The sequence below is a fragment of the Neolamprologus multifasciatus genome, chromosome 8, assembly GCF_963576455.1.
Source record: "Neolamprologus multifasciatus chromosome 8, fNeoMul1.2, whole genome shotgun sequence".
NCBI lineage: Eukaryota > Metazoa > Chordata > Actinopteri > Cichliformes > Cichlidae > Neolamprologus > Neolamprologus multifasciatus.
Window position 1 is genome coordinate 10926267 of NC_140446.1, and position 144179 is coordinate 11070445.

The following is a 144179-nucleotide window of genomic DNA, read 5'->3' on the forward strand; positions in this document are numbered from 1 at the left end:
AGACATGCTGTTTTGTTTTTCAGTGTGAAACTGGCCACTGGCAGCAATGGAAAGATTCATACATACAGCCCTATGCAAAGATAGTTTATATTTTTCTAAGAAAATAGGAAACAGGTGCAAGCATAAATGTAAATACAGTTTATAAGCGAAAAACAGAGTTTGTATAATTTTAACACGCGTTAAAGTCAGTAATTGGAATGACTACCTTTATTCTTCAGCACAGCCTGAACTCTCTTTGGCAAGCTTTCTTGGAATTTCTTAAATTAGTTGTCAGGAATAATTCTCCAGGCTTCTTGAAGGACATTCCAAGCTCTTCTTTCAATGTTGGCTGTTCAGTTCTCTGTCAAGATGTTCCCACACTCCTTCAATAATGCTGAGGTCAGGGTTCTGGGGAGGCCAATCCATGATAATAGTGTGATTGCAAGTTTTTGCATGCTTTTACTGTATTGGGATCATTGTCATCCTGAAAAATGAAGGCGTTGACAATCAAACATTCCAGATGGGAGGATCAAAATCTTTTCTGTGTTAATAATTCAGTCAGTTTTGACAAGATCCCCAAAAAGACTGGCTGAAATGCATCCCCAAATCATGACATAGTCTCCACTGTATTTTACAGATGTCTGTAGACTCTCGCTCTTATACCTCTATCCTGATCTTTATATTAACCATAGTTTGAACCAAAGGTTTCAAATTTGGGTTCATTACTTAATAAATTTGAAGTCCAGTTCTTGTGTAATTTGGTCTTTTTTCCCTTGTTTTCCTTAACAACGGGTTGCTGCCAGCTGGCCTTCCACCTTTCTGATGAGTCTTTAGTAAACACGTCTTTGCACGTCCTATTCTTTAAAGAAATGACTTTCAGAAACCGCTCATCTTCTGTAGATAATTTCCTAGGCCTGCTTCTTCTTCTCTTGTCCAGTTTAGTCACAATTTTTAAGGCCACGCTGCACACTGTGCTGAGATATGCCAAGTTTTTGACTTAAAACTGTTTGAGAATCACCAAATGTAAGTACAACAATTGGAATCAACTCCAGATCGTTTATCTGCTTAATTTGTCATGAAATAACAAAAGAACGCGCCTCACCAGGCAATGAAAATAATTATGTGATCGTTATCTAATTACTTCAGAGATTCTGAAAAGAGGAGACTGTGTATAAAATGACTGTAATTACTAAACAATTAATGCAATGCTTTTGTGAAACCCACTGAATTAAACCTGAAATTGTGCACTTCAATCACATCTTTATTGTTTGATATGTACACTGTGATGGTGTACAGAGGCAAAGTCATCTCTCAAATATTTATTGACCTGTCTGTAATTCTCATTTATCTCGTACTTTAATTTCAATTTCCATTTAGAGAGCTGCAAGCTCCGCTGTCACATCTGTGGTAAGATAATATGCATTATACAGGCTGGATATATTACTATGATACATATGGTTGTCTGATCTGTGTCTTATTATATACCGAGGATATCAGGAACAGTGATATGCCACGATAAGCACCCTTCTTCCGCAAATCTCCTACTGCTTGATTGATGCAACTTGGTGCTGCAGCTTACGGACGCATCATGGGCAGAATAGAGAGGACGATAGTGGCTTCAAGATGAATGTACATGTGGTAACATGTTGGCTGTCTTGTCATTGAGAGTACGATATGGAATGCTCCAAAACAGCATCATATGCATTCTTCTATTTTATTAGTCCTGCATGTTGTCCAGAGCAGGTAGTCACGATTTTCCCTCTTAGTAGCTGCAGCTTCACCAACAAAGTCTAGTGCACTGTGCATGCTGTGCAGTGCACTACAGTGAGCCTTACAATGCAGTATATCTCTAGCTGTTTAAAAGAAAGGCAGCCCATAGATTTAACTGAAAATCAAGCCATCTGGATTTCTTAACGCTTTGTTAAACCATAAAGCTTTAACAACAGGTTGCTTGTAACAAAGAGCCTAAAGATACTCGATTAAAATAGTGTCTTTTACTCTGTTATGTGTAGACACAACACTGATTCATCCCTTGAGTCAGGTGCTCTCTTTATGCTTAATTGATTTGTAGGTAAGTGTTAAGTAGCTTAACAAACAAAAACATCAGTTTTTCACTGATTTCCAAGGACTGGAAATCAGTGAAAAAGTAGCCAATGTTCAAATAAAAACTCTGAAAGACCTTGAGAGAGCTTGGAGAACTATTTTGTCAAGAACACTTTAGAAAATGAAGTCTGACTCCTTGGAAGGAATATATATATATATATATATATATATATATATATGTATATATATATATATATATATTTTTTTTTTAAGTTAGGGGTGTCTCAAGATAATATGCCTGTTCTTTTGTTCTTTTTTGCTCTCTTGTCATAAATGCTGGTTTTAATTTTTAGCTTTGAATCAGTATACTACTACAAATTTTGGTATCTATGCTTTTCATCTTCTTGCTACTTTGGATCTTGATTTAAAAAGGCTAAACTCTGATAACCATTCAATTAAGTCCAGTTGCATGTTTCCAAAAATACCTAAATTTTGTTGCGTGGCTTGACAGAAACCGGGTATAAACGATCACACTCGAGATTGTGTTTCCTCCTCTGAGCCAAATCAGAATCAGGAATTTATGTTATTACTTCCCTGCATTCTCAAAAAAATAAATAAGTAAAGAGCAAATAATAAAAAGAAAATATTAAAACATTTTTATAACCCTTCCTATATCTAGGGTTTCTGCCACAATCTTTGCAACCTCTAGTCTGTTGTGATGAATAAGAAAGCATCTTTTTTCAGGCTGACTTATTATCATAAGATTTTTAAAAAGCCACTTTAAATGTACTTTTCTGGGTTTCACAAGATATAGTAGGATTCTGGATGCTGCACAGGCTCTCTGCAATTTCTCTGCATCTGTGCAAAATGCAATGAAAAACTACAGCTGTCTATACAATGACTATGGCTGTGTCTGCTCATCCTTTGAGACTGCAGTTTTGGTTGCAGGCTTATTTACTGTGTTTCTAGTCTAATTGTAAACAACCGAAAAGAAAAGATTTTTTCCCTAGCAGCAGTTAAGATTCCAATATAAACATCTAAGATGTGCCGACGCTTGGTGATAAACAGCAGAAAATAAACGGAGGAACAGCGCAGGGGGTGGGACAATTAACTAAGTATAATTCATCCGATTAAATCCAAGCAATCTGAGGAGGATAGTAACTAACCCACAACTACTGAAGCAACGACAAACAGATTTAATGTAAAATGAGTCACTTTTGCTCAGAAAATGTGAGGCAGTTACGGGGAGGTTAAGCCCATAGTGTCTGCGTCGTGGGACACAGAGCTGAGCCTACTTTGAACTTTATGCCCCAGTTTCTCATAGTCAGACACAGCAGGCATCATCCCAGTGTTTCCCTATGAAAGCGGCTCGGACCAACCATTATCCGGCAATAAAGCCTTTAGCTCTGCTGTATGGTGGCCAAAGCCCTGGGGGATGAGATAAGACGCGAGGGTGGATTTGGCTCTTAAAGCTGTAAATCTTTTTTTACATGCCCTCCTCTCAGCTCATGTTGGAGACTGTTGCTGTCTGAGCTAATTGGCTGAAAGGACTCTGGCAGCTCAAGGCCATGAAAAGAAAATGAGCGACAGAATCCAATTGGCTTTGCCTATACAAACAGCAGTCTGGAAAATGACAAAGGGATCACACGGGGGTGAAGGAATTCAAAAGAAAGAATAATGAGAAGGGTGTAATGACATGTCACAATACAAATATTGAAAAGATTGAAGGAACATTTGCTTTATATTTGAGCTGCTATTTGCTCGTCTGTTAATTTAATATCTGCATGTATGAAGCTGTCATCACCAGAAAAACAGCCCATTCCAGCGTAAATTGAGGTAGCATTCAAGGGGAGGAAGATTGTTTGTTTGTGTTATATGGCAAAAATGAAGAACAAAGCACCCTTTGTGTATGGGTTACACAATAAATATGTAAAAAGTTATTCTGACCTTGTCAAACCTTTGGGGAGGAAGCAAAAAAAAAAAAACTTTTCTCAGTAGACCAATCTGGAGTGGACGTTATGGTTACATTACTGCAGCTATGTGCATACTCTGTGGGGATAAAATGAAAGAAATACAGCAAAAAGCCATAAGTGCATGAGGTCATTTTGTGCCATTTTAAATGCAAAAAAAAAAATAAAATAAAAATGACCTTGAGTTTTATAGAATATCGCTGCCCTTGGAAGTGAAAGGCAGAAGCTGATGGTTGCATGCAATTAAATAGATACACTGAACTGAATAAAATCTCTGAGAACAAGACTGCATGAAATCTGCAGCACAAAAAAAGGAAAATAAGTGATGCACAGGACTGTGGACGTTTCTTTATATTTTGTCAGGAAAATGGGAAATTGTTGCCGTGATATATTTTGATAAGATGTCAACACCACTGGCTGAAATGCGGCGCCCAACCATGACAGAGGCTTTACCGTATTTCAGATGGCTGCAGACACTCACTGTTGTACCCTTTTCCTGATATCCTCCATACATATTTCTTGACAGCTGCTTTTCAGTTGAAACCATTTTTGATGAGGCTTCGGTGAACAGTAGTTGGCTCGGCTAACGGCATGAATCTCTCGTGTGTCCGGTCGTTGCCTGACGTTTTCCTATTTCTTAAGGACATGACTTTCAAATATAATTTTGTTCACCTGCAGTATTTTTTTTGGCCTGCCACATCTTCTTTTGTCCTCAAATTGTCCAGTTTATTCAAATTATTTGAATTTTAAGCTGATATCTCTTTAGAAACCTTGATTTTGGTACTTTGTTGGTACAAAATGCTATTTTATGACTGTTAAACTTTCTCATTTTTGGTATTTTTTTCCGATTCCATTTCAAAGGGAACAGGTTATGTGGTTGGTATGTCATAAAGGTAGAAGAAATAAAAGCATTTAGTGGAGAACTAGACGCTTTAAGGTGAAGCTAAAGCACTCCGCACCATATAAGCAAAGTCATTTTTGGTAATGTGCAGTCTTCAGTTGGAATTTTATTTTAGTTTCTGTTAACTTAATAGTTGTTTTCATTCCAGTTTAATTTCTAGAAATCATAATAGATGCGATCAACTGTGTATCTTACCAAGCTGTGAGCTAAAGCACCCATTAATTAACAAAGAGTGATGGTGGCAATAAGTTTAACTCGGTGCAGAAACCTGTATTTAGGAAACAGCAACTTGGAGGCGAATAATGACCTTGGATGTGTGCCCACGTCTGTTACACTCAGCAGACTGTGTACTGCTGCTGTGAGTGCGGCTGCTACGACACCTGAATGAGCGTGAAACAGCAAGCCATCACAATAATGTTCGGCTGAGAGGAGGTGGGTGTGTGGGGGAATTTGTAGGAGAGAGGAATCATTGATATGAAGATTACAGACAGCTCTCCGTGCAGCGTTCATGAATTCTTATCTTCGCATTACTCATTCTGACTCAAAATAAGAGCACAATGTCAAAATGAAACAAGTCATTTGTGGCGATAAGAAACAAACCCCTGTGGTGGTTTTTAATTTGTGCTCTATTTAAATGTGATCCCCAGCAGGGAATAAGATCTGTCTGAGAAAATCCTGTCTCGGAATTAATTCTGTATTTTTAACCTAGACAAATTTTTAAACTTTACTGAAATGATGAGAGGAGAGAAGCTATAAAGATGTTCAACATCTTTCAGATCTAGCTAGCAGAAAAAGCAATTTGAAGATGTGTCATAGTAAAAAGAACAAGTGATTAATCAGTTTATGTCTAAATTGTGAACAGATGGACCATTAAAGAGTCTGCTTGTGCTTTTCACATGTTCTTTTCAGTGACATTTTTCTATTTCCTCCCAGGCACTTTGCATTAATGTCTCACTTTTGCTTTCCAGCGGTGAGGTAACACTAGGTAAGGTCAGCTTACAGAATGGAGCACTTGACCATTAATGTCCTCAAACAACCGACCGATGTTAGCCAGCTAGCTTTTGGGCTGGGTAGCTAGGAATTTGTGTTCATTTTCAAGTAAGCTAAGAAAAAAGAAATGTAGTTAAAACTATCCAGCCAGGCGGTTATGTTATGCTCAAGGGATGCAAATACACGCTTCAAGCAGCTTGAGCCCTAATGGCTTCCTGGATATTACGCAGAGGACCTTTAATGAAAACAATCATTTCCTGCAGCCTGAATCCTCTTAATCCTCATAAACCCAATACGGTGAAATTTGTTCAGTTTTCCAGTTTATATGTGAGCATAATACTCAATTTTGCCAAATTCATGTGATGGGTACTCTATGTCCACTTTATCCTCCTCTCCTTCTACATTCTTCCAGTGGTGAATGAAAGGGATTCACTGTTAATGGAGAATGTGAAGTCACTCCACTGGCAGAAGAACACAGGCTAGCACCTGGATGGAGCATCTGTGTGTGACTGACGAATTGCAGTTTGTGAAACACGGCCAGACAGACAGTACACTGGATACCAGCCATTCAATTTAATCCCACCACCATCAGTCTCATGGCCATTATGACTCAGCCACTAGTACTCTGATGGAGATTTACTCACCTGTGTTCCCACTTCAGACCAGAGGAGTGGAGCCAGCTAGACAATAGCTTCCTTTTCCATTTCTCCAACCTGGGATAAACACAGTCACATCTAAATGATTTGACAGCAGAAATGGATACACAGACCTCTATATCTCTCTAACAGAATAACATTTGACAGATCCCACAAGGCAAGTCCAGCAGGATGTAATTCCAGTAATACAAACCGACTAATCTTTTCCACAGAGGCTTACTTTGGTTCTTGTGCACATATGAATAGGTACATTTTCTCAAAACATTAACCTTGTAGTCTAAAGTTGCAGTATATGTCTCCATGAAAGCCCACAGTCTGTCATTTAGATGACCCATATCACCTTTCATTTGTTTTTACCATGTTTAATTCAAATACTGAAATGGTAAATGTTTCAGAGAGCAAAAATGAATCATACTGGGTTAGTAGACAGATATTTCTTGAATAGTTTTTGGGTCATTGATAGGATGGTCTCCGCTGATATGGAGGAGAGAATGAAGGTAGATACATTGTCTGTACAAAATACCAGGTGGAAGGGAAACAAGGCCAGGAGCACTGGAAGTAGATTCAAGCTGCTGAAATTGAGTAGGGGTAATCTTGGAGGAAGAGTACATAAACGGCACTCAGGAGATGAAGAGAGTGTCAGACAGGATCATGAGTTTGAAGTTAGAAATACTAGAGGTGATGTTGAATGTTGTCAGTGTCTGAGCCCCACAGGTTGTGAGTTAAAAGCGAAAGAGGAATTCTGGAGTAAGTTGGATGAAGTGCTAGAGTGTCCCCAGGGTGAGAGTGGTGATTGGAGCTGACTTCAATGGATCTGTAGCTATTAGAGGGGTGATGAGAAGGTGTTGGATAGGTATGGTGTTAAGGAGAGGAATACTGAAGAATAGGTGGTAGTGGATTTTGCATAAAGCATTGAAAAGGCTGTGGTCAACACAGATTTCAAGAATATTATATGGCGAAGGGGCAATCTGAAGGAGACAGGAGACTGCAAGGTGGTGTCAGGGGTGAAGGTGGCTCGGTGACTGTCTGTTGGGATAAGTATGAAAATCAAGAACAGGGAGCAAGTGAAGGTAGAGGCAATAATTAAAGGATGAAAGTTCTATATATTGCAGAGTTTAGAGAGGAGATGAGACATGCTCTGGGTGTTAGGGAAGAGTTAACAGATGACTGGGAAAATACCACTGAAGTGGTGAGGGAAACTGCCAAGAAGGTATTTGATGTATCATCTGGATGGAGAGAAGAGGACAGGGAGACTTGTTGGTGGAATGAGGAAATACAGGAAAGTATTCAAAGGAAGAGGTTAGTAAAGAAAAGGTGGGATGGTCATGGAGATAAAGAATTTAGACAGGAGTACTGGGAAGTTAGGTACACTGCAAAGAGAGATGTAGACTTTTAGGGAGTTGTGTGTGAGGTTTGACAGTATGGAAGGAGAAAAGGACTTGTATTAATTGACTAGACAGAGAGATTGAGCTGAAAAGGATGGACAACAGGTTGGGGTGGTTAAAAACAGAGTTGGAAATGTGCTAAGGCAGGGGTCAGCAACCTTTAACATCGAAAGCCATTTGGACCCGGTTTCCACGCAAAAGAAAACACTGGGAGCCGCAAATACTTTTTGACATTTAAAATGAAGATAACACTGTATATATTGTTTCTTACCTTTATGCTTTGTGTGAACAACTAAGGTGTGCTGCTTATGAAATCCACAAAGTGCTACAGAGAAAATTACATTTTATTTATGTAATTAACACATTTTGAACTCTTAAAGAAATATAACAAAATGAAAGACACCCTGCTGAACTAAAATGATCCATGTAGCAAACAAAAACTGTTATATTGCCTTTGGGCTTTTGGAGCCTTGACCTGACTTTTAAAAAATAATTGGAAAAAAAGCACTATGCTGCTAATGAAAAATAGATATTTGCAAAATTCTGCCTAAATATGTATTTTACCTGGTTAATGTGTGTGGTGGGGCGTGGTCTGCAGCGCCGCTGCAGGGGAGGCGGACGCACCTGAGCGGCACCCGCAATCACGCCTCGCCGCCTTAACATCTGTGCTATCTATGCTGTTGTGTTGGTGTGTGTTGGGCTGTGAGCTGAAAAGCCAGCTGTATGCGTTAGCAACCGTGTGTGAAAAGTGGTCAGTAAAGAGATGCTGAAAAGCATGTTCATGGAAACATCGTCGGGTCTGCCGTGATATGTTTACAATGGAACTTCTGGTCCCGAACCTCAGCGTCTGCAAATCAGGGCTTTCATCTTTACGCAGGATTGTAAGCTGTGAGCAGTGTTTATTTTTAACAGAGTTCAAGGTGAAGAATAGCTGCTGACATATTGTGGATCCGAAGATCCATAATTGGCCTACCTGGGGTTGAAAGTCTCGATAAATGTACACAGCAAATCCAGCATGTCCAAATTAACACTGTCAGATTTGATTTCAACACTTTTAAAGTGTCTATATGGGTCCACACCAGAGAGTGTTAATTTAACTCTTTTTGGAGAGTTGGTATGTTAACTCTGATTTAGTGTTAAACACCAAATCTCTCTGGAGTTGATAATTTAACACTTGGTGTTAAGAGTTTATATATTAACTCTCAAAGAGTATTTTAGTTTAACTACGTAAGAGTTATCTTCTAATTAATTCTAAAAAGCGGGAATTTTACTGTTCTGAACTTCTAGAAATTTCTTTTGGAAATAAACATTTACTAAAAAGACGCAATGGTTTTTGAAAAACATTTCAACCACAATTTCAAAACATTTTCTGAAAGATGTAACAGTGTACATGTTCTCACTTTCATTAGAATTTCGTTTATCAAAAGGTCTGACATAGGTGAGCTGGTAAATGCAAATAACAGCTTTCTCATCACTTATTTCAATAAATACAAAATACAATACGCATGTCCTTCATTCATCACTTTGTGGAACTTCAGCGCACTTCTGCTCTCCCCCATATTCCGTCTTCACAAGCGTATCCTATGTGGAGATTGAATAAAAATTAGTTGACACTAATTAATGGCACAAATCAATTGCAGCACAGTAAAAAAAAAAAGGAATCCTTTTTGAGCCATTACTTGTGTAAAGTATTTTCCCAAAAGACAAGGACACAGACAACAGGTAATACTGAACTAAATGTAAAACCTCAGCCTTTTTCATTTTTACCTAAACCGTGTGCACAAAACTCTGGAGGAATCTAAGTGCTAACGTAGAACTCAGTCGGGACTCGGGACATCTGCTACTGCTGTTTGCTCGTTTTTTATGGGAGATCGTTTTCAGGCTTCAAGTAGCATCATTATATCAACATTTCACATTCTAGACATTGTTTTAAGTGTATTTGACCAAGAAATTTGACTGAAAATTCACATGCAAGCTTTTTTTTCAAGGCTGTGGTATTTGCCCGCAAACAATACCTTTCAGCTAGCTAAAACAGCGAGCGGTGCTATCAGCGAGCAACATGGCTAATGCCTTTCACACAGCTTTGTCTCAACTCCAAAGAGCCACAGAAGTAAAAGCTAATAACAATAATTGAAACAATCTTTGAAAACATGACTTACCAAGCATGGCAAACAACTCAAATATGTAGAGCAAAATGTTCTGAAACGGCTTCACTTCAGCTTCGATTGGAGCCGTGCTGGGGGCGGAGTCTGTGAATTTACTCTATTGGTGTCATAGCCCCTGTAGGAGTTCAGAGTTAAGAGGTCAAGAGTTAATGTTTCCATTGTAACACCTCCAGATTTGAAATAGAAACACTCATTTTTAACACTCGATTTAACTACTATCATTTTACACCTCAGAGTTACATTAAAAGAATGTGACTCTACTTAGAGTAAAATTAACTCTAAGACTACTAACACCAAAACATTTAACACTTTTGAATTTGCTGTGTACGACGTTTCGGCGGGTACACTGGCTTCCGCGAGTGTGACGCTTATTTTGAGCGATGAAAAAATAATACAATATAATTTTATTTTTATATTTCAATATCACAATAACCTTCCAATTTAGAACTACAAGTTAAAAAATAACTAACATAAATAAAATACACTTCAGCTAAATACTTCTAATTTATTTTCCCAAACCACGCGGAGCCGCACTATAAGGACTAAAGCCGCAGGTTGCCGACCCCTGTGCTAAGGAATGAACAGAGAGTACTGAGAAAGTGGAAGGATACTTTAAGGAGTTCATGAATGAGGAAAATAAGAGAAAAGACTATGGACTATGAGTTCGGAGTAAATGGTAAATGGACTGGTTCTTATATAGCGCTTTTCTACTCTGTCCGAGCACTCAAAGCGCTTTATACAGCTAATTCATTCACCCAATCACTTCTAACCTCAAGTGCTAAATATCTAACATTCATACACATTCACACTCCGATGGATGCATCGGAGAGCAACATGGGGTTAGTATCTTGCCCAAGGATATTTGGCATGCAGACTGGAGCAGCCTGGGATTGAACCACCGACCTTCTGGTTAGTGGCTGATCCGCTCTGCCACCTGAGCTACAGCCACCCCACCCCAGATGCAGATGGATAGTTAGTGAATCAGGAAGTGTAGCGTATTTGCAAGGCAGAAGTGAGGCAGCTATGACAATGATTAGAAGTGGAAATGCAGTGGATTCAGATGACATACCAGTAGAGATATGGAGATGTCTAGGAGAGAGGGCAGTCGATTTTTTAACCATAGTGTTTAACACAATCTTGGAGAGTGAAAGTATGGAATGGGGGAATGGAGAAGTGTACTAGTACCAATTTTTAAGTCTTTTTTTCCTTTCTTTTTTAGGGATAGGTACCAAAAGTACTTGGTGAGGTTTAGGAAGTGATCGTGGTTTGGGTAAGAATATAATTAATTGTGGTCTCATTTTCTTCCAGCAATAAGGGATTAGCTATAAAGGAAATCTTGTGTTTATACCAGGGTTTTAATAGTTTTGCAATTTTCATTAGTTTTTATTTTTATTTAGTTTTGACTTCAGATTTTCAATTTTATATCAGTTTTAATTAGTTTTTACCAATTGTTTGCTAGTTTAGTTTAGTTTTTATTTTTTGAAAATCCTTAGTTTCAGTTTAGTTTTGATTAGTTTCAGTTATAGTTTTAGTTGTGTTTGCAATAATTAAGTGTAACAAAAATCCCAGTTTCATCAGATCAGTCATTCTCTTCTGCTTATCCTTGGGTATGTTGCTATTCCAGCTACCATACTGCACCCTGGACAGGTCGCCTGTCTGTCGCAGGGCTAACATGCAGAGACAGACAACTCACATTCCCACCTATGGGTTCTTTAAATAAATAAATAAAGGCAGATGAACAACCATTGATACCAGGCAACTATATATCTTGGCCCCAATGAGACTATTAACTCTTGCAGCACCGGGTGTTCGTAATTGTGGTTCAAGTGAATTGATAAACTTTTTGAAGGTAATTGACTCACACAGTTATGTAGATATCCCCGTCCTGTTGTCTCGGGATGCATCACGCTGCCTTGCCTGGGGTTAGCTTCTGTTTTCTGGGGATGAGGGTTGAGTGTGCTCCCTTACCTTCTCAAGGTAAGCTAGGTTAGCCTTCTTGTGTGAGCTTTTCAAGTGCACTTTAAGGTTTGTGGGATTTTTTTCCCTTTAGAAATGTCCCTCATAATTTGTCTGTTTCCACTACAAGACACTTGCTTTATCCAAAACACAGTCATATTCAAAGTAATCCCAAATTGGACTCTGGCGCTTTCTCCCGACTTTTCCTGACATGATTCTGCGCGTGGACGGAGCAGCAACACAGACGACTCGACTAACGTACTGCCACCTTCTGGCATAATGAGACACAGCAAGAAAAAAATCTGGAAACTAAACTTCATTTTCACCCTTGACTATTGTATGACACGCGCACATCAACGAAAACTAAACACATTTTTGCTATAAATTCAGTTAATTTTAGTTAGTTTTGTGAACACTCATTCCAGTTTTAGTTAGTTTTCCTTTTTTTGTTTTTATTTTTATTTCCGTTAACGAAAATGTTTTTTCACTTCTAGTTTTCGTTATTTCGTTAGTTTTCGTTAACGATAATAACCTTGGTTTATACCCGAAACAGCAGCAGTTTTAACTACTAAATTTGATGCCCTAGATATTAGAATGGGCTCACTTGTCAAATGTCAATACAAAAAAAGTAAAATTAAGTACAACAAAAGCAATTTCAAAATGCTCAATTAATGTTTCACATTAAGTTAAGAATTTTTTTGTTTTTTTTATGTTTTAAAAATTTGTACAGTATGCGGCAACTCCTCATTTATTTCTTGTTTTTCCAAGGAGTCTTGTAATTTTATTATCGTATGCACTTGCCTGACTGTTGCAAAAACATTTAATTTGTTCCCATTTTTTCAGTTGAATGTACAAAAATGTCAAAGATAACACAGTTCTACAGGTATGAAGTGGTATTTTTGCACCAACAAGGTGATTCCTAAAGATTAATAAACCAAAACCAGGCATACTTGGTCACGGTGTGAGTAAAACTAACAAATGGAGGAGGAAACAAAAAACTATCTGCAGCTTGTGAACAGAAGCCAAAAGCCACATCCAATCCAGCAAAGATCTGACACAGCACCTTAGAGATGCAGCTGGACTTTCAGTTGATTCATCTATGAAGCCTTATCAGAAATGGTCTCACTGGAAGGGTGACTGTCAAGAAACCATTATTAAGAAAGTTAAACAGAACAAAAGGTTGAGAAATGCCAAATTAAAAAGAGCCTGGAAATCAGTGGCAACAGGTCTTATAGAATGAGGAATGCAAATTTGACATTTTTGGTTGAATTCATCAATATGTACAGAGGAGATCATATGAGAGGTAAAACTGTGAGTCATCTGTAAAACCCTGTGGTAGATCTGCCCTGGTTTAGGTCTACATTTTAGTCAGTAGTGTAAGAATCTTTCAAAATTGATGGAATGATGAACAGAGCAAAGTACTATCAGATTTTTATCCACTATGCCATGTGGAAATCATCTGATTGCAAAGGCTTCGTTTTTCAGCGTGACAGCGATCCATAAACACTGGCAAAGCAGGATAGAAATAAACATAAAGGAACACTATCCATTCAATAACACTATCATTAAAGCAACATGGGATCATTTTGTCAGAGAAAGGAATAACAGGCACCCAGCATTCATAGAAAAGCTTTGAATATCTTTCAGGAAGCCTCGAGAACTATTCCTCAAGACTAGTTAAAGGAATGACAAAAAGGCTTACCTAAGAGAATTCGCCCTGTGTTGAAGAATAAAGGTTGCCATACCAAACATTCACTTTCAAGCTCATTAGAAATGTACAATGTATTTATGTTTGCCTCATATGTGTCTTTACATTTCAAAAAAAAAGAAAAAAGCAGCACTTATTTTCCATTTTCTTAGCAAAATATAATAAGATGGCCTGCATAATCTTTACTGTAGTTTTAACTGTACACAATTATACTGGCTCTTGTATCAGAAGTTCAATTATTTCAAAAAATGATCATCAGTGAATAAACAATCTTCTTAGTGGCTGTTTTGTTTCCCTGAGGTTGTCCAGTTTTATTCATGGTTGTGCTTCCTAACTATACAAAATCCTCCTTAATGGAAGTTGTCTTCCTGCTCAATCTGTGCATTTCATTTTCCTTGACAAATTTACAGGCTTTATGACCTTGTGCTCTTTGAAAAGTTCTGATGATTACAGAGCTGCGGAATCCAATTTAGCTTCCACGACCAGCCGTTGATATATGAAATAGCTGCCTTTGGCCACGGCTCGAGCATCTCTGTGTGCTCTCTGCTTTGTTAACCCACCAAAACCCCCGTGTTGTCATATGTGAAGACAAACGTGATCACACTGTTGTAACATTTTACATTCATCCTATCATGTAATGCAGAGTTTAAATCTTTTGGGTTAAACTAATTATTTGTGTTTGGTCTATAACCAGAACATCAGTAAAGCCTTGTGCTTGTCTAATCAGCTCTAATCACACTTATTTGGATGAAAATTGATATTGATTGGCAGAAACAGCCGCACAGCTGCAGTGCCACTGACAACAATGACAAGACAAAAATGTGGGTTTGAGACTGCAGGTCCTCAGCATGAATTCCTACATAAGGACAAAAGTATGCAACGGTGAAGATACACAACCAAACTGCTTCATATGAAGAAGAACACACACATGCGCACACCCCTCATTGTGCATCTGAAACACTGAGGAAAAGAGTTGAAGTGAGCTGAATGAATAATAACATGTGCATCCATGCTCTGGCACACCGCGATGCAGTGCAGAATTCATAATACTTCAAAAGAGCTCTGTGGTCTCACTCATTTCAGACATAAACACTACAGAAATATGCTCCTCAAGCCGTGTCTTTGGTTACCGAACCGGCAACAATGGGGTTGCCATTGACCGTCAGACAAGTGAAGAAAGATGCTTAGCCAGTGCCTGAAAATAATGTGGATCTGATTGACGTGTTTCCATTACTTTGTAATAATTACTTCATCATTGCCGCCTTAGTGTCTACAGTTTATTTACATGATGGTGCCTTTCTAAACCTCATTAAATCCCCAGAAGATGCAAATGAGGAAAAAAACTTATATGTGCCTCCATTGTCCTCCAGCCATTTTCCAGTTCATGTTTTTGTCTGAGTTGCTATTTGAATTCCTTTGTTGGCTCATTAAAATCTTCAGTGCCAAACCAGTGATGTTTGTTTCACATCATCTGGCATGTTTAAATTTTGGAAGACACAAGGGTGATAGTGAAAGAATTTCCTGCCCACAAAAATAGAGTTAATCTTTTATTACAACATGTGGAAATGCAGAGTCCGAGATCAGGCGAGATCGGCGGTGTTCAGGGTGGTGTGGCTGGGGCTCTGGCTGGGCCTTGGGGGCTTCGGTCCTCGTCGGTGTGTCGCCGGGGTTGTGGGCGGGTGGGTACACGGGGGCTCAGCCCTGGCGCAGGGGGCCTCTTGTGCATCGGCCCAACCGGGGGGCTCTTCAACTGGCAGGGAGGTTGTTCCATCCTTGCAGGAGTCCACTCTGCAGGTGGGGGAGAGACATAGGAGAGGTGGAGAATAAACTTAACCTGGGTGTCTGTTGTCTTGTGTAGTCTGGGAGATGATTGAATGTTGGGGTGGGTACAGTTTCCTCTGCGGTGGGGTAGGGTGGGCTGCCCCGGGTCCTGTGGGGCTTGGCGGTGCTGCTGCCGTAGGCCCCGGTCTGGATGGGCCTGGGCTCCCTTGCCCTGGTGGATACCAGAGGACAGGGGTGCCTACTGGGGTCAGCGGGGGAGCTGACCCTAGGGAGGGGCATCCTCCCCTCCCTTCTTTTCCTCCCCATCCCCGGCTGCCTCCCTCTTCCCGCTCCACCACACCCACCCACACAGGTAGGGCCTTGGGGTGCGGGTGTGTCACCAGGGTGCAGGGGAGACATTCCCCCCCCCGTCCTCTTCTGGCCACCTGTGCCTCAATTTTATCTCACAACTTAGACATCCACATTACTTACACTCTCATAACACACACACATATATATATATATAGGGCCTTGAGGGTGGGCACGTTAACTGCGTCCAGTAGACGGTCTGTGTATTCAAACCTACCTCTGGCGCCGGTGCCCACCTCTCAATTTTAAATCCATGTAGACATTGAGGGTTCTCGGGAGGGGCCGTGCTAACACCTGCTGCTCTCTGGCAGCAGCACCATGCTCTCCCTTGTTTTAAATGCACTTTAGAGCAACACGCAGCAACACTTCACTTGAGCGGGAGGAGGGAGGTATGGGGTCTTAACACACCCCTGTTCTCTGCTAGCCATCGGGGCGGGGGGGCTGGGAAGAGATGCTGGCTGTCCGATTGGCCTCCCTGCTGCTGCGGAGCCTGGGGCGGTCTGCTTGCCTCCACCCCAGAGGGAAGGGTAACATCTCTTGGGTCTGGGTGCCGTTTCCACCCCTGGGGGCGAGGATACCTGGACCCGGGGTATAGAGTATGTTTGAGGAGTGTGATTGTGTGTACATGTCCATTTACGTTTATTCCTACGTTGGGTGAGTGCTGAGTGTTTGTATATGTGGGCATGAGGGTGGGAATGCATGTCTGTGTCTGTGTGTGCCTGTTTGTCTGTGTCTATATGTCAGGTCGGGTCTTAGACTCCACCTCTCTGGGAACTCCCAGGCCCTCCAAGTGTGGAGGCCTATCTCCCCTCACCACACTCCCTGCCGATGACTGATGCCCTCAGGGGTCGGTGCATTGTTGGTTCTTGGTGTCCGGGGCTGGGCGCTCAGGTATGTACCAGCTCACTCCCGGTGGCTACTTGGCGGGGCCTGGCGCCTGTTGCTCGGTCAGGCCTCTTCCGGGGCGCGGGGGGCCCTCGGGCCTCTGGCCTCTGTGCCTGCGGATGTCTGGGGCCTGGATCTCCTCCATGCCTGCTTCATGCCCTGGGGGACAGGGCTATGGCTCTCTACATCCTCTTGCAGACCATTACATGGGGAAACCATTTGAATACAAGCGCGCCGATCCACACAGGTGTGCACACGGGTGTTCACTGTTCGTAGACTTAAATCACACCTTTCTTGGCTGCTACTTCAAAGCACATTGTGCGCTGTCTGTCCTGCGTGCTGCACAACAACATTCAATATTTAGTATTTACTGCTGTTTACACTTAGCTAGATTAATGCGATGGTGTTGTTTAGTATGTTGCTTTGTTTTGTTTTTTTTGCTTGTTTTCTATTCTTTTTCTCTCAACAGGTGATCCAGGAGATATTTCCCCCCCCCCCCCCCTTCTCATTGTCCCTCTCCCCTTCTGTTTTTCTTTTCCTTCCTTTTTCTTTCTCCCTTTCCTATCCCTCACTCATGTCTGTCCCGTCTGTAACAACTGAAAATAAAATAAAATAAATAATAAAAACAAAGGTCGATCAAATGGACCAATACGGCAATGCCATGATGATCCATTTGGCAAAATAAATCCATTGGGTATCCTTGTTGGTCTTCAGACAACAATTCTGATGGCTAAAGAACCAAATGGGACAGGCAAAAAAAAAATAAAAAAAAGGAAATGCAGAGTCCCAGCAATAACCTGCACAACTGATACTGCCAATAACATTGACATTTTATTAAAAGGTTCATGTTCACAGTTATTATGAAAAATGATCTTTTATAAACTGATTTCCAACTTTATTAGACACGCTTGTTCAGCTGCTCAAAACCACCTGCTGAAGTTCAAACTGGTCATCAGAGAGGAGGACAAAAGTGATTAGGGTGACTTTGAACGTGGCCTGGTTGGTACCAGATGGGCTACTCTGAGTATTTCAGAAACTGCAGTTCTGTTGGGATTTCAAGGGATTATAGAGAAGGATCCAAAAGAAAAAATATCCAGCGAGCGGAAGTTCTCTGGGCATAAAATAGTTTCTTGATGTCAGAGGTCAGAGGAGAATAGCCAGAACGCTTCTGGAAGGCAATAGTAACTCAACTAACCACTTGTCTTTTGTACAGTCATGGGTTTAGAACCAAGTTATGCAGGAGACCACACTGGCTGCCACTCCTACGAACAGGAAGCTGGAGCTACGACTTGCAGGCTCAACAGAATTGAACAACAGAAGACTGCAAAAACATTGCCTGGTCTGATGAGTCCAGATCATTCAGATGGCAGGATCAGAATTTATTATAAACAACATGAAATATGGTAATGGTAAATAGACTGATTCTTATATAGCGCTTTTCTACTCTCCCAGAGCACTCAAAGCGCTGTATACAACATGCATCATTCACCCATTCATACAAGCACTTCTAAACACAAGTGCAAACTAAACTACATTCACACTCTGATGAACGCATCGGAGGGCAACTTGGGGTAAGTATCTTGCCCAAGGATATTTGGCATGCAGACTGGGGAAGCCAAGGACTGAACCACCAACCTTCCGATCAGTAGCTGATCTGCTCTACCACCTGAGCCACAGCCACCCCGTATGAGTCCACTGCACTAAAACTGCCTCCACGGTCACCTTATGTCAATCCAACAAGCCACCTTAGGGATGTGGTGGAATAGGGAGAGTTTTCGAAGGGGTTGAATACGGTACTAATTAGATATAGCTAATAAAGCGGTCATTGAGTGTACATGCATGCAAATACATCTCATGATGTATGAATGATATATGGAAGAGAAAAGGGACGTTATATTTCCTTCCACAGACTTTCATACTGAGTGCTATCTGCACTGTTTGTACGTTCCAACCTCGGGTGTATTATTTCAGTGCTTTCAGCAAACATACAGTCAGTCTTGAAAGAGAATGGGCTCAAGGTTAAGATGGAGACAATTAGACCGTTTCTATTCACCTCGCTGAAACCTTTTAAATGAATCAGTGTGTCTTTGTGATATGTGACTACCACAGTTTTTGTGCTATCACTTTATGTTGAAGCAAAACACTTTTAAAGTGAGGTGCAGTGGTTCTTTTTTAAAGCTTCTTTTGATTGATTGTAATGTTTTACACTTATTCTTCATATGTTGTCTTAATTTTCCTTATTTTGTCCGGTTAAATGCTCAAGACTCCATAACATTAAAACAACATTAAAAATGAGTCAACTCAACAACTCACAGCACTCCAGTGCAGAATCTGAACAAAGACCTCGTCCCCTTTTCCTAAAGGTGAAAGCAGAGGCATAAAAAATAATAAGCATTAATTAATTAAACAAATGCCATTTAATTATATTTTCCAAGTGATAACTGCAGTCATAATGTCAAAAAAAAAAAAAAACCCTCTTCAGCTTGCATGAGGTTATTCTGGCACACATGGAATTCATTTCTGTGTATGTATTTCTGGGAAGTGTGTTGTGTTGTTATAAAAAAACAATGGGTGATGACCCTGCCTGCTAAACTGATGTATGGGATCCTGTTCAGCACTGCAGGATTTTCTCTATTGGCCCTCTCCAGAGAAATGTCCTCCTCCCGAAAAAATGGTCTTTCTACTAGACAAACAAACAGGCGCTCATAAATCAAACATGTATTTTAAGAAAATCTGTCTGTTTTCCCTGCAGTGACTCTTTTTGCTCAGCTCAGTTAACACATGATGCAATTTATTGAGTACTGCAACAGATATATTACATTTTTCCATTCATTTGATGATTCAAAAGGAGCAGCCTCCTAATGCACAGAGACGTATGACGAAGACAATGCACTGTGGCAGCTTTGGCCCAAAGTCCTGGTTTAGTGAAGTGCTGAGGCGGCAACGTTCACTGCGGTGTCAGGTACAGATGTCTCCCTGCGATTGCTGAATCAAATGATTTAGCAAGCATAAAGCAGATTAAAACATGCTGTAATATTTGTTCTTTTGATCTAGGTTATGGGTCCACATCAGCTTTAGTCATCTGACCACAGAAAAAACCCTGCTTCCTGAGAAAATCATCAACTGTTCCCCCATTCTGTGCAAAGCCATTAGGGGATTTTCTGTGATTTATTCACATGGTCTTGATCCAAAGCACTTTCCAGTATACATCACTGAAGAGGTCGTTTAAAAGTCTACAAGAAAAACCCAAACATGAAAAACCACACTTAAAAAAATAAGTTATTAAATTCTCTTTTATCTTTAACAGGTCTGAGAAAAGTGATCACTTGCAGACTGTGACTTTGATAACTTGCCGTAAGATGTGAAAAACATCAGGAAAATCCTACGGTTCCTCTCTGCCATAGACAATAATTATTGTTCAAAAACTGCTAAAACACATCAGTGAGCCAACTTGACACAAACATCATCTTCTGGAAAGCCTTATAAGCGTGTACAACACTGCCTTCCACCAAATCAAATCAAGTCGTGTTTTTTTTAACCAAACAGAGTTAGAGGGCAATGTAATCTCAGCTGTTGGACGGTGTTCAGGAAAGCAGGAACATTTTCTAAATTAAGAATATGCTTCATTTTGTGCCACATGCAAGTTTTAGGGAGATTGCCAGGGTGTATGGTGGAGATAAAGAGACACTGAGGCCCACTGTGAGGTTAAGGTTAGGAAAAGATTACTTTAAAAAATGGAAACTATTTATTTCTGACCTATTTTTAAAGATTGGCAATGTTTGGGGAATCTTTTATAGAGCTGTGGCCACAGGAAGGGTAGGGAAGGAAGAAGGTATTGGGAAAAGATTAGCAAATTGATTTTATTAATTTTATTTACATTACATCAAAAAGATTTTGAAAAGATGTAAGTGGTTGAATAGTTAGGGCTGTTACATGCTTAGAACGGAAAATTACAATAACTTCAAAGAAGATAGGCGTCACCTAATTTACTTAGGCTACTGTTGCTCATCATCTGTCTTATTGTTAACAAATAATTATAAACAAATATATTCTGGGGTAATACTTATATATATATATATATATATATATATCTTGGACTTTGGACATACTAGTCTAAAGTCCAATACTGATTAACCCTAATGACTGTGGGTTTTCAGCAAAATGACAAATTATTAAAGCTGTCAGCTTTAATCTTGTTAAAATGACGTTAACGCCATAACTGCATTAACGCGGCAAATCTCCGTTAGCGAGTTAGCGCGGATCGGCTCGTGAGTTGGGTTGCATGGCGTCAACGCGTTAGCACGGTTAGCTTGTTAACACGTTAGCACCGAGCGGGGCACGGGGTGATCTGCGCTAACTCGCTAACGGAGATTTGCCGTGTTAATGCGGTTATGGCGTTAACGTCATTTTAATGAGATTAACGGTGACAGCACTACAAATTTTATTGCAGTGTACGACATATAATTCACTTTATTAGCTACACTTTGCTAGTAGCCAAATTGAACATCGTTCTGCCTTCAAAACTGCCCTCATTCTTGGTAACATAGATTCAACATTGTGCTTAAAACATACAAATCGCCTGTTCCACCACATCCAAAAGGTGCTTGGATAGAGGTCTGGTGACTGTGGAGGCATATTAAATACAGTGTGCTCATTTTAATGTTCAAGGAACTGTTTGAGATGATTTGTGCTTTGTGACATGGTGCGTTATTGTGCTGGAAGCAGCCAGCAGAAGATGATTCCACTGTGCTCATAAAGGGATGGACGTGGACAGCAACCATACTCAGCTAGGTCGTGGTGTGTAAAATATCAACCATGCTATTACACCACCAGCAGCAGCCTGAACCATTAATATAAGGCGGGATGGATCCATGCCCTTGTGTTGTTTACACCAAATTTTGGCCCTACCAATTGAATGTTGCCACAGAAATGGGGACAGCTAATGTTTTTCCAGTCTTCTCCTGCCCAGTTTTGGTGAGCCTAATCAAACTGTAGGTCCAGCTTCTTGTTCTCAGCTTACATCTGATGTGGTCTTCTGCTGCTGTAGCACATCTACTTCAAGGTTTGACGTGTTGTGCATTCAGAGATGCTCTGCTGCATAACTTGGGCACATTCTTCCAATCTTCTACTGTCCATTTTTGCTGAAATAATGTAAATTGTAGCTTCAGTTCAGCGTTCAGAGATGCTCTTCTGCTTCCAATCAGCTTGAAGCAGTCTGGCCTTTTCCCCCTGACATCTAGCATCAACACAACATTTTCACCCAGGAAACTGCTGCTCACTGAATATTTTCTTTTTTTTCTTTTTCAAGTTGGTTGTGTGGGAAAATCCCAGTACAGTAGATCAACAGTTTTTGAAATACTCAGACTACCCTATCTTGCACTTAAATCACATTTCTTCTCCATTCTGATACTTGTTTGAACTTCAGCACATCATTTTGACCATGCAAGTTGCTGCCATGTGATCGGCTGATTAGATGCCTGTGTAGTAACTGAACAGGTGTACCTAACAAAGTGGCTTGTGAAGCTTTTAATAGGGAGGACCTTAATAGGTGTCCACCAAAGATTAGCGTAATGAGAAATTTGCTGACGATTCAGTGTGTGTCAGTGTGAGGTTGAGGTTTGACCTTTTATCATTCTAGCTATGAGGCATTTGTATGAAACGTTTTTAAAACGAATTCCTGAGTTAAACCTTTTACCAAATCAAACTCTAATCAGTTCATCCTTGAGTCCAAATGAATGTTTGTGTTGAGTAAAGAAATACTGCCTTTTTGTGAATGGGACTACCAACTCAAAAACATAATGCCTGAGGGCACGACTGTCACCGAGGAATAATAAAATCATTATTCAATCTTTGAAATTGCATCCCAGGGTCTTTGTTTAGTCCTCATATTGGTGCTGAACAGCGCACACATATCGCCAGGGTCAGGCTGTAATCACTGCTCAGCTTTCACTCACACAACGTGAAATGAAAGAGATGAGTAATGCGCAGGCTGGAAAGAACGGCATGGCAGAAGTTGCCTGACCCCATTGGAGTTTAAACCAGACTTAGCAACAAACACATCTTCACAGAGCACGAAATAAACATAGTTTACCCCCCCTTTCATGACCAATACTGGAAACAGACGGTATTCAATGGAAACCCAATCATTTATGCATGAGCTCAGCATTTATCCTTCAATTATCATGACTCATGACTTTATCAGACATCACCCCCTCTCACCAACAGGCTTGCGCAAAAGCCTCTGCTTCAAATCTCATCTGACTGTCCTGTTGAGTTCTTTGCAACAAATTAAACCCTTCCTATTATGCAGAATACAAAAGAGACCATGTTAAGATTTGGTAGTGCTGCGGGTCATAGAATGACTCAACGGTAGATATTTAACAGACAAACCGTGAAGCGTGTCGTTCTGTTCAGAGACTCTTTGTTGAGTTTAGTTAAATTGGGATAGAAGAAATGTTCTCATCTCAATCCAAGTGTGACAGGTACTGAACTACTGCACACCTGAAGCAGAAAGTGCAACAAAGTTATATTTGACTAAACTGCAAAAAAGAAGCTTTTCAATTTGATCTACCTTGGCTCCAATTTTGAAAATATATGAAGAGAACTTGAATTCATGGAATATTTTGTAGTCCTTTGATCAAATTTGAAGGTTTAAAGATACTGCTTTCCACTGCCCCACTGATGATTGAATATTGCAGTGACATGTTAATGCTTATAAAGGAGCTAGTCATTTCTAGCAACGCTGCCAAAAATTAGCACTTTGATCTTTGGCAAGCCATATTTTAAAAAAGCAACCCTGGGATGTGTGTGATGAAATAATAAATCGAATACCACTGACAAACTGAATTACATCAGGTTGTGGTACGAATACCTTGCCATTCAGTACTTGAACTAGCTCGAAGAAAAAGCTGCTTGCAAATGAACGCACATATTTTGAGTTACATGTGACCTAACACACAAAATAAACTTAGAAATGCAATTTTCTAAAACACAAAAAAAACAACACAGGAAGATAAAACAAACAAAAACCAGCTGGTTTTTTTTTTGCATCTGTTTCCTTTTTTCTCTGATTTCCACCAGGCATAAACAAAGTGGAGGCAGTTTCTGATAGGTGGGGTGACTCATGTGCTCTGGATGACTTTCTGAAGAAAAAAAAAACAGGCCTACCACCTTCCTCATAATCATCGTCATCATGTTGTTGGTCTCAGTAGTGGATTACATTAGTATTATCCATGAGTGAAATGCAGCCAGCTGTCAGGAAAAAATTCATATTGCGAGAAGATGAAATTCTTGAAAATCTAGAACACCTATTGGGTATCTTGTCTATTACCAGTAATGGACGTTGGAAGCTTATGAAACCAGCATGTGGAAGACAGCGTCTGAAGGCTTAATGGTATCCAGTGCAATGATTGTGATGATGATGTGATTGCTGACTCAGTGACAGCAGTTACAGAATTACGGCAGCATCAGTGAAACATGATATGAGACAACCCATTTTCCAGCTGAGAGCTCTCTTAACTGGACCACCACCACCACCACCACCACCCAGCTGCTTGCAGATAGAATTGTGTCCATGTGCTGTACGGTCACCACAGTCAAGCTATTACCCGTTTAGCTTTGAAGCAGTCCAGTGATGAATTGAACAGTAGCAAGTTTATGATGCTTTATAACATATTATTTTCACTACTATGATTACTATTCCACTTCTGTGTTATTTACTACAATAATATTTCATAAAAATCTCATCAAAAGATCAAAACATTTTGCACAATCAGTTTCTCGCTGCTTTTTGTCCCTGTTGGTTTATGCCAATGCAATATTTAAACATGTTAACAAATATGTGCTTTCACATTTTCTTTAGAACCCGTTTTTATTTGTTAGGTTATAGGAAAATAAATGGGAAAAACCCATCAGAACAAGCCTGAAATTTTTCATCAGTGCAATGTCTAAACCTCAAAGTATTTCCATGTACTTCCATTGTGTTTTATAGACTCAGAAATATGGAAAACATAAACTTTTTGCCCTTTTCTTAAGATGCAGAGCTGGCATGAGTAACCTACATAACCTAGAATTGGTTATTTCACATGTTCCCATTACATACACTCCAGAATTGCTCCACCTATTCTGATTTGGTTTACATATCGAAAAGGAGTAGGAAGAAGTGCACACTTATTTAATCCCATAAATCATCAGGTAATATTTATCCAGCTTCCTTATTCATATACATTAATGAATAAGGAAGCTGGATAAGACAAATTTGGGCCTTTTTTTCATGAGACTCTGTGGGGACAGATTTGCTTTTGTGATCTTGCTTCAAGTGGACATTTCAGCAACTGCATTTCTTAATTATTTTTTTGGTTCATTTATACAGTCTTTATTATTCAGCAGCAATAGCAAAATGGTTTTCCGTGTAAATCTGCTTTATAACACTTCATAGCAAATCCAGTTTTTAAAAAACCCAAAACAGAACTATCACGATACTGAAAAAAACCCTTTCAATGTACACTCTGCTCTATGTGACTATAGAATTTATGGCGACCACATCTTGTTGTAGTTTTTAATCTTTTGGCATTTGCTGACTATATAAACACATTTACCAGGATAAATAGTTATTTATAATGTTTATTCTAGCCAATAATTAGGACGGACAAACTTTAAACTACAGCTGTCAATAACAGAACCTTGACCTAGGGGGAGTCATGGCTCATGCAATCGATTATCTAACAATCGGAAGGTGGATGGGTTGACCCCAACCTCCTCCGGTCCTCGGGCACGATACTAAACCCTGAGTTGTCCCTGATGCATTTGTTATCATGTTAGTTAGCATCATGTCAGATAAATGAATGAGTGTGGTTGGGTGAATGAAAGATGCTATATAAGTACCAGACTACAGTGGGGCAAAAAAGTATTTAGTCAGCCACCGATTGTGCAAGTTCCCCCACTTAAAATGATGACAGAGGTCAGTAATTTGCACCAGAGGTACACTTCAACTGTGAGAGACAGAATGTGAAAAAAAAATCCATGAATTCACATGGTAGGATTTGTAAAGAATTTATTCGTAAATCAGGGTGGAAAATAAGTATTTGGTCACCTCAAACAAGGAAAATCCCTGGCTCTCACAGACCTGTAACGTCTTCTGTAAGAAGCTTTTCTGTCCCCCACTCGTTACCTGTATGAATGGCACCTGTTTGACCTCATCATCTGTATAAAAGACACCTGTCCACAGCCTCAACCAGTCAGACTCCAAACTCCGCCATGGCCAAGACCAAAGAGCTTTCGAAGGACACCAGGAAAAGAATTGTAGACCTGCACCAGACTGGGAAGAGTGAATCTACAATAGGCAAGCAGCTTGGTGTGAAAAAATCAACTGTCGGAGCAATCATCAGAAAATGGAAGACATACAAGACCACTGATAATCTCCCTCGATCTGGGGCTCCACGCAAGATCTCATCCCGTGGGGTCAAAATGATCATGAGAACGGTGAGCAAAGATCCCAGAACCACACGGGGGGACCTGGTGAATGACCTGCAGAGAGCTGGGACCAAAGTAACAAAGGTCACCATCAGTAACACACTACAACGGCAGGGAATCAAATCCCGCAGTGCCAGACGTGTTCCGCTGCTGAAGCCAGTGCATGTCCAGGCCCGTCTGAAGTTTGCCAGAGAGCACATGGATGATACAGCAGAGGATTGGGAGAATGTCATGTGGTCAGATGAAACCAAAGTAGAACTTTTTGGTATAAACTCAACTCGTCGTGTTTGGAGGAAGAAGAATACTGAGTTGCATCCCAAGAACACCATACCTACTGTGAAGCATGGGGGTGGAAACATCATGCTATGGGGCTGTTTTTTCTGCCAAGGGGACAGGACGACTGATCCGTGTTAAGGACAGAATAAATGGGGCCAAGTATCGTGAGATTTTGAGCCAAAACCTCCTTCCATCAGTGAGAACTTTGAAGATGAAACGAGGCTGGGTCTTCCAACATGACAATGATCCAAAACACACCGCCCCGGGCAACAAAGGAGTGGCTCCGTAAGAAGCATTTGAAAGTCCTGGAGTGGCCTAGCCAGTCTCCAGACCTCAACCCCATAGAAAATCTGTGGCGGGAGTTGAAAGTCCGTGTTGCTCGGCGACAGCCCCAAAACATCACTGCTCTTGAGAAGATCTGCATGGAGGAATGGGCCAAAATACCAGCTACTGTGTGTGCAAACCTGGTAAAGACCTATAGTAAACGTTTGACCTCTGTTATTGCCAACAAAGGTTATGTTACAAAGTATTGAGTTGTATTTTTGTTATTGACCAAATACTTATTTTCCACCCTGATTTACGAATAAATTCTTTACAAATCCTACCATGTGAATTCATGGATTTTTTTTTCACATTCTGTCTCTCACAGTTGAAGTGTACCTCTGGTGCAAATTACTGACCTCTGTCATCATTTTAAGTGGGGGAACTTGCACAATCGGTGGCTGACTAAATACTTTTTTGCCCCACTGTATTTACCTTCCATCTGACTCCAATAACTGCTTTGAGGTGGTTTATATTGCAAGGTAGAAAAAACCTTAATTCAAAAGAACCATCCACAATCACATGATCCCCTATAAGCAAACACTTGGCAACAGTGGGAAGGAAAAACTCTCTTTTAACAGGCAGAACCAGGCTTGGGGAGGGGCGACCATCTGTTGTGACGGTTTGGGGGATGAAGGGAAAGAGAAGAGAGCAGAGAGAAACAGGACAAAAGGGAAACTGTAGGAAAGAGTTTAATTATTTCTAATGATTAAATAAAGCAGTGGTGTATAAACAGACAGAGTGTGAAAAGAGATAAATGAAGGAGAAACGCTCAGTGCATCATGGGAAGCTAGTTAGTTAAATTAGCTGGATGAGCAGCCTAGTATGATCAGACTATTTTTACAGTATTATCACTTCATAAACAGTGAGCGTGGTCTTAGGGCACGAATGGTATTGGCTGTTTCTAGTGAAGAAGGCAATTTCAGATTCTGGGTTATTTCCCAAGGGTCACCACAGATCGATCCACCTGTCACATATTTTACACTGGATGCTTGTGTCGCCCCCAGAATCAAACCAGGGATTTAGGTCTAAAAGGGAAATGTGCTAACTACTAGACTCTTGCCATTTCTAGAGTAAGCCATTTAATTATTTTTCTTTTTATTCTTAGGGTATATTTTATTTATACATATTTATATATTTCAGTTGGATTAAAAAACACTGATTATTTTTTGAAATTCATAGTAATCTAAACATGCTTGCACTTGCTGATGTAAATCACTCATAATGAACCTAGTTAGAGAACCCGCCTTGGGGAAGAGGCACTTGAATAGCATAACTGACATTTGTTAACTTAGTTCGTTGGATTTAGGACACGAGCAGCAGAGCAGAAAAGCTAGTATTTATATCAATACTTTATAACCAGTCTGCGTGGTGTAGGGCATTGTTTTGAAAATAAACATGTCCTCTCCAGTCTAGCAGGTCATTTCAGATGCTCTCATATTTCCCAATTGTCACCACAGCAAATACATCATGGATTTTTGGCATGTAAAGACAAAGAAGATCCCGGCAGAACCACCTCTGCCATTTCTAGAGTTAAGTTATTTAAATAATTGTGTTTTGAATTCTTCTTTAAATCGTCTTTTACGTTATTATTTGTACATTTCATGTTACATTGAAAATTATAGTAAGTAACTTCGGAAATCTAAACAGTTTCTATTTCAAATTTATTTTGTTGGTGTCAGCTTATTCATAACACAATAGTGATGACTCTTTGCAGGGTCATCCCTCCCTTTCTGTGAATTTTTGCTGAAGGTCCCAGACTCCACAGTTAGAACTGATTTCTACATTTCTTCTTAGGAAACCCGCGTGTCATCCGTTTGACCTCTCACCCAAGCACCACACAACACCAGAGAGAGACTGAGAGAGAGAGAGAGAGAGAGAGAGAGAGAGAGAGAGAGAGAGAGAGAGAGAGAGACTGACTCCCACTGTTCGCGTCGGGAGCCTGAGCGAGAGGCAGAAGCGAAAGAAAGACTGTCACACAGCCTGGCTTGCATGCTTTAACTTGTTCTCATGTAACCGCCCGTGAAAGAAAGATACAGAAGAAGAAAACAGAACAATTGCATGGATTTACCAATGATTTTAAATCTCGTGACCACTGACCAGGGAATATGAGCCGGCTATGAGAAGTTGTTTGATCCGACCGGACGTGCGAGCGCTGCCGCCTCCAATAAAGAAACTCATGGTAGGTTTTATTTCACACAGCAACCTGCTGTATTTTCACGACTGTTTAACCTTTTTTAACATCAGTTTTCTGCTGTGAAACCTGTTGTCAGCGCCAGTTTAAAATAGTTTATGCACTCGCTTCTCTGGCTGTGTGTCTGAAGGGAGCGGGTGCAGAAATGGAAAAGTTTATGGCTGATTTGACTGTGCGCGCACAGTGTATAGCTACGGAGACATCATAAGTATAACGGACTCCTTTCAGCGCAGAGGCGCCCGCTCTCCCTAAAGGGAATGAATAGGTCACTATGTATTCTAATCAAACACAAGATTTGACTCATTTTAAAGCGGCGGAGAGAGCCGCCGCTCCTGAGAGTTACCGACAAGAGCGCCAATCGTGGGCGAACATCGTGGAGATCATTCGCAAAACTATCCAGGAAATCTTATTCAAGTCGCAATCAGTGAAGCGGTCGCTTTTATTCTAAAGTAACCACAACGAGGTCTTTGGTCACATTTCCTGCGAGAAAATGTGGCTTCCATTCATGAGATGCAGGATTTTCAACCGTGAGAGACCAAACAAAAGGATTTCCTGCTGACCAATGAGAGCAGGGGAAGCCTCTGGAGGGACCGAGCGGTCCTCTCTTTGTCCAACAACACCAGACCGACCACTGATGCCTGCCGCGAAGCCAGCGTGACCGGGGGTGTTTGGGAGGGAGACGGCATCTTTTTGAGATTGCGCGTAAAGGCGCACCTCACAGTCAAGCAGGATCTGAAAACACCTGCACATTTATCTTTAACTGCCTGAAAGAATTTGCAGGAGGTAGACATTTAAATCAGAATATGCTGGTGCTTTATGGAGTCATGTGATGTGCTAGGTTACTGGCTGACACATGCTCCTCGGTGTGAATCACCTCACACCTCACCTCCTTCCCCCTTAACTTTCGGCTTGGTTAAGTTAATGTGCACTATAGCTACTACAAGGGATTTTAATTACTGTAATTGAGCTTTTAATTGAGCACAGGTAGCACAGTGGCTGCAGTGGTCTCAAACGCTGAGAGAACTTAATCGGCGAAAGAGCACTTAAGTGGCAGGACAATGCAGAGGTGATGGGAAATCTGTCAAGAGCACTAGTGCTGGCTTGAGCAGTTCATTGATTAGATGAATGCCAGGGAATTAATGAAGTGTTTAAAGAGCTGAGACATTTATCAAGCAGAAATACCACGCATCCTATAGCGACCATCAACTTAAATGATTTGTGTCACCGTACATCTCATATTTGTGGGTTTTATTAAGGGCAGTTAACTGTGCAAGCAATGTGAAGACGTCATCTTTTTTTTAAATTACATATCATGAACTACTAAGCACTCATTCAAAAAATAAATTAAAGAACAACCAGTGATGAAATTAATAATTGCTATCATCCATAAAGAACACTTATTGTTAAAGCTTATATATATCATGTCATGTTGTTTATATGGCGCGGCAGGATATATACAGTGTGTGTGTGTGTGTGTCTGTGCCAGGATGTGTAGCTGTTTGTAAGTTGACACAGTCTATGTGGGAAGCCGAGTCGTAGGCGTAAGTGTGGTGGGGATTCTCTTTCTCACTGCAGTATATTATTATACAGTGAGTGGGATGGATGATTAAAATGATTTAAATGCCTCGGCTGAGGGTAGCGTGCGTGGCCTCTAGCAGCCTCACTGTTTTTGTTTGAGCTCTTTTTTAAAGATTTCTACCCACAACAGATTTCTGGACTGACTGAAGCACTTTGATGAATTACTCTGGCCAGCCCAAGTTGATCTATCATATCAAACTTCTGACTGGTGTAGCGTCAACGTCTCTCCTCATACTGGGCTGATGAGGCATTCATTTCGCAACTTGAAGAAGCAGAGCTATGAATGAATAATATTTCTGTCAAGTATGAGAAGAAAGATTTTTTTCAATGAGGCTTTGATTACGTGTAAATGTGAGCACAGCGGGATTAACAGCTTCAAACACTGGTTTTTCTCCAGTCCTGAAGATGATCACGCTTCTTTCACAGAAAGGATAAGATCAGTTTTGATGTGAAACATCACGACGGCAGAAAAATGGATATAAATATGACGTGGTGATCATCTTATTGCTAAGCAGACCACAGTCTGTATGTAAAAGATGCCTCGGGTTCTGAAAAACGATGGGGAATGCATGAGCAGATCAGCAGAAGCCAAGAAGACAGAACTTTAAGAGAAAATAACCCTACTTCTCTCCTGATTTATGACCTCAGTATACTTTTCTTTTGTATACATTTCTTTATTTTTGGCCTTATTTACAAGTTTCAAGCCATATTTATTGCCAACACGTTCTCACTCCCTAGGGGTTATTGCAGCACTATAATTATTTTCCAAGAAAAGGTTTAAATTGACGTAAAACACATGATAAGCAGAAAATGACTATGACAAGTTGTTACCCCATAAATGACTGACAAGTGACTCCTCATCATGGGTAAAGAGTCCCACTTCCTGACCAGGGCCATGCAGAGACGTTTAAAGGGGCGGGTGCTCAAAGCTAAAAAGTGGCACATTGAACCAGGCTGAATAACAACAACACACATTCATCGAGAATCTAATATGGGCAACAAGGCAAAGCAAACGTAGCCTATGTTTTACCTGATGGGTACAATGTTGCTGTTAAGGTGTTGCTGCTGCTCCTGCTGCTGATAGTGCTGGAGGCAACAAAAAACAGAAATAAACTAGACTGTGAATCACTCTTTGCTTCTCTTCTTCCTTCCATCATTTCATATATCACTCTCCACTTGCTGTCCATCTGAGAACAAGGCACAACTTGCTATTGCAATAAACTATTATTTAATTATCCATACTTAACAACTCTTACACTTAATCTATAATAAAATGATGACATAAAAATGTTATAGAAGCAAAACATTTCAGTTGTGCTTATTATTTTTGTTTATACTGGAATACCTCTCCAACAACTGGTACATGTGTTAATGTTACCTGTGCTCTTTGTAATCCAGCTGCTGAGGGATCCACTACCTTTAGTAGCCTCACACAGCTCCTACTGTTTCCTCCTCATGTCCTTACCAGCCATGTCTGGACAATGTTATATCACGAGTAATAATTTAAAAATCCATATCCATAAAACACACACATGCACACACAGTGACATTTTAGACCTTCTTCAGAATACTGTATATACTGTGGGCACAAGTTTCCATCATGGTGCTGATCCAGAATCCTTCCCTTATTATTTATTACTAGAGCTACAATAATAAAGCAATGAGGGGAAAAAGGTAATAAATATGAAATAATGTATTTATGATGATTCCATTTGTTTCACTATCCACTCTGTGCAGGGGGAAAGCTTATTACATTTTTAAACTGTAGAGATACAATAATTTTGCTGCTGTAAAATCAGCATTTTGTCTTATTTAAAATATAAATCTAATATAATCTGTTTCTTAATGTATGTTCTTTAAAATACAGTGTTTTTTAAATATTATAATTATAATCATTATTATGTGGACATGCATATTAGATCGTTTTTTAGTGAAATATAATCCCTCCAGAAAGGCAGGAAAAGCCCGGAAACTTACTTTAAAACTAAATATGTTCCCTAAAACGGTGGACAGAACTACAGACCCATGACAGCCTTACACAGGTAGCCAGCAGCTATGACCAGCACTACTTGTGCAGTTAATAAAAGGACAGTTATGTTTGTCACGCTGTTGCACACACAGCACGCTCGTTTGTTTCAGTTCATCAGTTGCAACAAGACAGCTTACCAACGCGTACGTAATAAGCTAATACTCCTGTGTGCTATACACTACAGTGTACGCTGTACACCTACTCACTGGTTTTGTCGCATCAGTCTGTGTCTCTGAGTTAACTTGTGTTTCTCCTACAGCTCCGGACCACAAAAAATGCGCGTGCTCTTTGTGAGCTCATTCCCGACTCGTAACCAGCGCGTTCTGCCGTCAAGGGCGATCATTGGTTAAATGTGATCATGTGACTAATACAAGCCAGATCCTTTTATTTAGCAAAACTATGATTAATAGCTAAATATTATTGTTGAAGGGGCACAGACAGGACTCCGCACGCACACACACATATAAAAAAAAATAATTAAAAATTAAAAAAACAATTGCCTCAACAAAAGGGCACTTTGGGAACCCATCAGGAAAGGGGCGGGTGCTCAAGCCCCTTCCGCCCCCCCCTCTGCACGTGCCTGTTCCTGACCATGACATCTGAGCAAGGAGTGGAAGTGATGTCATTGGCCAAAATGCAGAACTTATGATAAAAAAAAACTTGCGGCTTAAAATTTGTCATCTCCAAACCGTTACGTGTCTATATCTCATTTACAAAATTGATGGCTCAGACTTGATGCAAATGATTTTTCTGCTGGTTATGAAGTGGAAGCTGCTTGTCCTGAACTTTGCAGCTCTCTTTTTCAGACCTATCTTTGTTCACTGCAGTGGTGAGTTGTGCGTTTTCCTTTGTTTTTCAACCCACCGTTTAGTCCATGAATAATGCATGTTGCCTGGCTCCAACAGCCTCTACTTTCACCAAGAATCTTTCAAAAGGGGCCGAGTTCATTTAAGTTGATATGAGATTTGTATAGATCACAGGAATGTAAATAACAAGCTCAAGCTGTTTAAGCAGGGTTTGTTTTTCCTAATGATTTTTTTTATGTATTCAAAATCAAGCATTCTGTTGAGCAAATGACAAAGGCTAACTTTAACTATATTTCCAAGGATGTAGTTTTATAAACTACACCAAAGTTATAGGCTGTTATATATTGTAAGTTTGATAAAGAAGAAATGCTAACCTATCTTTGTTGGAATTTTCTCAGGAGAAGGGGATGCAATAGACACAGCAGATGCAGTCTATAGGAATTCAATTTAAGTGACCTTTACCATTACAATTACCATAGAGAATTTAAAAGAAAATATGCAAAGGGCTGTGGTCTCTTCAGAGTCATGGATTTAAAGTCATTAGACACTGACAGTGATGAAACGTATCCCAATGTTTGGACGAAGGATGAATTACACACCGGATTAGTGCAAGTGCACAAGATGAACCCAAGTGTTTTGTGCAGTGGGGCAGCTTCTATTAGCAGAGAGAAGTGAAGACTTTCATGTGAATTGTGCCATTGTGCATTTAGTGTCACATGCATTTGCCACGTCGGTGCGTTTGTTTATTCATGCAGTTTTAATTTAGGTGAAATTTTCACCGGGATAATCCAGTCCATAAATCTTGAAACGTTTTCATATTCTGCCGAGGCCCCGGCGGTGTCATGATTTATCAAAATGAACTAGAAAGCGGAAGTATTAATGAACACTGGTGCATGGTCTGTCTTCCTGCCAGCTTCCTTTTGCCCCACATTTCTTTGTTTTCAGTGAGAACTCGTCTGGGACATTTTGCACCAAATGGGGCAACAGTGTGTCCCAGAGCAGCTCTGTCTCATCCCAAAAGCCTCTGATCAGACCCTGTGGCATTTTTTCCCTGGTGGTCAAGGGAAGCCAACTACCCGACTTTCTGTTCAGATTTTAGTAGTTATTTAAAGAAAAAAACAATCTGTCCAACAGTTTCAGTAATTCTTCTCCCCTCCTGTTATCTTTCTCACTCATCACTGAGGACTCGTCTGTAAAATGCACTGAAGCACTGTACTTCTGAATGCTGGAGAGATTATGGCTGTTTACAGCTTGTGCAGGCTTGTTTGTGTTCTCAGTCTGTTATGCTGGGCCCTGAACATTTGATCTAGCTTTAAATGATAAGGAAGCATGGACAGTATCATTGTACATCAGGCAAGTAAAGCAGGGTTTGTAAGCAAAGGTGCCCTGATTGCATTGGGAAAGAGAGCACACTGCATGTCGGTAAACGTCAGCATCGGGTGTGTTGCATACTCTCTGCACATCCTGTATCTGCATGTTTTGTGTAAAATGCAATCGTGTGGTTTAGGGTTACTGTCTCACTTGGCTTCCTCAAAATTGTACCTCACACCACACCACAGATCAGTGCTTTTGATATTGAACACATAGCTTTCTTTTTCTCAGTGACTCATGCATTCCAGCCCTGCTCTGATAACTGGCACCCATTTTGTTCTCTTACATGGCCTTTTCCCATCCTGTAGCACCACTGTGTTTCACAAGTGAAGCATCTGACCTCTGTCTTGTTTCTTTAAAAAAAAAAAAAAAATTCAACCACTGCTGCAGGATGCTTTATATCAAGTTTTCACTGGTGCACTGATCATTAGACATATTGAAATATGAAAAAAAATCTGTCAAGTTTTCACCCTCCTTTCAGGCTTTTTACCAAACCTTTGTTTTCTTCAGCACTGGCTGCATGTTGCATGCTGTAAATTCAGTATGTAATCAACCCTCAGCAATACGAACCCCTCCCACTCCCACAACATGACGTCTTTTCAGTTAAGCTGTGTCCTCAGGGAGTCTGCTCTGAGGATTAGAGAGAAACTTACATTTTTGAAAATGTCCATATTTAGTATTCACCTCTTGCTTAAATAGTTTCAGTTCTGTTTAGTTTGAATTCTGCTTTTCCAATTTTAAATATCTGTGTCATTTTTCCTATTAGAGATTTTCAGTGTCATTGGAGCCCCGTTGTATTACTGTTGACGCATACTGACACATCCATGTTTTCCTATAAAAGGTTGCTGTGAAGGCATCATCAGAAATGCAGCGTAGTACAGATTCTGTACTGTTTGGTCAGTTACGGAGTTTTGCGTGGGAGAATCGTATGAAAAGAAGCAGCCATAGCGAGATGAAAAGGTCGGCACGTGTCTTGGTCCTCGCTGTTGTTTTCCACTGTCACACAACAAAACATCAAGGTGAAAAGTTGCACTGAGCCAGGGCGTCTCAGTTGCTCACAGTCGCTCATGGCATAGTTTGGTGTGACTAAACCCACCACAGTGGAAAAACCCTATAATACCTGTCTTCCTGCAATGTGCATTCATAAACTGTACTCATGGCCGCAGAGCAGTTTTGTTTTGAAAACTAATCTTTGTGGGTTAGACACCCACTTGGCCAAGAGATTTCTGGTCAGTGTTGAAAACCCTCAAAATCTGTGAAGTGTTTACCCTCCCCTTATGTCAACAGAATATTGTCAACAAAACAAAAAACTTCCACCTTCTTTTTATTTTCTGTATTCAAAGATTTTCTCTAATTTAAAACTGAATATTTTTTTGTGTTTTCAATGTTTGAGCAAAACAAGTAATTTGAAGACTTTATTTATTTGTCAGAGCTTTATCATTCAAAGAATTCCATTTCCCGTGAAGACTGCACATCTTGCAGACTTTAGTGGAAACATACATGTATCTCATTAGTATGCAAAAGAGCTCTTTGCGTCACCGTAAACAAACCGGCTGTCAGAAGCTGTGTTGTTCTCTATGCCTATTTAAAAGTCTTAGGCCATTCAAGCAGTCTATCAAAAGAGACGTTGGCTCTTAAAGATGTCGTCTTCAGCTTCTCGCCTGTCACAGGAAATCCTTTGTTGCCTTTGTAAATTTTCATAAACAGACTGGTGTTTTTGTAAGCTTGCGTCTAAGTGACAGCGGGCTTCGGTGTATGACTGAATGATCTGTAGTAGAAACAGTATCCGGCTGCATTCTGGCTGTGTTTTAGTGTGGGAGTTGGACTTTGAAACTAACGGTGCGTGCAGGGTGCCCAGTGATAGATAGATCCTCCAATGAAGTCATGTTATGTATTCCTGATGAGACTAGTGAATCAGAGGAGAGGATTTATGTCGCGGTGGAGGAGCAACCACTCCAGAAGATGTTGTCTGTGTGAAGTGGTGGACTGAGGCTGTTTGTCATTGTGCTGAGCATCCAGTGATTAAGCTACCATGCTGACAGACATTCATCTGCTTTATCAAGTAAATGACTTGCATGCAAAATGCATGTGGCTCCAGTAAACAATGGGAAGTTTAATGGCAAGTCACATGCTTCATCTTCTTTTTGGTGTAATCCCATAAGTCACAAAGGTTTGCTAGTCAAACAGTGGTTTGTCTCTGGTTCCTTGCAAATTTAAAGCAATCAATAAAAAAAATTATAAGCTACTACATGTACTGATAAGTGGGAAAAATTAAAGGAAAGGAAAAAAAAATCACATGAAAAACAACCTGTTTTCAAGCAGCATGCGAGTTTTAATGTGCAGAAATGATTGTTGTGAGTTCTTCAATAACGCAACAAACCTTGTGCTACTGAGATATCTCACTGGGACTTTGAGGTGCTGAGTATGTCTGGCAACTCACGGTTGCGTGACACTGCCAAGCTGGGGGTCATTGCTTGTATTAATGATGCATGGGGAGCTGAACTGGCTTTTATTTCCCACACCATCTGTATCCAGTTGTGCCATGTAGATGGATTTTGGCGAGCTGAACAACCCCCCTTAGCAGCCAGTGGTATGATTTATGGGACTGTGGCACAAAGGGATGATGTGTGCAGAGAAAACTATTTGCAATTATGCAAATATCCACATTCACAATATACATCTTATTTATTTAATGCAAGGTTTAATATTGTGTTTTCCACTAAATATTCAAAAAGAAGTTCAATGATTTCAACTGTTTTTGTTTAGTAAAAGCAGAGACATTTATATCTCTCAGGAGAACATAAAAACTGAAAAGGGTTGGAAAGGGAAGAAAATTTAATTTAGATAATTGAGAAATAATTGAACAACAGAGGTTTGTGAAACCACTAGGTCTAGATGTGTAGTATGATATTAAAATAAGTAGTGATAAAGAAATCTTAGAGCAGAGAAAAAAAATGGCTGATATCAAGAAATCCGACCAGTGGCTGGGCAAAGCAGGATTGAAGCACAAGAATCATGTGTATATGAAATATTTTAAAATATTTATATTCACAATATTATTGGATGACCACCTTTATTCCTAAAAGCAACTCTTTTTGGCAGGTTTTCTTTAAACAGTCTTCAGGAAGCTCTCAGGAAGATCATGAAGCCTGGTTCTCCGGGTTTTGTGATCAGTCATTTCTGCTGAGGCTTTAGCCAAAAGTAAAGCGGATCAGCTGAAAGCTGAGATTTATCTCTCAGATACTGTGTCAGATCTCTTTTCCTATTTCTTAAGGACATGACTTATATGTTCATCTGCTGTAAAAAGAATAGTTTTTGTAATTTTTTGTTCTCCACTTGGCAAATTTACAAATTTTCTTAAGGATTGGCTGCACACCAAAGATAATTCATGATTTCCTGTAATAGCTGTTTGGAATCATCTTCCTTTTTTCAAAAATACAATTTCAGGCCTGTCAAACTGTTATCTTCAACATTTGTCATTCTATTATTTCGTGCTGAAAAACTTGTCCATTGTGACCTTTCATTTTGTGACAAGCAGTCCAAACATTTCATGAAAAAATGTGACAACTGTGAGACCTACTACTTCTCATCAATTATTCATTTTTTCATATTTGTGAAATTTTTCATGTTTGTGAAATATTTAATTAATATAAATTAAAAGAACAGACAAATATATACCACAATTTCTATTAAGACTAATGTGACTTAACATATTAGATTATATCTTACTTTCTTAACTATTCAGTACGCAGTTACCTGAGTTTGGATGAGTCCAGCATACCATCACACTATCTATCTATATCTATATATCTCTCTCTATCTCTCTATATATCTATCTCATATAGATAGATATGTGTGTGTGTGTGTGTGTGTGTTGCCATGGAATTTCTTGGGGTTGCAGGGCAGTAGAAAGACAGAATTAGTGGTTCTCTGTGTGTGACTCAAGTATCTTTCTTCCAGATGTCACTCTAATGGGCCTCAGCACAGACCTGTGGGCACCTCAACAAAATAGAGCACCACAGATAGATGTGTTGATTTCCCAATTACCCCTGGCTACTCTTTTTTGATGAGCAACTGGGAAACCTTTCAGTGTCCCAGTCATTTCTCACCTGTGAGATGAGATTTTTTTTAATAACCGCACTATGCTGAAAGCTTTTGCTTTTGGTTGTGTGTTACTCTGTGTTACTTGCAATGTACCTTAACACAAGGTTAAAGCTGGAATTAGAAGTACCAACAGCAACAGCTCGGAGGCTTATTTAACCTAAAGAAGAGGATGCATCTTAGCATGCACATGCAACTTGGCAGCACGTCTGGTTTAGCTGAAAGGCCAACACCGAGTTCCGTTTACCAGACAGGTCCGAAATGTTCAGCTAAAGTGTCAGACGTACCTGTAAGGCTGTTTACTTTTTTGTGAATTTTTGGCAGTGAGGACACAGATGTGGCTTGGGTCGCAAGGAATTTGTACAAATGTTATTTCCATCGCTTTAGCTATCATTTCGTGGGATTATCCCTGCCAAGTTAATTTGGAGCTGGAGTTTTGTATCTGTGCCGGCAGCTGCTGCCAATATGAACCTTTGGTGCAGCAGAGAAATTGTTACACTTTGCAAGACGGATGTGCTGTTGTAGTTAGAGCATCCCTCAGCCTGCTGCAATTCATCAGGATATGGCCAAGCAGGTAGAATTGTGTATATATAATCTACTTTTAGGAGGAACAGGACAGATGTATTACCGTGATTTACCTGACACTCAAATTACAGTGTAAGTAATCCTTCTGCTAGAGGTGAAACATAGTGACAGCCTTATAAATTAAAATATACCATGGAATTAATCCTAGCTATTAAAAGGAGACCTCTTAATGCTCACCTTTAATTTGGAAAATTAACCTGCCTGGCTGTCTGTTAAGCCTGTCCAAGCCTTCGTTACTGTTGAGTCATTTGTATAATGTAGCAGGAAGAAAATAAAGCACAGCCCCTTATAAGCTGAAAACCTACAGGCCAATTTAATATTATAGATCCATTGGGATGCCCTTGAGTAGCCTTCTTAAAACTGTTTACATCAGACCTGCTCCCTAGTGAGGGAGCCAACTGACTTACATTTTGTTAATTCACACGTTTTCTTGGCAGTCATAGGCTAAGACTCAAACCATGCTCATAGCTGGCAAGACAAGCTCTGACTGCTAACTAGGTGTGAAACACTATTGCATAGGCTTACCATATATGTCTACTAGAGAAACCTGCAGAAATCAATGAATTACAGATAAAACAGGAAGCTGCTCTAAACACGTCATGGCCTTTGGTGCTTCTCCTCATCACAAGATAGTAGCAGATGAAAACTTGTCTGACTCCAGTTTACTAAGTGGAGATGGCGCCTTGCTGGGTATCAAGAGCGTCCAAGTTGTATTTGGAGAGAGAGGCTGCATTTCTCTGATTATGTCAAGTTGCTTCTGGAATCCTCAAAACAGCAGGATTTTATGTTACTTCCTCCAGCTTTAGTCAGAGCAGGGATCTGCAACCTTTTACACCCAAAGAGCCATTTGTACCCGGTTTCCATGCAAAAGAAAACACTGGGAGCCGCAAATACTTTTTGACATCTAAAATGAAGATAACACTGTATATATTGTTTTTTACCTTTATGCTTTGGGTGAACAACTAAGGTGTGTGGCTTATAAAATCCATGAAGTGCTACAGAGAAAATTACATTTTATTTATGTAATCAACACATTTTGAACTCTTAAAGAAATATAACAAAAGGAAAGACACCAACCTGAACTAAAATGATCCATGTAGCAAACAAAAACTGTTGTCAGCCACCACCCTTATATCGTCTTTGGGCTGTTGGAGCCTTGACCTGACTTTTAAAAAATAATTGGTAAAAAAGCACTATGCTGCTGAAAAATTAAAAATAGATATTTGTAAAATTCTGCCCAAATATAAATTTTACCAGGTTAATGTGTGCGGCGGGGCGTGGTCTGCAGCGCCGCTGCAGGGGAGGCGGACGCACCTGAACCACACCCGCAATCATGCCTCACTGCCTTTACGTCTGCGCTATCTGTGCTGTTGTGTTGTTGGTGGTGTATGTCGGGCTGTGAGGTGAAAAGCTACAGCCGGCTGTATGCGTACAGCAACCGTGTGTAAAAAGTGGTCAATAAAGAGATGCTGAAAAGCATGTTCATGCAAACATCGTCGGTCTGCCGTGATATGTTTACAATGGGACTTCTGCTGCTGAACCTCTGCGCATAGCGTCTGCTAATCGGGTACTGTACAAAGTCAGTTTACGCAGGACTGTAAGCTGTCATCTGTCAGGCGTGAGCGGTGTTTGTCTTTAACATAGTTCACGGTGGAGAATAGCTGCTGACATAATGTGGATCCGAAGATCCATAATTGGCCTACCTGGGGTTGAAAGTCTCGATAAATGCACGGCGTTTCGGCGGGTATACCGGCTTCCGTGAGTGTGACTCTTATTTTGAGCGATGAAAAAATAATAGAATATAATTTTATTTTTATATTTCAATATCACAATAATCTTCCAATTTAGAACTACAAGTTAAAAAGAACTAACATAAATAAAATACACTTCAGCTAAATACTAATTTATTTTCCCAAACCAAGCGGAGCCGCATTATAAGGACTAAAGAGCCGCATGCGGCTCTGGAGCCGCAGGTTGCCGACCCCTGAGTCAGAGTCTCACAAGTAAACAAGTTTATTTGCAGGAAACTGGAGTGGAGTGGAGAATGAGCTCAGCTGGATGTAAAATTTCTATTAAGACTAATTTGACTTAACATATCAGTTTCAGTTTTATTTAGATTATATATTAATTTCTTAACTATTCAGTACGTAGTTACTTGAGTTTGAATGAGTTCAGCATATCATCACTATATTTATATGTATCTTTTAGGCAAATACAAGTTTTCTTTTATTCAGCAGTTACAAATTAAGACAAATACCATCATACATATTACAAAAGAATCATTGACCATTACATTAGAATTAAGATAACTGAATTGAACCGGGAGCTGCAATTTTAAACAAAAAAGAAGTCAACAGTTTGTACAGCATGTTTGATAGTTTTAATTTTATCATGTGCTCAAATACATTAACAAAAACAATTAGATAAACTCATAAATCTGTTAACTACTGAATTTTTTTTTCTAATCACCAAATAAGTATTTTCTTATCAAAAGATCTGCAAAAAAGGGCTGATTCAATTAATAGGAACGGTAAGAACACCTAATTCATAGGTATATTTTTTCTTCCCTGGGATGTTAAAGTTGTTTTTAGTACATAATGCTAGAAATGGTGGGTAATTTCTAAATGTCACTGAATATCTTGTTCAGCAAATCAGCTCAGATAATAGTAATAGCAATGAAGAGTTAAATGTTTTCACTTAAGGTGGTAAGATGGAAAATTATGTCCCTGAAAGCTTAATAAGCAATGACTTTATAATTTTTCATTCTCAAAATACACAGTGTATATAAAATAACTCTGTATATACTGTATCTGTTTATGTCAGTTGATATATTGATTGATAGTCCAGTGTCAGGTGTGCATGGTGAGATGAAAACACATTGATTCACTCTAAGGAGTCTGGGCAAGGCTGCGCTCATATGCTTAAAAGCTTAGGTTAAGCAGATACAATATTTATGTTTCTTGAATATTACGATAATAAAATATGTTTGTAAAACTGATGCAAATATATAATAATGTATTTATATATAATAAAGAATATTTCAGGTATATTTCCCATTCATGTGGCAGTCATGCAAACCTCTTTGCTCAATCGAGCTGGGAAAAAAGGGGAACTCATTGAACTTATGCTATTATTTAATCTTTTGCTAGTTAAATATATTTATATTGGGGTGGCTGTGGCTCAGGAGGTTCAGTACAGCAGGTCATCTATTAATGGTTTGACCTCGGCATGTCAAGTATCCTTGACCAAGATACTGAATGCCAAGTTGCTCCCAATGCTTTCATCAGAGTGTTAGGAAACATTTTCTGAACCTTAAACTTGGGTTACCATAAATATTTGTGTTGGTTTCCATGTCATTGTATCTGTAGTGATGATCCAAGCACCAAAAGGCCACTTGACTCAGTTTGAAGTCAATTCCAACCTGCTGTGGTGAAAAAAACTAATGTCCACCGTGGCCAATACTTTTAACACTTTATCATCTACTTCTTAAAAAACAAACAAACAAACAAAAAACAGACAAATCTGAGAGAATGACTGAAAGTCAAATTCACAGTGCAAAAACAGATAAAAACACGACACTACCATCAGAACCAAAAACCACACGGTTGAAAGATCTGTGTGGCTTCCTCCTGGCTCTAATTCTCTCCACCTGTGCTCTCAATGCGTCTCCTAAATAGGGCAATGTAAAACCCATTCCCCGTGGTGCTCAAGTGACACTACTGCATAAACAAACAATAAAATACACTTTGAATGAGATCGAATCTAATTTAGATAATTATCTGTCCGACACTTTATTCGTTTCAGCTCCAGTCAAAGACTACAATAGTTTGGAATTGCTCTCTAAAAGCATTCAATGCTCATGCCTTGTTTTGGGGACGAAAACATGATGAAAATTTTCGCATAGGTCCGTTAATTTCTCAACCTGGACTCTCACCAAGTTCCACTGAGTATAAACCAAACCTTAAATATATTTATGCATGCACAGCTGCTCCATAAAGTTGTATTTTAGTAGTGGTTCACCCTTTTGAAGTGTAGCGTGATTCCAAAGTATGAAATAGCATTCACAGATGTGTTTGTTAAGAGGGTCACTGGGCAAGACACTGAGCATGGAAAAATACAACTGCAGTATTGTTTTACATCTAAATTTAGTCTTGACAGTCTTAACCACAGCATATGTTTTCTTTTTTAATACAACTGTTATTGACTGAATATAGTTTCCCCTGAATTTTTCTGCGAGCCTGTAGGGATCAAAATCTTTTATGCCGCTCTGTGGGTTGAGAGGCATTCCACTGGAAATGGTAAACATTCCCATTGGATTAATTACCAACTCCTTTTCCTCTGTTCTGTCTGTTTCTTGTCAGAATGGAGGTTAACAGTGGAATGAACTTTGGTCCACAAGTAGAGAGTTTGCCTGTCAGGTCTCATAAAGCGCGAGGAGGCGAGTAGGACCAGGTGTTGGTGGATTGTTGAACAAGTGAAATGTCAGATGTCTGAAAGAAGAGGTCAGATTAGGTAAAAGGGACAAGTTCTAGCATCTTGTAGTTGTTTGTAGTGTTGTCTCTTGTACAGATCTTTGAAGTTTTTACAAAAGTGTTATTGCAAGTTTGAAACTTTCTATGTCTATCTTGCATTGTTTGTGAGTAGTCTTTTTTAAACCTAACTTATAAGAAAACAGGTGCGTTGTTGTTGTTGGGATTCTGATGTTGTCCAATATGTTATAGATGTTTGTGGCTTGCATTTCCAGCTTATTGCTATTTTAATCATCTACACCTTACCAGACAGTAAAATACACATAAAAATCGACAATAATATCAGCACAACAACTTTACTTTAAAATTACAATGGCAATGTGCTGTTGTGTCACCAAAGACGGTGGGATTCACTCACTGGGGACAATGACTTTGATATTGGGATCAGTTAACAGATAGGTACCACCATTTACAGCTGCTACAGTGGCTGAAAATTATAAATGACCGAAACTAGCTAATTTTGACAAATATCTGTTTATTTTTAAACTCTTCCTTCCAAGAAAACAGGTGGTTTGCTCAGATTTTGACGGTGCACAATATCTTATACATGTTTATGGCTTGCATATTCAACGTGCATTGCTGGCAATTATAAATTCCAGACGTAAGCCTCCACTAACAGCTACTCTCATTACACTCAGTGTTATTCAAACAGGCACACAGAGTTCACTTGAGCAGTCCACCCAGGTGTAACATCCACCTTATAATCTAAAAACAACACTGCACATTCCTTTTGCCTTCATTTTAAACATCGTGAGAAGAAGGGATGTCACAATACCCAACTTGACACATGTGCACCGCATAGCATTAACCACTGCAAACATTTTAGCCTATGGAACGTGGGGGATTTTGTAACAGCAATGCCAGCTGTCTCAAAAGATAACACATTCAGACTAATATTGGATGAAGTTGTTGAACTGAAGCACATTCACCTTTTTAATTATTTGTTTTTACCTTTTAAATCCAAACAGATTTGGATGCTGGACTTTCTGGTGCTTTCCTGAATTGGAAGTATTTCCTCCCTTGATAGCATTGTTTACATACTGCCTTTAGGAAATAAGTTATCCCCCTGCACCTTAATATCTTTGTTATCTATGCATCGGAGTTCAGGTTCAAGTTACTGTATTTGTACTGGCAGACAGCTTTAGCCTCTCAAGACCTCGAAATGAGACTTTGGAAACCAGTGGCTGACGTCACAGTAGCTATGTCCATCTTTTATACTATGAACTTTCCCTGTGCCTGTGGTCATCCTTCAGCATGTAAAGATACAACGCAATACTTGTAGCCATATACTACCCCATTCTGCTTACAGTACCTATGATAGACAGAAAATATTTTGTGGTCAGAATTACGGTACTATAAGGTATCACAAATGTGGGTTCTGACAGCATCTCTGTTGAGATCTACCTCATTAATTGTTGCTATGCTGAGATCACCAAGGCTACAGAGCAGAAGGATAATTATCAGGTAAATTTGGTGTCCATCTGCAAAATTAGCGATTCAAATGTGCTATTTGTCCCCAAATTCTTTGCTATTAAAAGATACAGAAGAGCACCTCATGTGGTATAAAATGGTCTTCTGTACTTTAGAAGTCATGGCAGATGGCTGCCCCTCCCTGAGCATGTTTTTGATGGAGGTTTCTTCTAGTTAAAAGGGAGTTTTTACTTCCCACTGTCACCAAGTGCTTGCTCAAGGGGGGTAATTCGATTATTGCAGGGTCTTTACCTTACAATATAAAGCAGATTTGGTGCTATATAATTAAAATCAAGTTAAATTTAATTGGATAAGTAATATAGTTTATGTGGGTTTGTACTCTTTTGAACTCATCTCTACAGCCACAAACAGAAAAACCAGTCACTGTGAATTAAACTAGTATTTCATGACATCTTCTTCCCCATTCCATGCAACTTACTGACAAGTTAGTGCTGTATTCAAGATCTCTGGATCTCTTTTATCGCAAAATCTGTCAGCAAGACGGATTAATATTTCACAAAAATAAGAAGAATAATCAACATAAAGGAACATAGACAGACATAAAACACTTGATAAAAGAGAACAGAGAAACTGAATTTAATTGACTGGAAGATTACTATTAGAAAGCTTAAAACAAAGGGGAAAAAGAACAGTAGCAGGGAAAATGCTGAAATGCACACAAGGATCTCTTCAGAATTATTTTTACTCACATGGGTATAAATTTTCTAAAGTTAGATAATAAGTTACAGACACATCACATCGAAGTTCATCCTGATAAATTATTCATTTGAAACTGCTGTGCTAACGCTGCACTGCTTTGCATATGCCCCTCAAGTTTGAAACACCATTTTATCCACACACATACACCTTAATTGTTTATTGTGTTAAAGACAGAGCTCAAATAAAACCATCATCCCTTGTTCTGGGTTTGATGTAAAGTATACTCCCATCATAAGACACATGACCTGTCACTTTCCCTGTTATCATTTTCAGGCCTAGTTTATCCTCATTATTTGTGTTCTGTTTGGAGCCCAGAACAGCTCTTCACAGCATATCCATTACCACAATCAATAATTTAAATAGGAGCCATTGTTTTTCTCTGCTTTTTAATGACGCCATCATAAGCACTTATTCACCTTAGAAGGTGCTGCCACTGAAATTAAAATAATGAATAAAAGATAAGATGGTGGAAAGTGCTGAACTGGGACTCCAGCCGTCTGAGATCCCAGCTGAGAAGCAGTTATGAATGCAGGGCAGAGGCCACGTTTCTCACCACCCTCCTCGGGAGTGAGAGCGGCTGATGGTTGTGTTTGTTAATTTAACCCTGTGTGCTCATTGGTCGGGCTGAGGTCAGATTGACTTCCTGGGGATTAGATTCTGATCTTTTGGGCCACAGAGTGTGTGATCAGGATGAATGTGATGGATGACTTCTCCTTGGGTAATATGACAAATGAATCCACTCTAAGCCACAGTGAATACAGATCTTCTCCTTGTTTGTCTTATGCGTGCTCGCGATTTACATGATTGAACTGGGTCACAGACCTTTGGGGGTGCTGGAGAAGGAGTGACATATTTGACAGGTCAGGGTGCTCCTGCTCACTCTATTATCAGACATCTTTGTGGCACACTGTAGACATGCAATATAATACAATCCCCTTTTCCAAGTGTTGTCTTGTAATCCCAAACTATACTAAGGAGTAATTTCATGGTTCAGTAGATAGCTTTGGTTCTCACTTTATTTGCACTAACCAGCCTTTTTCAGTTGCTTTCTAATAAACACATCAAAGTTGAAGCTAATAATTCTCTTTTTGCCTCGTTATGAGTATTTATTACATTTAAATTGTTGGTTTAAGAAAAATATATTAATGTGGGTAAAAAGGTTCACCGTCTGTTTTTACAGATTCTAACACTCAACAGCATATTAGCTCTACTGTTGTTTACTCAGATTGTATAGAAAATATATGGACATAGCCATGGTGAGGTCAAATCCAAAAGCTATAGGGCACCAAACTGTTAAGCTAAGTAGGTTAAAAATGTCTCTAGTGCCATTATCAGTCAAATTACTAAATGGTAATAGGTGAAATTGTGGGTTACCTTATATGAGTTGCTTCCCTCACTTGTCCAAAGTAAATTTCTCCCAAGAGAACTCTGAGTATAGTCGCTAAACCCTTTATCCAATTTGAATGTTGATACCCTCAAATGAAAGCTGAAAGGCTACATATTATGCCCACGTCCATTATCTAATTATAATTGGAATATGTTTTAGTAAACAGGTAACAAAACAAAACTTTTGTCAGTGTCTAAATATGTATGGACCTAACTGCATCGGCAGGCCTGGGAACCCCTAGACATTTCCCTGGATAAGCTTATCCATTGATATTGTCCCAGATAATGTTTGTTTATCTGATTTTTACTGCAATGCAAACTTCTTAAAGTACATTTAAAAAATAACAAAGAAATCAAAATGTTTGCATACAAAATACAATACTATTCCCTTGACCATAAATACTATCCAGAGAGTGAGCTGCCTTGGGGGATGTTTGAGCTTTCCCAGTGCTTCTTGTTGATGTCTGTTTTTAGACTTCACTGATCAAGCCCTCCTTGTCCATGGGGCTGCACACTCACGTATCTTCAATAATGAGTAATTACATCTGATAAGGAGTTTAATACATAATAACATCAAGCGAGTAAATTTTTCACGTGTTGGAGCTTGGCGTTCCTTTCATTTAATGCCATAGGGATACTCAACAAACCAGAAAGTAATGTCATTTATTTTTCCTTCTCATCTTTATCATGTGTTTGTGCATACAGATGTCTGATAAGTATTAGTAAGTTAATGGCCTCAGGGAAGGGAGAACTAAACAGAAAAAAGAATTATTTGTATTAATTTTATGTATACTATTATAAAGCCTAAGCAAAGAGGTCTGGGCCTCTTTGCTTAGGCTGCTGCCCCCGCGACCCGGCCTCGGATAAAGCGGATGAAGATGGATGGATGGATATTATAAATCCAATTTTTAATATACATAAATGTGCATATTAGGTAGTTCCATAGTGTAGTGGTTTACAAATTTTCCTAACAAGTAAAAGATCCCAAGAAGTGGCACAAATCCCTGGAGTGTTGTATCCGGAACGGGATCTGGTGTTAAAAACATGTGACACCTCTTGAATAAAGAAGCAACTAAAAGAAGCTTTAGATTAAATGAAATCTTTCCACACAAATCAGTACCAGTTTGGCCTTAAAGCCAAAGTTGTCTGAGGAAAGAATTCATCAATATTCATGTGTTTCATTAATGCCTCCAACGGTTTTGATCATGTAAATCAATAGAAAATTGTTAAAATTGAGTCAAAGAGTGAGTTCTGGTTTACTTGTGCATCAACCCAACATTGCAAGCCTCATTTGGAGTTTTGTTGCAAGTTTTTTTTAAATGATGCTGATTTGCCAAAAACAAAAGCTAAGAGCCTTTAAAACTGGGTGTATGACTGGAAGGATTCTAGAGAACCATATTATTATATATGGATGATCTCGTGGTTTATAGTCCTAGCAGTACTGGTCTCCAGTAGTTCCTTCACATATGCTCTGCTTTTGGTGTCGAGCATGACATCAGATATAATGACCGTAAGAGCGCTCCCATGACTTGGAGAACCAAGGATTGCAAACATCTAGAATTTCAAAAATGAAAATTGTTAGAGAATATTCTTATTATCTCTAATAAAGTCAAATATTTTGGACATCTTATTACAGATAAAATAATGGATAATGAAGATATTTATACGCAATGCTAGATGTTGCACAAGCAAACATCCCCTTATGTAAATTTAATGTATGTACAGAAAGAGTGAATATTTCTGTACATACATACAAGAAACATCAGATAATATACACTAAATACATATATTACTCCTAGCATACATCACATTACAATAACAGAAATCACTAAAAATATTCCAACGTTACCCTAAGGATGCTAATATATAAATATCACTAATCCAATATATCTAGATAATCAGCACATGAAAATAATAGCATAAAGTTCATATAGAAAGCTACTGCAGGTTGTGAAAAATCCTTACCATACAGGGTTTAAAAGCAATAAAAACATTTTGATAGTAAGTACTGCATTAAAGTTTGTTTGAAAACAGAAAATGATGTTAACAATTTTAAGATGCATTGAAGCTTATTCCAGATTTGTGGACCTCTACAGGTCACACACAAAAAAAGTATTGTCAGTAAGTAAGTAAGTAAGTACTAGATTATACATTTCACAGGCATTATAAAAATACCTATGTAAACAACTCTATATACAACATATATGTGTGGATGAATTATAGGAAAGCAAAGTTTATGGAAACCTAATATAACTTAAAGATGTTGTTATAAGATTTAGTTAATTGCAAGAGAAATGTTTGTAGCTGCTCGAGTCAGTACATAACTGTAATACCTTATTAAGAAAAAATAGTAAGAAACATCATGTTCTTATTAAGAAAATTATGTCACTGCTTCTGAGAATGAGATTAGTGGTTTAATGGATATTAGTATAGTTTGAAAAAACCCACACTGTCCTACTTTCAGTAACCCAGAGTCTCACACAATTTAGCAGAAGCATGTTGTTAAACCAGGAAAACAAAATGTTACACAACATTTTCAGGTTTGAAGCCTTGCTATTTTTTTTAAACCTCATCTTTTTAAAACACTCATCTGTAGATTGATTTATAGACAACATGTTAATGGAAAATTAATATTTAAATATGGGACATATGCATAATTTAATATAAGAGAGCTTCTGTCCCTTTATATCATCCTGGCAGAATAAAAAAAGCCTCAGCACAGAAGGAGGCAGTGTCATTGTCATCAGCAGCTATTTATCACAATCCCAATATGACCAATCAAGCATTTGCCGCAGTGTCACATGTCAGAGAGCATTTAATGGCTGTACCACCCTGGCAGTGGCCTCATGCTGAACTTTAATTATTGTGAGTGGCCTGGTTGAAAAACTTTTTTTTTTTTCAGCTGACACAGCAACTACAATTCCTTTCTTCTTCCATCTTACTACTTCTATCACATTCTCCCCCTGCTAGTACTTCCTGTGTTTTTGGTGGACTTCAACCAAATTCAACTTCCTGTCTCTTGGAAATGTTAAGAGAGGTGAGGCAGTAAGAAGGACCAGATGGTTTCACAGATGTGAACGTACAGTAAATTCACGTTTTCAGCTTCTATTGGCTTTTACTGTCAACGTATCAGCTGTTTTTGTACAAAACACCACAACAGGAAGTTGCCTGGAGTCTGCAGGCAAGTAGGTTCATTAGCTGTCTCCTCTGTTCTTCTGTTTTTTTTTGCTTATTTTCTTTGGAGGGTTTGTAAGTGGTCCTAAAAGGGAAATGACTTTATAATGGTGTGTGGACAGGATCGTCCCTGAATGATAAACCGTTTCTTCACTATAACAATGGATAGTTGGAATCAGCCTGTCGAGAGCACTTCTGGGTAGCTGCCCAGAAGGACTCTCTGGACAGAATGTGCTGTTCTGTTCTCAAGGTCTCTCAAGTGACTCCACTGCAGGGTTTGCAGTCCACTCTGTCATACTGTTTCTCTGCACCTTGAGCAATGCAATGGTATTGAGCTCTCTGGCTCTGTCGCCGCAGAGGAAAGCTGGCAGTAGATTTCATTTTTATGGTATTGTCATATTCCACTTATGTTCATCTATTTTTATACCTCTATGCTGTCGATGGCCATGGCTAGAGGCATTATGTCTTTGGGATCGTTTCGGGATTGTACATTACTCTGCCATCCATTCATTAGTCCATCCATTCTAATAAATGTGAGATATTGTTGATAGCTTCTAAATGTTCTTTACATCTGCAACAACCTTTCACTTGGACTGAACTGATTAGATTTTGGTGCACATAGTAACCCAAAAAAAGCCTCATAAAATACACACATGTCACACTTGGTGTGACTGTGTTCAATTTAGTTTTTGTTTATATAGCACCGAATCACAACAAGTCACCTGAAGGCACTTTATATGATAAAGTAAAGACCCTAGAATAATACAGAACAAACCCCAACAGTCAAATGAGCCTCTATGAGGAAGCATTTGGTGACAGTGGGAAGGAAAAACTCCCTTTTAACAGGAAGAAGACAGGACAAAAGACAACTCATTTATGCCATATTCACTGGAAAATCTATGTAATTCAATGATGATTGATAATACTTTATAAGCCACAGATTCAAAGGTGAACATTACTTCCTCTTCTTTATTTTGGCTGCTCTGTTTAGAGGTCGCCACAGGAGATGACCTGCCTGACACTAGGCTCCCAATGTATCCAGACTTGGGACCGGCAGTAGGTGTACAGTGGCTTGTGTCCCACAACCGAGCCCTGGAGCTATATTCAAAGGTCAACTTTAGTGCATCATCATGTTGTTGGCCATTATTCACCAAAGCCTCAGAACAGAAGTGGAAGAAATGTCCAGATTTTTCATCATTTTGAATTTGTGAAACTAATATTCGGTGCCCACGTATTACATGTCTTTGAAGCCATCTTTACATGTATTTTTGGATTTACATGGCTGTAAAGTGCAACTTGACTTGTTGGCAGAGGCGGTACTATATAGGGAGATTATATAAAGACCAACACTACAAGAGAATATAAATGTTTGCTTTCTTCCTTCTATCTTGATTTATTCCTTTATCACCCACATTTCTGATTGAACACATGATTATGGATTGGGTTTCCGGTGACTAATAAATGCTTGAGGATTCAACTATTTTTCATTGAGTCTTTCTGGTGATATGAATCGGGCTCGCCTGAGCTTATCAACTGACCCTGTGCAAAACCTCATATAGCATTTCGCTTCACTGCATCCCAGCCACGAGTGCAACTTCTAATCTGCCTGTTGCTTCTCCAGATAAGTGAAGTTTTAGCTATCGTGCAGTGTAAACAGCACTGAATATTAAAAGATAGTCTGACATTTTAAGAACGCCCGCAGACACAAGAGGACACAAACATATACTCGGCCAAGTTATCTTGCAGAACATCTTCAAGAGTTTCTTGCACAATGTTTCAAAGAGAAAGCATTTCCTCTGAAAACGGGTTAGTGCTAAACCCAGTAGAAACAAGACCTTTTAATCTTCTCCTTGAGTCAAAAATGAAGACAGCGATGGTATTTTAAACGTTTCCTGTGAGTTCTCCGTAGCCTGAGAAAGCACTACTGGTTTGCTTTGAATCAAAACAAAGACGGCCCATCAGCAGGCCAGCAATTAATTTCCACCATTTGAAATATCAGAGAGCTGAGGAAGTAGGACAGTGCACTCTCTGCTACACAGACTGTTTCTCCAGCCAGGTATAACAATAATTCCTTGCTGTGGTTTGAGCAATGAATGGTTAAAGGGCTGTTGAGTGTTTTTGTCATTCGCTTTCTCTAAGAACGCGACCAAAACGCATGGACATGTTGCTTTTGTGTCACCACTTTTCCATTTTTTTGTGTGTGCAAAATCAATGCCAAAGAAAGCAAATTTTCATCTTCAGAACATTGGAAAAGCTGTAGCATAGCCTGTTTAAATTTGATTTGCTACAGCCAATAGCGTGATAGTGATCGCCAACAATAGATTCAGATTGGCCAAAAAATGAGTTACACACAGCGGCTTTTCACACAAAGAAACATTTTTGTATTGACAGAAATAAACACAAAGAAAATAATTGTTTGTGAAAGAAGGGAAAGTACAAAAGAGAATAGCAATTAACTGCTGTTGTGAGGAGGGCTGTTTTTTTCCAGAGCTGGGATGGGAAGCTTGGAGGAAAGCAGACAACAGACTTTAAACAAATCAGCCTGATTGGCTGTGCTGATGTGTCCCTAAATGACAGGGTAGATAGTATGGAGAGACCTTGCTTTCATGAGTTATTAAGACTGTGGCCAATTCCATTTGTATCACACAGGGAAGGAGCCGTCAGCGCAGCACGTACACCACTACTACTGAGACTTATGTATTCAAAGTTAATTACAGTTATTATGAATTTGAGTTATCTGTGTGGTTATGTGTTTGATCTCTCCAGCCAAACCAGTTTTCTGACCTGCGGTCTCCCTACACGAGTGATATTTCATTTCTCAGTGCCAATTTCAAATAAAATCTGAAACTACTGGTGGTATTGATTGTGCGATAATGATTTATTAAATATTTAGTGATCATTAATAATTTTACAAAGCAAGAAATCGTATTATCAATTTTATCCAGTTTTATTATTCTGTGGTTTGAAAAAGACCTGATAATGAAGTACTGATGCACACACAAAAAGCTTTTCAACAGGTTTTATACTAGAACACGCACACAAATGGTTTTATACTATATTGCACTCAAACATCTCAGCCTAGTCTGATATCAAGTTTTATCTTTAAAAAACACACATGCAGTCATTTGCATTACATTTGAGTAAAGACTAAATACATAATTTACATATTTACAGATGAGATTTCTTTCTTCAAAAGAGGTTTATTCTCACTACTCACAAGCTGCAGGGCATTGGAGCCCGATCAATAGGACTCTTAGGACAGATACCAATATTTGTCAATTAAAAAAAAAAAAATCCAATATTTCTTCTGCCATTTTTCTTCTTCTTTTAAAGACATGAAACATAAACAGATTTCCATAATATTTATTTGTAGTTTTTTTTATTTATGCTTCACGCGATTCTGCTCAGCTGGTTGTTGTGTCTGTGGCATTTCAAACATGTGTGCTGCCAAGGGAAGCTGGTGAACAAACTATGCAAAGTCAACACCCATAATAATATTGATGATTGAAGGGTGTTTCTCTTATTTATAGATGTCAGTACAGATAGATATCAGCTGATTATATCAGCAGTAAAACTATACCTAGATTTTTCTGGTTCCTCTTTAAATTGGTTGGGTTGACTTTTGTTGTTGGTGCAATACAGTATCAGTACACTGAATTTAATAGGAAGAATTGAACTGAATAGCTAGTGGCCAGATAATAGTTTGAGATTTTTTCTTTTAAAATATTTGCCTTATTAATGCTTAATATAGATTAATTACACATTATTGAAAGAATTATTACTAATGCTTTAACTTAGTTGCAAAAAAACTTTTCAGCTACTTTCTTACAGGCAGTGTTCAGAGGCATTAAGGATGCTAAAGGTGGAAAGATGAATGTGACGGGTGGCCTTCAGTGCAGATAGTCTTCAAATCCACGCTTTAATTATTACAGATTTAAAGGTTTATCAGCTGAAAAGGGTAGATGATGCAACTTTGTGTTCTCTTTGTCCACTGCCCTCTACACATATTTCAGTTCCAGTTAAGCTATTTCATCATACTTGATGGACAGGAGCAACATATTTGCTTTATGAGTATAGCCGATCTGTCAAGCTGCCAGTCACCCACTGCTACAGCTAGCTGACTGATTGATTTAGATGCAACTTCCCTTGAGAGTGACATTGTTGTGTCAATGACACCGTCCCTTATTTAGCTTTGCATTTTCCATCCATCTGTTTTACCTGTCTCAATCTCTCTTCATATGTAACCCTCATGCACCATTTTTCTTTGCCTTCATCCTTGTAGTCTTTGCCATGACCCCCCCATTGACTGATAAAGGAACAGAACAGAAGAGTGATACAGAAGAGTGATATGCTCACCAACAGTAATCAGTGGGCTTGTTAGGTCTAATTCTGTAAATGTCATCCTAACTTTAGTGCTGTGATTACAGGGTACAATCCTTTAACTGAAGAAGCTATCGATTGAGATCCATTATTCTGCTGGCGTAAAGCAAAAACATATTTTACATCTGCGTCTTTCTTTTTCAAACCGAAGGTACTGTCAGGTGAACTTCTTGTAGGTTGGAAAGGAGCCTTTTCAGAGCAGAGCTTGTTATTTCGACACCTGTTTCCTAGAAAGACTGTTGCTGTGGGGTGAACCTGATGGCCCAGCGGGGGGTAAATGACATTGCTTGAGCAGGGAGGCAGTCACTCCATCTTCTTATCTGCTCTGCCTGCAAGCTGCTGGAATACAGAGCTGCAATGGGTAGCTGGGGGTAGACAACATCAGCAGCTGCGAGGACTAGCAATGACTCACTTCCACGGTGCCCTTATCTTATGATGTATGCGAGCAAGAGCAGGTATGGCATACATCAGCTTCAACTGCATGGGTATAATATATATATATATATATATATATATATATATATATATATATAGCTCCAAGTGTGAAGATGGGAAACATTTCCAAAGCCTTCAGCTATAAAATTATTCTGCTCACCCTTTTAAAAAGTATCCTTTTTGTCATCCTGCTGTACTTTGTTCAGAGCAAATCATTATGGCTTACCTTTAGACACAAAGAAAACTCATGGATAAAACCAGAAGGTAGTACTGCGAGAGCATTATCTTTAAAGATCAACATTTCTTTCACCCTTTAGACATTGGCGTTCTTTTTTATCTGCAGGTGAGTGTTGATCCAAGTGACTTCACAGTGAGGAATACTATTTTCTGATAATATAATCCCTCCTGTGGTCCAGGCCCGGCTGCGTATCTCTTATATCCATGTCCCTCCCCGTGAGAGCCTCCTAGTTTCCGGGCTGAATGTCTCTCTCATCCTTATCGTTTCTTCCATATTGTGATTCCAATGCACAGGAAGGATGGGAGGATGGACAATGAGTAGAGTGCTGCTGTAATGTCTGATTGAAACAGGAAGTTTAAGAAGTCATTCCAATTAGTTACATTTTTCTCATGATTATACCGCTTTGTTGAGGTAGAAATGTTGACATTTTGTGAGCTGCTGCAATTTTATATTTTCTTCATATTCACAGCAGGTAATTACAATATAGCAACATAACAATTTCACACAATCAGAGAGGTTTAAATGAGTTTTATTTTTATAATAATTCTGCTCTTTTACAATATTTCAGCCAGATAATGAAAACAGTGAGATAATGTTGACTCCTAGTCATCTCACTCAGTTTTCTTTCTTTCTCTGTCTCTCTCCATTTAGTTAGCAGAAGTCAGTGGATGAGGTGGGCTGTTCTCCATAACCCATTATGGATATCAACTACTGGCTATTTACCCATCTCAAAACATCCTGTCTGAAAGGCTCCTGCTCCATAACACCTCCCTGTGTTTGAGCTGGGACGCCCGGGACTCACAGGCTGTGGACATCATGACACAGATGGACTACAAGTACAGCCTGCTGGGCTCCACGGTGGAGGACTACCGCAAGAGACCGCTACTCCTGCAGGTGGATGAAACACCTATGAACCTGTTTGCAGTTCTGCAGGTAAAACGGGATCTACCAAGACGATGGAGCAACCTGGGGTGGTTCCGAAAGATCCGTGTCTACAGCTTCCTGTTTGGCCTGGCTGTCATGTTCCTCATCACGGCTTCATACATTCTGACTGGGGACAAAAAGGGCCTTCTCCTCACCCCTTCTCCCTATCACTTCAGCAGCCTGGTCAGCCCAGGACCTTTAACCTTTAATCTCTCCTCGGTCAAGGATTACATACATATTAAAATGGTGGTCAAATCCATTGCATCTAAGGTGGAGTTTCAGAGCAGTAGACAGCTTCCGGAGCTTAAAGCACTGGTTAAGAGTGAGCCACATGTGAGTATCCAAATTATTCTATATATTCTTTTTCCAATTTAACACATGGACTTTGGCTTTGAATATCAAATGCTATCACAAAATTGATTTATTTAAAACTGATTCAATTCATACTTCAGTAATATATAACTATTTATATTACTCCTTTAATCAGCCTGAAGAGCCTTGTGCTATAATTAAATGTGTTGAAAAGGTGATTGAAATCAGCATTCCTGCCTACATGCTGTCTACCCAGGGCTGAATACAGCTACTCTGGTGTAATTCCCCATTGGCTACAGTGTCTAATTTAATTCATAAGGAGATAAACCTGCACTGAAATCCTTCTATAACTCTTTATGCCAAACCAGATAATTACATAGGTCCCCTTAAGCTCAAAGCCATCCCGAGGTCCTTCAGTATGTTGGCCTTGAGGCTTTCTTACTGTTCGTCTCACCTCAAAGCTTAGTTCAATTAATTGCTAATCGTAATGATAATGGCTTGTGCTTGGGCTATTTGCAATATAACTAATTTCTTATTGAACAACCTAATGAATTAGAGAGAGTGGCTGCAGGACAATCAATACTGCATCTGTGGATGGATCCGGCATTAATTGTCCTTAAAGTAGCCACGTCTTACAAAGTGCAAGCAAGTCATAGTGGCGTGATTATTTGCTGCCTTTCATCAACAAAAAGAAAAAAATAACATCTTAACAATGTGAATGAATGCATGCATGCTCATGTGTAGTGCTACCAGAAAGTGTGAGATGAGATTAGAGGTTAATCTGGTTACAAAATTACCAGAATGAAACATTTTGTGAGTTTGCACCTCCACACTTACTCAACAATGAATTTGAAGCTCTTTTTGTGAGTGTGAGGGTGGGTAATGGATTTGAGTTAGATTGTTTTTATGGCCACAAATTGCAATGTTCCCTTCTGGCCAAATCAGTCCCTCAAACACAATTCAGCTAATGTTCGTTTTAACTGTTCAAGACCAGACTGAATGCAAAAAAGCCTCCAGAACAAGGAAAAAGGTGTGAATGGCTGGACTATGTGGCTGAGCATCAGCAGTACAGATATGATAGAGTGTGCTGGTGTTTATTGGAACATTGCTCGACAAATTTAGCATGAAGCCACTTGCTTGTGTTTCCAATTTATTATAACTATATCTATTATAAGTCTGATCTGCCAGAGACCACATTCTAGCTGCACAAACTTGTCATGAACGCACACAGTGCTTGCCTAGTCCTACCAAAATAATGCTCTGTAGGCTATACAAAAACCCCCAAACATATTCATCTTCTACCGTGCGATGATAATTGAGAGTTTACAAAACGTTTTGCGTGAAATGTCTAAATGGCCTAACAGACTGATGCAACCTGCTTTCTCTGCATTCACAGATGTTTTCTGTTATCCCTCGCAAATTTCTGCCTGGTGTCAAGAACCCCTGCTGGTATGTGGAATACGCTGGGAATATCACTTCCGACCCATACAGGACAAACTTATACGGACGCTATTCGCGGCGCTTCAGAACAGTTTTCCAGCACTTGAGGAACACTTTCCACGAACATTTGCTTCATCACAACAGGAAACTCTACCGCATGCGGTGCCTTCCTTATTTCTATATCATTGGTCAGCCAAAGTGCGGCACAACAGACCTGTATGATAGACTAAAGCTGCACCCGGACGTGAAGTTCACAACTTTCAAAGAGCCACACTGGTGGACCCGCAAACGTTTTGGTAAGTAAGGAACACGTAATTTTGAGCGGTATGGGAGCCCAGCCTGGGACCATGACATATGCTAAGCTCAAGTCACTGTCATTATTTTGGCAGTGAAATAGCCTCAGTGGACCCCACAAAACCACTAAGTGACATAATATTGAAATTGTCTTTACTATAACTATCATCATATTGTTAGATGTGTGAATTGCACAGTTTCTGCATATTTTAGTAGGTAATTTGAGCTCTTTGGGTATTGACTGACAATAATGTTAGAGTAAGACTTTTCTGAAACAAATACACATTTATGTATTTGTTTTTACATTTCTGATCCATATAGTTCAGTTTCCGGCTGTCTCAGGTTTCCTACCAATTTCTACCCCGGCTGTCCAGTATACTATGTATCTATATTAATATATTTTATATTCCCAAGTAACCTTGGGCAAGATACTGAACCCTGATGCCCCTGATGTTTGTGTGAATGTTAGATAAAAGTGCTCTTAGTGAATGTGTGTGTCACTGGGTGAATGAGACTTATAGTAGAAAGCGCTTTCAGTGCTCAAAATTAAGAAGAAAGGTGCTATATAAGCTTTTCCCAGTGCAATTACAGTATAATTACAGGGAAATTAATACTCAAAACAAAAGCACTACAATTAACAGAAACTGCTAATTTTCTGCCTGAGAGTTGACCCAGATCAACATCCCTAATTGTATATTTACAATCTTTATGCAGCAATTTGAATTATAACCATTCCCTGTTCCCCTCCTGCATACTTTTACACCTTCATTAGACTTATACCAGTGCAACTTTCTCATCTTGGTATGTGTGGTTAAGCTTATGTGCTAACAAAGCTCATTAACAGCTCAACTAGAACGATACGCAGAAGGATCTAGATTAACTGTACTTTACTGTCATCTGTGACATAGACTTTTCTCTGTGGTAGAAAGCACTTGAAAGGAACATAAAAACAACCGAAGCTTCTTCAGGCACACTGAACCCACGCATGCTGTTATTTTGCACTTGTTTAGCACGTTAATGTTGCAGTCGCTCCTTGCGACACATCTCTCTACCGTGAAATTTGCTTCCCTCAGCTTCTAGGTGCATCATTTGGGCTGTTCCCACTGTGCATAAATTTGAATTTTATACTCTCCTTGAAAAGAGTAACAGAGCAATTATAGGTTTATTTAATTACACAACAAATCTTTCCATTTTATGATAGAGCTGTTGCATAAAGGCAATTAAAGTTGTTACTTCTTATTGGATAGAACATTGAATAAATAATGGATAAATAGTGAAAATACTGGCCAATTTCATGGAGAGTTTAACACTATCTGTTAATATATTGGCTTGTTTGTTTAGACACACACAAATTACTGCCAAAATTCCGGCTTATAATTTTGGCACTCAAGGCGTTTGAACAGGTGGTAACTCGAACAAGTCATTTGCACAAACAAAGAGAAAACCCTGTGCGTCAAGAAGTAAGAGCCGCCTCGCAGCAGACATCTGGGTCGTATGGCAGTTCTAACAGTGTGGCTGACATTGTGGTGTTCTTCCTCCACGAGCATCTGTGATGTAAAAAGAACCACCACACCATCACAGATGGGATTAAAAGCTACGCAAGACCCGGGAGTGAGACTGAATGCACCTCATGTGAGAAGAAAACCCTCTGGACACCCTTAAGTTGAATGTTAAATTGCTTGTTTGGTTTGATTTAGTGATTTTAGACACCACGAAGGCTTTACTCTATTTCCTCTTACATCTGAAATATTTTTAATTACAAATTTAGCTCGTAATAAGGCTTGTAGTAAAAATCTTAAGTAGGCCAAGATTTCTTTTTCTCTCTTGCATTGTTGTCTCTAAACAAGCAGATCATCATACCTATGAGGGTTTTTTTTGTTTCCCTTTGATACTGAAAGAGTCATTATGACTCATGAATAATGGGAATCCTTCATCAGCCCAGGATGCGGACATCAGCGAGTGAGTCAGTGCGTGTGTCTCACTAATGTGTGCCTGAAATAAAGAAGTACAAAGCCCAGCAGTTAAACTGTAGGGCAACGATCTGCCTTTTGACCGATGGCTCTGTTTTCAGTTCTGATTTCAAAATCAAAAGTCCATAACACAACAGCTTTATACTGAATTTTGTATATGCAGTGCTCAGATTATTTTATAATTATCTTTTAGTAAATGAAGCTACGCTATAACACGAGTGCAATACGAGCGCTCAATTTTCACCGTGATTTCTGGGGATGGGGGCTATTCTTCTGCTCAACAACGACTGACTTGACATTTTATTTTTCCAGCAGCTGTCTGTCTAAAAGGTTACTTAATGATTTGAATAAATTCACTCATGGCTTTGGTGTACTCCTTGTTAAGGGCACTACATACAGTACTGGCCACAATCTTTGGAAAAAAAAATCATCCAAATTCTCACCACAAATATCAAAAGAGGCTTAAGTGTCACAGCCAAATCTATCCCTTTGAAGTTTATCCAGTTGCTGACTATGCCCCTAATCCTTTCGAGACTCACAAAACCTAATTGGTGGATTGATCAGTCTGCATGCAAAACTTATTTTAATGTGTTGGGTTTAGTTTGAGTTGATAATTATTTGAAGCTCGTAAAGCTGTGGGTTGTGGATGAGTTGTTTGCCTTAATTTGTCTGCCTCATGCTCCGTGTTTTCTGCTGCTTGTGATGTTGCATAGCAGCAAATGCAGTTATATCCCGAGGACACAGGTCCCCCTCAGTTACTGTCCCCCCTCGTTTGGTGCGCTTTCATCTTTGCTGTCACTTTCTTTCTCTCTATTCCTTCTAGTCATGAACTTCGGGCTGCTAATCAGCACTTTTCTCTTAAGACATCCTTTGAAAGCTCTCAGAATTCAAATGGTCTTGTTTTGTACTTATTTATTTCGATCCCCCTCCAGGCGCTGCTCGGTCGATGCAGTAAAAAGGTGATTTGATGCGATCCGTGCTACATAACTTTCTTGGAGGAGCATTTTGAATCTTAAGCGCATGTGTGTGTTGTGTACAGTTCCCATCAAGAAACACAGCCTATTTGAAAACTGCTCTATGCTTAATTCATATGAAACAGCACAGCGATGGGGAAAAAAAAGAAAAGCACTGAAGCAAGACTCGCCAGAGCCATCACACCTCATACAAGTGTGACCGTTCTGGATGAGTAATGATGCAGACTGGGTGTTTGGAGAGTTTACTTGAGTTTTCTAATCATGTTTTTCCTCCTAAGAAAAGGTGTTTTAATAGGACACCATCAAAGCATCGCTGAAAGTAACAGCCGCCTGAGTTACCTCATTATCCTTATGCTGCACGGATACTCCCAAGTCCTAAACCGTATCTCCACGATAGCCTACTAAATTATAATTATAATGTGCACCACAGCAGCTAAGATGGAAAACACATTTGCTAGTCCTGCATTTTAAGGATTAACTTGACATTGGCCTTTAATTGGAAACACGAGAAAGTGAGCAGAGACAGTACTCCCTGCTGAATTTGGATTGGATCTTTACTTGGATTTTATTAGGTCATCCTGCAGTCAGGACAACAACAAAGCCCTAATGAACCCCTTTAGTGTGAGCACAGAAACACATGTAGAGAAACAAGAAGGCGGGACTGAAAACACACCCACTTTTGCTTCTAGAATCCCATTTAAAGCCAACGCATCCACTCCAACAGCTTTTTAAGTGTAATAACTTAGCAAAAAATTCTAAAATATACCTGCCTAAAGTCAACGTCCTTTTCTCTGTTAGGTATCATTCGTCTCAGTGAGGGCTTCCATGATCGATACCCAGTGGAAGACTACTTGGACTTGTTCGATCAGGCTGCTTACCAAATCCAGGGCAACCTCACAGCAAATACCAGCAGATCCAGCCAACCTGATATGATCATAGGTAAGTGAGATGACAACCAGCTTCCATTTGTAGAAATGAAACTATTATAACATATATTATTGCAACACTTCGAATTAAAATTTATTGAAGCATTTTCTAACTGGGCTCTGCACCACTAGTTGTTAGCCAGTGTGGATAACACGGATAATTATCGTCTTAGTAACATATTGGGACCGAGATTTATAAAATAGACCATGGGCAGCATGGTGGTCTTTACAAGAAGGTCCTGGGTTCAAATCCACCATCTGGTCCAAATCTAGTTTAATTTCCGGGTGGTTGAAAATTCACTCTGATTATAAGATTATAAGCTTTATAATTAAACAGTCAGCACAACTGAATACCTACATATACTGTAGTTGCCCTATGCCTACTGCACAGCAGCCTCCAGTGGATGTGAGCAACATTACCTTCCTGGTTTATGTCCCAATGCAGTAATTTAATGGATCTAACAAGGACTGCCAAAGAGCAGGGAAAGGTCATAAAACCTGGTACCCATTGCTCAGATGATTAGCAGCCATGTGATATAGGTACTAACCACTTGGCAATTGGTTTGTCACGCATTATGCAAAATGCTGGGAGCAGGAGCAGAGATTTAGAAGTGGAAGTTTCGCAAGCAAACAGAAATGACTTGAGTGCAACGATATAGAGGTTCGGTTAGAGGACAAGATGTCTGTGCGGGCAGCAGTCCGTCTCAGGGCAGACATACAATTTTGCGCAGTAGAGGAACAAATCTATGTGGTTTATTTGAGTCCAAAGGCAAAGTTTTGAAGCGGACTGTTGCAATATTTGAACAAGAAAACAAGAACTGATGCTCTCAAATGAAATGTCTCTTGAATAAATACACCGTGAGTAATATGAGGTGATAGGAGCAGGTATAATTCAAACGAATCATACCTTGATCCAGTTCAAATCTAACTGTCATCAAAACCTTCATATTCCAAAGTGACCCAGCTACATTTTGCATTTAATATGAACTAAGATTGCGCAGAATGCAAACACTGAATATCATATTCTGCTTTTTGTGCTATGCAAGCACAGTAAATCAAACTTTGAGTTGCACATTATGACAGGAAGCTGCATATCAGCATTTGCCCACACAAAAAAATACCCAACTATTACAGACTGATTATCGTCAGAATAACATGTTTTTGGGTAGCTAAGCCAACAAGATACAGGCGATAGTGTGTAAAACATTGCCTGACTTCTTGCTAATCGCATCTCTTGGTAGTTTTCTAAGCGGAAACATTTCCTGTTGAGTGCAACCTCTGTCTTCCTGTTTTCTTTCACTGCTTCAGGGAACAGCTATTGTTCCCCACTCTCTACTGAGAATCTTATTAATTACTCGGGTCATGTATCTGTTGTGATCCATCTATAGAACGTGGTCCAGCAGCATTCTGTGCCCTCGTCGGGCTGCAGCCAATAGCATTGGGCCTGGGGTGACCTGACACTCACTTTAAACTTCGCTTGTAATCTTGTGTCCAATATTACAAAACTACTATTAAAGCAGCAGGTAGTGAGGATAAAGCATGGGGCTGCTCTGTAGCAGCCACTTTCACTTCAGTGAGGGAAGGTATTTCTAAACGAGCTAGTGACTCAGCCTTAAAGAGAGGCTCTAACAGCTTAATAATACTGGACTTCCTTCTGCCTCACTTAGCCACTTCACTGAAGTGCTGTATAAGGGAATCATTGTTTTGTGTGTGCGTGTGTGTGTGAATGTGTGTGTGTGAATGTGTGTGTGTGTGTGTGTGTCAGGACAGCAATAATACCCGCAGTGGGGTGGTGAAGTCTTACAAACCTCCTTCCTCTATCTGCATATCCTGTCTCCAGCCTCTCTGCAACTATCTGTTTCTGTCTTTTCCCCCCCTCCATCGCTTAAACACCGTGTCAAAGAAATTGCTCGGTCGCAAAGAAAAACTGATTTCAATTTTCAACAACAGGCTTTTCACACTTGGCTCGCTGCATTGGGTGCAGCTTAGCATGTTGCACTGTTTTGTTTGCGATTTCAAATAAATAATCCTAGTTAGGGGGGTGTGGGGGAGCAAAACCCCACTCAGTATTCACACGATGCCCTGGGAGAGCCCAGCACGGCGCAGGCCTATGGCCAGGATCTTGGGTTTTGGATTCTTTTCAACCCCCGGCCAAGACCCAGCCACTATGAAACACCAGAGAGACCAGTCTGGCTCCTGCATTTGTTTGTCCTGTACAGCCCTCCTTCTGGACCAAAATGAGCCCTTTTAATGGATACAGAGACCTTTAAATAGACTTGATCACAGTGTGTATCATTTTAGGTGTTAACAGCATTAACAGTGATCCCGTTTCGCTCTCACCATTTTCATTGCAAAAAAATAGGCCCTGGCTATCGTCCCTTTTTTCTGAGGAAGGGAGGCAGATAAGGCTCCTGTTGTGTTCCTTCCAAATACAGCTTTGCTTCACAGATAAGAGGATAATGAAGGCACAGACAGTCTAATGAAACCAGGATATCATTTCTCAGCTTGGCTTGATAAAGTTTATGGTCCTAAATTGTTTGAGAAACAATGTCCTCTGACTTGGTATGAGCACCAGTCTGGACAAGGATTTGAAGACTGCAGTCATTGTACTATTTAGCTGCCCTTGCTGTTTGTCTTTTTCTTTTTCTTTTTTTTTCTTCCATTGAGCACTTGCTTTAGAACATCTCGTTTTATTGAATTTTCTTTCATGTTTTACTTCAAGCTTTAATTTAGAGGCTGTATGTTTCAAGTTCTAATAAATCTCTGAAAATCAGATAAAATCATAACAACGTGCGATTTAAATCTCAAACAATCATTTGCAGGTAATGACAAACTAAAACGGAAATGAAAAATGAAAATAGGCTTAAAAATAGTTGCAAAAACAACAACAACAATTGTTTTCCCAATACATGCCCATTATTTCTTAATAACCAAACTGTTTATTTTGTATTACCCACCATCTAAAACCCAACTTTCAGTGATTAATAACATTTGGCCAGTTTACATTTAAGCCAAACAAGATACCACTGTTTATGGTGATAAGAATAGTAATGCTAAAATAACAACACAAAAGTGTATTAATATGATGTTTTTATGTTGTTGTAGATTATTAGGTGTAAGATAACACATATAACAGTAATTTGATGTAATTTAACAGGGATCCTGTACTGTGTATATTTGGTAAAAATATACAAAAAACACAAATAATGAGCCTTACACTAAAAACTAAAAGTGTCTGTGACTGCACAATATTTTTGTGTATGTGCGCATGTTTTTACTTGAAGCACTGTGGCTGTATTTTCCAGGAGAAGCCAGCGCATCCACCATGTGGGATAACAACGCTTGGGTATATTTCTATGACAACACAACAAAGGGAGAGCCTCCCTTCCTTATCCAGGACTTCATCCATGCCCTGCAGCCTGATGCCCGCTTTATTGTCATGCTCAGGGATCCAGTGGAAAGGTGGGAGAAATCTGTTTTGCTAGCAATGATGCAGATCTAGTTCTGATGTGCATGTCTTTGCACCCCTATCATAAGTGTTTACACTGCTGACACAGACAGACATTTTCCAGGTTCATAAGAAACAAAAGACCTGTTGTTGCAAGAGATGTGTTGACTTTTCCTCAGACAGGCTGCCACAAAAGTATCATTATGATGCCTTTATCAGACATGTGGAGACCTTACAGCTGAATGCCTGTGTGATAATCTGTTTAGACGGGGGTGGGGAGGGTTCTTAACGCTGTTAATGTTGATTTTTACTTCTGAGAATGCCTAAGCATGCTCTGTAATTGCTTCTGTCTGTCAAATCGTGGCCCGTGGAACCTCTCCCCCCGAAACAATTCTAGGAAAAAATGAGTTGCATGCCCAATTAGATTAGCTGTGTCATTTTTATTAGGTGAGATCTGTTTACACCCTGTACCGCATTTCCTCTATACGATCTTACATTTCAAACTAAATTGCAACTTAGCGTTTATATGGATCATTGTCGCCACAATTCCCTTTTCATTCTCATTTGACAGGAGGCAGCAGAAACATGTTTTCAGTCATAGAGTCAACCATTAAGAACTGAGTTGAGTTCACTGTGAATATTTTTGGTTGACTTAAAAAAAAAGCCTAAATACAAAACATTAGCAGACTGACTGGAAACTACAAAATACCAAATTGTAGGTCCTAATTTGGACATCTGGGTTTCTCTGTAAAGGCCTGTCAATTCTGGAACCCATTACTGACTGATCAAATTAATTACAGAGAGAAATTTTTCACAAGGGCTGGCTGAAAGCAAACAAGAGTAGCAATTTTTAGTAAATTGAACCCCAAATGATTATTTTGATTCATTTAATTGTCACTTAATCAGGCAGCTTAATTAAAATCGAAATATCTTTTTTCATTTTAAGAGAGAACAACAGAAGTATAATGGAAGCACTAAGATGACAGAGATAAGAGTCAAGACCAGCGCCAGCATCAATAAACATCTGGCTGGCTTAACAAGCTAAAAGAATTTGCTGTCAGAGGAGGCTGAAGCACTGGGGATTCCTCTTGCTGGACCAATATGATGACTGTCTGCAGTTTAATTAGGAGACATATTAAAAATACCAGATAAGAGGAAATATATCTGTAATATTACAGCTTGTAAATGCTTGAAGACAAAAACCTGTAACATAATGAGGTGTCTTTTCCATGTTCAAATTTGTCTCTTGTCTTGCAGGCTGTACTCTGACTACCTTTACTTTGGTAGTGCCAATAAGTCTGCAGAGGATTTCCACGAGAAGGTGTCGGAGTCACTGCAGTTGTTTGAGGGGTGCCTTACGGAGTTCACAATGCGCTCCTGTGTGTACAACACCACCGTCAACAACGCCATGCCAGTGAGTGTTTCCCGCCTCCTGCTTTTGTCTCAAAGCCCCGCTGAAAAGCGGCACTTAGTGACCAGTTTATTAGCTGGTGGGAACGAAGAAAGTAAGAAAAGACAGATGGAGAGAAGTCCGTGCTTCATTAGTAAACGCTAAAGTTCGCAGGACGGACTTAATGGAAAGGATTGGCAGCACTGTGGGACCACTGAGTAGTTCAACACCTCAAGCCTCTTTGTGTACTACAAAAGCTCGTTTACCATTCCTGTGAACTTGCTTCTTACTCATGGACCACGTATTAGTGCCAGCCAGTGCCCGGGCCGGTGTTAGGTCAGCTTTTCTCATAGCACCCTGAGGCAGACTGTGTGAGATGGGGATGAGGATTGTCCTCTTTTGGCTTTCCCCTTATGCTGCCTTGTATTTAGAGGTTCTCCAACAGTCTTTATGGCCCTTCATGAGCATGTTTGCTCTCTAGCGATGGCCTAATTGTTCATCCGCAAATATCTATAAGAGTTATTAACCCATGTGAGAAGCATTACAGCTGTCCCTACAGCAGACTCTCATGCCTGTGGTTTCTTGATAAAGGTTTTAGAGCTTGGATTAGTGTCTTAGAGAAAAAAAAAACAAATAAACCCCAGCATGAGAACACGACTGACCTAAACTGTTGTACCAAATTGATTTAACAAAGAAGGAATTGCTGAGCTGGCTTGTAATCATCGATTCTAAATGGCCTTTCAATTTTCGCTAAAAAGGCGAAAGGACATTGTATTTTGTGCACACCTACTGTTCTGCAGTGAACTGTCACAAAGGAATCCAAAAATCAATTTCAACAAGGGTTAGGCTACGAGCAAATGCTTTGATGAGATCTCACAAAAGATCAGGGTGCTCATTTATTTCTGGGGTTGATGAATTGTGTAGTGGTTTAATCTACGTCTCAAATAAAACCTCAGAAAATTAAAAGAAATGTCTATCCTGTGTTCCCAGAGCCCAAGTTGAGATCTTTAACATACTTGTTTTGACCAGAAAATAATTTAAAGATTATTAAATCTTTAGATTATTTCAATTTGCACTTTTACAAAAGAGGGAAAATCGCCTTATTATGATGCAAAACTCAATTGAAATACTATATAATGTTTGGCCGTAAAGTATTTAGTTTGGTTGTGATGATGATGCAGGTTTCCCTCTTTCTTATCTCCCTCTATCACTTCCAATAATAAACACTACACATTTACATGCCTACACAGCATCTAGCATCACCAAGCCGAATTCATGGAGAAGACAAAAAAGAAAGCAGTTAAAATTTCCTCCTTCTGGCCTTCCCTCCCTCCACCTGTTTATCTCCTTAAAGAAGAGGATGCATGCACCACTTTGCTAAGAAAAAGTGCCTTGCATAGGAATTGCTTATCTCATGTTGACTTTCTTCTTCTGTGCCCTCAGGTCAGATTGCAAGTCGGCTTATACATTGTGTACTTAATGGACTGGCTGACCATCTTCAGCAGGGAACAAATTCTGGTCCTAAGGTTGGAAGACCATGCCTCTAACAGGAAATACACAATGCATCAAGTCTTTGAGTTCCTTAACCTGGGTAAGTGAACAAGTGAGTAAGGGTAGTCATGGGGACTCTGATCAGTACAGTTCCAAACAGTGCCCTAGATACATACAAATATGGATATGTAGTGTAGCGGTGATTGTGATTATTAGAAAAACGAATGCGCCGACCTAAAACCTGTGCAAACAAATGTCACTTTAAAATGGCACGCAACTATATAATTAAAATCTGTCGATGCAGAATACGGGAGTATAAAAATCTCCACTTAGGAGTAATCATGAACAGTTTACCACACACACACACACACAGGTTTGAGTGTATGAATATGACAGCCAAAAACAGCCCCTTCCAGCTTTGTGGAAGTTTCCTTATCTGAACTCACTGGTTTATCCCACAGTGTAATTGCCCCAAAGCTCAGACTTAGCTCTTCAAAGAGCTGCCAACACCATCTAAGGTGTGATTACCTTCCAGAGAATCTTTTGCCTTTCTCACTATTTTGTTCCATTTGTTTAGTGCTGCGTCAAAATAAGTGGACCAGAACGAGGGGGTGTGAAAGAAATGTTTCTGTGTTTTTCACAGGGCCGCTGACAAAAGAAATTGAGTCAGAAATCACAAGAAGCCCGGCGTCAAACACCAGGAGGCCAGCTGACAAAAACCTAGGACCCATGCTGCCCATCACTAAAGACATCCTGCGGGACTTCTACACGCCGTTCAATGAAAAATTGGCCAAAGTGCTGCAGAATGACTCCTTCCTCTGGGAGAATAACTCTAAACTCTGAACATCCCAACATCACAACTCTTGTTATTTTAGAAAAAGAAAGAAAGAAAAAAAAATACCACTGATGTGTCAACCAGCCCCTTTGGACTTCATCTCTCTCAAGTGCCCATTAAAAAAAACAAACAATAAAATCTATGTTTTTTTATTTAAATTATTTTTTTAAGTTATAAAAGCAGAGATGAATCAAAGATAGAAAAATAGCACAAGCAAGTGTGGTGGTTTTGTGTGAGAGTGTGTGAGAGAGAGTTGAGTTGTTCTTGGCCCTGATTGTTGTTGTTGTTGTTTTTTTAACTAGATGTACAAAAATTAAATAGTGAAACTGAAGATATTACGTTGTCTCTTTATGTTTAATTAATTTAAAGAGGAAGACGTCCGACAGGACTGAAAGATGAGATGAGAAAAGATGAGATCTACTAGTTTTGGTCCTTTTCTTCCAAGATAGCTATACTCAGAGAGACAAATTACTTTGATTGTACCTTTATCAGAAGGATTGTAAATATGGCATAGTGAACCGAGCTTGTAGGGGCACAATGGATTAGTGAAGCAACAGCGCCCTCTACTGTGAAGAAGGTGTAACTGCAATCTTAAAATTGGCCTCATTCAAGACTAAAAGGTTAAAAACACAGATGTGAAATGGAATATATGTTTATATTTAAGACAATGGTTTGTCTTATGTTAAATGTTAGCAGAGATTTTAACAGGAAATTAAAAGAAATAGTTTCTGAATTAAATTGAAGGACTTATTATCTGGCAGATGACTTCCTGCCAGATAGTTATATTGTATTATGCATAATAGTCCATGTGGTATGAAAGATTTCCTGTATCTGTTTTTGTTGCAGCAGAGCTAAATCAGTCTGTTAGAGAAGGTGTTCTGCTGCCTGTACGGTAAGAGGTGCAGAGAGTCAGGATAATCCATAATGGATAACAGTTTGTTCAGTAACCTCCTCTCCATCGCAGCTTCTGGGCTGGGTCTGTACAGTCACAGACCAGCCTACCTCATTAGTTAACCAGTGCTGGAGTCACTACCTCCTATGCTGCTCCCCAAGTAGACCTCAGCAAAGTACAGTACACTGATCACAGCAGACTGATAGAAAATCTCCAACATTTTGCTGTAAGTAAGTAAGTAAGTAAAACTTTATTTATATAGCACCTTTCAAGATAAAAATCACAAAGTGCTTCACAGAAGCTAAAACCTAAAAATAAAAATCAACCAAAAGCAAGTTTAAAAAGATGAGTCTTTAGCTGTTTTTTAAAAGCGACCACTGAGTCCACAGATCTCAGGCTCGAAGGGAGAGAGTTCCACAGTCTGGGGGCCACAGTTCCAAAAGCTCTGTCGCCCTTTGTTTTCAGTCTTGTGTGTTGAACAGCAAGCAAGCCCTGGTCACAAGACCTCAGGGACCTGCTGGGAATGTATACATGTAAAAGTTCACTTATATATATTGGTGCTTGCCCATGAAGAGCCCTGAAAGTCAAGGTCAAAACCTTAAACTGGATTCTGAATTTAACGGGGAGCCAGTGCAGCTGAATCAGCAGGGGTGTGACATGGGAAAATTTGGAGGACTTGGTCAGAAGCTTTGCAGCAGCGTTCTGGACGACTTGCAGACGCTCCAAAGAGGCTTTACATAAACAAGTAAACAAAGAGTTACAATAGTCCAGACGGGATGAAACAAAAGCATGAATAACAATTTCTAGTTCGGAGCGCGATACAATGGGACTCAGCTTAGCAATGTTTCTCAAGTGATAAAAACAGGAGCGAACCAAAGATTTTACATGGGCATCCAAAGTTAGAGCTGAGTCAATACTAACACCAAGGTTCCTAATAGACGGTTTTGCAAATGTAGCAAGTGGACCCAAATTTTCCATAACACTAGGTATAACATTTTTAGGAGCACAAACAAGAACTTCAGTCTTCTCCTCATTCAGTTGAAGAAAGTTTCCAGCCATCCAACATCTAATGGAGTCTATGCACTTATGCAAAATCTGTAGCTTGGAAACCTCATGGGGCTTAAAGGAGATATATAACTGAATATCATCTGCATAGCAGTGATACGAAATGTCCTCAAAAGTGCTCAATAATTGTTGAAGAGGAAGTAAATACAATAAGAATAATAAAGGCCCCAGAACTGAACCCTGTGGCACACCACAAGCAAGAAAAGTAGAAGAGGAACTGTACTTAGAGGTAGCCACAGAAAAGGATCGTTCATGCAAATAGGATTCAAACCAGTCCAAAGCAGCCCCTGATATACCCACCCAGTGTCTCAGCCTATCTAGCAGAATATGATGGTCCACAGTATCAAAGGCGGAGGTCAGGTCCAACATCAACAGAACGGAGCATTCTCCTGCATCACATCTCATCAAAATGTCGTTGGAGACTCTAAGAAGTGCAGTTTCAGTAGAGTGAGCTCTACGAAAGCCAGATTGGAATTTATCCAGAATGCTGTGTTCATCTAGAACAGCTATAAGCTGCTTAGCCACAACCTTTTCTAAAATCTTAGAAATGAACGGTAATTTTGAAATCGGTCTGTAGCTACTAAGAAGAGAAGCATCAAGCTTAGGTTTTTTTAACAGTGGGTGAATGACAGCATTCTTACAATAAACAGGGACCTGACCAGAAACCAGTGAGGTATTGATAATTGTAAGCACACAGGGACCAACAGACAGAAAGACATTTTTAAACAAAGATCCAGGTAAAATATCAAGAGAGCAAGAGGATGCTTTCATTGAATTAACTAACTTGACCAGCTCAGGTAAGGACACAGGTAGAAATCTTTCTAAGATTGAAGGCCTAGCTTGAGTTGGAGCAGACAAAAGAGACATGGAAGGAGAGATATTGTTCCTCACATTACTGACTTTTTCAACGAAGAAGGAGAGAAATTTTTCACAATCTTCATTTGATGTAATTGGAACAGCATGTGGAGCAGGAGCAACAATATCATTAATGGTGTCGAATAGCACCTTAGGGTTTCCTCTGCTCTTGGACACCAAGTCTGAAAAATAGGCCGCCCTCGCATCTCGAACTGAAGTGTTAAAAGAGACTAAAAGGTCCTTTAAATGAAGAAGATGGACATGCAAAAGCGTTTTCCTCCATAAACGCTCAACCTTACGGCAGCAACGCTTTAAGGAGCGAATGCTGTCATTTATCCAGGGAGATGACTTAGAAACCGGAGCAAGTCTAGTTTTGACAGGACAAACATTGTCTAAAATACAAAGACAATGATTATTAAAAAGATTTGTTAGAAAATGAACATCATTATAGGGAGATAGAACTAAATTAAAAGCCTCGGAAAATTTAACAGCAGTAGAGGAAGTTAAGATGCGAGAGCTAACCAAATGTCGAATAGGAGAGAGGGATAAATGAAAAGACAGATTAAAAAGAATACAGTGATGATCCGAAATAAAAATATCCTCAGTACAAATAGAATCAATGTTTAAACCTAAAGTAAAAACAAGGTCTAGTGTGTGTCCTTTGGTGTGTGTGGGACCAGACACATGCTGAGTAAAATGAAAAGAGTCCATGACGCTAAGGAAACCTCTGGCAAAGAGGTCAGAGTCATCATCAACATGTATATTAAAATCCCCGACTATAACCAGTCTGGACAGCTTCAAAGTCGAGGATAAAAAGTCACTGAACTCCTTTAAAAACATACTGTTTAGGCCAGGCGGACGATACACTACAGCACAGTAAAATGGATCTTTATGTCCAATTCTAACTAGTTGTAGTTCAAAGGATGAAAAATGCCCGACCAACACTGCGCGACAGTGAAACCGGCTTCGAAACACCGCAGCGACACCTCCTCCTCGACCCGACGTCCGAGGCTGGCTGATGAATGAGAACCCACTCGGACAGAGTTCGATGAAGGATGAAAAGTCGCCATCACGCTGCCAGGTTTCGGTTAGAAATAAGAAGTCCAATTTCTTGGAAAAAATAAAATCGTTCAGCAGGAACGTTTTATTAGTCATTGATCGAGCGTTAAAAAGCGCCACTCTCAGCGAAGTAGAAGACGCATTATTAACAGAAGCGGCCCGATTTAGGGGACGAAGAAGCAGAGAGTTTGATCCGCGACATTCATAGGTTCCACTCACCGCGGGGATGGGAGACCAAACAACAGGAGAGTCTGGATGAACACTCCTGAGGTAGCGCCGTCTCATAGATCCAGGTATAGTTAATCCCCGCTTCCAGAACAGTCTGAGTTTTACCTGGACACCTGCTCTTTTTCCTCTCCTCCTCCGTGACTTGCGCGGACGCAGAAAGGCGCCACTGATGACACCTAACGAAAATCCAGACACCGGTGTCGGCAGCGGATGATGGAAAATACCGCAGGAGGATAAGGCATCTTGACTTATCATAGAGGATCGGATGGATAATAGCGTCAGGCGATCATAGACAAGGGCAGCCAACACATTAGTGACAAAAAGCGAAAGCAAAACATTGAAAGGTTGTACACATTGAAAAATCATCTCTTCCTACAGAAAAGAAAGAAGAGCCTGTTCGTACCTTTTTGGCATACAGCCTCTGTATTGGTTCAGCCTGCTGCTGACATGGATGTCCAGGTACTCCTCCGCCACATCAGCATCCTGGTCCACAAGCTCTATAGCTGTCCTCTGTCCTTTATTTGCATCCAGAAGACAATTTCTTCAAGACCACTCCACAAAATTATCCACTAGTGCTCTGTACTGCTCCTCATTAGTAAAAAAGCTCGTTGGAGTAATCGGAGTATTTCTGCAGGTGGCATGACTCAAACTTACAAAGAAGTTCTGAGGTTTGCAAGGTGAGCAGGAAGACAGCACAGTCTCCTGTGGAGCTCCTGTACTGAACATCACCAAATCATACAGAGCACTGCCCAGTCTTACATGCAGTCTGTCTTGTCGGATCATCAGTAATCCATAAGCAGCATGTAGACGATTGTAATGTCCACTCCTCCACTTTTGGATTTTCTCTAGGGCAAAAAAAAATAAATCTTTTAATAAGTGGTGCTGAATGAGTCACCGCTTTGCCAACATCTGGAAGAAGGCCCAAACTCGAGGGAAAATTGATTGATAGCATTGTTTATTCTTGGACTTCTGTAGCTGCAGAGTGTTGCTGAAACACATAGCTCAAATTAATTTAACAATGCAAATAATTTCACAGTTTATACAAAAGGACACCTGCAAAGGAGCAAAATGTTACCAGAAAAATTCCCCCCAAAAACAATATTTCACGTCTTTAAAACAATGTTGCATGACTTCAATTACGAAAATATGAGACTGTGAAAATGAAATTCCAGCACAATCTATTATCTACACTAGAGGGCAGACAAGACTTAACTATACCTAACTATACCTATTGTAACTTAGATTTTAGCAGGACGTTTAGTAAGTTACAGCAGTACAATTATTAACGCCATCATTAATGAGAATATTATTATTAAACATTGTGATACTTTAAGAAAATGTGCCTCAATTTTGAATATGGGTTAAAAAAAAACAGAACAATCATGCAGTAATTTTTCTTTCCTGACAATATTTATAGTTTTTCATCTTAACTTCAAGACAACCTGACCCAAATAGCTATGAGAAACTTGAGCTTAACAGTTTAACAACATGCGATCTTCTACTTCTCGCTGCTGTTTTTCAAAAGGTAATGCAGCCCTTTCACTCTGCAATCCCAAAGTGCCAGCAATTTTGGCTACTTTATCCTCACTGAAATCAAGACAATCTGAATGGAAAAATAGTGACTCCAAGTCATTTGCATACTGTGTTTAGAGTTGGATGTGTATATGACTGGCTGAAGGAGTTTGGCTTTAGTGAGAGCCTCCAACCAATTTCAGTTGTCTTTGAATTCACAAATATTATCAAAGTATCTTTCATCCTAATCTGGAATACATATTACAGTGACTGAGAAGAAACTGAAGAAGAGACTTTCTGAAATGCACACTTAGATTGCACTATTTCAATTTTCTTAATGAATAACCAAACATTGAACAGATTGGCATTTAGGTTCTGATCTCAACACTTCCAGGTTTCACACTTCCCCACACTAAAACTAGCACTGCAGAAGCTGGAGAATGAGGAATTTAAACTTTAGCTCAGGGGAACTTTGAAATTTAGCCCACAGATGAATCCTGCTGATATAGGTGGAGTTTATGAAATGCTGCAGTGTGCAGCAGAAGAGCTGGACAGAGCAAGCATAGCAGGGCAAAGGGCAGCAAAGACTATAAGGGAAATACAATGCACTAGTGTGCATGTGGGTTGTGGTCATAAGTTACAACCCTGGCATGTAACAGTATGTAGACTACAGTATGAAACATACAGTTATCATGGGCATGAAAGGCAATTTTGGACTTTTATTTATTTTTTTATTGATGTTCTTTTTCCAGGGTGCAATAATTCTTCTTTAATCACTTTAGAAAACAAGAATTGGGTGCACAAGGTTGAATTTAATTTGAAGTTTTGGATGACAATAACAATGAATAATAATAATAATAATAATAATAATAATATCAGCTGTAGATATTATAACATCTAGAAAATATATTATCAGCATAATTATCTGCACATAAACACTGAGGGTTGGAAGGAATCCAGCTAAATATAGAGCATCAAGTACCATTGGTCTAAGTTGGATTTTTGAGCTATTATTTGCCTGATTCTTAGATGACATAAGCATCAGGTGAAATATTCTAGCACAAGCAGTCATATTTCCATTCCTAGAGTCAACACATATTACTGTCCTTTAGTGTTGTGAGCCAAAAAAGAACAAGACAGCAGGAAATATGCAGTAAAATGAAACAACACAAAACATACTCAAACAAACCAATATCATAAATATTATATTGCACAAATAGGAGACCAAAACATAGAAAGTTAACTAAAATAAGTGTAATAATCCATAAATGATTGCAATATTAATCCCAGAGTTACGTAACACCGGCCTGCAAGTGCTAGCGGCTACTAACAAAACGCCAAGCTAAGCCACCAAGAAACTCATAACACGTATTACAAATAAATATTAGCAAATAAACTTACATGCGTGAAGACGTAATTCCCCACAGCTCCTTCAGGAAAGGTGGTCACTAAAATCCCAGGAAGGAAAAAGAAAATCAGATTCGAGGTTGGTGAAATGTTGCAAACAGTTAGCTAGTAGCATCAAAGGCTCTATAATTGTTTCTTCTCCATACTGTCCGGATGCAACATTATTAGCTTTCAGTTGTTTGCAGGGTGGTTTAATTATGAAATAGTGTCATAAATGATAAAGTAGTTTACTTAGAGTATGATGGAACAATATCAGTAAAAAAGACTATAGAAATATGCAGTAGGTAGATATACGCTAACTCACTTTGTTAGGTACACCTGTTTAACCTCTTATGGCAGATACATGGAGGTAGTCAGGATGACCTGCTGAAATTAAAACCGAGCATCATAATGGGGAAGAAAGGTGCTTCAAGTGACTTTGAACATGGCATGGTCATTATTGCTAATCTGGGATTTTCCCACACAGTCAATGGAATGGTCAGAAAAGGAGAAATATCCAGTGTCCAGTAATTCTCAGGGTGATAATTCCTTGTTAATGTCAAAGCTCAGAGGAACAACTGAGCCAAGGTATTCAGAAAACCATCTGTGAACGTATGTACTGTCAAAACTTGAATCTGATAGGTGACAACAGCAGAAGACCATACCAGGGCTGTGTCCCATTTCAGGGTCTGCACGCTTGAAGTACGCGCACTACGCGTACTACACGTACGGTGCGTACTATAAGTACGAGAAGTGCGGAAGTGAGAGGCTTGTGAAATGGGACGGTATATGCGTCGTCGCGCTGTTCAGGTTGCCTAGCAACCATGATACTAACCGCGAGACACGTTACATACAGCTTTGTTTGACAGAAATGAAGGAGAAAATTGTTTTGTTGGTCAATCATTTTTGTCATGACATCACTTTGATTAGCTGAGTATCTGAGGCTGAGACCACAGGACTGTAAAACATGATTCAAGGGCTTCATTTCTGTACTGAACAGTCATTTAAGATTAGCTAGTAAATAATAATTAGTTAATGTTGTTCATGAGACTAAAGTCATCTCACTATGGTAATGTAAATATAATATGGCCAATATTATAGTATTGTCAGATTATTATGATATATATATATATATATATATATATATATATATATATATATATATATATATATATATATATATAATCTATATCACTGACTTTCAGCTTGTTGTGTTTGTGGATATATGACTGACTTTAATTATCCATAAAATCATCAGATTCTCTGTAAGATTAAGGTCGACTATATGTATATTTAGAAGTAGAGGCTTTAAAACCAAGTTAATGCTGAAAGTACAAACATCACTAGTGTCACATAACTTTGCCGACATGTGGCCAACAGCAATGTTTTAATGTTCTTCATTATTAAACATTCGCACATGAATAAGTGACGTCATATTCAGTACTTTTGACAGTTCACTTTTCGGCCGCTCCCTTCTGCCGTATTTTGCGGCAAAATTATCTACACCCACCGCCGCGATATGAATTGTGGGATATATGGGACCACGAAGCGTGCACCGGACCACGCTTGATATTTGGGGAAATCGACGGCGCATTTGGAGTATGCATTTCAAGTACACTTCGAATTGGGACAGCCGTCGTCGCGTGGCGGTGACGTAACCGCACTTAAAATGCGTACTTCAAGCGTGCAGACCCTGAAATGGGACACAGCGCAGGTGTGTCAGGCTTCTGCTGTAGATGTGTTTCACAACTTCTCTGCTAGGGTGGCGTCTGGACACCTGTGCCTTCCTGGAGCCTCACCCTCCTTCTACTCACCTGATGCTGGTTCTGGCTAATTGCCCCTGACACCATTTAAGGCCTCAGTGGAGTGTTGGTCCTTGCTGGATTGTTGTGCTATTTTCAGTTAGTGTAGCCCAGCTCTCTATGATATTTTTCCTTGTGCTCCCTGGTTCTGCGGCTAATTGTTGGTTCTCCATCTCCTCCTGCACAGACCTACCTGGACCCCAGCCTGCCTTCCCTGGAAACCCTTTGGTTGAGCAAGAGCGTGAGTGAGGAACGGTATGGACATCTGGACTGAGTGTGTGTTTTTCACAAGCGGATTGAAGAGGACTGTGAGCGTGACTGTTCCCCAACCCTGGACCTACACCTGGAATCCCTCGACCCCTTTTCCTCCCTCTCACTGTACATATGTAATTATTCCACCCACTGCTGTAAATAAACCTTGTTCTGTCTGCACAGTTCTAAGTCCTGCACTTGAGTCCAGCCTAGTCACCATGACAAGGTGCCACTTCTGTTAGCTAAGAACAGGAAACTGAGGCTACAGTTTGCATGGGTTGACCAAAATGGGACCCCATAGAAGATTGGAAGATTGGTCTAATGAGTCTCAAGTTCTGCTGTGACATTGGGATTGTGAGCAGTGTACCCATCAGGTTGAATATGAATTGACTGTACTCAAATGACCTCTACAGTCACCAGATCTCAATCTAACAGAGCAACTTTTGGATGTGGTGATTTGCATAATGGATGTGTAGCCTACAAATTTGCAGAAACTTCTCATGTCAATATGGACCAAAATCTCTGAGGAATGTTTCCAGCACCTTGTTGAATCTATGAATCCTGGTACTAGAAAGGTGTAACAAATAAAACAGATGTCCTCATGTCCTGTGAGTGAATATATGGCTCTGGTATAGTAGCAGCATCAAAATATGATTTTTCAATTTTATGGTGAGACTTGTTGTCAAAAAACATGTGAATGAGACAAGTTGCTACACTGTTTTTTATGCTTTTTGTCTTTTACTATAAACGCGTCCACTCTCTTATTTTCAGTCAGTCTGCACACTTAGATCCCCACTGCCACTTTGTGTTAGAAGCAAAGGTTTGTGTATAAATCAGTGGGCTGGTGTCTAAGTTTTACAGACAGGCTAGGAAGATTGGAAGATAATCAGAGGTTAAAACATTATTTTATATGATTTGTTGACTAAAAGGAAAACATGAAAAAAGAGGAGTTGGGGGTGTATGCCAGCAGCATGACGATGCAGACATCGTGTTTCAGGTCACATTTATGATATTCACTACAGGACCTTAGATGTGTTTGGGAGACCTTTTCTCCCCAGGTCCATTTCTTCTCTGTCAGTTTGGATAAGCTTCAGGGCTTTAGCAGTGAGCGCTCCCTGTTTTACACCATCGTTTTTTTCTTGTCTTCTCATCAAATATCTCTTAACTCTTTTGCTGTCCTCCTTCAAGTCGTCTGCTGTCCTTCTCAGCTCTCTTACGTCTTCTGTCAAATTAAACTTTCACGGATCTTCCGGGATTCTTAATGCTATAGTGGTCCTTTAAGTTAATGTTAGACCTTCAGACTTTTGACCAACTGGGTATAAAATTATATTAGGAACCTTACTGCTGCTATTCTTGCTCATAACCATCCTTCATACCCTGAAATGAGCTGAGGAAAAAAAGTATATTCTTTTGAATATTCTGTGTGTCTCTATTGTCTGTAAGAGAGAGCGCCACAGAGAGTTTCTTGGGGCAACAAGAAAGAAAGACTGGATAAACAAGTTAATGCAACAAACATTTGCAATCCATCATGCTAATTGAGTGCTCTGATAGCCTGCCAGTTGTATCTGAAGAGGCTGTGTGAGGCCCAGTTATGCCCACTGACGTTAGAGAGACTGAGAAACGCAATCTTTAAAATAAAACCATTGCCTCAGTTAGGTAAAATATAGCAATATTAATCAGTTAACTTTGTTAATAGTATACACAGGAATGCAAAAGTAAGCTGATGATATTAAACAGAACAGTCCTGTGAGATCTGTTCAGCTTTCTGATTTGTTGGAAGGGCTCAGCTGAAAACATCTGCTTGCGATATACAGTGCTATGCAGTTTTATCTGTTTTGGACACACATAGAAATAGAAATGGTCCTTGGCAGAGATTGTTATTACTGATTGGCCTGCTTATGTTTTTTTCTCCACATAGTCTAAACTAAGCTAAGACACTATTGTGATGGCACTGTTAGAAAGCCGTTTCTCCACAAATAAGGGAAGCCACTGCCTTTCATGCTTGTTTACCTCCTTGTCCTGATATGGTTCTGTTTAGTGTTGACAAGTCTCCATATGGCATATTTGTCACTTCAGCTATTTTTAATCAGGGCAAATTCTTAAAAGTGGAGAATGTGTTAAACCAGATGTTACTTCTTTGCTTCTTCTGTCCTTCTGAGCCTCTTGTGCCCTTGAAATTGTGTCATTGTTCAACAAGGTTCACTGGATCAATGTTCGTTGCTCTGCATTAGCTTTCACATCAGACTCTAGCCAAGCATTTGAGAACAGCACAGAATTCTAATGTGGTTACATCTGTGTCTGGGCGGATCCTCGTCTTGAAGCAAAACTGATACATGTCCTTAGAGGTGCCCACTCTTGAACAGTGCTTTAGTATCAGTTCACTGGATGCAGCTGCAATATTAAACCAGTTTGTTTCAGTCATTCATTCATTCAAAAAACTCTGTCTTTATATCTCTGACATTAGATGTGAACATCTGGCCTTATTTTGGTCACATCCAGCTGGAATCTGCCCCAGTCATAGCCAGGGCAGATTTAGACAAAGAATTAGAAACACAGGTGTTCAGGAAGGGAATCTTTTCTGGGAGGAAACTGAGGGCGGCTGTGCTGAAACACATCAGCACAGCAACAGGCTCCAGGCCACTGTGTTATAAAACTGACATTGCTGAAGAACAGCTTGAGGTCTGAGTATGTGATAAATAGATAAAAATGCTTTACAGGTCCCCAGTGGGGCGACATTCTGAGCTTAGCAAACCAAAAACAGAAATAAATTTCACGTAATTGCAGAAATAAAATAAATGTAATAGTTTCTACAGTAACCACGCAGTGCTGTTATATGAAAACACGATCAATGCGAAAGTAGAAAACCAAAAGACTGGTTTGTACCTGATAGGTTTGTAGCATAAACCTATTCGCTGGAACTTTAAGGACAATTTAATTACACAGCAAAGCAAGACACGAGTAGGCAAAGTTCTTCATGTTTCTCGTGCACGGGAGAGAACTGGACAAACGCCGTTCCTTCGCTTGACCCCAGTTGCTCTCATCTGCTCCCCCATAACACTGCTCTTTTATTGAATATACATGAATATACATAGGTTCATTAACATATGACGTCTACATAAAAAACAAAGAGTACCTTGCCTGTGCGTTGTGTAAGTGTGTGTGTGTATGTGTGTGTGGGGACAGAGTGTGACCCCATAAACAACTTCCCTAACCCTGCTGGTTTGGAAGTCCAACAGTTCATCTAAACAAAAGGCACTTAGCCTAAAACAGATATAGACACGTTTATCCTACCATAAAACAATAAGAGAAGGTATGCCCTCTCCCATGCTCTCAGAATGTGGGTGTGAATGCCAGAACACTCTGGAATGCACACCAAGCCTTTGCAGACTATTAAGGATCGCACAGCCCATCTCTACACAATCGACTATACACCTCTAAGCATATATGGTTAAATACCTCTAAGCATAAATGACAATAAACAATACAAATCTAACATTACCCAGTGTGAAAGACAGATGTCCAAGTATATTTAGCTGGCTTGAATAAACCAGACACTACACACAGTGACAAACCACTATTCACTTCCAGTTTAATCATTTGCTTTGAGGATTTAGAAGAAGTAACTTTAACAGATTTTTTAATTGATGTCAGTAATATTTAGCCCTGAAAGTATTGTAGTTAGTTAACCATGGTAGAAATAAGCTATAAACAATGTATAATTGCATATAATACTAATACTATATTATGAATTATGAGTATTCACTTTGCTTTGCACCAACTAACTGCTAATTTTAAGAAATGGGGTGTATTTTTCTGGTAGAATTAACTGCTGACAGCTTCTAGAAATAATCCAGATGAAAAAGCAATCAAAGCAATGTTCAAAGTTGTTGAAATGCTGTGTATAGAAACTGCAGGACGTTTCATGCTCCAGTCGAGACAGGGCAGTTCTCCTTTAGCAATATTCTCATTATAAAGATTAGGAAAAGATGCCACTATGCTGCACTAAATATAATTTGATTTAATATATGAATAAAAACAAAACTGAAAGAAATGAATCATTTGAATGTCATCACATCAGTCCATCCATCCATTTTCTTAATCACCTCATCATAAACAAACATATAATACATTGTGGAGTTATTTTTAAAGCAAGGCAGATATGAAATGGTAAAGTGAGATCCGAGGAACCCCCATATATAATTCCCTATATTCCTATATATTGGCAGTACAAACAATACCAGTAAGAAACTTTATTTTAAATAGCTCTGTGTAGCATTATTATCAATTTGACCTTCAGATCAAACTATTGACCTTAAAGAAGGGGTCAGAGGTCAAATGTGACATGACATTTTAAGTCTTTCGATTAGTTTACAATATACACTACTCTTGTAAGAAGCGTAGTTTCTAAGTTATAAGGCTTTCCGTCAATTCTCAACCAGTAAATCATTAAGGTGACCTTAGTTGAGGGCCTTGGTGGATGTAAGTCAAATTTGAGTGGATTATTAACATGATCCCACTCTATACCCCAACAAAGATGTAACAGAATTCAATAAAAACCTTTGGTGCTACCTTGTTTTCAAATAGAAAGTGTGACACACATGCAGACACACATACAAATGGTACCAAAAACATAACCTCCTTGGTGGAGGTAATTAGGAAATTCCTTACCGAGGTCACAAATCAGTTGAGAAGTTGTCACTGTCTATACAGTGGGGCAAAAAAGTATTTAGTCAGCCACCGATTGTGCAAGTTCCCCCACTTAAAATGATGACAGAGGTCAGTAATTTGCACCAGAGGTACACTTCAACTGTGAGAGACAGAATGTGAAAAAAAAAATCCATGAATTCACATGGTAGGATTTGTAAAGAATTTATTCGTAAATCAGGGTGGAAAATAAGTATTTGGTCAATAACAAAAATACACCTCAATACTTTGTAACATAACCTTTGTTGGCAATAACAGAGGTCAAACGTTTACTATAGGTCTTTACCAGGTTTGCACACACAGTAGCTGGTATTTTGGCCCATTCCTCCATGCAGATCTTCTCAAGAGCAGTGATGTTTTGGGGCTGTCACCGAGCAACACGGACTTTCAACTCCCGCCACAGATTTTCTATGGGGTTGAGGTCTGGAGACTGGCTAGGCCACTCCAGGACTTTCAAATGCTTCTTACGGAGCCACTCCTTTGTTGCCCGGGCGGTGTGTTTTGGATCATTGTCATGTTGGAAGACCCAGCCTCGGTTCATCTTCAAAGTTCTCACTGATGGAAGGAGGTTTTGGCTCAAAATCTCACGATACTTGGCCCCATTCATTCTGTCCTTAACACGGATCAGTCGTCCTGTCCCCTTGGCAGAAAAACAGCCCCATAGCATGATGTTTCCGCCCCCATGCTTCACAGTAGGTATGGTGTTCTTGGGATGCAACTCAGTATTCTTCTTCCTCCAAACACGACGAGTTGAGTTTATACCAAAAAGTTCTACTTTGGTTTCATCTGACCACATGACATTCTCCCAATCCTCTGCTGTATCATCCATGTGCTCTCTGGCAAACTTCAGACGGGCCTGGACATGCACTGGCTTCAGCAGCGGAACACGTCTGGCACTGCGGGATTTGATTCCCTGCCGTTGTAGTGTGTTACTGATGGTGACCTTTGTTACTTTGGTCCCAGCTCTCTGCAGGTCATTCACCAGGTCACCCCGTGTGGTTCTGGGATCTTTGCTCACCGTTCTCATGATCATTTTGACCCCACGGGATGAGATCTTGCGTGGAGCCCCAGATCGAGGGAGATTATCAGTGGTCTTGTATGTCTTCCATTTTCTGATGATTGCTCCCACAGTTGATTTTTTCACACCAAGCTGCTTGCCTATTGTAGATTCACTCTTCCCAGTCTGGTGCAGGTCTACAATTCTTTTCCTGGTGTCCTTCGAAAGCTCTTTGGTCTTGGCCATGGCGGAGTTTGGAGTCTGACTGGTTGAGGCTGTGGACAGGTGTCTTTTATACAGATGATGAGGTCAAACAGGTGCCATTCATACAGGTAACGAGTGGGGGACAGAAAAGCTTCTTACAGAAGACGTTACAGGTCTGTGAGAGCCAGGGATTTCCCTTGTTTGAGGTGACCAAATACTTATTTTCCACCCTGATTTACGAATAAATTCTTTACAAATCCTACCATGTGAATTCATGGATTTTTTTTTCACATTCTGTCTCTCACAGTTGAAGTGTACCTCTGGTGCAAATTACTGACCTCTGTCATCATTTTAAGTGGGGGAACTTGCACAATCGGTGGCTGACTAAATACTTTTTTGCCCCACTGTATAATTGGACTTATCTTTGCAACCACATAAGTCATCTTCTACATGCCATTAAAATATTAATATAATTCTAAAGTATTTCTATACTGTCTTTATATCCAGAGGCTAAAGCCATCTGTTCAAATCAAATAAAAGTAAAAAATAGAGAGGAGTGTTATTTCATTTCATTCATTCATTATAGCATTACACAACACCAAAGAAATCTCACCACCTTTTGTGTGATGTGATCCCACTACCTAAAGCAAGATTAAGCATTGGATCTATTGGCTGTAATCAGACCAGTAAAAATTTGCTGGCATCTTGAGTGGTGAAACAAGCTGAGTTCCATGAAGGACACCATGAAAACATAAGCTGACACAGACCTCCAGTCTCAAAACAGACTGCTCTGCATGTGTGCTGGTCGAGCAAATTGACCATTGCCACATTTCTCACAGTTTCCATGGACACAGAAGAAATATTGCTAAGACCCAGCACTGGGCTGTTACCTTCTTGTCACACTATGCTGTGATGAGAGATATTCACCACTTAATTTTGCCAATTTTATTGAAACAGACACAGTTTTTTAAACTTTTTTATGTGGCAGACATTCCTTTTTTATGGATTGTTAAATATGATCATTCTAATATGCATTTCAAGCCTTGAGAGTGTCAAAGCTCTACTGCACTTATTCCTGCGTCATTTGGATTAATATAGCACCGCTTTTACATTCAAACTCTGACAGCACCAGCCTCATCCTTGTGTGGAACACATTTACCTTTCAGTGATTTAGCTTTCAGCTTTAGCTTGCCGCTTGTCAGATGTAGTGCCAAGATTTGAGAGTCGTTCCTAATGAAATGTACATACTTTAAAGCAGTAAATCCCAAGGTTGCAACATGCCCTGTTTTGAATCTATAAATGTGTCATATCACATTTTGTTTTACATGCAAATAAATAAATAAATAGGTCAAGGTGGGTTTGTCCCGCTCAGGCAGGATAAACTCTTTGGATGTGAATTTAGTAGAAATATGGGGCACAAGCCAGTGTGGCACATCCAAGGTTGTTTTTGATGGATGATCACTGAAGGTGTTTGCATGCATACATTTCAGCCTCTTTGTGTGAGACTTTAAAACATTAATAAGGTTCTCTCCTTGCACGAAAAGCAAAGCACTCTCCATTTTAAGCACTCATTACAATTACCACTGTCCACCAAACTTGGCCTTACCATGCCCTACTGTACCATTGGATTCACAGTCTCAAGTCAGTGTCCCCTTTTTCATCAGTTACATAGTGTCAAAGCAGCAGCAGGGAGAAATTTGCCATTGAGTTTCTAACCTGTCACTCTAGGCACTGACGCCCAGTTAATGAGAATTCAGCCAGGGGATTTTCTCCCTGTGAGAGATTATGGAGAGAGGCAGAGGCCATCACTCCTACCTTGGGTGTTCTTCACTGAGAAAGACAGCTATTGTCACAACATTGCTGCCTCAAGCTGCTCTATACTTCACAGCCTGATAAGCAGCTATTTGATCAGCCGGCAACAGATCAGGTATATTAAACTCTGACGTCGAGTTTAGGAAATCATTTCATGCTTTAATAAATGTTAACCAAGATTAAATAGCGTCTACGCTCTAATATATACGTTCTGTAGGTCACGTTTCTACTGACAAATGAAGTGGAAGATTACATAAGGGTTGTTGGGCCTTTTTGCTATCAGCATTTCATTTTGAAAGCTGCACAGCAACAACAGCGAAAACTAATTTTCAAAGCAAACCACAGGAGCTTGAAAATAAAACACAAAGACAAGTGGAGTAGTACCTAGATAATTCTGCAGACTCCAAACACCTTCATTTTAGTCCACATACACACACTCTCTTCTCATAATATTAAATTATTATTACTTAATCAAACCTCATCCTAAAAGCTGCCATTTCCCCCAAAATGTTTCTAATGCTTCTTATATGAAACTTTGCAAGGTGAACCTGTTGAAACTGCCAAAATGATCTGTCCACTGATGTCACAAATATTTTAATGCACTGGCGCCAGTGGTAAATATTTGAAGAGCGTGTTTTGTGCGCCATGTTAAAATAAAAAGAAAGATGTGCCTGATAATAAAGATAAGGACTCAGCTGATGTGCAGAGGGATAAAGGGGGTTATTTAATTCTTGCGTGCCTATTTTGCATTTAGTAAAACAAAATATAGCTTCCTTTTAGTTAGATTCAGTTACAAAAAAATAACTGGGCAACACAACTTGTTGAGAATCAAAGCTGAAATCCTAGAGACTGTTTCAAAGAAGCGATCTGTCATATTACCAGCTTTTAATACAAAACATTCTTGTCTGCAGAGGCATCACAGCCACGGTGCGGTCCTGCATTTGAGAAACTCACTGACAGTTGTGGTTGCTTTAGCAGAAAGGGCTGACATTTGTCTCAAAGCCTGTGCAGTAAAGTTTTATAGTCCTTTTTGGATGCCTTCTTCTCATCCCTCATTCCTTTCCTCCCATACGGCTCAGGATGGGTGTAGTCTAGATGAGAGGTGGGCAAGCAGTGAATGGCTGCCTAGCTGGCGAAGGATTATGCCAGCTGAACAGAGTCTTCCAGCCCTGAGCTGTCCACCCACTCCAGATCCTGTTCTTCTGTGATTAGCCTGCAGCCTCTGCCCACTTTAGCCTCCGTTCAGAGGCTGTCTCAGTCTCAGGTGTGAGTGATTTCCAGGCAACCTTTGCAGTTTTCTGTCCATCTACATGAGTTATGTGTAATGAACCAGCACATTTAAATTGGGCAGCATTCAGGCAGGCCACCAGGCTTGTTAGGGATTATTATATCTGCCTTAGTTTGTCTTGCCTCAGCTTGATGAAATGTCAGAAGCTGTAGCTATTAGTCGTGCGAATGCTTGGTGGAATCCCCGCTCCTTATGACTACATCTTTTAAGCCCAAGGCTAGACATTTCTTTTCTTAGCATTAACACAAAAAGCACACACTCAAGAGAAAACCTTTCTCTCCATCTCTTTTTCCCCCCTCTAATTTTACCTAAAGAAAAATCTCTTCAGCGGACAAATTGTGGTTTAATAAAGAATCTGCCAGTTTGACTCTCGCTTTAGGCTTTGTTATCATCTTGTTATGAAAGTGAGGCTCCATCAGCTGCTGCAGTCATGGCTGTATGAAAGCGAGGGAGAGCGAGGGGAAGAAAAAAAAGAGGAAAAGCTTCATGATGTGATAAGCAGTGACACACAGGGCAGCGCTCCATCCCTGTGTTGGAACATGCCTGAATGCTCCACAGAGACTGTGTTTTGTTAGATTTCCACTGCTTGTTAACGTGCAGACTACTGAAGAGTCCACACATGTCTTGGCTGAAGCAAAGGATGTATAATGGTCGCTGATTCTGAACCCGTTAAATATACTTTTACTATCGGATGCACACACATTTGTAACCGACTCGTCAAACTAAAAAAGGGTGGATCACGGTGCCTGTTTGCTTACATGTGTTGTGCCAATTTAGACCTCTTGTGGGCACAAGAAGGATACTTGGTGCTGCTTTTCCTTTGAAGATCCAGAATTGGAAACTGTTTAAGGGTTGCTTAGGTCTCCCAGTCGCTTCCCCCGCACATGATAGAGTAAACTTTTCTCTGATCAGAGAAGGTAGGAGGAGATGAATATGACAGCTGATCCCAAATGTGTCAGTTTCTGTTTCTACCATGCCTCGTGGCATCCTAAACAGAACTGTATTGTCTGTCTTTCTGCCTCTTCCCTTTCTGCTTCCTCATCTCCTGCTCTCTGTTTCTCCCTCCCTCGCTGCATTTTTCTCAGGCAGAGGCGTCCATGGACCCTCTGGCTCCCAGCTTTCGTCAGTGACTAGGAGTGCTTTGAAAACTTTGTGAACTCTTCCTGTTGGAGTGGGAAGGGAGAGAAAGGCGAGCAGTTGATGGGACGCTGCCCGGCAGCAGCAGCAGGCTCCTCTGGAGACAGCATCAGGACTCTCAACTGGAGGTAATCCCCAGAAAATGATAAGAAAACACCTCAGGCTCTTAACCCCCCTGGCCCTGCTGGGACTCCTTGTGGGGTTGGCAGACCTTACCCACGGCTCTGTCGGGGAGGATGAGGATTACTACATGCAGGGGCTGCTGATAAGAGAACAATACAACCAGGTCCAGGTGTTGGAGAAGCAAAATTCCTTTATACCCGATGGTGAGAAAGACCCAAAGGAGCATTCTGCCAAGAAGACTGCCAAGGTGAAGTCAGACAGCAATAAGAAGACACATAAAACCCCAGCAGATGCAAAAACAGGTAAAAACACTGCTGTGACTTAGAGAGCAACTTAAGCAAATTTTAAAGAAAAACAATATCAGTGAGTTTTTATCAGTTTTTTGTGTATTGCTGTACATTTTCTTTTAGAAATCCTCTACAAAAGCATGATCATTAGCAATCAATGAGCATTAGTGATCTTTAAGATTGGATAACAGACAATTCTAACAGCATCTTGTGCTGCTGTGACCTCTTTTTCTGTTAAATCCATAGGAAAGGTAAACTTATGAGATAATGTTGAGACAGGTTTCAGTTTTTAAAACAGTCATTCTAGCATTTTATTTTTCATAGTCAATATTATTTGGAATTAAATAACATCACAAACGTCATATTATTTGGCATTTTGCATCATTGGGTGCTTGCTGTGTGGAAAAAGTGAAACATCACTCATAATCACCTTTTCTCAGAGTCACCTAACACGCAGCCGACGCTCACGCTAATCGATGAATAGAGATAAAAAATTTGGAGGCATCGTATCCAACCCTGATGTGCTCACTGACTCATAAAAATAATGATCTCATGATGTAGTCATCCTCCTCACTACTCAGTATGCATACAGACCCATGTTTCTGTTTGGCTGCAGCACAACAGCAGGATTTAAAGCTTCGTGCATGGTTGAGATTAGGATTGCACTGTGTGGTGGTGTGCAGTGCACATGTGAAACTTATGCTATCCCAAAAAGTAACAAGCACCAGCAGTGCGGTCTTGCTGTAGTCCATGTTGAAATGGACAGCTTGAATCTCTTCCTCAAAGAGTTTCTGCTCATGCAGGAGCAGGTTTGTAGGTGTGTTTGAAATGCTGCCAGGTGATTGGGAGACAGTAACAGGCTGTGAGGGTTTGTGTTGGATGGTGGCTGATGGCGTAGTGCAGCTGTGTAGAAAGTGACCTCATGTTTCAGGCATCTGACTTCACATGTCTCAGACTGGAGGAGGAAGGTGTTAACAGTGATACAGAAGCTGCTTCTTCCCTACAATTACAGTTTTTATCGAATTAAATGCATCTTAATCACTTAAGTGTCTTCCAGATAACGTTATCTACAGTATCTGAGTCGGTGAGGTGGCACTGTCACCTCAGAGCCTCAGGGCCTGGGGCCTGTCTGCGCGCGATCCTCATGTTCTCTCTGTGCCTCTTTGGGTACTTAGGCTTCCTCCCGCAGTCTGTTGACAAGCTTGCTGTGTGAATAGATGTCTCAGCGTTAGTCGCGTGGCAGTCTGGTTGACCTGCTAAGCACGTACCCCGCCTCTTACCCAATGACAGCAGTGATAGGTTCCAGCCCAGATGCAAACCTGAATTGGATAAGCCAAAGAAAATGTATAGATGCAAGTGTTGTATTTAAAGCTGCACTTTTAAACGGTTTTCTTTTTAAATATTAATTGTACCTAATATTAACTATCTACATCTTTCTGCAGACAAAATAGACATCTAGCTACAGAACAAAAAAAGCTGTACGTTACCCTTTTCTAACAGGAATGCACAGAAACTAGCTGGTGAACAAAGCTAGTGTAGGACCATTAGTTAGAGGTGCGCCAGCAGAAGACTCGATTGTTTCCTTGCATGCTATATATGTTGTATTTCCAGCTTGCACGACTGCACTGAAGTGTCAAAAAAATAAAAAGAATTAGTCATGAATTGAGTTTTGCTTTCAACTTAAATCCACAATGACAATAAATATTTTACTTTACCTTAAGAGTCTTAAAAAGAGAAGAAGAATGGAAGTTTTTTAACATCTTAGTGTCAGTGTAGGGAACGGTTTAAATGTGGAGAGTGAGCATTTTTAATTGATGGTTGTTGCGTGGAAGAACCCATCCCTTCACTGCTTCTCGTAAGTAGGATCTCTGGAATTCATTTAGTGGAGTTTAATGTCATATTTCTACTGTACTATGATTAACTAAATGTCATGTGTAGTGCTGGTATTTCACCAGTGTCTCAACAACCATATGCTGGTGCTTTCTTAATCGGTTTTGCTGAAGCACATGTGGAGCACAGAGCACTGCGGAGTTGAACCTGTCCCCAGAAAGAGATGCAGATAAAGACTTGCAGATGTGAGAAGAGCTGTTGTCATGTGGAGCCCATCCCAACCTTCAGTCAAATAAAAAGCATTTTCAGTACCTTTAATGTTAAGTTACTGCCCCATACCCTGCTGCATGTACTGGGTGTATTTATGATGTATTTGAACCTTGATTTCCTGATTATTTAATGCAAGAACTTCAAGTGCAAATTAAAATGCATTATTTATCTAACGTGAGAGGCAGACAGACATGAACTGAATGCAGGGAGCACAAGAGTTAAATGTTTTCAGATTCTGTGCCCAGAAATAATTTTTTGGTTCAGTCCCCATTCCTGAATCCATTTTCTCCTTTGTCATCACTTTTCCTATCAAATTCTGCGTTGACATCAGTGGATCAGCAATTTAAAATGTGATTCAGCCTTTTATAATTTTCTTTTCTTTCCCCTTTTTAACATTTCAATTCCTTCCTTAGTAAAGTCCCCCAACAAAAAGGCAGAGAAAACCAAGAAGACTGCAGTGAAAAACCCAAACAGCGTCTCAGAAGGAGAACAACAATACAACCCGATAAAAAAGGGTGAGTAAAAAAGCCAAATGGGCAAATCAAAGTTGACACTCACTTGTTATGGGAAATTCATGATCTCATAAAAATTCATCTATACTGCACTGTGCAAGGATCATTTCTATGGTGGGAAAAAAGATACAAGCTCTCTCAGAGATGACAAATCTTTTGGGTAGAGTAAGTGTTTTCAGAAACCATATTTTCCCTGAGAGGAAAGGTTTGGCAGTATAAGATGATGCTCTCAGAACTGGAGTCTAGCCGCAGAGGCACTGATGTCTTCTTTGCCTATGAAGCATTGTGTTTGGTTTCCATGGATCACAGTATATTTGTATATAAACTAAAACCAGGATGCCCCAGTTGTGTTTTTGGCACGTCAACTTGCTCCACTCAATGTGTGATTCAGTGCAAAGTGTGTGTGCTTTAACCTCACAATTTCCACAACTCATAATGTACTAATATTGCCATTATTTGACTTATTTACACAGGATAAGACCTTTCTTTTATTGCAAGAAGCTCTATTTATTAATACTGGGAAATTAAGAGTGACTGGGGCCAACTGCAAATTTATGTGTTTATGTTGAAGCTATGCAAACAAGACAGGGAGAAAGGTTGCCATTTTTAATTTGGCATTCATGCAGCAGAGCAGAAAGTTGGATACTATTTCATGATGGAAAATAGGAACTCTATGCCGACATGCCTGGCATGCCTTGAACTGTCAAGATGTGGTGCAGACTTAAAAAATCACGACTTAAACTTCAATCTGGTTTTTGAATATGTTTCAGCAGCTTCTGGTAGCAGCTAATTTATCAGAGGCAGGGATTCAGGGCTTATACTTTCTATAGATCAAGACCTCCAATACTCAGAACTTGTTCCACCTCTGAAATGTTAATTATTTGGCTGTTGTCAAAAGTCAAGGAGAACATGAGTGTCTGCCACATGCACATACCAAAACAAATGAGAGCTTTTGGTCATCTGAGACCAAAAGGGATTTTCAAGGTTTCATTCAGCAGATGTTTCAACAGCTCATTCATTATTCACGTCGGATGTAACAGAAATCAGCTGAAACAAATATTTCAACTAGGATTTGTCACATGTACTCTGTAAAGCTGCAGATGCTGGCTTTGATAAAAACCCCATTCTTCTTTCTGCTCGGCTGATGAAAAGTGAAAAGAAAATGTATCAAGGGTTGTAGGGAGGCTTACTTCTGGCACACTGAGTTGTTAAATAATTTTTCTATTACGGCGAAACAATGTCGCTTTTGTAGGGGAATAAATAGTAAGTATTGTGTCATTTAAAAATGAGTTACAGACTTGGGAAATGTCGAGAAATTCAACACACTGGCGGGTGCCAAAGTTGACTTCCTAGCACTGGATGCAGTACTTACTGATGGTGAAGTGATCATATGGGCTTTGTAACTCAAGGGATGGTGATTCTATTTACTTAGTTTAAAAAACTAAATAAAGTTTACTGGAAACAGTTGAAGTTGTTGCCCAAGTGTTCAAAGTGTTTCCTCAAAGTGTATCTAATAAATAAAGGGTTGACTTCTTTTAGTTTGGAAACAGTTTCAAACTCACAGCACATAAACATCCTAATATGAATAAATCATACACAGAAAATATTTCATTATTATACCACAAAATGTAAAATGAGAGCTTGTAACTGACAGAATTAGGTTTTGGCCTCAGCGATAAGTAGGCAGTTAGCCTAAATAGCAATGCCTTCAGTATCTATTTTGTCATTTTTATTACACGTTGCTTTTGAAGGCAAATGTGTGTATGTGGGGGTCCTCTTGTGAAGGATTGGATGCAGATGGTAATGATGATTTAGGACTTTGCAGGAAAGCAGACAACAGTCTATTTTTTTGTTCTGCTAACCTTGATCCTTGGGCTGCTTTGTGGGCTAGGCTTGTCCCTAATATGTTGTGATCGCTGCATTCAGAAGGCCGACGGTCTTACAATGTGAATCTGAGAGCATTTTAAATATAGTCACTGGGTCGCAAGTGCAGCAACACATATTTTATTACTGTATAGAGTTACTATAAATACTACGCTAGCTGGTCTTCCCAGCGGCTTTGCCTTTGGCTTGTTAATCAAATTTTCCACTTCAGTTTTACAGCAGGAATTAATTTGAACTCGAGCTATGTTTGCTTTATGCATCAAACATAAATCAAGACATGCATGTGCACATTCTGCATGCTGATCCTCTTTGTCTGTGGTGTCTCTCGGGGATTGTGATTGGCAATGTTTGAAATATTTCAGTCAGGTATGCAAAGTCAGCTTCATCTTTTGGAAGAAATTTAAATCTTACTGCAGAGGTAAAAGAAGGAAAGTTCACTTGTCTTTTTTGTCAGCCTGTTACACTTCTGGTTGTTCATTTATGAAGGCCAGCCTGGCTGTGTGACAGCGACATGTGCAGCATATGCCGCATGTACAAACACTCTGGTGCCCAATCGGAAATTCTTGCTCTGAAATTCCATTGCTGTGATCCAGGGAAGTCTGCAAACAGCCTGATCTGACCTAAAGAGCTTTTGGGCAGCAGAGATTTCACACGTCAACTTTGATTTGCCCATTCGGCCCTCACTGGATGATTTCCCTTGCACTGTTAAAAGATGAGCCAATATCACCCAAGTAGTTCTGTTCAGCATACACCACCTCAGTTTCTGCATTCACTTAAATACAGGCATCTGTCCAAATAAACTCCAAATGCTCTGTAGCAGCAAACAAAAGCTCTTTTAGTGATGTGCAGCTCTCAGGGACTGAGTTTTATCTGCGTGTTTTTCGAAAATGTATCTTGAGTATGGCTGCAAGGCAACCAACCCATTGCTGTAACATCAGTTGGTGATATGAATAATTTCTGCACTCACAGAGTTGATTATTTGATTTGATGGCTGCTAATTGTCATCACTGAAACTTTCAGTATTTCATGGGATCCAGTGGTTAAGAGATTAGACATCTCTTTATTGGAGTTGCATTCATGTAGATTTCTAAATTTGTGATTTGGTCTTAAAACCGTAAAGTTTAGGATGTAAAAAAAAAATGTTGTGTCATCTCAGTTTGTAAAGTGTCAAGCTTGTGATAATAAAAGTAACATTTTTGACACATACACTGTGAAAGTATAAAGATATTCCAGAGAGACTCAAGTGAGGAAAAGCTAAAAGAAAAAAACAAATAAGATCTGCAGTTAATTAGCATGATTTGTGCAAGCCAAGTGTACTCTGTTTACACTTTAGCATTTCTGCTTGACTTCATACTGTATGTATGGTGGTTAAATGGGGACTTTCAGCCTGTGAAGACAGTTGCATGCTCTGGGTCTGAAAGTCAGAAAGTCAGAAAGTCTGCGAAATGATGCTACATCCGATTAGTATTATTTTACCTTCAGCTTATAGAAAGAGTTCAAAAACAAAATGACACACATGGTGGTTGTAAAGTTTATCTGAAAGGGTGGGCTCAGGTTGCATTGCAGGAAATGATCCCACAATGGAAGCCACATCTTGAAAGTTTCTTTGTCCTGATCCATATAAGAGATAAAATTTCAAGATGATGTTTTATTGTGGTTATGGTTTTATCTATTTTAATAAATGTCCCATAATTCTAACCCTAGCTTTACGCCAAAGAACATAAAAAACAAGTTATAGAAACATCTGTTTTTATTTTTATCTGATATTCTCATTATTTAGTGCAGGTTAACGCATGTTAAAACAGATGAAAATATGCCTTTTTTCCCCAATTCAAGCCGTGTTCTCATTCATAACATTAAAAAGTTATCAGCAAGCTAAAAGCAGTAGCTGCTGCAATTTCCCCTTTTTTTCAGGATACTGATACCGCTTTGGTCGTTTTAGCTATTTAATCATGTATTCAGGGTGTAGATTGATGACTTTGATAGGTGTGCTTTGCTAAATTATAAAAAGCAAGCGTTCAAAGCAGAGTCATTAATCACCCGTGAAGGCTGACACGTTTTGGAATTCATATCAGTTTAACTATCAAAACAAAGATCACACTGTGAGACTGCTAAAGGAAATGTAGTTCATGTGAGACCCCTATGCTAAGTTGGACTGAGGCACAAAATGATCATCAACAGCTATGATAAAGGTTGAGAAATGTTCCTTTTACTAGAATGAAAGTGGTCACATAAAACTATGTGTTGTATCATTTGATCCTCTAATTTTCTTGTGAAAAGTCTAAACTGTACCTTACTGTTTACTCAAGCTATACAGATGCATTGTGTCTGACTCAAGGCATCTGCATACTCTGCAAAAAACAACTTTCTATCACAGCTGCACATGATACATAACATTACCATCACAAGCCAATTTGTAATTCTCATTACCTAGAATGCCCTCCCATTGGACTGGAGTCATTGAAGATTGATGATTTTCAGCTTCATGCATCATCTACCAAACGCTATGGCCTTGGTGCACACAGAGGTCGCCTTAACATTCAGGTGAGACGGAAATGTAAAGTGTTGGCGTAGCAGACTTACCAGAAATGTTGGGACTTGTATTATACCCTGGGCTATCTCGTCTTTCCTCGGAGGCTTTAACATTTTGTGAAGGCATTTTTTTTTCCGGCTCCATATTATAAATACAAAAAAATAAGATTGAAAGATAGTATTATTTTTTTTATCCATATTTAAGCTGCACGCAACGATGTGAGCTGTGATAACTTGGCTTTTCCCTTGTAAGATTGAATGACATTATCTTCTTGTTTCAGCTCACTGAATATTTTAATACCCCAAAGCTAACTAAACAGTGAAAGTAATAGTGTTATCATCAAACTAGGGGCACATCCCCAGACCTAATAAAAAAGAACTGGCATCTGGGAGAAGAGAAGTGTTTCCTGTTAGTGCAAGCTTTGCTTTGAGTGCATTAGCCTGCATGCAGTGTGCAGCTAGCCTAACATTCTGCAAGCTCCACCGCCCCAAATCTATCTGCACAATTAATGACACGCACAAATACACTTAATTAACTCAAGACGACATTAAATGGCAAACAACAAAACAAAGGATTTGTTGTGTGTGTGTGTGTGTGTGTGTGTGCACGTGGGTGTGTGTGCGCACGTGGGTGTGTAAGCGCAGACATGATAGAAAGACAGATGGTGTCAAGAGAATAAGGAGGACCACAAAAAGCAGATGTCTGTTGACTCAGGTCTGTGCTCAGTGTTATATGTTGTTTAGATGAAAGATACTAAAAGAGCTGGGATTTATTTAACTATACATAAAACACTACTATAAGATAACTATATAACCCTAACTCCTAACTATAGTTTGAAAGACATGCATTAGAAGGAAAATCTATGGAGGAACAAAATTGAAAGAAAGCAAAACCAGGAAAAGTAAGCCCTATATAAATTTTGTATCTGTAATACATGTAATGTTTCAAAACGGAGTCTCCATCTGGTAGCAGAACATACTGTATAAAGTGATGTGCCATCTTTCTTTTATTCCACTAAATAGTTCATGAAAAGGTCTCACTGTCTGCACCTGAACAAGACACGTGATACGGGAGTCAATCATTTTTTCCGTAGCAAGTGCATTTCATCTTTCATTAAAATATCTCGAGACACCCTTCTAACTGGCTGACAAACAGAACATAAAAGAGACTACAAATGTCATCTATGAACCAGGTGTTTAGTTCAAATAAGCCAAATATTCTTACGGCTCGAATACTGTGCAAAACTCTTGAGTCCCCCTATATTTCATTATGTTATTCCAGTAAAATGCAGCAAAACATGCAAAGATAAATAGAAGTGAAAACAGAGCTTCATTGGTACAAACATACTATTTCATATAGGCCAAGCTGTGATATCTTTGGCACTTTTTGCTGCTTTGACGAAAGAAATTAGTGTTTAGTAACAAAGTGCCTAAAAATACAATTTAAAATTGGTTCTTTCCTAAGTTGTCTGTTATGTGTAGACACAACACTGGTTCATGCCTGAGTTAGGTGTCTTTTTTATTCTTTAGTAATTTGTCGGTCAGTGTTAATGGCCTTAGCAAACAAGAACAAAAAATATTTTCTGAAAATGTCAGGGTCAAGGAAAATGTTGGCTGAAAGAAAGCCTGGAGAACTATAATGAACACAACTTAAAAAACTGCAACAAAGTCTGACTCTGTGGAAGGAAAATATAAAGAAATGTGGAGTGACTCAAGACATTTTTACACACTAATATAAATTAAAGAAGCATTTAAAGACATTCACATGTCTGTTGGATTTCATAAGTTAATGCATCTTCCCTTTCCTTGCCTAACCCCTTTGTAACTGGAATTAGGATCAGCTGTTGAATTTATATTATGGCCTTTAACATCCTAATCTTTCTGATTAAAGCACGTGAAAGTCATGGTAAGGAGGAAATGACTCCATGCCCTTAACATCTGTAGTGAAGTATCTCATTCTAATGTTTAAATTTAGATGATAAAAATAAACAGTCAAGCCTGTAAGCATGCAATATGAAAATGAGTGTTCGTACTCTGAGCCAGTGTGTTGGCTGGTACAGCACAGGCTTTACAGAGTAGCATTTGATCCCTTATAATCAGTGCAACATTTTCAGCTATTGCACCAGGTTCGTACATCATACTAAAAGAGTTGCACAAAAACAGAAATGGTGGGATTTGGAAAGAGTTGCAGGAGAGGAAGAACAGTTTTCAACACTAAGCCCTGTTTTATAGACGTGCTCATCCCTATAACTCTGCTTCACTGGCTCTGTTTTTTTCTCTTGTTCGCTCTTTTTATGTGACAGGAAAAAAGAGTAGGCTTGTACGTACATAGTAAAATTTATAGTTAATACACCTTATTTCAGAAGATATTCTTCACACTTCACTGTCTCCATTATAAAACACTTCAATAGTAAGTTTTAATTAGAATTTTATAAAAGAAAAAATGTGTGTTGGACCATATTCAGACTGTAAGCGCACGTGGAATTAAGTTGGCTTTTTCTGACCTGCAGGCTGGCCTTTATGAAGATGACCTCTATGACGGGGCCTGGTGTGCTGGGAGAGATGACACTCTACAGTGGTTTGAGGTGGATGCCAGGAGGCTGACAAAGTTCACTGGGGTCATCACACAAGGCAGGAGCTCCCTCTGGTCGTGAGTAGGAACCCAGCAGACATGTATGGAGAGTTGCAGATGGTTGCACAGTGAGGATCTAGATTGTTCTTGTCCATGAAACATAACAGGATAAATATGTGGGATGGATTTTATGCAGGGTATTGGAACCTGGTTTGATATATTTGTGAAAATAATTCTAAAGAAAATCTGCAAGGAGATTTATAACTGAATATCAAGCGCAGTGTTATGTAAAGTTTATGAATGCAGGCAATCTTTGCATTAACCACTTACCTTGATTAAGTCCTTTTTTGTGTTTTATACAACAGGGAGATAAAATCAAGACTGAAAACATTATTATGCAACCATTTACCTGAACTTTGAAAAGAGAAACTTGAATAATTTTCCATCAAGAGTAAATATTGAGAATCCTTTTGCTTTTCAAATGTTGTTTCTCTGCTCTTATGCAGTAATTGTTCAGTACAGTATGGCATTATACTGTTTCAGTATGAATCTGTAAATCTTGCATGGCAGAGTCACAGATTTAGCTTTGCCACTCATGGAGCCGCGTCCTTAACGTTGCTAATACAAACTCAAGCACAGTAAATGGTCATAAAACAGTTTACATACTGCACGAGTTTCAAAATGACTCTCCGTAATAAAACTGAACGTAGACGGACATAACCATTTCGAAATTCTTGGATTTTCCCTTGAACCCATCTGGAAAATTTAACTCTACGAACATAAACAAAACAAGCTTTTCAATCTTGTCTACATGGCACCAAACCTTCACTGGTGTTTGGCCTTTTCATGAGGCTTTTCTGATCCCGTCACAGTGGGATTAAGGATTTATGAATATGACTGATTGGAGTGCAGGCTGATTCTTTTATTACTCTTAAAAGGTCACCACGTTTTTAGAAATAACACTTCAGAGGAGAGAGACTGTACAGCCTTATGGACTTGTTGAACACAGTCAGATGTAGAGGGGAAAAAGAGATGCAACAAGTAGGCATTATTATTTAAAAATGCTTTTAGAAAGAGTGTGCAGCTAAAAGTGTATGTAAAACAAAAACTGCAGCACCATAATGGCTCGGTGGAGTCTTATGTACTTAACTATAAATATCTCCCACCTCCCACTGCTACATCTGAACAACAAGTGTGCCAGGTCTTCTTTGAGTATCCACACATGCGTTTACTCTTAAATTTAGAAACCACCTACAAGTCACTATTGCTTCAATTACTGTGCCGCAGTGTATACTGTTTTTAAAGCCATTTTAAAATCAAATCAGGGTGTTTTCCACAGCACAGAGCAGGAAACAAACACTTCACTGTGGGTAAGAAACCATTTTATCACCCTAGGTGGAGTGAAAGTTATCTAGGTTTGTATCAACTGATTTATGAAACTGCCCCAGCTTTGTTTCAGTCATTTTGTGTGTAAGCATGTGTGTAAGAATGGTAAAAAACATTTCAAACACATTCCACAACACCTTGTCATCTTCATTTTTTGTTAGAAATCTGCAACTATACATGTTAGTACATCAAAAGAGCTTTTCCGCTACCAGAGACCCACAAATGTGAAAAAACTAGATTTAAACTAGATTTGATTGCGTCCCATGTAGCCAAAAAGGTAACAAAATGGGCCAACATTAGACTTAATGATACTATATGTGTTCTACCTTTTCAACCTGGTCAATTTATTACTTACAAACTGACAGCCATTGTAAAGAAAGCACACACTCTGTCAATTCCAAGGTTTTATATATCAGGACATAACCAAAAATCGTCTGGTACTGTAGCAGCTTCTGAAGTTTTCAAAATGACATAAACATAAATAAACAGATTTCATCATGTCAATATTTTAACAAAAATGAAGCCACAAAAGAGAAGCAGTGCTCTGAAAAACTAAGCACATGCCATGATTTACCAGCTTCTAGGACCACTTTTAGCTGCGTATGTCGAAGTAACTGTTCTGTATCAGTCTGTCACATCATGGAGGCATTTTAGTCCATTCTTCTTTACAACATCATTGTCTTTTTCATGATACAATTGTGGCCAAGCTTTAGCTATTGGACAGATGGGCTCCAGAATACTTTGGTCTACGGGGGAGTTCATGTTTGACTCAATGACTGAGAATTTCCAGGGTTCTGTGGCTGCAAAACAAACCCAGCTCCATGCTTCACAGCTGGTATGAGGTGTTTGTGCTGATATGCTGTGTGGTTTTTGCCAAATGTGGCACTGTGCATTATGACCAGTCTCCACTTTGGTCTGGTCTGTCCAAAATACATTGTTCCAGAAATCTTGTGGTTTGTTCACATGCAACTTTTTAAACCTAAGTCATGCTGCTGATGTCTTTTTAGAGAGAGGTGTTCTCCCACCAGTCTTTTCAAACAAGCCATACTCATTCAAACTTTTTCAATTGTACTGTCATAATCTTTAACTTTTAACATCCTAAACAAGACTTGCAGAGTCTGAGATGTTGTTTTTAGACTTTTTGTTTTTAAAAAGATCTTTGAGCATTCCGTGGTCTGACCTTGGGGTGAATTTGTTGGGACATTCAGTCCCAAGAAGATTGGCAAATGTTTTCCACTTGTGAATAATATTTCTAACTGCAGTATGGTGGACTTCACGTTATGTGGAAATGCCCTTATAACCCCTTCCGGACTGATGGACAGCAATACTTATCTATTAAGCTTAAAAGCCTTAAATAAATTGTTAGAATAAGTGTTAGAGCAATTTTGACAACAAGAAAGTGGAAAACTAGAGGGAACTGAGGACCACATTTGCATTTAAGCGAGAAGGCCAGCAGATTTTCCCCTGCCATCTACCTTTCTGAACTTTCCTCAACAACGTTATTTGAACACTTCAGACCTTTGTACTTATTAAGTGGACTGGGTGGCACAGACTTTGTAGAAAACTGCTATGTAGTCAGAGAGCAAGGTGAGAGACTTTACCAAGTTGTGTTTGTAATTTCCCTTCAATGCTGGTGCAACCTAATGGCACAGAAGACACAGATGCCCGAGACAGAATTTCTCTGCAATTAGCTCTGTAGGGTATGTAACTGTCTGCAGTGCCAGCTCAGGGGCTTCCTTCTATAACAGTGCTTTAATTAACAGAGCTGGGAATTCTTACCAGGCTAGACCAGCTCAGCACTGATGTCTTTATCCAGAAGCATAGGAGGCACAAGGGAGTCACTGCCAACCTACATACTGCAGACTTTGGTTAGAGGTCTGTCTGGTGTTATGGGACATTAAGCCATCTGTGAGTTCTTTATATAGGCATACTTAAAAGGCATTGTACTGAGTGATGTCTCACCTGTCTGTGTTCAACATAAAGTACCTCTAAAGGACATGGCTGGGACATTACTTCTCCTCTGTTCTCATATTTATTAAATTCCTCTTTTATTTTTTACATTTCTTTCTGTTTAGTTTATTTTAGTTTGTGTAAAAATATGTATAACTGAGTTTTTTCAGTTCACCATTTATTTTTCAGTATGTTTATGTTTAATTGCAGGAGTCTGCCTATGTAACAGTCAACATGGTGAGTTTCAAATGTGCAACGTAGCCCGCCAACATCTCACTAAAGAAAAATTGTGTCTTTACTGGAAGTAATGGCCCCAATTGCTCTATGATAATGCCGTCGAGGCCTGGTTTTAAAAGTTTGTATGGTGTAACTCTAGGAAGGATTAATGCATATTGTCCTCAGTCTTACAGATTTGATGCTCACTGTGATGGATTAAACAGCGTGAGCAAGTTACAAGAGTGCACTAATAGATTGTATTCTTTAAGGAGATTAATAGAGCTCAAGTGATGCCTGGAAAAGCCTGGAAAATAGATTAAAATGACTAAAAGACAGAAGGTTTTCAGAGCAGAGAGCCCATCTAAATAAGATAACTTCTTAAGCCTGATATTATAATTGAGTGTTTCCCACTAGACGCCCAGTGAATCTGGCACACTGCTTGGTCTAGGCCTGAATGCTCCTTTTATTCAACATGATTAATACTCTAAAAAAAAATCTTGATTTCATAGTTGCAGTGCAGTTTTCTAATGCACTGCCTCAAATGACATTTCTCCCTTATTCTTCCTATAATTTTTAACAGGAGTGATTGGGTCACCTCGTACAAGGTCATGTTTAGTAATGACAGCCATACCTGGATAACACTAAACAATGGCTCAGAAGACTTGGTGAGTAACAATCTAGACATTTATAGTGCTTTACCCACCCCTCATTTCTTTATATTTTGCTAACAAGACTTTCTTCTGAAGTTCTTCAGGCTTTTCTGAATTTCTTTTTTGCATCCGGCCTTTCAGCTGATACATCTGCTTTTTATTAGAAATTGGCTCAGTGGAAGAGTTTCTGTGAATAAGTCGTTCTTAAAGAAGGGAAACGAGGATAAAAGGCTGAGGTATTTCTAATTACGCAAAAACAGGACTGAAAATCAGTGGCAACAGGACTTCTGGAGTGACAAATCCAATTTGTGGTTCAAATCATCATCGATATGCATGGAGGAGATCAGGAGAGAGCTACAACAGTGAGTGTCTACTCCATCTATAAAAGACGGTGGAGACTTGTTTAGAGCTGTATCTCAGTCAGCTGTATTGGCGATCAGTGTTGGTCAAGTTACTTGAAAAAAGTAATCAGTAACTAATTACTGATTACTTCCCCAGTTCTACTTTTTCTGCATAATCCATCATACAAAATGTAATCAAATGGAAAAGTCTCTTTTTTTAAAACTGGTCTTATCAGTTTTAATCTTTTAACTTCATGCATCAAGTAAAAATTAAATGATATGCACCATTCTCTGACTTGAAGAAATTAGTTTAACATTAAACCTATTTTCTGCACATTCCAGCACATAAAATAAAATATTTTTTGTGTTTACACTCAGTCTTTCAAATAGATGCAAGTAAAACACAGCAGAAAATAAATAAAGTCAAAGACTAGGTCCTTTTGCTCTATTTTCACCTGTAAAGCAGGAGTGACGTAGGCGGATGTTTGTGTTAGGATGCCTGGGTCGTTGACCCAGGGGTTTTGAGTTTATTATATTATTTATAATTTCTAGTCTTTGGGTTTTCGTTAGAGTCATGTCTTATGGTTTGTCTCTGTGTAATCCTTAGTTGCTGTCTCCCCTGTCTGCTATATGCCCGTGTCCAGTCAGTGTCTGTGTCTGCCCTGGTCCCACATCTCTGTACCCTCTGTTGTAGTGCCTGCATGTGAGTCTGTGTCTTTTGTTCAGTCTGTGTTATGTGTTTCCTGTTTTACTTTGAAGGTCTCTGTCTTATCTCAGTGTGTTCAGTTTACGCTTCCTTGTCTCGTCAGTTCTGATTTGCCCCAGCTATGTTTCCCTCCTGTTGTCCATTCCCTGATTGCTCCCTCTATGTATTTAAGCCCTGTGTTTCAGTTTGTCATTGTTGCGATCTACCGTTTATATAGCTGTGTGGTTTTTTCAGTCCTCCGGTGTAAGTTTATTTTGATATTTCCAGTTATGTTATATTTGAGTTTAACATTAAAGCGGTTTTGAGTTTAAGTTTTGCCTCCGAGTGTCTGCACCTTGGGTCCTATTCCTGTCTGCACACAGCCGTTCCCTAACAGAAGATCGCGACCATAACATGGACCCAGCAGACTCCGTGTGGTATCGGCAACCCGCAGCTTCTGCCTTCCTCAAGGAGAGCGTGAGGCAGGAGGCTAAGCGTGCCCGGGAGCTCGAGTCACCTTTCTATGGTTCACGTTTGGCTTGGGGAGGGCCCCGTAGCCTCCAAACTGCCATGGCTACGGCCGAGCCGGCGCCTATGCCTCGGGCGATCAGATTGAGCACATGCTCATTCTCTCCAGTCGCTACACCTCCGCCTCCACCCCTGGATTACCAGTCCGACAAGAGGGTTAAGCGGCGGAGGAAGAAGGATTACTGGACGCCGGACGTTAGACTCACTCCACTGCAGTCCTTCGCTCTGTTTTTGGGTCTGCCACGTTCTGAGCTTCACAAACTCTCTGCTTCCTCATCGCAGCCCGGTCTTTTGGAGGATTCGCAGCTCAGTTTGCCACCTCCCACTTCCCGGAGAAAGCGACGCTCACGCGGTCGCCACTCTGTCTCTGCTGAGCCACTCCCCATGGTGAGGTATAATGACTGTTTTCATTCTGCTCCCTCTGAGCTGGAAAAAGACAATCATGTGCACACTGTAAATTCTGAGACTGTGAAAACTGTTAAGACTGTTAGACGTGGTGGTGGTAGGAAGCTAAAAAACATTTTAGAGGAGTCTGTGTTTGCTGAGCCTGCTCCTTTGCACCGTTGTGTTCCTGCTCCCAGGGCAGCTCGGGCCCAGCATTCCCCTGCACCTGTTTCAGTGCTTCAGGTGAGGGAGGCTGAGGTCCAGCTGGTCCCTGCTCCGGTGTCCAGGCCGGCTGAGCCTCTGCCTGTCGCTGCACCCATGCCAGCTCCTCGGGTGGGGACAGCAGCTGCCCAGCCATTGACGGTGCCTGTCCCGGCTCCCAGTGTGAGGATGACCGGGAACCAGTTAGCTCCGGCACCCGTACCTTCTCCTCGGGTGGGAGTGGCTGGTGTCCGGCAGGTACCTGCACCTGTTTCTGACCTCGCTGGAGGCTCAGGTGAGCCCGTCCAGCAGTTTTCTTCAGGTTCTGGAGGCTCAGGGGAACTAGCTCAGCTTACTGCGGATCCACCACCTTACCCACCATTACTACCATCTTTACAACAGTCGATACATATTAAACTTCTCTCCGTAGCTCAGACTTTAGCTCACCTATCAGCTCAGTCACCTGCTCAGTTCTCACCTCAGTCATTTACTCCACTGCCTGTTCCTGCTGGGGGGTCCGAGGGGCCCGTCCAGCCTTCGCCTGCCTCCGCTGGAGGGTCCGAGGGACCGCTTCAGCCGCCTGCCTCCGCTGGAGGGTCCGAGGGACCGCTTCAGCCGCCTGCCTCCGCTGGAGGGTCCGAGGGACCGCTTCAGCCGCCTGCCTCCGCTGGAGGGTCCGAGGGACCGCTTCAGCCGCCTGCCTCCGCTGGAGGGTCCGAGGGACCGCTTCAGCCGCCTGTTCCTGCTGGAGGGTCCGAGGGGCCCGTCCAGCCTCCTGTTCCCGCTGGAGGGTCCGAGGGGCCCGTCCAGCGACCTGCGTTGCCTGCAGCGCCACCACCTGCGGCTCCCACGCCGTTCCCTGCAGCGTCGCCCTCGCCTGGTCCAGCCTCCGAGTCTTCGCCCTCGCCTGGTCCAGCCTCCGAGTCTTCGCCCTCGCCTGGTCCAGCCTCCGAGTCTTCGCCCTCGCCTGGTCCAGCCTCCGAGTCTTCGCCCTCGCCTGGTCCAGCCTCCGAGTCTTCGCCCTCGCCTGGTCCAGCCTCCGAGTCTTCGCCCTCGCCTGGTCCAGCCTCCGAGTCTTCGCCCTCGCCTGGTCCAGCCTCCGAGTCTTCGCCCTCGCCTGGTCCAGCCTCCGAGTCTTCGCCCTCGCCTGGTCCAGCCTCGCTCCGTCTATCTTCGTTTGCGCCTGAGGTCCCCATGCGTCTGGTCCTGTCCGGCCTGTCCGGCCTGCTCGTCCTGTCCGGCCTGTTCGGCCACGTTCCGGGCCGATGACTGGACATCATTGCCATCACGGACGGCCTCCTGACCCGCTTGGTCGCCGCCGGTGCCTCCCGCCCGGCCGGCCTCCTGACCCGCTCCATCGCTGCCGGTGCCTCCCGCCTGCCCGGCCCCCTGAACTGTCCTCTTGGCTCTTGGGCCGCCTGCCTCCGGGCCGCCCCCCTGAACTGCCCGGGTTTGGACTGTTGTGCCGTCAGCCTCCGGGCCGGCCTCCTGAACCTTTTCGAGACTGGTACCGGGGCCTCTGCGCCTTTCATGGGCTTTTTGTCTGTTTTCTTTTGGACTGTTGCTGGGCCGCAGTGCTGTTGTTTTGGGCTTTTGCTCCCTGTATTTTTTTTCTCTGGCTCCGTGTGTTTGTTTCATTTCGGTCCCTCCATCCTGTTCCCCCGCCACCCACCCTGGTTGGGTTGTATTTTGTTTTGGTGTTTCGGGTTGGGCTGTCTGGGAGCCAGCCCTTTAGGGGGGGATACTGTTAGGATGCCTGGGTCGTTGACCCAGGGGTTTTGAGTTTATTATATTATTTATAATTTCTAGTCTTTGGGTTTTCGTTAGTCATGTCTTATGGTTTGTCTCTGTGTAATCCTTAGTTGCTGTCTCCCCTGTCTGCTATATCCCCGTGTCCAGTCGGTGTCTGTGTCTGCCCTGGTCCCACATCTCTGTTCCCTCTGTTGTAGTGCCTGCATGTGAGTCTGTGTCTTTTGTTCAGTCTGTGTTATGTGTTTCCTGTTTTACTTTGAAGGTCTCTGTCTTATCTCAGTGTGTTCAGTTTACGCTTCCTTGTCTCGTCAGTTCTGATTTGCCCCAGCTGTGTTTCCCTCCTGTTGTCCATTCCCTGATTGCTCCCTCTATGTATTTAAGCCCTGTGTTTCAGTTTGTCATTGTCGCGATCTACCGTTTATATAGCTTTTTTTTTTTTTTTTTTTTTTTTTTCTTCAGTCCTCCGGTGTAAGTTTATTTTGATATTTCCAGTTATGTTATATTTGAGTTTAACATTAAAGCGGTTTTGAGTTTAAGTTTTGCCTCAGAGTGTCTGCACCTTGGGTCCTATTCCTGTCTGCACACAGCCGTTCCCTAACAGATTGCCCTGGTGCAGGTGTGCCGCAGCGGTCAGTGGAAGAGTTTCTCTGTGAATTTCCCATTATGTCATTGCGCACTCGGTGCTTGTTTAGGGTTTTTTTTTTTTTTCACTGTAAAAAGAAGTTTTCTTTCCACGCACAACTGACACTAATGTTTTTGTCACTTTTTATGGAATCAAACTCAAAGTAAGGTCAGTACTTCCACGCTTTAAACGCTGCATGCTCATACTCTCTGGTACTCGATATATTATCCATTGTTGATCTGCACACAGCTGTTGTCACGAACTCGGTCATTGTCATGAGACATTCTCGCAAAAAAATCGCGGTTTTAGTAACGCAGTGTTCCTAAAGAAAGTAACGGTAATCTAAACACACTCCAATGCACGAAAACATACTTGCATAGAAAAACATACAATGAAACACTATCAGCCACTATCCAACCAAATATTGCCTTTCAAGCTCGTTAGAATTGCAAAAACTTATACTGTTTTTCCACTCAAGACTTTCATACAGTATTGTGTATTTAAAGTCTTCTGACATATGTATCATACTGAAAAATACTTATACTGTTAATATCCCTATTAACCATAGCTTAATAAGGATTCTTGTTTTCGGTGTCTGTGGTTGGATGGAACCATTTTTTTAAAAAAAAGGCTACAGAGCAATTACACAGATTTAGACGCCTGGTTATTTCTTAGCTTAGCTGCAGTGCAATAGAAAAACAGTGAGAATGCTGAAACAGGAACTTCATCCTGGCTCATTGTCAGAGAAGGATCTTTCTCCCCATTTAACACTTCTGCAGTTTATGTAACTGAATAGACAGAAACCAAATACAACTGAAAGAAAAAAGGAAAGATTAATAATTTCTTCTGCACATGCAAATTGGCTCAAGTTAATATTTTTGAGGAAAATCATATCCTCGTTGCTCCCTCTGTGGTTCACGTCCCAGTTAATTAAATTTTGGTGTAACTGTGCACTCCCTTGGCTGGTGATGTCATCAGTGTGGGAGATAATATCCCTATGGTAATTTAATGTCTGCTACAAGCCTCCCTCTCACCCACCTTTTGTGCCAAATGCCAAACTGTTCTGTTGGTCTTTCAAAATGCCAAAAGGTGCGGATGAAAGCTCCAACCGTGGGTGTTAAAATTTACAATAAACTCCCAGTGGTGTCAAAGTTTCATAACATTGTACATGCATTTGTGTTTTTATATTTTTCGTTGGTCTTTGCAGGTTCTAACTGTACAACCTCTTTTTCTATTAATAAGTATTTATAATATTTAGGTTGTTTTTTTTTTAATATTTTAAAAGCCTCTTTAGCATTTATTTTATGTAAGTCTATCTTTTTGTCTCAGTAGATATTCAAGGGCAACAGGGAAAAAGAGATCCCAGTCCGGAACATCTTCCCAGAACCTATGGTCAGTCGATACATTCGAATTAATCCTCGCTCTTGGTTTACAAGAGGCAGCATCTGTATGCGAGTGGAGATCCTTGGTTGTCCTATGCCAGGTGACGGGTTTGTATGGACAAAGCAGATACAATTAGTCCTTAATTTTTCTTGCAGGGCAGATTTTGCTTTTCCCAGTTAAAGGTTTTCTATCTGCAGAGATTATCCACAGTAATCATGACACTGTTGGTGCAAAAGACAGGACAAGACTAGAAAGAAAATGTTTTCACTTTGCAAAGGCTAAACCTAAACTGAAACCAAGAGAGCAAATTTTAAATCTTTCTGGAGCTTTTTAATCTTTAAAAACCAGTAACTGTATGTCTTCTGATTCCAGATCCAAATAATTATTATCACAGACGCAATGAAGTCACAACAACAGATGACTTGGACTTCAGACATCACAGCTACAAAGAAATGAGGCAGGTGAGTTACAGTAAGCAGACCAGTAGTAAAAAAAGAGAAAAGACTCAACCTATTTCTTATTCAGACCAGAGCGTGAAGCAATAAAAATGGCGTATAACTTCGAGCCAACACTAGACAAGTTGTGTCCTTTGCAAGAACAAAGTGTACAAGTGTAACAAATGAAGCGAACAGAGCCAGCCACATAAAAATTCATAAAGCATCTCTGCTTGTGACATTACTTATTCATATAGTTGTCAAGAGCAGAAGCCTAGTTTGTACTAAGAAGGAGGACAGCTGTATTTGTCACTGCGTACACTCTGCCAGGGTGACTGCGAATTGTAATAGTCTCTAATGTAGCAGTTCTGTGTGTCAAACATTCGACTACAGGTGCTCTGAACTGCTCTTTAGCACACTCAGACTGCTATGTATGGGTCTTTAGAAAGCTGCTGTGAGTGCCTGAAATTATATTATAGAAATAGTTTCTGCTTTTCTTTGCTTTCTTTTCTTTTAAAGCTAACGTGTCTCACACAGGGAGTTCAAGCACCAATAAGGCCCCCATTAAGAAAGGAATGGCTATTTTTAAAACTCCTTTTGTAGGGCTCTTGCACCCTTGGCATTTTGCTTCTTCTTGTATGTACCATATCTCCCCTTCATCTGTTGCTGCTTAAATTGGAAATAGCCCTTTGCGGCTTCCTGAATAAAGCACGTGTCCAATGAAGGGAATGAAAAAGATATCCGTTAGGATGCTCAAGGACTGTCCTTTCCGTGGACCACGGCTGATTATAATACAGCGCCCTTGGGATTACTGATATTGCCAAACACAGACAGTGAAAAGACATTATAAATGGTGAGGAAAGAGCACTTTTCACACTCTAAATTAATATCGCCCGAGAACACGGTGGCAGAGATGCTTCTCTTTAATAGCAGCATTAGCGTAAGTAGAAGGTTTAAGCATGTAGCATGCGCTGCGTTCTGTTTTATTATGTTTCTGTAAAAAAAAAAAAATGACAGAATTGGCAAAAGATTCCTTCTTCTAAGGCAGAATGTCCCTCAGTGATCATGGTAAATAACAGCCCAGGTTTATTTATCAAGGGCATGCTGTGCTTTATTGAGCTGAGACTTAGGATCCTATATTTCTATCAATAAAAAGCAGACGTTTGTTTAGTGATTTACATGAGAAGTTACGTTAAACACAGACTTGATTTAAACCCCATGACTGGCTAATAACCTCTGCTGCAGCTGAAAGAGCTAGAACACACAAATGACATTACTGGGGTTTCTTTACTTAACAGCTAGTTAGTCTTTCTCCAACTGCACATGTTCTTTGTGTCACCACTCTTACAAAGAGGAGTATACAATAATTGTTTCTATTTTAATCTGCCTCTGTGGGGGACATTCAATGGGCTTTTCTTGCAGGCTTCATAATTGCCTTGACTGCTGCTGCAAAGCCCCTCACACTGGCTGCAGTGTTATCAAATAAGGGCTTTAACACAGCACTGGAGAATGTGTATCTGGAGTGTCATTTATTTTTATATTTTCGATTTAAGGATATGTGCACATGTTCTTACAACTAAGCAAGGCCATTATTATTATTATTATTATTATGATAGATAGATAGAATTAGTGCTCTTAAACAAGTTGTTAGCAATAAACCAAACCAAACTAGAGAGGCCCAGTTCAGTGAATTAGCTAAGGTGACCTCTTGCGAACAGCCAAGGCATCACTTTGCTTAAACTTTGTTTAAACCAAAAATATCTATTTTTAATATGTGCTAATTTGTTAATTTAATCATTAAATTTTGAATATTTTAAGCAAACGTATGCAGATTAACTCACTTCTGGATGCCAGCTCTCATTGGACATTTAAGAAACTTAGTGTAACTATTGATTTAGATTTAAGTGATGGGTCTTTATAGTCTGTAACCTGGCATGCAGACGTGAAATTTCCAATGAGGTGCATGCCAGGTTACAACATGTAGGAGGCATTTGCAGTTATAATATACAACATAATCCATGCACCTCAAAACAAGCTTTATCTGTTTCCTCAGACAAATGTGAAGAAGCAGACAAATTTGTGACCAAACCCACTCGTCACCATTTTCTGATTAAAAAATGTGAAACTTTAAACTAGTGCATATGGTGAGCCTAACAGTTTGCTCATTATCTTGAAAACAGCAGTTGTCAAAACAATCTCAACTCAAGGTCGATTTGCTCGCTTGTTGGGCAGCTTTCAGAAGATGACAGCTGTTCTCTTGTCATGAAATGACTGATGTGGCGTGATTTTCTGTCCCTCCGAGCACTTCTGTGACTTTGAAAATTTTGCATCTCAACTGTAAATACCACAAAAATTCCACCTAGCTTTTTAAATAAATGTATTTTTTGATCTCTTGTACTGGAAGTAGTTTTTCGGAGCCCCAAAGATAATGTGAGTTCTGCAGTAGATATTAGCTCTCACATTTAGGTCAGATTCTATATAGAGTATCAGTAGCTAATGCCTCATTATTTGCTTTCCACAGCTTATGAAGGTGGTTAATGAAATGTGTCCCAACATAACCCGGATCTATAACATAGGAAAAAGTCAGAGTGGCCTCAAATTGTATGCGATCGAGATCTCGGACAATCCGGGAGAACATGAAGTTGGTGAGTAGTTAAGTAAGTGGATTATGATTGCTGAACATAATGCAGAAAAAAGGAACATCAAAGACACACAGTGTTCCTAAGAGTTATTTTCTTTCTACAGCTGTAGTGATGGCTCTATAAATTTCCATCTGTTCTCTCTTTCCATCTCTCCCTTAATGTGAAACTGTTGATTAGGCGAACCAGAGTTTCGTTACACGGCAGGATTGCATGGTAATGAGGTGTTGGGACGAGAACTGCTCCTCCTGCTGATGCAGTTCATGTGCCTGGAGTACCTATCTGGCAACCAGCGGATACGTCACCTGGTGGAAGAGACTAGAATCCATCTACTGCCATCTGTCAACCCTGATGGGTACGAGAAAGCCTTTGAAGTGGTAGGTCTGCAAGACAGCCATTTGTGACCTCATACCACGATCTGGCCTCTGGTGAAAGCAGCATCTCTCTGCTTGGTCTCCTCCTAATAAAAGTGCATGTGGTGCTGGAAAATTAGTTTGACTGATGTACAGAAAATGAACAATGTGAGTGCATACTGTAACACACTTTTCACAAAAGCTAACAACCAGTTTCAGTGTCATGTCTTACTTCAGTACATGCAAAGTTAAAAGAGATGAAGCTACTGAACCCTGTGACGCTTACATAAAGGCAGCAGGCAAGACAGTTTTTAAAAGTTATCGTGTTTTCCTGACTGATTAAAGTGATTAAAGTTTTTTTTAAAGAAGAAGCTACTTTTGGTAGCTCACTTATTCACCAGGGGTTGGCACAACAGGTAGCTGTGTATGTTTGATTTGACAGATTTATTTACGCCAGCTGCCCTTTCTGATGCAATCCCAAAGGGAATTGTGTCTCCTCCCAGGATAAAACAAGGGAACTTTAGCTTGTTAGGTGAATGACTACTACACTGTGGAGCCATGGATTAAAGCTTTTTATGGTATTTATGCAAAGCCAAATTACAACAACAGTTGCAAAAGCCCTACGATTACTTACAATTACTTACATTACAATTATTTCTTTGTTTCCTGTAAAAATTAGACTTTTTACCCCCTTATTCTAGTGTACCTACCTTTAGGTATTTGTAGATAAATATAATTACATTATAATTTCAAATAAAATATGTTGACATGGCATTTAATTATAGGGGATTATGCCCTTAGTTGTGGGCTGTATTATAAAGTTTTAGTGCTTTTTTCAAACTTGACTTTTTAAAAATAGTTTCTTGGATCACAGTTTCTTTTGTTCAGTGTATAAAAATCTTATGTAACATGAAAACTGCTGCATTCATTTGCTGCATCTCAGCTTAGCATTTGGTCCTGTGGCTCTACATACCCTTTAAGTTTGAGTTGGCTCCTGCTAGCCCCAAGTCTCATCAAACCATAGCTAATTAGTTTCAGCAAACACTATCAGTGTCCACTCCCAAACAAGCAATGATCAAAAAGAAAGATGCTCGGAACACAGATTAAAAATTTAGGCTTTATATTGTCAAATAAAAATCAGTTGCCATGGCACTCGGCAGCCACCAGTTCTGATCATATATTTTGGCATACAAGACCACTAACTTTAATTTTGATGGGTTTAAAGCTGCATGGATCATCAGTCAAATAAAAGCATGGCGACTTTGCCCCAAAATGCTGTTTTGGCATACAAGAAGGTAGGGAGGGGCAGATATCTTCCATAAATTTCTATTAAGGATGCTTTAAACTGTGTTGCAGTGATAAAAAAACAAAACAAAACACTTAAAGCAGCTTTAAGCCCTTTTTGCTTGCAGGTGATGACCTTCCACTCGACAGCATGTTGTTTGTTTGGCAAACTGTGCGGATGGACCACAGGATTTTTTAATCAGTCTCTGCAACCCCTGCCCCTCCTGTGCCTGGCTTGATACCTCTGCTAAGCCTCTTAATGATAACTCCATACTTCCCACCTCCGTCGCTGACAGAATTCCATCTGTGATCATAGATTTGTGTTCCCACTGTCTTTGAATTTCCCAAATATTTTGGTTTTCTTTTGTTTTACGCAGGGCTCCGAGCTCATCGGCTGGTCTCTGGGTCGATGGAGCAACGATGGAATCGACATTCACCATAACTTTCCTGATCTTAACGCTATTCTGTGGGCAGGTGAGGCAAAGAAGTGGGCTCCTCGTAAAATGTTCAACCACCATATCGCCATCCCAGATTGGTACCAGTCCACAAATGCCTCAGTAAGTCAGTAAATCTTCCCCGTGATAGTCTGTCTTTTAAATTGTGATTGTCATTTGGTTTCCAGTGACTTTTCCCTCAGGTGACAAATTCTGACACTGTATTTTTGTCTTGGACTCCCTAGAAGCGTAACAAACAAATTTCATAGAGAAGATTATCAGTCTTTTGAAAAGGGTAAACATTTCACGGGGGCATATCAGTGCTGTCTATTTTGGGAGAAGCGGATGCATTCGCTGTGTGACGACAAAGGGGCTGTGAGCTAAAATATACCCAGCAATCTATTTAAAGCTCATCCTCACGAGTGTTTTGACGTTGGTGAGAGCCCCGAGTGAGTCATACAAAGCCTCCAGAATAGCTGCTGCAGCTGTAGAGCTGGGATCCCCATCTGTGCTCACAAAGCTGTGAAAACTATCCTTGCCTGCCTGGCTAACTGGTTCAGCCTGTGCTTGGAGATAAAAGGGGTTACATGAGCTTGAACAGCAGGGGCAATTTTATCAATTTCCTGCCTCTTGATGAATATTTGTCCACTTTTTAAAGTGGATTTTACTAAAATTCTACTGCAGTATTTTAACATTTAAATATTGTTATTACTCCCTCTTGACAGCACATTGCAGCAAATTGTTTTCAGCATGAGTGAGTTTATTTAGTGACTGTGCCGAGACGATTGCATGAAGTACATTATCATTCCCTTTCCTGTATCCCCTCCCGCCTGTAGGTTGCCTTGGAGACACGAGCTCTGATAGGATGGATGGAGAAGATGCCCTTCGTGCTGGGTGGTAACCTCCAGGGTGGGGAGCTTGTGGTGACCTTCCCGTATGACAGAACTCGCTCCCAAGGGGTGGTCATGGAGCAAACCCCGACCCCAGATGACCACATCTTCTGCTGGCTGGCCTTCTCCTACGCGTCCACCCACCGTCTGATGACTGATGCCAACCGACGGGTCTGCCACACACAAGATTTTGCCAAGGAGGATGGCACCATCAACGGCGCATCCTGGCACACCGCCGCCGGCAGTTAGTGTCCATATCTGGAGGGTGGATTTCTCTGCTCAGCTCTGAGCCTTTGAGCTGTAGCTTTTTGTTAGCATATATCTGCATATTTTAAAAACTTCTGCTTTCAGAGCTTCTAGGTTTTAGCCAAAGCATTATGTAATAATTCACAGACAAACAAAGAATAATGAAAGGCTTTTTTAAGCCCACTTCTAATTTCACAGATCTGGCCAGTAAGTGAACTAATTCTGCCGGCTTCTGCTGTCTCTTTTTCTTGGCAGGTATGAATGATTTCAGCTATCTGCACACAAATTGCTTTGAGCTGTCGATGTATGTGGGTTGTGACAAATTTCCTCATGAGAGTGACCTGCCTGAGGAGTGGGAGAACAATCGCGAGTCTCTTCTTGTATTCATGGAGCAGGTACAGAGGCAAAGGAACCCCTAAATTTCACACATGTACATAAAAAACTTAACAAATAACCAATAAACGCACTTAAACATGAGTGTTTTTAATATTTTAGAGCTTTTTTATAATGTACATGGTTTTAATTTACTAATGTTATATCAATACCATAACTGTCTTATACTAAATCAATGCTGTTGTCAAATATAGGTTTAGCTAGCTGTTATTTGAATATCGGTGCTACATGAGGAGGAACTATATTATAGAATCCTTAACTGTCAACATACGATACACTTCACATCATTAAATGACATGTGCCATGCTTCCACGTACAGGTGCACCGTGGGATCAAAGGTGTAGTCAAGGACCACCAAGGTCGTGGAATAGCTAATGCCATCATCTCTGTGGAGGGCATCAACCATGACATTCGTACAGGTATCATGCTGCTTTTACCTGATTCTTATTACTGTGACAGTGAGGTTATTATTCAGTCTATCCTCTGTATGTGTGTAAACATGGAAAAATATTGTCCTTGTGACTGGTGCTGCAAAGTTGCCTGTGAGCACTTTGCTGTGTGTTTATTTGTCTGCCACTATATGCGTGTGCTTGACATCTAAATGAAAGGCCATTTCACTGGTTTTAGTTTTAGTTTTTTGAGATCCCCATTAGCTCATGCAATAGCAGTAACTACTAACTGTTGATCTCTGTGTGTACTCTGTCATTAATGGTTAATGGTTTGAGCTAGTAACCCAGTACAAAGTAAACATATTTACAAGAAACCCCCCTTCCAATTGTCTGGACCTGGGTAGCTGTCAGCGTCTGTTTTGCAGCAGCGTTTTTGCATTCATCTGAAATTTTTTGCGAGTAAGCTCAGATTTTGCAATCAAAGCAGAAGAAGCTGCCTCGGGGCGCTCTGACTCAACTGTCTCCACAGTCCAGCTTATTCCTCAGAAATGAATCATTCTTGCAACGAGTTGGTATTCCGGTATAAGACGGGATAAAAGGCACAAAGAAAAGCAGGTTATGTATTTTAGCGGAGCTCTGACTCAATTCACAGTCATAGCCTGTGCTGCCGAGGCCTCCTGCTCCGAATTTAACAATCAAGTGTGAGTCCTCAAGGCAATCTATTCTGATGCCTAAAAAATGCAGCTTTCCAAGCCAAAGTAGTTTTGTACTTAGAGCATGAAATCAAATGTTCAAAAGGACACTGGCCATTATTATTCCTGGAACTAAGTTTAAGTCAGCGCTTCCTCTTAGGATTCTCGCTATTCTCAGCTGCAGAGAGGAAAGATGTGAGGGTATTTACTTTAATGATTGTACCTTTTCAGCTGCTTTGAATTTCCTTTGGAACTTTATGGACCTTTAGAAAAAGGCGTTTGCGAGGCGGTTTCTTGCTTATCAAGATGAAACAGCTGTAGTCACCAAGAAGACATGACAGAAAGCTTTGGTACTGCTGATACACTGATATCCAATAGATAATGGAAATACACTCTAGTTCCATTGCATTTTTCATGCAGTGACTTCAGAAAACAATTCAGTTCTCTTCTTCCATCTAGTAATATGAGCATGGATGCTGTTGTGTAACTATTTGGACTGACAGCAGCAGAACCAGACCTGCCTTCATATTTCATTTGTCTCAGTGGTTGTTCAGATGCGTCAGGTGGGTGTTTGGATGGCAGGAGGGACACAACACTGTCGTTTTTGTGAGTGAGTCAAAGGCTGAAAATATTCCATAGGCGCACCGGTGTACTGAGGTCATGTAAAGGCAGTATTTGGCACAGAGAGACCAAGAAAACCCAACACGACAAAGCAGAGCTCCTTTTAAAAGAGCTTCTTTCTACTTTTACACAACACCTACCTCGTCAAAAGTAGAACACACAGAACTCGCCAACACTTATTTTAGGCATCAAATGAAGGCTTTTATGATGCTTGTTTTTCTGCCACTGCTTACTGGGCTGTTCAAATTCAGATTTCTAGGACAGAATTTGCATTTTGCAACTGTGGCAAAAATACTGTGCTTTAATGTGTTTTCACAGTCCATAATATGTAAAACACTTAAGGGTGCATCACATATAGTAAAATTTCTTACTCGTGGCTGTGCCAAGACTGTAGAAATCAATTTCACCATAATTTATGCTTCAGCTTTATATCATGGCCTGTATATTAAAGATGGATGTAGTGACTGGATTAGAAAAATGAAGCCACTCGGGGGGGGAAGCCTAAACATGCAAAGGGCATTGCAAAACTCTGGATCTAAAAGACTAAAATTCATTAAGTGTCAGCTTCTATGATGAACTGCTGAGTCGGTGCATATTTTTCTCAAGCAATTAAGATGTTATTAGCTAATTTACCACTTCTGATCAATGTGCTCATCGTGCTTTTGAAAAAAAAGAAAAGAAACTGGTTAGCCAACAGTATAACTGAAGGGAATAATAATTTGGCTGTATGGCAAGTATGCACAAGCAGATCAAAGTCCTGTCAACTGATAAAAAGTAACTAATTAATTGCACTATTGCCATTAATTAAAGGTGATAATTGCAAGTTTTTCTCTTTTTAAGACTGAAAGTCATAATTAAGGTAAAATCAAGCAAAACATTGAAGAGAACAAAGTTTTCTATAGAATCTTAAAATGGACATATGTTCCTTTTTTTTTTTTTGACATATACAGTACTGTGCAATAGTCTTGAGCCACCTGTCATTTCTTTATATTTTGTTTCCACGGATAATTTTTAGGTGGTCTTTAATGGTAGTTTCCCAGGCTTTCAGAACATTTCAGAAGGTTTTTCTATGAACATGCTTTTTCACTCATTTTCCATACAGACCATTTTCAGAGGAACCTGTTTTCTTCTTATTATTATTTTTTGTTTGTTTGTTTTGCTTTTTAAAATTCTGGCTGGGCTGAGACCTTTATGTGTGATTTCTCCATGTACGCACCCCAAGGTTTGCTCCAGGTACTCTGGCCTCCTCCTAGAGGCCAACAACATGCAATTTGTAAGGTTAAATTAACTGGTGATTCTAAATTGCCCGTAGGTGTGAATCGTTTCCTGTGTTAGCCCTGTGATAGACTGGCAACCTGTCCAAGGTGAACCCTGCTTCTCACCCTATGGCAGCTGGAATCGCCTCCAGCTTCCCATAACACTTAATTGGATAAGTGGAAGAAAATTGATGGATGGATGGTGTTGCATTGTTTGTTAAGCCACCTAACACTGACCTGTGACTCATTCAAGTTTAAAAAGTTACCTAACTCAAGGGAGGAACCAGTGTTGTGTCTGTACTTAAACAATTTAGCAAAGGGAAGAAAAGGAACTTGTATCTTTAGACACTTTGATACTCTACCAGCCTGTCAAAAAAACTAAAAACAAAATGTGTTGCTATTTATTTTGTTGAATATGCCAAAAAATGCCAACAATAACACAGTTTTACAGACATGAAAAAAGTAATTTGGTGCCAACAAGGTGATTCCCGAAGAGTTATTACCTAGAAACCTGTCACAGTACTGTATGCAGTGTGTCCTTAAAAAACTTGATGAAGCTGGAGAAATGAAGGATGAAAGAATTGGGAAGCCTAAAAACAACAGATGAACACTATCTGAAAGTTATTCATTTAATCGCAGATGCTAACATATTAATTTTGATAGCACTAAGTGCTTAGTATCTCTAAAATCTGCTCACCTCTTTACTCAGTGATAGCCATGACAGCTACAGCACTTTCCTACGAACAAAGTTAATTTTCAGTGTTTGTGTCTTCAGCTGCTGACGGTGATTACTGGCGCCTGCTGAACCCAGGGGAGTACAGAGTAACAGCGAGGGCTGAGGGATACAGCCTCCTGAGCAAGAAGTGTGAGGTGGGCTATGAGATGGGTGCCACCCGTTGCGACTTCACCATTGGCCGCACCAACATGTCACGAATTAAAGAAATAATGGAAAAATTCAAAAAGCAACCCATCAAATTGCCCATGAGGCAGCTTGCGGCTCGGGGGTCCAGAAGGAGACGTCTGGGAACATAATGACCGTATGAGGTAGCTGGAGGAAGAATTAAAAACAAACATCTGCTCTGATCAGACGGCGGTGAAGGCCAAGCCTGGGTTTGGACCTGTGTCAGATTCCTTCTGAGTGCTGTCAGTGGAATTAGTGTTTTGAGACTAAAAATGTGGATTAATTTAAACGGGGCACTCTATTTGATTTCTTGTTTGGTTAGAGCTTCTTTGCACTCACTGTCATCATCAACTTTTCTCTCATCTCAACGGGAAACATTTATGCTTTTCATTTGGTGGAAGGTCAAGTTTGTTAATAGGGCAAATCTTGTGGCATTAGCTATAACAGCAGATAAAAGATTGTCATCATATTAGAGTTATTTTTTCTTTAATAAATGACAATAGAAATTTTAAGCCACTGTGAGGAACTACCATGAATGTCATTATGCACATTAATAACTTATGTAACACAGTTATATAAACAGTTATAAAAGCTTTATTACCAACAGCTGTATAATGTTGAGTCCTTAAAAAGCTTGTGGACTTAGTGACCTTTGTTTGTCATTGATTCTGTTTTATACACTTTTCTTTTAGTTATTAAAATAAAAGCTGTGTTTTGCACAAAGTGAACTCGTTCAGCTGATTATGTTGTGTGTGAATTCAACTCAGGAAGCCAAACTGTGTAACATCTTTTTAACACAGATTTTTGCTAGTCACTATGCCTGTCACCACATGTATAAAACTTTAAGCTTCTAATAATTTGCATGAGACATCCTGAAAAAAGTTACATATTAGAATCTGTAATTTTGGAGAGACATATCAAAAAAAAAACAACCCTAGAGACAATTTCTTACATATAGAAACAGAAATTAAGAAAATTCTCTTATTTTCATGCTGAGCAGACTCTACCATAAAAACAAAAATATCAATATAGTCTAATCCAAATAGAACCAACTGGAGTACCCAGATGATTCTATAATTAGAAATAAGGGAAAGTAATTGGGTGGGGGGTTCAGGTGACGTTTAAAACATTCAAAGAGGTATTAAAAACACAAAAATGTAATTTTATGTACATGTATATCTAAATAAGTATTTGTTATAAGAAGCTAAAATTTCACAGCAATCATTATAAACCATAAAATCATCACCACTGATTACTGCCATCTTGTCAGAAGTGGTCATATAGCTTGGAAAGGGCATGGATGATCCATGATCTCTACATTCTTATTACTACTAAAATCTTCTATAATACACAAACTGAACTCTCCCTAGAGATCAGGAGCTGAGCAACCAAACTTGACACAGTTTCATCTTAAGCACCTGAAGGTTCTTATCTATATCTGATATTATGATGTCATCATGCTGCCTAGCAACAACTTAGCAGTGGGCTAAAATTAACCACGTTTAGCATGTATGCACATAATAATATGTGGATAAATCAGACATAATATATCCACTATAATAGCTTATGAAAACAGTGTATCACTTTAGTTTCTGAAGTATTTCAGCTTGATAAATTCTCAACTATCAGGATATATTATTACAGTATGAAGTTGCTAAAACAGGCCAAACAATACTGTAGCATGGATATGTGCCAGTAAAAAAAACTGCTTGTCAGATAATTTAATTAAAAAACTTAAAAATACATTAAAAAGTCTTCAGATGTGAGCAGCATCATAAGAACGGTCAGAAGGCCCAGTTCAGTGACTCAAATAACTTTGATGCTCGAAGACAGACGGCAGCTTGATGACAGCTACCTGTCACTCAAAGCGATCATGCAATAAAACATGCATGAGTTAAAACCTTATTATTATGAAGTCATATAAAAGTTCAACCCTATACAGAAATCATGAAAGGAAAAATTAGATGAAAGACAAAACCCTTTTGGATATACCAGGCATTTTATTTCTGCTGCAACTACTGTACTATGTCATTGCTTCTTAATACCAGTGATTCTATAAGTATATGTAAGTAAGTAAAGACACCTCTGTTAAATTCCCTTTTTAGACACTGATTCCTGCCAAGGCAATATGAGTTGGATTTTGTCTCCACTGGGCAATAGAAGATAATCATTCCAGCAGAGTGCTAACACATACTGACAGGCAAACACCTACCCCCGAATCCATCAGCAGTGGCGAGCATTCAGCCCATCGAACATGCAATTTAGGGGGAGTGCAGTTCAATACTGAAATACTACTAAAAAAAAAAGCAAGATCGTAAACTGATTGAGCCACAAGGGATTCACTATGATGTTGCAGGTTATGTGTATGATTCATTTTCAAACTGAGAAACATTTTACTTCCACCTGTTGACTGAAACTCCCTGATGGAACTCCATTTCAGTCCCATAACATACTGTAGTAGTAATGACTGTGGTTAATTTTAAGCACCATCTAATTTGATTTCTGGAATGGCGAGCGGTGCATCGTAGGAGTGTCAGGGTAGGAAGACTCTAATTATCAGAACTCTGTTGGGGCTTTTACACATCACTGGATTATTCTGACAACAACACCAGCCTTCTTCTTTGACCAACATGCAATTAGAGGAGGACCTCAGCCTCTTAACTCGTTCTTCAATGATTATTGAACGGAGGCTCGCAAACCTGTCATCATCTCAGAGCACTGGAGAATAGAAGAACAGAGCTTGTTAATTTGATGTATTTTCTGTGGATTTCTGTGGATGGCAAATGAAACAGAGATGTATATGATGTGCAGATGGGGAGATGGAGAGTTTAAAACCACTAAAACAAACCACAGGGCTTCTAAACAGTATATATATATTTGTACTGTACAGCACTCAGAGTGGTTTTACTTCTGCTACAGAAGGGGGGAATATAGACTCACAGGTCACTTCATAGGTACACCTTGCAAGTACTGGTTTGAATTTTCACTGGTATATCGTTGATGGTTCCATCCTATGAGCAAAGGCTTTGGCGACAGTGGGAAGGAAAACCCTCCTTTTAACAGGAAGAAACCTGCAGCAGAACCAGGCTCAGGGAGGGGTGGCCATCTGAGCCAGAGATTAATAATAACTATAAAAATTAGCCATCCCATTGGCTGGAAAGTGCAGAGAGGTGTATAAACACATAGTGAGTGGAAAAAGGTGACTGAAGAAGAAACACTCAGTGCATCAATGCATCATGGGAATCCCCCAGCAGTCTACACCTATTGCAGCATAACTATCTCTCGAATCCAAACTGGAAGCTGTTTCCAGAGAAGAGGGACCTGAAAACTGAAGGCGGTGCCTTCATTCTAGTCAAAGGAGCTTGCAAAGAAAAGCGTCTGGACTTCTTTAAGTTACTTGAAGACGTTTCACCTCTCATCCGAGAGGCTTCTTCAGTTCTAAGGTCAAATGGTGGAGAGTCCCAGATATAAACCTGGTGGGAGTGTCCCCCCAGTGTCAATACAGGAAAAGAAGGCCGTCGCTTCCCTGAGCAAAGACCACAACATCACTGTTTTACCAGCGGATAAGGGAAGATGCACCGTGGTCCTAAACACTACAGATTACCATACAAAGATCACTACTCTCCTCAGTGACAACAATACCTACGAAGCCTTAAAGCGAGACCCCACAAGCAGCTACAAAAAGAAAGTTATAGCTTGCCTTCAAGACTTGGAAAAGGACAAAATCATTGACCGCCTTACTTATCACCGCCTTTACCCAGGGGATGCCATACCCTGCATTTACGGACTTCCAAAAATCCACAAGGAAGCTGTCCCACTCAGACCCATAGTCAGTAGCATAAACTCAGCCACTTATAACATTGCAAAACACCTTGCTACCATCCTTGCTCCTCTCGTGGGGAACACCCCACACCACATCAAGAACTCCACCGACTTCACTGACAAGGTCCAGAAACTTACCCTGGATCCAGATGAAACCATGGTGTCCTTTGATGTAGTCTCTCTCTTCATGTGCATACCCACCACGGAGGCAGTGGAGACTGTCAGAAAACGACTACAAGAAGACAACTCCTTGGAGGACAGGACCAACTTCACACCCGATCAGATTTGCACACTGTTAGACCTCTGCCTCACCACTACATATTTCAAATACAACGAAGGCTATTACAGACAAAAACATGGCTGTGCCATGGGCTCCCCCGTGTCACCTATTGTAGCCAACCTTTACATGGAGGAAGTGGAAAGGAAGGCTCTTGGCTCTTTCAAAGGAAGAGTACCCAGCCACTGGTACAGATATGTAGACGACACCTGGGTCAAAATCAAGACACAAGAAGTGGAATCCTTCACTGCGCACATCAACGCTGTGGATAAAAATATCAAGTTCACCAGGGAAGACACAAAGGACGACTGTTTGCCTTTCCTGGACTGCGCTGTGCACATTGAAGAGAATGGCAACCTCAACATCGAAGTTTACCGGAAGCCCACACACACGGACCAGTACCTCCTGTTTGACTCCCATCACCCTCTGGAACACAAACTTGGAGTAATTAGGACCCTACACCACCGGGCAGAACATGTTCCCTCTAAGCCTGAAGGGAAAAAGAAGGAACACACACATGTAAAGGAAGCACTCAAAACGTGCGGCTATCCTAAATGGGCGTTCTTAAAGTCAGCAAAGAGGCACAGAAAAGAAGATCAGACACCAGCAAGGGAGGATAAGAAGGACAGACGCAACAACATTGTCATCCCCTATGTAGCCGGTGTATCAGAGAAACTCAGGAGGGTTTTCTCCAAGCATGACATCCCGGTGTACTTCAGACCCAGCAACACACTCAGACAAAAACTGGTTCACCCGAAAGACAAAACGCCAAAACACAGACTTAACAATGTGGTGTATGCCGTACAGTGCAGCGAGGAATGCCCAGACCTCTACATTGGAGAGACCAAACAGCCACTTCACAAGCGCATGGCACAACACAGAAGAGCCACCTCCACAGGACAAGATTCAGCTGTCCATCTGCATCTTAAGGATAAAGGACACTCTTTCGAGGATGCCAATGTTCACATTTTGGACAGAGAGGACAGATGGTTTGAAAGAGGAGTGAAAGAAGCCATTTATGTCCACTGTGAGCGACCATCTTTGAACAGAGGCGGTGGTTTACGACACCAACTCTCTGCCATCTATAATCCAGTTTTGAGATCCCTTCCCAAACGCCTTAACGCCCACTCACACCCTGGGCCATCTGACCTCAGGAATTCGCATGATAAGGTGGGGCCAGGTTTCACAATGAACTCACCCGAAACTCTGGCTGATTGGGACCCACACCCAGTTCCACACCTTGGCTCAGGTGATTAGAGGATCATCAGGGGGTCCTTTTGTCCCTCTGTGGGGGGACACTCCCACCAGGTTTATATCTGGGACTCTCCACCATTTGACCTTAGAACTGAAGAAGCCTCTCGGATGAGAGGTGAAACATCTTCAAGTAACTTAAAGAAGTCCAGACGCTTTTCTTTGCAAGCTCCTTTGACTACGATGACCTGGATGACTGAGAACCTTCACAGACATATTGCCTTCATTCTAATTTTTAATTAATTCTTTGTTCTTTAGTCTTAAACTCAACTCAACCGAGTGGCAGAGCAAGATCACCATCTCATCATCCCAACAACCCAAGATCAACATAGTTACTTGTACTTTTCTTTTTATAGACATTGAACAGTTACACTTCTTTGTACCTCTATTTAAAGTTTTTAATTACTTGAAGTCTCCAGCTCAGCTTTTGTTGGTGCTTCTTTAAAAAATCAGAACCAGGGTTCAGCCTTTGATTTAAGTGAAGACCCTTTTCTCTACTGTAAGAGAAGAAATGTGGTTATTTCGGTTCACCACACCTTCGAATATAGAGGGTTTAAAAAAAAAATGCTGACTATGTACTTAATTTACATTCCTATGCTTATCTTTGAATGTCTTGCATGTTACTGTAGCTGTAGCTGCTGAATCCACCTAAAGATGCAAGTCACTTGTTAAAAATGGGACATTGGACATTGATTATAAAATACTGGTGATGTTCATGAATAGTAATAACTTACAAGACAAACTAATGATACTTTCACCATATGGATAGCAGACAATCCCTGTGAGATAAAATCTGTGTAAATCGTGACAGGGTAAGTAGGGTGTGTGCAGTGTAGCTGCTGTGGCCAGCAGCTGTGATACCATGCAGATGTGTGGGAAAATACAGGCACCAGCTGACCTTGCCAGAAGCGAAAAGGCCAGTGGGTCTTCAGAAGTCAGTCTAGCCTTTGAAGTGTTAGAGCGTCATTCTGGATATAACAGGAGTGAGACGTCACAAAGCTTTGGTAAACCAGCTCTTAACCTGTCTCCCCTCTGCTTCTCTGGAGCCTCCGAGACAGATTAGACACTCTGGTTTTGATCTAATAGCGACAAGTGGAGATATCATCTGAATTTCAGGAGCGGGACCACTCCTCCTTCACGCCCCCTCTGGCCTCAGCCTATAAAAGCCCCCCTTGTCCAATACCCGCTGTTCTCATTTTCATGCCCCACCCTGCCCCCCCTTTTTCTCTCTTCTCTTCTCCTGTCCTCTCCTCTCTTCCTTTCCCCTCTTCAGTCCGGCCCGAGAGCCGTCGCCAGTCCCCTTCAAGGTCTTCCTCAAACCGCAGCACTAATCACACTTCCTCATCCGTCATCGCCCATCGTTACCAAGGGAGTGGTCCCTGTTAGTGAAGCACATCCATGAAGAAATGGTGGTTGAGAAGTTTTGTAAACTCTGGATTCATTTTACTGGACACATTATACCTCGTTTACATTTCCTTAATGAGCATAAAACAAATATTTCAGAAAGTCTCATTTAGTTGGCTTTAGTCTTCATGCCTGGTCATATGCTACATAGCCTGTTTAAGAAAGTAAATGCCAACTTGAAAAAATAAGACAAAGTCTGATGAAGCAAGAAACATGAGCAGTCAGACAACTAAAACATTTTAAACAAAGCTGCAATGACCACATTATTCTGGAAGAAGGCATCACAATTTGTAGAGAGACTTTGATTTTACATTTGGCCTCTTACTGAGCAGACTAGTGGTGAAGTATCGTGTGGGAGGTTGCAAACAAACAAAGAAAAAAACTGCAAGAAGAGGTTATCACCCTGTGAGATACACTTTTTAAACTGTAGCAGCTCCAGCACAGATGTCACAGGTTGTGAGCAAACCAAATGCAACCACTACCACAATGCACGGAGTGATCACACACAGATGGTATTCTGAAAGATCTGTAGTCAGTAAAATCTTATATGTCTATACTTGGGAGTTTTTGTAGGCCACTGTACTTAATGTTACTTCAATGATGATAGTCAGGTGAGCTTAAGGGAAAACGTATAAATGGCTTTTAATGCTTTTTGCTGGATCTGTGTCAATGGTCAATTATTTTTATTGAATGCCCAAATCGAGAATGGAAAGTATTCTTTTGTCTGCATTCACTTACATATGACATGCCATTCTTATTCCATAGGGTTTAATATGATGTTGGATCATCCTTTGGAGCTTCAACTTTTATGGGAAGGCTTCCCACAATGTTAAAGAGTGCATTTATAGGAATTTTTGACCATTCTTCCAGAAGTGCGTTTGTCAGGTCAAATACTGATATTAGAAGAGAAGGCTTGGCTCATTCTAATTCATCCCAAGGGTGTTCTGTCGTGTTGAATTCAGGACTCTGTGGCGGCCAGTCAAGTTCTTCCACACCAACCTTGCTCATTTATGTCTCTATGGACCTTGCTTTGTGCACTGGTGTGCAGTCATGTTGGAACAGGAGGGGCCATCGTTAAACTGTTCCCACAAAGTTGGGAGCATGAAATTGTCCAAAATTTGTTGGTATGCTGAAACAGATTTCCTTTCATTGGAGCTAAGGGGCAAGTCATGAAAATCAATTCCACACCATAATCCCTCTCCCAATAAACTTTACACTTGGTACAGTGGAGTCAGACGAGTACTTCTCCTGGCCACCAACAAACCCAGGCTGACAGGTGCAGATGTGTGACTCAGAGAAGACGTCTCCAGTGCATCCGAAACTTTGCATTGCGCTTGGTGACATCAGGCTTAGATGCAACTGCTTAACCATGGAAACCCATCCCATGAAGCTCTACACGCTGTTCTTGACCTAATCAGAAGGCCACATATAGTTTGGAGGTCTGTAGTGATTGATTCTGCAGAAAGTTGCCGACCTCTCACTGCCTCAGCGTGCGATGACCCCGCTCTATGGCCTACCACTTTGTGGCTGAGTTGCTGTCATTCCCAACTGCTTTCACTTTGTTACAATACAACTAACAGTTGATTGTGGAATATTTAGTAGCAAGGAGATTTTATGAGTGGACCTGCTGCACAGGACTTCACTCGTGACAGTGAGCCTAGGTACGTGACCATGGAAGGGACAGGAAAACCTGAATTCAGTGATATGGATTGGTGAGTGAATACTTTTGGCAATACAGTATATTCAAGATGGGAACAAAAACCACTTTGGTCATTATAGCTAATTACCAATTTTGTGAAAACTATAAGGTAACAGATTTTTTGTTTAAATAACAATTTAATTCAAAGTGCATGATCTATTATTAGAAGTAGGTCAGCTTTGATTGGCAGGTTGGCTGCTAGCTGACTGCTAGCTGTTTGGTACCTTTAGGAACATTTTCAGTGCAGCAATCTGATAAATAATTGCTGCATGGTTCATTATAACCTAAAAAAGTTTACAAGTGTTAGTGAAATTCTTTTATTATATTGGTACGTTATTGATGCTCATTAGCAGATTTGTATATTTGTTTGATACACCTCTGGGCACACCTTGCTAATAAAGCACTTCATGTTTTTGTCCAATGGGCTGCTTTGAAAAAGTGCAATCAGACAAATAAGTGAAAGCATGTGTAAGGATGTAATAAAAAAAGGAAAAACAAAGGAACAAAAAAAAGGCCAAGTACATATATCATTTTAGTGAAAGTATATTCACAAGTATATTGCAGCAGCCACACATAGCAGCATAGTGAGAATATGTCACACATTTTTATATATATATATATATATAAATATATAGTCAAACAAAAAGCATGTGATAGCATATGGGAGAGAAAGAAAAGGGTAACTGCAGGAATAAGCCCCACATGTTTTGAGGTTTTTCCACACAAGAAGATAATAATCATCCCGAGTTACATTTAAAAATTGAACTCTTATAATAATTGAGTTTTACAAATCGTACCTATGTTATCTATGTCTGAACCTAACCTAACCAGTCCTAAACAAAAGGATCATATGGAGGAAAAAAGATCCCAACATATTCTTTTGTTTTGTGCTTTGCTTTTTGTGTGAGGTGTCTACTTTTCACTTTGAGTTGTGCCGTATTTCTCACTAAACCCCCCCCCCTCCCCCCAAAAGCCCGAGTGGGCTGAAGCTAACCACCATTAAACCGTATTAGATGGTCAGTGCCACCCACCTGCAGATAATCACTGGCTCCTGGGGTGGTAATCAGTGTACAGAATATCAGGGTTTTACAGCCAGGCCCTTCTCTGTCAGCTGGTGCTGTTTCATTACCACCTGCATTGTGGTGTGAACAGAAAAAATGGCATCCCTGTGACTCAGACTGATTGCTCGTGGTAACAGTCTGAATTGCCGCAGATACATGAGAGTCATCTTGTCAAACCCTTGCTTTTTTCCCCTTCCTGTCCAACACAGATGCATTCTCAAAATCTAAAAAAGCTGGAGACTCAAGGCACTGATTTATGGGGGGGGAGAGATAATTTTCCCTTTAAAGCTTTGTAAATAAACTTGGGCGTTGAATCATCTTACCTAAAGTCAAAGCACTTGGTGACAACACAATTCATTTGAGCTGTGTTACAGCTACACAGAAGGCCTATATCTATTCACCAAATAGTTATTGCTTGTTATTGCTAAAGCAGGAAGTTAAAGATGAAATAGGGAAAAAAGAAGGAAAAGAAATATGCTCCTGATAAGATACGGACACCAAGTTCAGCAACTCAAAGACTTTGGACTGAGCAACAGTCCAGTTCTTTTTCTCCTCAGCCTGGGTAAGACCCTTCTGACATCTCTGGTTCAGGCTTGATATTAGGAATGCATCAGTTGTAGCTCCTTTCAAGAGCTCTGTGTGTCTAGCTCTTCATGCACTGACACAATCCTCAGCCCACTCCTTGTAAAGCTTCCCCAAGTTCTTGAATCAACCTTGCACGTCAGTCCTCTTAAGGCTGCAGTCATCCCTGTTGATTGTGCACCTTTTTCCTTTTCGATTCCGGTCAACTTTCCATTAATATGCTTTGATACAGCATTCTGCGAACAGCCAGCCTTTTTAGCAGCGACCTTCTGTGGTGCTTTGTGGAGAGTGTCAACGACCTTCATCTGAACAACTGCAAAGTCTGCAGTCTTTCCTGTGATTGTGGTTGCATGTAGCGAATAAGACACTGTCTGAAAAGCAATATATTCAAAACACTAAATGAAATGTTCTAGTAATTTGAGATACAGGGTTTCTGATTGTCATGAGCTATAAAGCATAAAAAGCTACATTAAAACAAAAAAGCATGAATTATTTCACTGTGTGAATTTTACCTTTTTGAATTAAATCACAATTTTTTTGACTTTTTCACAATATTCAATTTTTTAAGATGCACTAGTGTTTATGTCTGTGAACAAAGACACAAAGACTCCATTACGAGAGGTTGAGAAGCTTCATGAAGACCTGTTATGGAGAACTAAAGATATATGTGCAAGTGTGAGCTGTGTTACGATGGTGTGAGTGTGAGAGCAAGTGTTTCTTTGTTGTCGCATCAACAACAGTTGTCATCAGTTTAATCATCATGGTTAAAATCTAAAACAGTCATCTTTGTCATTTTTACCAACATAACAATTACAATCTCCATTAAAAAAAAAATATTATGGAAAAAGCATTCGTCCCATCACCGCCAACATCGTGAGTTTGTCATCTTAGCCATCTTTAGCAGCAGCAGCAGCATCGAGCCATGGTTTGATAAATCAGGAGGTACATAACAAAACACTTTAGGCAGTCAGGTCAGTCACTGATAAACAAAATGAGGTATATTACACTCCACTCATTGCCACCGATCCACAACAGGATAAACGTCATTTGCATTTGTAGCAGCACATTCTGTAAAACTCAGACATACAATAAATTGTCTCAATAAATTACATTTACATATATCAAAAGACTCAAAAATACTTTTCACATTGCCTTTCATCTAAATATGTCGACATGTATCCTTTTAGCTTTCGTTTTAGTCATCATTTATGAGAAACATTTAATGTGGGCAAGTGAGAACTTCAGGAAATCAGAATTAGAGGATAACAAAAAGGAAGCAGATTTCGAGTAACGTTGATGAACAGAAGTGAATAAGGCAATTATTGATTCCAGTAATATAGTTCTAGATATCTATATGTCTGAAAAACTTAAAACTAACATATTATAGAATTTAAGGCATCAGCTGTCTTGGAGCGTCGTACAATGCATGATATAGTCAAGACAACTGTTTCTCCTTTGTAAAATCATGAATCCTTACACCCTACATAAAATAGCCTTCACTTCTTTTGTTTTCTTTTCTGCTTTTAGAAAATTAATTACATCTGCTTATATTTAGCTCACTGGGCATCATCAGTCATTTTGGCACTGCATTTTCACTCCCAATCTCACTGTCAGATGTACAGTTTAATGCATTTTGTTTCCACATGACAAAAAAAATTAAAATGTACTGTAAACAAGTAAATATAACTGGTTTTCTATTGTCTTCTATAAAAGTCTTCTATAAAATCAAATATCTTTGGATGTTTTTGTTTCGATTTAATGGACCAAACCAACAAAATAATTCTAAATTGCTTAAAACTATTTTTTTTTTTATCTCTTTACCAAGAAAAAAAATGAAATAACTTAGGGTTAGTGGGACAGGTGGGTTAAAGTTAGGGTCCAACTGGTAGCCTGGTGTTGTTAGAGACTTGTTTGTTGCACGTCTCCATTAAATAACGTTTATAAGGTCATAATCATTTCTACTTGGTGCCTTCCACCATCATTTGCCAAAGCTTTACAAATATAAGTGGCACTGGATGATTTTCATCTGCCTTCTACTGCTTTCAGGTGATTATTTAAAAGAAAAACCTTTTTATCAGCAAAGACAACAATATGTTATATTTATAAATACAATTGAGTCCTTCTATTAGTCCTTGCATTAGCATCAATATCTAATATCTGTGTGAGTAGCTTAGCTGCCCACTTATCTATTATCACTACTAGCTCTTACCTGTCGCTGACTTCCTGGCAAAGTAGTTGGAAAACCTGCTGCTGCGGGTTATCTGAGAAAAAAAAAGACTAATAGGAATCACAGACTAGGATCATTTAGTTTTGCGGTCCAAGCTATTAATCCTATCTTAGCTTAGCCAGGATTATCTTACCTTGTTTTGAGCATACTCAGTAATTCAGACTGATTTTAATAATATTATGTGGTAAAGGTGCTCTCAACTATTACCATTGCACATTTAGTTGGCCTTAGCTGTTCAGAGATATTTCTTTTTTTACTTCACCCATTCAAACTGATTATCCAGAGGTGCTTTGCTCTAATATTTTCTCATGTCCGTGGCTGTCATCTCTATTAAATCATCTCATCTTTTTGCCAAAAGACATGTCCCGTGCATTTTCCTTCCTGTATGTGTAAAAAAGCATCGAGCAGTCTCTACGGGTCACTTGTGACTGTGAGTACAAACCCAGGCAAATACAGTTGATCATGCTTCACTTGACTTAACAACCTGAGGGCCACATGTCAGTCATGACAGCAAAGGCAGTCGGTTTGAAGGATTTTTCTTTCTGCTAAAACTCTGCTTGGACAGATCAGTAAGTCCTTAAAATGGGTGCTAAAGCATAAACGACGCCAGTACACATAAAACAAAACATATTTACATCCAGTGGTACTAATACAGCCAGATAATGTATTGAAAAATAAAAATACCCAAAGAATTTGCTTAATTCGGACTGGGCTATACCTGAGCCATCCTGTGCAGTGTGCACAGTCTGCTGTATGTTTTCATCTACAATACAATTTGGGAACTTGTTCTTCTACTTTGTCAAGTTTTGGTTAGACTAGTCTTCAGTGCTACATACAGAATTAATGTATAAATTACTGCAAACACTTTGCACAGACTAAAACACACATACAGCCCACCCTCCCCCCTTTTTTGTAAGATAAAATGAATATTACAGTTATGTCAAAACAAACAGACACACTGCAAAATCTGTATATAATAAACTGTATCTCATATCTGACTGTAAGCTACCCTAAAATAATAAAACTTTTAGGTGGCCATTCATCCTGGGTAAGCACATCTGTCTCTCCAGGTGGACATGGAATCTGCTGCTCTTTCTTGTCCTCACAGCAAGTTCACTGCACTGATTTGCTGTTCTGGGCACTCGGTATGAAAGCGCAGTGGTATTCCTGTACAGGGAGTTGACCTTGTCTGTTCTGTTTTCTTTCCTTTTTTTGTAGACCAAATTCAAGCAGACATGGACAGGAACTACCAAAATTTATTCCACTTCTTCATCGACTCTAAACTAGGTTCTTTTTTCACTGACAGCTGTCGGGTTAACCATCCCATCACTCCACGGTGGGTATGCTGTTCACCTGGCTCTCGTGCTGGCGTCCGGACGCGTTCAAGGAGCTGCGCTTCAGCAGCTTGTTGATGATGTCAGTGCATGTCTTCTTGTACTGGTGTCGGAGGAGGGAGTACACAAATGGGTCGCAAGCTGCCTTGCTGTAAGCTAAGCACTTGGAGACAATTCCCCAGTGAGGGTTGATAGGCACCGCTGGAAATAACTCCACGATCCTGCAGGGAAGCATAAACAGAGGGTGGTGAGAGAGAGCGTGGTAGAAAGGCAAGTCAACATGCTGGAAAAGACATGCATGCCTTAAGCTTATTGAGCAGAAACTGAAATACATTTGCAACACAGTGTTCTATTTTTCCCCCATAAGCAGGGAGTTACTTACGAAAATGTTCTGCTTCTGTATAAATACAGGGATCCCATTAAGCACATATTTGTATAAAGTTATTTTTCTCATCTACCCACAAGAAAAAAAGTAGGTAGCTGTCAAATGACAGTACAAGATTTCCCCGCCTTTCTGTCATGAATGTGGATTTACAGTGTGGGGCTATATTAGATTTAATTTCTAATTTGCAGTCAGCAGTATTTAAAGCCAGAAAAGACAAAAGAAGAGTAAAACAGATAAGCAGTAATGAGTGTTTGTGAACAAAGTTCGATTGTAACTGACAACCACATTAGACTGAAGACTGAGCAGAAAATGTCAGACAGTGAATTCTTCCAGTCTGGTAAAAAAAAAAAAAAAAAACACCATCTCATTAGTGTATAATATAATATAAATATTTAATTTAAAGCAGCTCTTAATAAGCTTTGCAGTCTTGTGAGGTCTGCAATCTCAAAGCAGTTCATGGCACTCCCAACTTGTTTTTGCTTTTAGACACATTTGTGTGAAGTGTAAGTTATTAAACCATCATAAAGCTGCATAAAACCACTGATTGTCTACACTTGCACTCTGTATGATTAGGCCATCCAAAATAGAGCTCTGTCAGTGTATTACCACAGGCCTTACATGGGCTACTAGCCATCCCTGTCATTTGTTCACACACGCTCCACAGAACGAGTGAATGTTGGTCACAGCGCCACACAAATGCAAAGGTGTTTTCTCACATGAGTTAACACAGAAGAAGCTAGAACTCCATGAAGCAGAGGATCAGGGGAAATCAGAAAATTTAACATGAAATGAATACCCCAAACCGAACCTCTTGGAAACTGGTTGAAGATGCAGCTAGTAGGTTTCATCCCATTATGTAGAAGTAAAGATGTTAGGGAAATGGTAGGCAGTGGTCCAAAGCAATTTTAAGCAGAGTCCATTTTTCAAAATCTTTGTTTATCGCACACACACATACACAGTTAGCACAAGAGCTTTCAGCACATATTATCTCATGATGTAACATTACATAGGCTACTGTAATTATATTTACAGTTAAATTGTTAGGAGGGCAAAACTGCTTTTCCAGGAGAAAGGAAATTCTCCACAAAATATAGCTTAGGTGATATGACAAAGTAATTTGGGGTCATATCTACTTTTGCAGCTAAGCTTTGTTATCCACTGAAAACACAATAAATTCGGAGCACTTGTTGTCCACATAGAAGAACAGGTTACTGCCAAAGCCTACTGTATTTAACTCAGATCACGTCTACTTCTATTTTTTTCTACTGTGAGTTTTATTTACAGTAAGTTACTGGCATCCAGCTGCCATGTAGTTGCTGTAGATTTTACAGCAACCCCTTTACAGTGCAGCAGGTCTATGCAGAAAGATTCTTTTGTCAAATCTCTTAATCTAAAGCTGAAATTCTGCACTTCAATCACAACAATCTTGATTGTTTGATTTAAATTCTGTTGTGGTGGTGGGTTCTCATTGTCCAAATGCTTGTGGGTCTGACTGTATTAAAGTAAATGTCTCACATGACAGCAAGCCGATGACTTATGTGTCTCACTCACTACAGGCCTTATTTGGTATCCTGTCTTTGTTTAGTGATGGATGTGAGTGGATTCTACCTGACAAACTGATATGCACCCCACGAACTTGAAGAGAAAAAGTGCTAATGCAGCAGCAGCAACAGCAGAGCAGAGGCATATTACTTATCACAAGGTCAGCCAATCTCATCTTCCAGCTCTGGCCAGTGTGAGGAGGAAGCGGAGGGGAGAGAGAAAGGAAGCAGGAGGGGAGGGATATGGGTATCTGTGACTGGAGTGCAAGGAGGTATCCAAGGGTTGCATGCTCTGCATGGTGGTCCAGCATGGATTCCCTCTGGTCACCCAGTCTCTCTACTACTCACCTCGTGATCACATAGGGAGCGAAGCAGAGCATGAAGGTGCCGATAAAGGTGCTGATCTTCCTTGTTGCTCTCTGTCGTCGCCTCTTCTGCTCCTCCAGACAACGCTGACGAACACTACAAGTGTAAACACATAAAGAGGGATGCCCGCAAAGTGGGTTAATATGAGACAACAGGGAGTGGGTGTCATGTAGGGGTAAAGCATGGGGAGATCCAGTATAGGGTGAGTTCAGGTAAATCAACTGGGTCAAATTAAAGGCTCAAAGTGGGGATCTCCCTTTTAAGAATTCCAGTTTAATCATTTTCTCTGTGCCTGTATGGCTTTGTGTGACACCTGAGTGCACCACAGCTGTGATGCCATGGTGACACATTGCTTTGGAGATTTTTTTTTTTATGAAATAGAGGTCATCTGTGTGAGTAATAACAGGATTTATAATCTGCAGTAGGCTATTCAACCACACACACACACTCAGAGATTGTATAGTATTTCCATGGGAGCTATTCTGCACAGAGACAGAATAAAGCAATCACCCCAGATGACATTTCAGTTATATTAGATTTTGAGCGAGGACTCAATTCATATGTGAGCTTCGCTGTTTTAGATAGAATAAAATAGGCTAAACTTTTAACTAATTTTTAAATACTTTTCAAGCTTTACAAATATAAAGATACCAGATTGCTATACCATATAACGTTATAGTTGCAGGATTGATAACTTAAAGTAGCTCACCTGGGGTGTATATCCACTAGAAGCACCAAAGTTTGCATTGTAATAACGTCGATCCTCTTACAGTGAAACCTTGCTACTTTAAGTACTTTGAGGTATGTGACACATAATACTATGAAAGACAGAAGAAAGGTGAAAGAGTGGAAAAAGATGGTGAAGACGACAAACTGTGTCCGATTGCTCGCTCTGGGGTTGGACAGGGTGCAGGATGCGTAAAGCCGGTGGTATCCAACCCAGGAGAGACAGGCGGCCACCGTGGAGAAGGACATGGAGTGCGCCCACGTGTACGCGAGCACAAAAGCCGCGTCTTTGTGGCGCATTTTGGAGTGGTACCTCAGGGGGAACACCACCGCGATCCACCTGTCGATGCTCAGAGCTGCCATGCTCAGCATCGAGTTCGTGGACAGGAAAGTCTCCAAGAAGCCCACGATATGGCAGAAGCCATCTCCCCCCGGTTGAGCTTTACTGACAAGTCCTACCAAAGTGAGCGGCATGTTGGAGACGGTGAGCAACAAGTTGCAGAAGGTGAGGTTGAGGTTGAACAGACCGGGGACTTGCTTGCGGATCTCCGGGTTATACAAAAAGCAAATCAGCACCAGGACGTTGGACAGCAGCGACACTATAATAATCACAACCACCAGCACCGAGAGAATTACCTCCGCAGTGTCCATCCTGTGGACACCCGAAACTCACTTCTCTCCAGTTTTTCTGCGCATATCCAGTCTTTATTTTGCAGCTGCAAAATTACACTAATCACCCGTAACCGTGTCCATGCATCCCCGGATCTCTTCACCGGTGGAGATTCCCTTTTCTTTCAACTACATTGTTTCCTCTTTGGTAAAGATATTCAGGAGGCTTCCGACATGATAGAAAACCTATGTTTGTTAGTTTTTTAACGGACGAACTTCCTTCTTTCTCCCCACTCTAATCTACAGAAAACAAGCTCTCTTGCCAAAGCTGCTCTCTTCTGGCACTGCGTCTTGCAGTGGGGTTTTGTGTCCTGTGATGCGCTCCCGAGGCATCACCCCTCCGCACACACTGCACAGTGTGTGGGCTACTTGATCTCTCTCTTCTCTCCTCTTCTGGGTAAAAGTAAAAAATAAAAAAATAATAAAAAAAGAGCATAAGTTAAAGCTAAAATGAGAAATTATTAATTATTAATATTTAACGGGAAATGGCAGATGTGGTCAAAATAATCGTGCTTGTTTTGTTTTTGTTTTTTTCAAAAATAAAAAAAATATTATTATTTTGGACTATTGTAAATGTTAAACTCGCAAAACGGCTTTTTTCCATTTTAAACTCTCCTTCAGGACTTTTGTAAAAGGACTTGGAATTATCTTGACAATAAATACAAGATAGACAGCATAATCAAGGTGAAAGAAGAATATAAATATTACACTAAAGAGCATATAAGGTACACAATTAAGAGGCACGAATCTGACTTTTCACCAAATCACCTAAAATCCTTAAACCTGTCATACTCATTAATAAAACAGAGATTAACATGAGTTCTCGTGCCTGATTCTGATCTCATTCTTCCAAATCACGATTGCATTCCAGCAGTACTGCTTCTTCATCTTTACTAATTAAGTCTGCATCATCACATTGATAAAGAGCAAAATCCTCTATTTCCCTGAAAGCTGGATAACACCCCCACACTCTGCTGCCCCTCTGGACTTCAGTGTGGGGAGAATTTTTCCTCTGAAGCGTGGGATTCAGCGGAGTGTGCTGTGGCACGTGAGCCACTGAAGGCGCTGGAGCAGTGTGTGTGAGGTGGTGGTTGTGGTTTTCAGAAGGGGAGGGGGACGGGAGGGGGTAGCGTGTGGGTGGAAGGAGTTATTGTTACCGTGCATACACACATACGTGATATTTGAGTGTGAGGATGTAATAAATGCAGTCTACCGTGTCCTCTTTCTTTGGCTAAACGTGAACAGAAATAAGAGGAAAAGAGGAGGATTTGTGTTGAAATTAAGCCTCATTAAAGTCGTATACTATGAGGTAGTGGAGTATAGGGGTGATGTTTGTTCTTGATGCAAAGAGAAGGTGGCTGCAGGGGTAGACAACCCTGGCAGCTGCTGCGTATGATTAGGCAGAAATGGAGCTCCATCTTGGACCCCATGAGGCTTTGGCTGTGATGGATGCATTATCAGCATGTTGTACATGTGATGGGACAATCAATTTTTGCAGGAGGGGACACTTGCATACTGTCAAGCAAGTGCTTCTGCGGCTTTTTTCTTGTCACTTAAAGGGACTTATCAGCACAGAGCCACCAGTTGATCTCAGGCACAAGTGCAGCTTTTTGTATGCATCATTTTAATTATTCTTTTCATAATTAAATGTCAGGTCCAGAGACAATAATGTCTCTAAGGAAAGTGCTCTAAAAATATGGCTTAGAAGGGACAGAGGGACATGGATGAATAATATCCACAGACAAGGGGATACTACTTATAGTTCCACCAGGAAAATATTCTTTAAAATGCAGATTTCTTTTTATTAGGATTTACTATTTAGAACATTCACATTTCTCCACAGCACTACACCACATTAGACAAATATGCCAAGGAAAACCTTGCAATTTTAATACCACCTTACAGAAGGCTCGTTTTCAGAGAGCACTGTGTCTTTACAGATCCAAATATGGCCTGGTTCAAGGAAACATGGGTTCTGATACCTCCCGGCATCCCGTGAGATTACCCAGAGTAAAAACACTGTACACAGCTCCTGTTGTGTCAATTAAATAATGCCTAGTTCCCACAAATCTTATTGACTGTGGTTTATTAAGAATTACAAAAACTAACATTATGGAGGTCATTTACTGACTCATCAAACAATGCTAAAGAATGACACATAATTCAATATGTTGTCTCAAGTTTGTGCCTACTCACAACCAACATTATGTTTGTGTAATGCAACAAATACTGTCAGTACTGATCATTCAAAATGGTCCAGTCCCATGTGCAAAAACACCAAATCTACACATCTTTACACAAACATTGATGGGTCTTGATTTCTGGGCTTAATTGGACTTATTTCCTTTGGGATAAGTTCTCATTTTTGTTAACTAACACCCTAACTTGATTAATAATAAAATTTAGGTTTAGGGCTTCAAGATGTACACATTGACTGGTCACTTCATTAGGTACACCTTCTTCAACTCCTTGTTAATGCAAATATTTAACCAGCCAGTCACATGGCAGCAACTTAATGCATTCAGGCACGTAGATACGGTCAAGATGACCTGCTGTTCAAGTTCAAGTCGAGCATTAGAATGAGGAAGAAAGGTATTTTAAGACTCTTTCAGTGTGGCATGGTTGTTAGCATTGGTGGAGTATTTGAGAAACTGTTCATCTACTGGGATCTTAATGCAAAACCATCTCACATAAAATGAACACATTGAACCTTGAACCGGATTGGCTAGAGCAGCAGAAGAATATAGCATGTGCCAATCCTGTCAGCTAAGAACAGGCTTCAACTCACACTCACCAAAACTGAACAACAGATGATTTCAAAATCATTACCCGATGAGGTGTTTTGATTTATGCAGTGACATTTTATTCAGGTAAAGGCTGGTTGTGGTGTAATGGCGTGGGAGATATTTTCTTGGCACCTAATTGTTTAATCAAAGCCATAAACAATTGAAGCAGTTCTGAAGGCAAAAGTAGGCTCAAAACAGTTTTAGCAAGGTATCCCTAATAAAGTGCTAACTGAGTGTATAAACGCTCTTTGTCAACATACCCCACTCATTCTTCAGGACATTGATAGGGACCATAAGTTCCAAAATAAAATACATGATTTACTAAGTAAAACTTGAAATTAGCAATTAAGGTCTTCATCAGGAAACTTTTTACTGAAGGCATGGATCAGGCGTCAATAAGAGGCTTCTATCCAGCAGCATCTAGGAGAATTTACCCCCAGCTGAGTATTGCAAAGAGTGCAGATCTAAGACATTTCCAAACAGACTTCACTTTTAAGACCTGGAAGGTTTCTGATACAGCCTAAGATCATTTGAACAAAAACAACAATCAAGAATAAACACTATCATGATCTCTACAGATAATTAAACAATCAAATTTATCTATAACATTTCTTTCTACATACCTAAATGCACTAATTTGCTACTAATTTGAGCAAGTGAGCAGGTGTACCTAACAAATTGGCCAGCCAGTGTATTTCTCCCAGTAAGTGAGTCTTTGCTTGGTGGCACAAGACCTGGACCAAACCAACCAACTATATTATTTATTTCTATTACCGACTGGAACAAGAACAAATAGGATTCATCTTCAGGTCATTCATCTTTTTTTCTGTTAAATGAATTTCACGAACATTTTGTCAGGAGATGGAGAGAGTGTATATCCATCACTTTACAGAAAGTCACAAAAAGGAACAATTACACTTAATAGACAGTGATAAGGCACCTACTGTCAGCTGAAATGTCAGGAGGAGGGTTGGGGACACACACTGCATTATATGAATTATTATTATTATTGAGAATATTGATATGTTCTTAATTTTTTTAATATTACGGCTTTTGTAATTACTAATGTGTCACAGTGCCCCATAGTGTGTAACTTAGGGGTTTTATTACTTAAAATCTCTGTTTTGTAAGGGAATCCTTAGGGTTTACTGTGGCTGAGAAAAAATCTCAAGTCTGCAGATCTTCACTTTGAAGATAATACCTCTTGTCAAAAGATTTAACAAGTGCAGGACTTGACTGTGAGAGACAGTAGGTTGAGAGAGAGCCTGCGGCACTCCTCCTTTATGCTGTGACAGTGTGAATTTGAATTTGCTGCCAGTTCCAATTCCACCCTTGACTTCCCTCTGATTGGCAGGCTGGTATAAATTTAAAACCCACAGTTGATATAGGCTGTGCTTTAGCTTCTTGGTTTTCCTGACTCTTGTGAATATAGACATGTCACTTATATTTCCAACCTTCCCAAGAAAAATGATGCAGGATTTCTGAGCCGAGAAGAAGTCGTGCTGCAAATATGACAACTGGAAAACTTGTAAAAGTAAGACTTGAGTTATGTAACTCAAAAGAGTACAAGCAAGCTGTAGAACAGCAGCCTTGTGGCTCATAAAGGTCTCACGGTGAAGACGGTAGGGATGCTCACTCATACAAGAAGCTTTATATAAACATAGTGAAGTGCCACTTTGCAAGTAAGGAGAAAAGGAAGGTGTTTACACAGCTAGCTATAACGCTGAGAGAGGCCAGTTTCCTGTCACTTCTGACTTAGTCATAACCAATGCAACCACTCTGATATCTAATAAAGCTTGTACATATGATAAAACACAAAGCAGTTACCTGAAGCAGCAGAGAATTACTGAGTGAAGCTGGTAGAGGTTCTGAAACCTATTACTGGCATTACTACCTTGAATCAGATATTACTGGTTCTCAAAGTGGAGTCCCAAAACCCCCAGAGATGTGCAACCCATAGGCAAGAGCTCCACATAATAATGTGCTGCAAATGACTAAATTCTGGCGTAAATAAAAGTAAAAAGTGCATTTACACAGGTAAAGGACATTTACACCAATAAAAGGTAAATTTGTTTTCATAACTTGGCCCCATTGTACTTCATGATGATGTATGGAGAGTCAGGTGAGTACCGAAGTCAGTGTGAGTCGTTGTCTAGTAACCGTAAAGTGAGTACTGATTAGAAATAGAAATATATAATAAAAATATACCAGTATGGCATTGATTATCCAATGTACTGGAAACACTCCTCAGAGACTTTGGTGCATATTGACATCATAGCATCACACAGTTGCTGCAGATTTGCTGCCCATCCATCCCAAAGGTGCTTTACTGGATTGAAATTGGTGAGTGTGAAAACTATTTAATGAGTCACGTTCAAGAAAATTTCTTGAAATGATCTGAGCTTTAAGACATTCTTTGTGTTATTATCGAGTTTTTCTATGGAGCCCAAAGTGTGCTAGGAAAGTTTTCCCCGTGCCATTTTCTACCACCACAAGCCTGAACAACTGAGACTCGATGCTTTCATGTTGTCTGTGACAAATCAAACACTCATAAGCCCAGGCAATGTTTTTCCAAACTTCAGTTTCTTGCTCTTAGCTGATAAGAGTTGCACCTGGTGTGGTCTTCTGCTGCTGTAGTCCATCTGCTTCAAAGTTCAACACATTCAGCATTCAAAGATGCTCTTCTGCATAATGAGCTTCAAGAAGTCTGGCCTTTCTCCTCTGACCTTTGACATCAGTAAGACATTTTTGCCTGGAGTACTGCTGCTCAATGTATATTTTCTCTCTTTGAGACCATTCTCTGTATCACAATATGGCCCACAGTACAGTAAAGGTTCTAAATAGGCTCTTGATCTTATTTAAATATATTGAGGTAGTTTTTCACTTATATACCTTACATTTTTTAAAACATGAACCAATCAGCGGTTGCATTTCTACTACATAATTACATAAATTTTGGACAATCTTTCAGTTCTTTTCCTGTCATCGGTTTCTTGAAAATGTTGTACTCCACTGAACTGCATTCAAAGACTTTTAAAGACTTTTAAAACAATATCGAATTCTGATTTTATTATTGATGCACCAACATCCAGAAGTACTTGAAATGAATTCCAACTCGATCAGCTACATTAAATGCGACTGATGCTTGTGGGCATTATGCATAATAATAATAATAATAATGCACAATAATAGAATAATGTAATCACAGAAAATACTGAGTGCTGCATATGAATTTAAAAAAGCCTCCCTCATAAGACACTTTTGTCCATGTCCTCCATCTGTATGCCCTGCTGAGCTGCTCACCATACCGATCCTCCTCTAGTATCTGAGACTTGTCTTTCCACATGTGGCGAGGCAGAGAAAACCCAGCACCCATTCTGATCTTACCACCAGAAATGTATAATCAGTGCACAGTTAATACAGATGCTAGTACAAGCTTATTTTCATTATGGATCCTGGATCGCTGGCTGTGTGTGTTCAAGGCTGGCCAACTCCTACAGGCACAAGCACAAAGCATTCCAGCTTGACAGTGTTTTATTATAGGTGCCGACAAATTGCTTTCAGCCTCCTGCTTGATATTTGTACTCTTATACAATAGAGTGCAATAATTATCTTTAGCGGGACAGTTTTATGCAAACATTTGCTGCCCAGATTTTGTAGGATGGTGTCAGTTTTATAGCATAATTATCTAAAACTGTTGAACCTTACAGGACGGAGCTGGAATGAGCAGTATTTTTTCCAGTGTTGACAAAAGAGAAAGAAAGAAAAATCCAAGGGAGCTTTATATCAGCTGGATAAGCTTAAGAATAAATAAGAATAAAAGACACTTTCACTCTTGTAAATTTAGGTCATTTATCAAGTCAAATACATCCGTCTTTCATCTCTTGATTTCACAGACGAGTTCACAGCGACACTGTCAGCCGTTCCTCGAAGCCTGTGGTACATCAAAGAGAGAAAGCAAACACAATTTGCGGTGTATTGATCTCGTTATTAGCAATTCTCTGGCAGAACACGAAGTGTCAGGATGTGATGCTGAGATGCAGAGTTTGTTTTTTTTATCTGGAAGTATCTAGATGAGCACTGATGGGAAAAATATGTTTTGTCTAGTGTTTCTGGAGCATGAGAGCTTTTATTGTGGAGCACTTTAGCGGCCTGTATTTTTTTATAATGCAGTTCACTTGGACTTGATTAGATTCCTCCCCCATGTTGGACTGTGATCTGAACCCTTTCCCCTTGACAGCATTTAAATCAGTTTTTCATTCAGATACATAAAATAGAAAGCAATCCTCTTTTTCCTGTGGACCCAGATAGTCTATTACTACCAACAATTTGATAAGAGTCAGTCACCTTAATGCAGGGCTTAAGAATTACAGAGCATGT

General features: G+C 40.0%; 3 protein-coding genes and 2 long non-coding RNA genes across 6 annotated transcripts; 3 read left to right on the forward strand and 2 right to left on the reverse strand.

The window, feature by feature from the left end:
* Positions 1-2290: 2290 nt before the first annotated feature.
* LOC146512543 (uncharacterized) lies at positions 2291-76958 on the reverse strand. The gene is made up of 3 exons (XR_014875669.1): positions 76849-76958; positions 74339-74780; positions 2291-6596 (listed from the first exon to the last, which is right to left on the reverse strand). It is a non-coding gene; the product is annotated as an uncharacterized LOC146512543 (long non-coding RNA).
* chst15b (carbohydrate (N-acetylgalactosamine 4-sulfate 6-O) sulfotransferase 15b) lies at positions 28738-70167 on the forward strand. Its single transcript, XM_085169935.1, has 8 exons — positions 28738-29018; positions 56484-57089; positions 58465-58804; positions 62545-62685; positions 65978-66134; positions 67378-67534; positions 68954-69101; positions 69645-70167. The coding sequence occupies exons 2-8, from the start codon at positions 56649-56651 to the stop codon at positions 69842-69844; spliced, it is 1584 nt and encodes a 527-aa protein (XP_085026061.1). The 5' UTR covers positions 28738-29018; positions 56484-56648; the 3' UTR covers positions 69845-70167.
* Positions 76959-77137: 179 nt separating the features above from the next.
* Positions 77138-79801, forward strand: LOC146512545 (uncharacterized). Its single transcript, XR_014875670.1, has 2 exons — positions 77138-78734; positions 78823-79801. It is a non-coding gene; the product is annotated as an uncharacterized LOC146512545 (long non-coding RNA).
* Positions 79802-88376: 8575 nt separating this feature from the next.
* On the forward strand, positions 88377-120397 carry cpxm2 (carboxypeptidase X (M14 family), member 2). Of its 2 annotated transcripts, XM_085170724.1 has the most exons (15): positions 88377-88809; positions 88978-89454; positions 91953-92054; positions 96370-96479; positions 98978-99117; positions 103172-103256; positions 109087-109237; positions 109510-109598; positions 112093-112216; positions 112391-112587; positions 114225-114404; positions 115118-115415; positions 115673-115812; positions 116130-116229; positions 119544-120397. In XM_085170724.1, exons 2-15 carry the CDS (start codon positions 89172-89174, stop codon positions 119798-119800), a joined length of 2256 nt encoding a protein of 751 aa, XP_085026850.1. In that variant the 5' UTR covers positions 88377-88809; positions 88978-89171; the 3' UTR covers positions 119801-120397. The 2 variants fall into 2 exon arrangements, with proteins under 2 accessions (XP_085026850.1, XP_085026848.1); XM_085170722.1 differs by lacking the exon at positions 88377-88809 and having other exon boundaries at positions 88832-89454.
* Positions 120398-131421: 11024 nt separating this feature from the next.
* On the reverse strand, positions 131422-138344 carry LOC146512547 (G-protein coupled receptor 26-like). Its single transcript, XM_085171138.1, has 3 exons — positions 136328-138344; positions 135601-135714; positions 131422-133547 (listed from the first exon to the last, which is right to left on the reverse strand). The coding sequence occupies exons 1-3, from the start codon at positions 136993-136995 to the stop codon at positions 133319-133321; spliced, it is 1011 nt and encodes a 336-aa protein (XP_085027264.1). The 5' UTR covers positions 136996-138344; the 3' UTR covers positions 131422-133318.
* Between the last annotated feature and the right edge of the window lie 5835 nt (positions 138345-144179).

Bases quoted from the DNA above. Each gene is read 5' to 3' on its own strand.
- chst15b (XM_085169935.1), top strand. From the start codon at position 56,649: ATGACACAGATGGACTACAAGTACAGCCTGCTGGGCTCCACGGTGGAG. The intron at 66,135-67,377 runs GTGGGAGAAATC...CTTGTCTTGCAG, and splicing joins CTCAGGGATCCAGTGGAAAG to GCTGTACTCTGACTACCTTT. The intron at 67,535-68,953 runs GTGAGTGTTTCC...CTGTGCCCTCAG, and splicing joins CCGTCAACAACGCCATGCCA to GTCAGATTGCAAGTCGGCTT.
- cpxm2 (XM_085170724.1), top strand. From the start codon at position 89,172: ATGATAAGAAAACACCTCAGGCTCTTAACCCCCCTGGCCCTGCTGGGA. The intron at 109,599-112,092 runs GTGAGTTACAGT...TGCTTTCCACAG, and splicing joins GCTACAAAGAAATGAGGCAG to CTTATGAAGGTGGTTAATGA. The intron at 116,230-119,543 runs GTATCATGCTGC...TTGTGTCTTCAG, and splicing joins CAACCATGACATTCGTACAG to CTGCTGACGGTGATTACTGG.
- LOC146512547 (XM_085171138.1), bottom strand. From the start codon at position 136,995: ATGGACACTGCGGAGGTAATTCTCTCGGTGCTGGTGGTTGTGATTATT. The intron at 135,715-136,327 runs GTGAGCTACTTT...TTACACTTGTAG, and splicing joins CTAGTGGATATACACCCCAG to TGTTCGTCAGCGTTGTCTGG. The intron at 133,548-135,600 runs GTGAGTAGTAGA...GCTTCCCTGCAG, and splicing joins GCTCCCTATGTGATCACGAG to GATCGTGGAGTTATTTCCAG.